The sequence below is a fragment of the Calonectris borealis genome, chromosome 2, assembly GCF_964195595.1.
Source record: "Calonectris borealis chromosome 2, bCalBor7.hap1.2, whole genome shotgun sequence".
Classification (NCBI taxonomy): Eukaryota; Metazoa; Chordata; class Aves; order Procellariiformes; family Procellariidae; genus Calonectris; species Calonectris borealis.
The window spans coordinates 12,595,360-12,739,538 of record NC_134313.1 but is presented as its reverse complement, the minus strand read 5'-3'; positions in this window follow the sequence as shown (position 1 = coordinate 12,739,538).

Here is a 144,179-nt window from a genome sequence, read left to right as displayed (position 1 = left end):
ACCACCCGCAGCCATTCGCCTAGGTGGCTGCTGTGTACAGGGAGGGTGAGCGGCTCTCCTCCCCGTACCACGGGCACTGATGTCAGGCTGGGCTGCTCCTGCAGGCAGTGAAATGCCTGCCTGGATGCACCGAAGGACTCTCAACACCTGATGAAAGCACCTGGGGATTTGCTGGCTTTGTATGGCCCCTGCATGCTGCTCGAGGCAGAGACCCAGTCAGGCCGCCAGCAGCTCTGTCATGATCATGCTGTATGGCCTGCTGAGGCAATTCAGCAAGGAGGCAGAGGTACAAGGCCACAAACACCGGAGGACACATACAACCTCGTGAGGTGGAGCCCAGTGCATTGCAATGCAGGTTGGGTGGGAGAATCTGACCTGTATCTTGCTCTATTTTTTCACCCCAAACTATAAACACTTAAATATGTGAATATTTCATTCTCCTGCAATGAGCGTGTTACAGACCAGATGCTCCCCCCTGTGCACCATGATGCCTTTGGTGGGACAGGTCGGCACCAGGGGGGTCTGTACATCATATTGCAGAGAATGATGTTTTCTCCCTAATACCTCTTGTTGACAAAAAAATGCTTTGGTGGATGTTGAGAAGGCAAATGACTCGACTCTTTGCCTACATGGCTCACAGTTAAATTCTGTTTGTTGGGCAAGCAAATTTTTCTTGCTGGATGAAATCCACCTCTATGCCAAGGTGCAAGGGAGCGTCTCGCCATTTTGTTGAGCTGGCACCCAGGGGTGAATGGCCTGCTTGGTGAATATAAAAAGAGGCTTTCTAAAATACTGCTTATTGAGCTGTGCGACAGAATTTATTTTTCTGAATTTAAGGTGAGTCTGTGGTATTGAAGATGTCAGGGACAATGATACATGGTTAGAAGTTCACAAAGTGAGAAAGAGCACGAGAGACAGTCATTTGGTTTAATGTGTTTAATTTGTGGTATGACAATGTATTTCATTATCCACAGACATAGTCCACATAGGTTAGAAATCCCCTGGGGACAAGATAAATCAGGAGAGTGCTTGCTTAAATGTCATCTGTGGGGACATCTACAAAGTGAGGCAACTGGTAATTCCCGGGAATGTAGCAAAAAGAAAAGTGTAAAGTTCTCAGTTTCTGAGTAGTTACTTGGTATCACTTCCCAACTGGTATCACTACCGAGAAGATGGCAAGGCACGAAGAAGGTTAGTGGGGCAAACTTCAGCGGGAGACAACATTGAAATGCCTTGAGTCAGCGCTGAAAAGTTCCTTTGTCCTCACTGACGTGTGCTGCCAGGACTCTGCTGTAGTGTGCTCTATCATACCACCTCCTACTTGAATGTGAAATAGTAGGTTTCAACAGGCAGCCTCTTTCTTCATGGGACGTTACTCCATTTCAGTGGCTTTATATCACTACATTCTCTGGAATTTCTGAAATGTTCTGGGGGACAAGTGATGACTGCTTGGAGCTGATTATGGACAGGCAGGAAGAGAGCAGCTCTTTATGTTCAGCTTTGCTTCTGGTATACTTCTGGGTGTGGGGAAGTAGCAGGATTGTCTTTTTCCTGAAGCGCCCTTACAAGCATCAAACGGCAGGTTGCCTTCCCATGACACGTACTAAGGCAGGTTACAACAGGGTTTGTCGGTTATGTCACACAGTGTGATGTGGTGTGGTAACACAGCGTGACAGCAAGATGAAATGCAAGACCCTGTGTCAAAGAGTCTGCTTTCAAAACATAGCCTGCTCCTTACCGTCCCACGGTGCAAGAAACTTTTCACCCAGATGTCACATGCTCTCTTCTTGGTCTGCCCCTCTGTCAGGATTGTATCTCTAGAGCTTATTTGCCATGGCTGAGCAGGAGCTGAGGAGAGATCAAAAAGGCATATGGAGAAGACAGTGTTTTTGCTACTTCCCCTCCTCTCCTGCACCTGTGTCACTTTAAGAATAGAAGTGCATTAACAGCTCTGAATATGTTGTTGGGCATTTCTGAACACTCTGCTGGTTCCAATGTTGTTGCTCCAAATTCACTGGAATTTGACAGGAAACACAGGTCAAAGTCTAATGCTTATGAAAAAATGCCCTTAAGTCCCCCAGGGAGTATAGCACAAGTTATTTTCCCTGTGCTGCTCTGGTGACGGCCCTCAGCTCTGTCTTGGAGGTATTTACCTCTGTGGGCAGGACTGTGGTGTTAATTATAATGCCCCAGGAAATAAGGTAATTGTGTAATATGTTAAGGAATAGTACCCCTCAACCCAATAACCACTTTCCATTTCATCTTGTTACCTTTTCCAGGCAGGATCCAGCACTTATGTTTGTGTCTGAAGTACAGAATATAATGATGCCCTGAACATAATTGTCCTGCCTGACTACATGCATTTATATCCACGCATTTAATGGATATAATAGTTTATTTACCTGTTTCTAATGACCTCATTTGTAGTCAGCTCCATTGCTTGCAAGGGTGATGTATGGAGACAACAATATCAATATTGCTTCTGCTAAACAAACACAGCGCAGAAAGGTGCTGAGCTGCTGAGTAGAAGTACACTTAGGGTCCTCATGATCTAGAAGGATGGAGATAGGCTTGAAAGGAGGATTTAAATGTCTAATTGCCAACTTAGACCCTCAAACCATCTCTCTCATTTTTTGTTTCTGGGCACTGCCATTTCTGCCAGGAATGTCTCTGTTGCTTCATTACTTCTACATTTGCATCTCTGGATAGCTCTGTGGAGAAAGCAGGCCATGGTTTGCTTCTTCATTAATGAGATTCACAAGGTAGGTGTACTTCCACCTGTCTTGCTGTGATGGTCCTGTCTGACTCTGAAAACCAGCATATGAAACCAAATCTCTTCATGTCTGGAGAGGATGAGAGTGTTGGGGGGAGCACTTAGGGCATGTGGGAGGCCAGGGCTCAGATCTGCTGTTGGCTGGCGGTAGAGCACGGGGGTATGCATGCAACTCCATGTCAGCTGGGACTTTGTGAATCATTATGAATGCTTCTGGATGGTGGGCTTCTGTTTTACATTAAAAAACAATATTTGAAGCAGGGACTGGAACGTGACTCTCCCAGATGTTGGTGTTGGGCTCCTAGTACACCAGACATTTAATTATAGCCACGATGAATTCGTAGAAAGACTTCAGCATTGAAGTCTCACTCCTAGAGAAGAGCAAGCCCAGACATTAAATGAACTAATCTACTACAAATTAGGAGGTACATAAAGCTAGCAGGCATCAGGTTTTCACCAACAAAGTTCTGGCAGTCCCTAACATCTCTGCTTCTAGGCATGTCTGGTTTGTTTCTGCTTCTGCCTTGCTTTGAGTGGAGGAGTGCCTACAGTCCTACATGATCCACAATGCCTCCTGCTCATATTTGTCACCTAGGGCCTGAGCCAAAAGGCATCCCAGAGCACACATACGAAATCAGAAATTCTCCCTAAAAGTTGCATCCGGGTATTCCTGGTTAAGACACTCAGCCAGAATGTTGGACACACGACCTCCATCGCTTTCTCTACCAGAGGAGGTCTGAACCCACATCTCCCACGTGGCTGTCCCAATCAGCAGGTTAGAAGATGTCTCAGGGTGGGACGTTCTCCATCCTGCCACCGTGTACGGTCCCTGCAGAATGGGTAGGTGTCCACCGTGCCAGGGAGAGAGTCCCACTCCACAAGCAGCGGTCAGGGCACTGCCTGGAAGGAGGCTGAGGTTCCTGCACCGCTGGACCGCACGACGGCTCCCTGTTTGGGGAGGATGTGGACACGCTGCCCGGGCTGGGTGTGAGAGCGGAGCAGGGCCTGACACATGGTGGCAGTGCAGAGCTGGCTCCGCGGCGGAGGGAGCCCCAGGCCGGGAGGGCTGCTGGGCTAGCGGCGGTGGGCTCCGTGGAGGGCTGCTCCTCCGGAGAAGGCCTTGGCACGCTGCTGTCTCAGGGCTGGAGGAGGTCATCTGGGAAGAATGGAAGCCAAAGTAAGAGTGCAAAGTGCCCTGGCGATGGCCAGGCTTCCTCAAGCCAACCCTTTAATAAAAGGGACTGGAATGAGAGGGTGGACCGAATTCCTGATGCACGGATTAGACTTGACTATTTTCTTCTTTGTAAACATACAGAGGACTATCATATGGCTTGCCATTGTTTTCCCATCAAGCAGAAAAGTGTGTGTGACTCCACATTCCTAAAAGCCTCTTGAGAGATGGTAAAGGTGACTGGGGAGGTTAATTTTACTTTCCTAGAGCCACTTGTGGGTGGGAGCTCACGCTGTAGTTTTATTTAATTAGCCACAAGGACCTCCAAGCTGACTGAGCAAGGGCGTCAGAAGTCCTGAAGAAAGAATTTCTCTGGGAAATGCACTGTGAAAACGCTTCTGTGATGTGGGCAATAAATGACCCTTTTGAGAGCAAGTGACATTGGGCTTTCTGCTGTGGGGTTTGCCCTTTCCATGCTAGGGAGACTTGGGAGCCGCAGTCGCCAGAGGGAAGCTGGGACATTTCGCTGCTGCTAGACTTTCTGGGAAGCTGTAGTTAGGACTGTCTAAGTGGGCAGTCATGCTCTCTTTTGTCTGACAAAAGAGATAAGTAAGATGATACATTTGCTGAAGAAGCAATTTCAGAATGTCTTGGGATAACGTCGGGTGGAGTGGTACGGTGGTCCAATTCTTGGGTCAGGTTTTTGTTAGGGATGTCAGGAGGTAGCCACTTACAAATGCTTGTATAGAGGAAGGCTTATTTGGGAATACCTCAGCTTTGGTGCGATGGAAGAATAGGAACTGGATTTAGACAGGGCTGAAAATATTAAAAATTAAATATATTTAAAAACTTCTTGTTTGCCAATTAAGTGGAAAGACCTCATACTCCAGTAAAACCACCAGGCTCTTTAACCACCAGGGAATCTGAGAAAATAACCAATTAGCAAAATAACAGAAGGTGGGTTGCTTTTTTTAAATGGGCCCAGTTTCTGTCTGTCATGTAGAAAAATCCAAATGAGAATAGAAAGCTTCTGTGCTGGCGTGCCTGAGATTAGATAGTATGGTATCAATTCTGTAAAATGAGGAAATATGAAGGGAAATATAGATCTAAACCAGAATGCATTAATCCCAGTGATGTCTATAGTGGGAGAATCCATCATACTATGACCTTTTCAAATCCTGTGAGACGGTGATCTCCCAAGAAACTTCCCCAAAATGCTCCCACCAACTCATTTCACAGTGGCCACTGACCAGTTATCAGGTATCTCCTTAGGAAAGTAGGGATCTATGCTGGATTAAATCTGGCAGACTAAAGCTCCAGTCCTCCTCCCAAATTGCCTAATCCTCTCCATTTTACAATCTGAACAGGAGAAAAAGAAATCTGTGCAAACCAAAAGAAAAGCATCAACCATATATTTTAAAAATATTGGCAGGGTTTCCTACCAACCGTAGCACTATCTGGTTATCAGTTTTACAGTGGCTCGAATTTGACCTCCATGCAGAGAATCAGCTTCAAGCAGGCACCACTTGAATGGGTGAATTTTAGTTTGTATAATTTTATTATTCCTCCAACTATCGCAATCAAAGACATTAGCATAGGGGACACACTTTGAAAAGGTTATTACTGAGCACTCATCATTTGCTTAAATCCTCAGATCTTTTTCATGTAGCTATAGAGAGAACACTTTCATGAGCTTGAAGACTTTTTCTTCTGGCTGTTTTTCATTTCCAAGGAAACAAATAAGAATGACTTTGAAGAGCTGATTAGCCTATGAGCTAATTTATGGATTTTTCATAGTTTAGTTCTTTTGAGCCTCTTGTGTGGAACTGATTTTTGTTTGGAGTAAGACTGTAGATTTTAGTCAATACAGACAGGATTTTTAAAGTAGCTTAGCACTGGCTGCGGTGTGGTCCTTAAGTTTAATGGGAGTTTTCCTGCTAATTTTAATGAAAACAATGAGGGTTCTTGAAAATCCGATTTTTCCTGCTGGCTGAACCCTCTGTTATTTAAAGCTCTTTTTATGAAAGAACAGACCATGTTCCATCAACAGTAAGTTGGCACTAAGATATTTGATGGCAAAATTTAGGCCAGGGAAAATGCTTTGCACTGAGTAGGGGGGAGAGGGAAGGGCTGTGCCGAGGCGATCAGAAAAAGCCCTGATGTCTCGGTTTCTGCAGGTGAACATAGGCAGAAGTGCCCAAGGACTGACGTATGGGATGTGTCAGAGCCTCTGCTCATGGTGGCACTTCACAGCATTCTCAGATTTGCCATTCTGGGGTATATTTGACTACACAGCATCTTTGGAAGACAGCTAGGACCAGGCCTCTATAAAATGTTTTTGGAGAAAGCTTGTTGGTGTTGTCTAGAAGGTGGCTAGTGAATATTGCACATACAGTGGTGCAGCATTACTCTGGCACATGAGAGCTTTAAATTCAAGGCCATCCCATCCCTCTTGACTCAGAAATCTCAGAAATCTCAATCCAAGAACTATAACCATATGATTAGGTGGTTTTCTTTAATTTTTTTTTTGTTGTTGCTTTTTTTGTTTTAATGAGAAAAGGCTGGTTTGGGAGCTTCACTCCAGGAACAACTCCTGACTGACAATCCCGGGAGCACATAGGTGTGTCCTTCTGACATGGAATCAGACAGAAATGTCTCATTTAAAACATCTCACATTCAATTAATTTCTGCTGAACATAGAGCTTCACCCATTAAAACCTTGCCTGGGTCCCTGGCAGACTGCCTTGCCTTTGAGAACATACTGCCTCCATGTTCAGCGAGTGAACATGGCGTTGTCCAACAAAATTTTTGCCCACCCAAACAATTACAAGAATCTGAACCTTAGAGGGCATTTTAGACTTCCCTTTCCCCCTTTTTCCCCCTGTTCCTTTCTTGTGGATGCTAGCAAAGGCAGCAATCAAGGACCCATTAGAGCAGAAATTCTGCACTGTTCTTTGTTCTTAATGTCTTGAGCCTTATCATTTTATTTTGAATGCTGTATGTAGAATACAGTATTCTAGAAAACTATGAGTATAGCTCAGAGGCCGTGAGAAAAGCAGTCCTGGTCCTACCACTGACCCACTGGATGGCTTTAAATAATTTGTTCACCCCCTTCTCATCTACAAAATAGGGAAACTAATTATTGACTGACCTTGCAGGTCTGATGCAAGATGACCCTCTCCACTGTGCTCTATTCAGATAAAGCACTGTGGTCTGGCTGGCAGCTTGCTGTCTCACTGCAGCCCTGGGGTACTTTTACCCTCTTTTTCTCCTCTTGCACATGGACAGCTCTTTGAGGCTCTGACACAGCAGCAGCGGTTGCCCCTTATTCTGGTGGCAGCTCTTTGCCCTGCTGGCAATGCTATTAGCTTTTTCCTTTGGTTGTCTTAGCAGGCCCAGGAGGGGGAATTTGTGTTTGTTTGCCTGGCTAAAGGTAATGCAGTGGATCTGAAGCCTGTAAATGCTGGGGACCTCATAAAATAAGAGAAAAGGGGAGAATAAGATGCATGATTTTTAAGATGACCAAAATGTGGTGCAAAGGAAACATTTTTCATGGTTTTTGGTTTCCCTAAGTATCCTGGTGCATTGGAACCACAAAGTATAATATGGAGAGTGAAGCAAAGTCAGCCAAACAGATAAATTGATGTTATGAATCCGGGACAGGATGTGTCTGATTATCGTTTGCAACTTAACTGATAGGGTTTGCTCTATTTATGGGTGAGCCGTTCTGTGATCTTACAGGAAATTGCTTCCTGTACACACCATTCTTAATAGATTTTTAAACTCATGGCTGCTCTAGGAAAGTGGATTATAATACAACAGATTATGCATTTTTCCCCAGCTTTTAAGGACCAGTCTTAATGATGGTTATTGTTGATGAGGGCATTACAGAGCATTCGTGTAGCAACCACCCTGAATAGCTTAGTGTTGAAAGCTTTAATTTTCCATTTAATAATAGTGAAACTAGTTAATACTAATTTTATACAATCACTTCCTAAGCTTCTTAGAAAGCATGCAGTCATGGATTTAGTCTGTGCCATGGGGGAATGCCATACATCATGAGGCTCAAAAAACCCCAGAGTTATTAGAGCTATGTGTAATATTTTACATCCCGCCTCAGATCCACTTTGTAAGGCCTCTGATTCATGGGCAATGATGACTTACCCGGAGATGGCTGCAGTGATTCCTGCCGCCGGCTGTCTGCCCCACCTCTCTTTCGGAAGTTTTCATTCGCGCTGTGAAGGTGGCTTAGCTGTTTGGGAGGCAGCTGTTGAACCAGCACGGTTCGCAGACCAGTAATATTAAGAGAAAAACTGGCACCGGCTTTGGCTTTCCTTAATACACCAAGCTGTAATTTGCAGTGGTTCAATTACTGCCACACTAGCAGCTGAGCTGTCTTGATGCAGGGGCAGGGCTCGGAGGTGAAGATGGGAACCCCTACAGCCATCCCCTGCCATCCCTATTCATCAGCCAGATACCCAGATCGGGGTTGGGGTTTGTAAACATGCGGGGCAGTTCCTACATATATTCAACCAGCTCTTTTCTCAGGCCGACTTCCCACCTTGCCCCACGAGACCCCGCCAGGGGTTTATGGTCTCGCTGCATTCCATGGGGATTTCCATGGGGAGGAGGCAGTTCTGCCTTTGGGACAAGGACCCCCGTGGAGCACTGGGACCTCGGGAGGGATGAAATACGCTTTCTCGCACGGGGCCGGTGCAGGACCAAAGCCCTACGTGTGTTTCGCTGAAACCTGCTTTTGAGGTTTCTGTGGTAACTTCTTCAAAAGCAAATGTCTGAGGGTAATATTGGGTTGGGGATTTCACAATTTACTCTTACCTAAGATGCCCAGCCAAGGGGCAGGGTCAATACTGTGTTATTTAACCAGCTTATGTGGGACATACCAGCCTGTTACTGGTTCACGGGAAAGCCTCCCCCTCCCGTGGCTGTCTCGCTGTGGGCGCCAATAATCAACACCCAAGACTGCCTCACTGCTGAAAATCATTCACATTTTTTCCTCGCAAGTCACTCATGGGCTGATGATCTTTTGTGAACAGCTTGTGCTTTCCGCCTGCGTTTGGTCTCAACAGCAGGACTGAGCATTGCGTTTGCCATCTAGTCAGACAATAACTCACAGCTGCTTTTAGAAAAAAGGGGAAAAAAGGGGGAATGAAGCCCAGTTTTGAGGGCTTCAATAGCTCCTGCTTTTCATTAGACGTGTCCTTTTCAACTCTTTTCAGGTGCCATTGAGGGAGATTTTTTGAGAAGTATGGCTGATGTCCTAATTGTGTCCTTCAGAACAAGGACCAAAAATTGTTTATGTGGGAAGAGCAGGCCAGGCTCGTGCTCGGTTGTGGTAACCAGCCCTGTCAGCCCCAATTACTGCCCTCCCCAGGGCAAAGTCTGTCAGAGAAGCAGCATCCTCCTCATCTGTCTCTGAGCGGGGGCAGATCAGAGGAAGGAGGAGAGGGGGGTGGAGGGGTGGGATGCCTAAGTCATTGGGATGGACTGAGAGGGGATGTGCAAGTAGAGAGGGGTGTCTGGCAGAATAAGAGAGCAAGACTTTTCTGGGGCTGTTTGCTGGGAGTGGTAGGGGCTGCTCTGGTGTCAAGGCTGGGAGGCAGGGGGGTGTGGGGGTGGAGAGGCTACGGTTGGAGCTCTAAATCATGGGAACTGCTAGGTGACAACCATGACACTGAAACAGGACAAGCAGGGGGCTTAGAGAGTAAGGCACCCTGTCTCAGGCTGTGTTTAATTTCCTATGGGGCACCCCTGCGTCTTCCCACAGCCTCGGCTCTTCTTGACTTTCAAGCAGGACGCACACAAAAGCCTACCAAGAAGTTCCCATCATTTTTTTTCTTTTTTGCTGCAGGAAACAGAGCAGTCCTAGTTGCATATTCAGTAGTAATTTACATGGTTTTGGTTAGTTACACAAGATATGTGGAGTTTCTCTTCCCCTAACTTGAATGTCTTGCACAACTAGTCAGCATAGTGTGAATTGTCAGTGTGAATTGTCAGCCCTACAATCAGGACTACCAACTGCAGTTTGCCCTGACAAAGGAGACAGCAGAAACACAGGGGGGTTGGAACAGGCAACAAAAATAATTAAGCACGGACAGACTTCCCTCAGGAAGAAACTGAAAAGAATAGGACTACTTTGTTAGAGAGCAGATGACTAAGAGCTATACAAATTAATGAATGGGATAGAGAAAGTCGGGGGGGTGTTCCTGTTTACCCTCTTGAGCTATAAAAGAACAAGGCAACGTTCAATTAAAAGGGAAGCAAAAAGTATCAGGTGACAAAACCCACTTTGCTTAGGATGGGATTGAGTTGCGTTTGAGGAGTCTGTCTCACCACGGAGCGTGGATGGAGCCTCGAGGACTGCACAGCTTGTAGGCACTTAAGCTGATGAATCCCACAGTGTTGGGTTTTTTAAGGAAATACTTGTTTACATGGAAAATGGGGGTAAAAATAGGAGATGGTATGTGTTTGAAAGTGTTAAGATTTCTTTTTCTAACTGCTGGTTTCATGAATGCAGGGTAAAAATTTCCTTTGTCGACAAATATATAATTCTTAAGCACCTTTCTCTATTACAGCAGAGTGCATTTTATTGGTTCCAGCAGTCCTCTTCTGCCACTATCTGACAGTTATATGGTCATTTAAGATGACATTTTCCTTTGCGCTAATTTCCTGCTATTAGCCTCCTAGTATGGGATGTCTGATTATTGGCTCCCTTGCTCACAGCAGGTACAAATATTTCCATTACAGGGACTGGAGCAGAAGCTGTAAGAACACAATGAAAGGCTGATAAACACTCACGAGAAAGACTTTCTCTTCCACAAAGAGCTAGTATTCATAAAACAAGAGACAAAAGATGAAAAAAAGGGGAAAAGCTTCTCACATCTTAGTTAATACTATAATCATGCTTAGAGTCATAGGTTGAAACTGGAGCTATACTGGATACTTCAGATATATGGGAATGCTCTCTCCCAGTGATCTACAATGGTACCCAAAACTCATCTAAAATGTTGGGTCACAGCAACCGATTCATCTTAGGTGCAGCAGATAATATCAAGGCTCTCTATTACCTGAATCAACTAGAACTTGAATTCTTTGAGCTATTCTACAGTGTCTTGCACAAACATGATCTGATGCCTAAAGGCTCCAATTAGGAAAGGGAATACAAAATGAGCTGCTCACCTTATTGAGATGATGCTCAGCTACCAGAGTAAATATGGGTGAGGTAGAAACAAACTGATTACTAACTACATGGGAAGATAAAGGACTTGGCAGAACTGGACTAGTGCCCAAACCAGCCTCAGTAATGAGAGAGGGTAGGTTTTCCTTGCTTGTGTAGTGGTCACATACTGACATATAATCACCACAGAAACTCACTGTGTGCTCGCAGGGCTCTAGGACAGTTCTTCTGGGACTAGAGGTCATGCCCCAAGTAGGTTACAAGTGGCGTCCTGACTCAACAGATACTAAACTGTTTGGATTAATATTTAGAGTCATGAGAATGTCAGAAACTGAGTTATAACAGGGAAGTGTTTGAGAACTGCTGTGTGAAGAGCTTTGCCCTGTAAGATGTTGCATACCTGGCATACCTGTCCTAGCAAAGTCAATGAAGACATACCTGTGCACTGAGTTGAGCATGTGCTTAAGTGCTTTGCAGGGTCATTGCCAGCACACATAGTTCAGAGTCAACTCTTCGGCAATTTCTGGTGCTTCCTCTCCCTCCACGTTTAAAAATCTTTGGATCTTTGGGTTCAGTGAAGAAAAACATTATCCAAAAAGTTCTATATGAAAATATGTCTTCCCATAAACATGAATAACCAATATCGACCTTTGTAGCGGTCTGGACATTTCAGACAGCTTACAAGATTATAAAGCAGGAAACCATGATATAGCCTGAAACATCCTGACATTAGTAGGGAGTGAAGAGCCATGTGGAAATGTCAGGGATGTATTCTCTCCCTACGCTTTCTGTGGGGTTATAATGAAAGTGATATTTGGTCTAAAGATGCTGAAAACTATATTTTCAGAGTAGCTGATTGAATTTTGAAATGTGATAAGTGGCTTGGCTTTCAGAGACACTGATTCTAACGGTTGTATCTGGAAGGTAGAGCATGTTTTGTAATTTTTAGGGTCAGAAGGGTCAGGCAGATGATCTCATCTGGCTACTTGAAACGGGCCATACCATTTAACTTAGTAATTCTTTCGGCTGAAGGAATTCTTCTCCTTCAGCAAACACAGCAGAGCTCAACATCACATGCTAGTTTTTTAGTTCCTTAATGCCTACAGTCAACAGGACTGATTCTCTTGATGGTAAGTTTAAAAACAAGGAGGTAGTTCTTGCCTGATGTTTCTCTCCCTGGTGCATACAGGCAATGCTCAGCTTGACCGTGTTTTCTTCTATTAACAAGATACTTTTTAGTTTCCAGGCTAAGTCCTTCATGTAAACCGTTCCTACCTTTTTATTTCCTGTCGCCTCTATGCCCAGCTCTCTGTGTCCTATCCCTACTGTAAAGCTCACGAAAAGCAAGTCAACGAAACAGACTGGCAATCTTTGGACTTTACCTTAATTGAAACCAGAAGAAAGCATACTGGGAAATGGTCATGAGAAACAGGTGAAATTGGACTAGAAAGTTCAGTTGGAGTAGCAGACCAAAAGGAAGATTTCTTCAGTCAGTATTTGATGAGAAGGTTACTTTTCTTGGGAAGGACAGAGGCTGGGTGAATTATATTTTCTACCATTCGTAGGTAAATCATCCCACTTAATCCTTCAAAAACACAAGTCCTTTTCTGTTTGTTTGCTATGCCCATGTTCAACTGAGCAGCAACCTTATTTGTTGATCTGACTACTCCAGCTTCTAAGTGTTGCTCCTATGTGTCTCATATTATAGTTCCAAAATTACTTTCATGTTATTAAAATTTGGGGTCCCCTCAATTTTCTAACAGATCTTCTATTTGGATCAGAACCCTAGCCATGAAACCGGAAGGAGAGTCCACTGTGCTGACCAGAAGAAAAAATCCTACAGGATTGTGAGACTTATTCCTCCTGGTTGCAGAATCAGTGTCCCTTTGATGATTTTTATTACCTCATGTAGCATATCTGGCACATGGCTCAGAAATTCAACAAAACGAAGATTTTAATATGTACCTGGATTTAGATGCCAGCCCAAATTTTGTCAGTACAAACAGTGCTCACAAGCAGATGTATATCCTAGGATTTTCTGGGATATATTTTTGAATGCTTGAATTCACAATATGTTTCCAATCTTCTACTGTGTGCTTAAAAATCAGGACTTACCAGTAAAAGAAGAATATGATATTTCATTAGCAAAATTTGTTGCAGCAGACAGATCTTGTAATAAAAAGACCTCCATCAGTGTTGAAAGGCATGTTCAATGCTGACTCTTTAGATTCACCTTATGGTTATCTGCCTTGTCACTGCCCTGTTTATGGATCACGAAAATCTAGGTTCTGCCTAAAATTTGATTCTTTTTCTCCAGTTGTGCTCATCGCATTGCAGTAGAGCTACTCCAGAAGGAGTCAAATGAAGGGAACAGTGGTTTTTTTGTGTGAGCACTTTAGGATTATTGTTATAATTTAAAACCTTGTCCATCAGTAATATGAATCTCCCATTTAAATTTAACTCTTGAAAGCATCAGCCACACTGAGTACGAAGGCAGGTGTGATGATCTGCACCTCAGTTTATTCATACTGATGACCCAGTGTGAAAGCACTTGAGTTGAGCAGTATGAACACAAGCACCATAGTGGGAAAAGAGTTGTGACGGCCTTGATTCCAACTTCAAGGTTTAGTCTCGAGGATGTGTGACTAAGCCATCATTAGGTGTGTGGCAGAGGGTACACGAATGTGTGTCACCGGGAAGATATCTAAGTCTGACCTAGTCAATGTTGAATCTTTTGTATTAAGTCGATGGGAAGAAGAAATTGGGGTGAAATTGATTCTGACGCCCCTTATAGTGAGTCTAAGGTGATTAGAGAAGACCTTGGTAGTTAACTTTTGCAGGGTGAAGTGAAGGTGAAGGAACCCCACCCATGGGAACGAGCTGCCTGTCATGCAAACCTGCTTACAGATGTAGCAGGGTCAGCACTGTCACGTTTGCTGAAAGCAAAGATGCTGTATTGCATTCTGGGGATTTTGCTTATCTGGAATATTTCTCAGAGCTGTAGTAACTTATTGCAGCCCGCAGTAACAAACTGCTGTTTTCTGAGGATATCTGAGCTTGTGCAATTCACTTCTAACAGAAAGTGTATTCAAGGTTGAGACAGTGCAGACTTCCCATGCACCCAGAAAGCCTCTCTTGCAGGCCGCTGAGTGTTAAAAGGTGCTTATTAACTTCCCTACTTTTCTGGGCATCTCATGTAAATGGAATGATGAGGCCTTCACAAAATCATCTGTCTTGGCAGTATACAGGCTTCTTTTTTGAAATCCAGCTACTGCTGGCTGTGTTCATACCAGAACTGGAAAATCAAGACATACAAACAAAATGGTAGGAATGATTTCCAGTCTCTTGATTTTGCTCCAAAACTGAAAGAAGCTCCAGCCTGAGGATCATGTTTTACTGTATCATTAGTAGTTGGCTTCTTTAAATTCCCCTAGGTGGGCAGTTGCATCATTTAAGCATTAAAACTCTCCAGTTTATATCAGAATTCTTCTAAGCTAAATAAAAGAGTTCATGCTAATGAAAAGCAGTCTTTCTCTAGAAGAATTCAGTCTAACAAGAGCGAGGGATGACAGAGCTGGGGGAGGGAAATGGAATCCCATGGAGATGAAGGTCAGGCAGTAAGTCGGTGTCAGAGCCAGGACCAGAACCAAGTTCCTAGAGTACCAGATCAGGCTACTCTCAGCTTCTCCTGTCAGCTGGTGGGCTGGAAAGAGGAGTTTGAAAGAAGCTGTCAAATGGAGAAAAGAGCATTTACCTGCTTCACTGACTTTACCAATAGAGGTTCCTGAGAGAGGGTTTTCTCTAACAAGCAAAGTAGTTTCATTAACAGTAGGGGAAAAGGGAAAAATAAAGAATTTACAACATTTTTAGCCTAGTGTTGAGGATGTTACAGTTTCAAAGCATGTGTAAGTAGAAAGCACAAGATGCCAATGCTTGTGTTCACCAGCGAGTTTCTCGCAAAATCAGCTGACTTTGCAGTTTCTGATGGCAAGTGTTGCAATGGTCAGAGACTGTTTCATTTCTCTGTGAAATACCTCTGAGGCCCTTTGGGCTAACTCCTTATGTGATCATAGGCATTGTATTGCCTAACTTTCAGGCACCCTGCTGTCTCGTGGCATCCCCAGCCTTGGGTTAGGCACCCAGACTTCCTTCCCATGCAAAGCTGGGGGACTGTTAAACCTCTAGCACAGGGTTTAGCTCTCGTTTGCCTGGTAGAAAAATGCAAGAATTAGGCCCCTTATATGAGGTGCCTTCCTCCAGGACATAGTCCCGATATAGACTGTATATGATGAAGACCTCTTCTGTTGTCAGAACTTGCCAGCACCATCCTTTCCCATTGAGGAGAGGGACATGTCTTCTCACTAGTACCAAGATACTCAGAGCTAGATCTGTCATTTGAGAGACAAGACACCTGTTTTCTAGTTCTTCCACCTCTTGAGTTGTTGGAGAAGGGAATAAATGTAGATATCGCCCATTCCAAGGGCAAGCACCTAGGGATGGCTTAAAATGAGATGGTGATAAACATAAAATCACCTTCTCACCAGTGGTCTTTTGTATGAGGACTGGCCATGAAGTTTTGCCCATGTATAGAGTATACCTAGAATATACCTATTGGTTTGGGACCTTGGAGACAAGTGGGAAAACATCTAGGTTCAATCCTGCCCAGACAGGATTTGGGCATTAGTTAAGATGCTATCAAAAAGCTCGATAGTGTCAGAAGCAAGAGTTTGCTTTTGGCATGAACTTGGTTGCCTGTAGCTCTAGATGTCAGTCGAGCAGGGTTTTTGAAGATCGTAGTGATAGTAAGATGCCTTCTGAAGCCAGGCTGAAAGTAGGCCTTTTTTGAGTCACACCCTCCTTGCCCAGTCTTGCCACTATTTTAGTTCACCTTGCAAATAATAAATAGAAATTTTGTTTGGTACTAGTAAACTCCGAAGGACAAAATGTTAATGTCCTAACCTGAACATAAATAATTCCCTTCACTAAAGTTTAAAAGGCTGTAGAATTTTTTTCTACAACATTAGCTGAAGGCTAAAACTGTATTTCAAAGCCTGACTAATTGTAACATGATGCTCTTTTAATGGAGAAAAGTAGTTCTGCACATGGCAGGACAACTGTTTCCTCTGTACTGAGATCTATTTCTTTTCACAAAACAGAAGTATTCCGGACCGGATAAATGAGAAGTACCCTGAACTTTTTGTTTACTTCAGAAGTGTAATGTATACTTATGGGCAAGAACTTCTTACTGCAAAGATTTTGAGGGATGAGGAAAATGTATGAGCCCTGATTTCTTCTTTTTTGGGCAAGAAAGCTCCCTTGTGTGTATAGAAATATACTGTGTTCAAGGAAACGGGCACTTGTTTTTCCATTGCCCTCTGCTTTGCACAATCCTTTATAGCAGTGCAGAAAGGATGGACCATTATTTACTTGTGACAGCACAATATCCTACCTCTGTGGCACACAGCTGTAAATGGTAGCATCTGGTCCAGGACAACAGAAGGCTGGACAGTCCATGTGGAGTGAGCTGGAGCTGAAGAAATGAGTCTTTACTCCATAAAGAGGTATTAATAAAATGTAGGGTGCAATAGGAAGGGAGCTGGTAGAGGAATGCAATCTTTGAAGAAGTTAATGACCCACCTATCCTACAGGTGAACAGTTCTGAAAAGTGATGTTCCAGCCAAGGTGTTGCCTCATGTCCCTGCTATTGTAGAATACCGTCAGTTTATGGTCCTCTAGTAGCTGAAAGCTGAGTGCGAATTCAAGAGCTTGGAAACTGGACTATATTTTTTGAATCTAATGGGTCAAAAAATGTAGAAGAAATGTCAAACTGCTGAGATACACCAGAGGTTGGCAAATACAGTGTAGACTGTCCCTGTGGGGTGAAGTACCCATCCTAGTAGGTGTGATGTTAGTCAAAACGGAGGAAGAAATGCACAACCTCTGCGACAAAACATACAGGAACACTGCTGATTGAGGTATCATTTAGGACTATTCACTAATTAAAATTTACAGTATCCAGTAGTCGTATTCTTGAGGGAGAAAACCACAACATCTGCTCTAGCCTGGCCCACTGAGGCTGGGGTCATGGAGGTGCTGGAAACATTTTCCCTGCAAAGAGTTAATCCAGCACATTTTTCAAATGAAAGAGTAAGACCTATCAAACTCGTGTTTGATTACGCAAGCCCTTCAGCTGATGGAAGCACTAGTATATTCTAGGGAGATTGCTGGTCACCATTTCATACATAACTTCTTGTCCAATTAATACACCTTTTCCTTAACCACACGAACAAAACTCTATACTTGTGGGAATAAATATGCAAATGTAAACTGTCCACAAGAAAGCTCTCATTCTCTTTCCCCTTTTTTTTGGAAAAAGAAAGCAAGAAAGCTTCTGCTCCTTGCAATCCTAACTCTGTAGCATTCACTGGTTTGATGCAGTTGCTCCCGATTTACATCCATATGAATGAGTAAAGAATCAGGTCCTGGCTGAGAAATATGTATTTCCACAGCACCACATTACAAGAGTCCTTAATTCCCTGATCCTAACCTTGGAATGCAAGGAAGACTCGAAGTTTGGCAAAGGTTGTAGCCAGATGCAGTGTGCTTCTATGTTCACACCCTCCCTAATTATTACTCTTTAAAAAATAATAATAAAATGCAAATAACTTACACCTGGTAAAGCTGGAAAGGCAAAGAAAAGCAGTAAAGAACCCGGAGGTTGTGGGAGTGTTGTTATTATTATTATTATTTTTAATCAGACGAATACACACCTGTCTAAATGTTCCTCAAACATTGTCTGCTATTGCTTTGGTATCCCCTGTTAATACATTGAGGTAATGTCCTTTGGTTGTGTTACTTAATTGAACAGATGACGGGGGGTGGAGGAAGCTATGCAGGGAAACATGCTAGAGATAGAAGAGAAGAATTCCCACCCACGCAGTAGGCATGTACTGTAATAATGGAATAATTATGTGCAGTTTGTTTATAGCTGTCTTCCCCTAGCATCAACGCCTTGGGCTAGAAGTGAAGCAGGACGGGTCCTGCAATCAGTTTTCACAATCATGTTTTCGCCGCGATTTGTATTTTATTCCCCATTAGAAAGCAGAGCATGTCTAGAGCAAATGCAGTGGCTTCAGCCCTTCAGGATACTGCAAATTTGCTCGAATTTGGGGAGGGAGAGGGTGTTCATGAGTGACTGGTTTGGATTTGTCCCATGACCTGTGGACCCAGAAATCTGTAATGATGGTTCTCACTCCACGCTCCCAATCTGCCCAGAGTTGCTCCGAGCTGGATCAGTCTTGGCCTGAGACATTTGCCAGCCTTTCGAATAACGAATGCTGGGCTGTGGATAAAAACCGAAGCCAGATGGCTTTGTGTGGTGGAAATGGCTGAGTAACTGTTACTGCAATGGGCTGTATGGCAGGGATCTATTCTTGATGTCTTTGAAGCAGGTTAGAAATTGTTCTTGTGGATTCTTCCTGCCGCTTGTTAATAAAATTAATCAAGTCCTGTTTTTTGTATTTCATGATGCACTCTCAAAGTGCTGATGGTAAAATGCTGATGATTTTCCTTCTGCCCCTCTAAATTTATTAGAGGCTGCTGTAGGCTTCAAGCAGCTGCCATTTTGTGTTCAGTTCAGCTGCAGTCTGCCATGGATGTATACACAGCACTTCATTTCCACTGGCATTTAGGAAAACATTTCCAGACAAGCAGAGTGTCCACATGATGAACATTATCTTTCTCTTGCAGAAGGCTGCATACCATGCCCGTGCAGTCAAGAAGAGAAATGGGAAGTATTCACAGATTAACTGCAGGGAGGTCAATAAACAGACGTTGGACTGGGAAACAACTGGAGAACTCCCAAGATAATTTTTGACATGATAGCCATAACTGCTGCATTGGGTCTGTCGCATAGGTTGTGAACCTTGGCAGCAAATGGCTTCTTTTATATGCATTTGTGCAGCAAGTGATGTGATGAGGGGCTCGATTGGAGGTTTAGTGAATATAGCTGTATCCTGGAAACTCAGAGCAACCTGCAGATACTAACTAAAGAAATACATCCACCCCATTTATATGCAGAGTAGACAAGAATGTGTACACCATGTGCTAGCTTTGGAAATGCCTTGGAAATTCAATAGAGCTGTTATTTAAGGGGTCAGAGAAGTAATAATCATGAGCTGACTATGAACAATATACGAGGCAGCTGTTAACATCACCTTACACGTGCAGCAGACATATCCCTTTCCTGAGGATGTTACAAGCTGGAGTGCTATTTTAATCAGCTAAAACTGTTGAGAGGAATGTAGAAAAGCATGATTTTGTTATCAAAACTGTTCTAAACAAGCTGGAATGAAAAATCGGCTTTGCCACATTAAAAAAAATTGTCATAGATCTTATTTAAAAAACAGGTTTGGAATGTATGATTTCTAATTGTTTAAACAGTCCTGGTGCCAATGCCTTGGCTTCGGTAGGGGGTTGCTGGAGAGATGGGGCAGTGGAAAGCCTGCAGGGTTGCAGGTAGATGCCAGCCACTGCCATGGACATACCTGTTCCCTGGAGCGTTGCTCAGGTTGAGTAGCAGGAACGAACCAAGCAATGGCTACGCCAGCCACCTTGACTCCCATTGGGGATTTTGATGGAACGAATGCACTTTTGTGCAATACTGATCTCACTTAATCAGCCCTTTCTGATGGGCAGCGTTTCTACTGAAATGCAGTTGCTATGTCTCACAGTTCTCTCCTTTGGATCCCATCATGAGTAGGGCCATATGGTCATTAACAGTGGTGGTCTTCTCTTCCTATTCCCACAGCAAATGTAGGAAGTTACCTAAAACAAATGGGTGAATCAAGAATAAATAGCAAGATGTGATGGGCTAACAGAGATTTAGGAACTAGCATTTCTCTGTTTGACTTACTATCAATGATTTACCATGGGGCCTTGGGTAAGTCACTTCATATTTCTATGACTCAGTTTCTGCCTCTGAAACAACTGTCTGCTGATCTCACTGGGGTAGTTTTAAGGCTTAATTTACTTATATTTTATAGCACTTTGAAGATGTGAACTATACCATATTATGGGAAACATTGGGAGTCATAAAAGAAAGAGTCGGTGTTGCAAGAGGAGGTATGATAATGAAGTCTAAAGTCAGAGACTTAATGCCTCAGTTCTTTGCTGAATCAAAGCCTGAGACTGTGAGTTCTTTGAAACAGACTCTCCTCAATTAGAGGCCTGCTCAGAGCTGAACATAATAGGGCTACGACATAGCTGGAGCCTCTGAGCCCTTCTGTAATAAATGATTAGGAACTTAGGCTTGAAGATGGGACCAGCTACAGGACTGCTACAGGTCCCTGTAGGGTCTATCTCTTTCTCTCATGGCTCTTAGGATTTTTATTATCTTCAAATCTCTGTACCTTACTGCTTGTTCCATTCTCCAGGTCATTAAAGCATTGTTCATGTTATAAATAAAGAAGATGAAATTACAGGGTACTTATATGCACGCTAGGAAGCTGAATGGGCATGAAAGGGCTTCCTGGTTTCCTTCCAATTCAAAATGTTATTGAGTTACTATGTAATCAGATAAATGAGTTGTTAATCAAAGTGATGTCAGCTTGGGACATACTATAGAAAAATGATTCCGTTGTAATCAGAACTGTATAATTAAGCAATGAGGCATGACAGGGCTTGAATTATAGCACGATACTTTTCACCTCAGTGCTACTGATGAGGGCTGTGGCTGTCTGCCATCCAAGTACCCGACTATGTCTTGCTGTACAACAACCCCAGCGCTGAAACATCTGAGGCAGACCTGAGTAAAAATTATTCTTTCATCTTCACGCCCCCGGCCCTGCTCCAGGGTGAAGCATTTCTGTGATCAGCTGGGTCAGGCTGAGCCCAGTGCATCTGGGAGTGAGCTTGACTATGTGTCTGTCTGCTAGTAGAATATTTATGGCATGAATGCATTTTGCTTAACACGAGTTTAACGTGACAGCAGGGTATGGGATCCTACACAGGGCCAATTATTTGATCCGTAGTTACTTTTAGTTAAATTTCAGCAAAATGCTTAATGTTACAGAAGAAGCCCACAAAAATGGTCCTTACCTAGCAATGCTTAGAGTTTCCTAGACTTAAACCCCCTTCTCCTCTAAGTCTGAGAAATTGAAATGAGGAATTAGCTTAGACATTCACAGTTCTCTCTTCCCCCCCCCCCCCCCTCCTTGGGATAGAGAGAAAATTGGATAGACTTTAAGGAAGAGCTCTGAGGAAGGATCAGAATAACATGGGCTTTGGCAACCCCTTCCATGAACGGGGAGAAGGCATCTTGTGAGTTAAACCGACTTCGTATGGAGCAGTGACCAAATCCTGCAGTCATAGCTTGGGCAAAACTCCCACTGAAAGCACTGGGCGTTTGTCTGAGTCAGCAGCTGAAAGTTTGTTCCACAGACTCAGTTTGGAGGTGAAAATGCCGGGGCTGAGAAGTTCCCCTTTCTAACGGAGGGAAAAAACGTCACATAAGAAAAATAAAACCGTGCCACCTCATTTTTCCCCATCAAGTGCCGGCTTTGCTGAGGGGGTGGGAAATATTATGCGATTTACCCTTTCCTTCAATGACCTCTCTCCCATCATGTCACCGTCAGCCTTGCTCTGCACGGGCATTGCTCACACTGCTGCTTTAGGAGTGGGATCTGCGGGTGAGCTGATGCACCGCACCGTCGGCCGCCCAGGCAGCAATTCCATGGTCTGCTTGTGGTTCATGATCCCTGGGGTTGCGGAAAAAAATGTTATACCGAAATAAAGCATTTTTGCACCTTTTCCAGAGCCTCTTCCAAAGTGTCCCCTGTGATGGCAGCGCATGCAGCCTTGCAGGCACCTTTGTCTTCTTGGAAGTGGAGCTGGGCCGGTCTGCCCCGGTGCTGGCAGGCATGGGCAGCCCAAGACAGCTGCCTCCTGCCTTGGGACAGAGAAGGGCAGCTCCAGGCTCCCATGGCCGCTTGGCACACCTGCACCGGACAGTTTGGCTCAGGTCCTCTGTGTGACGGCTGCAAAAGCATTTATGAACTCCAGTCAAGACCAGTGAAGCACATCACTGTCCCAGTGTTGCCTCTGTTGCAAAAATGATGTGCTCTTGGCAATACTGTCAGGAAACTCTGTTCCTGAGGCTAAATGCATGCAAAGCAAAGCTTCCCTTGTGACAAACAAAATAAAAATATCCTGATCTTGGCTGCAGTAGCAAAAATGCTCCTGGCCTATTAAAATTATGTCATTGAAAGAAGTGTCTCTGTGTCTGCTGGTGTACCTGTAAATCAGTTCAAGTGAACGGTCCTTTGAAACTCATTTCAGCTGATATATATGCTCTTGAGGATGAATGAACTTTTGAGCTGCTAATGCTGCCATCTCTCATAAGTCAAATCTCTTCTCCAGATACTTGAATCCCACGATGATAGTAAAAGCTGGGAGTTTATAAGATACATCAGCATCAATTTTTTGAGAGCTTTCACCTTGGAAGGCAAGCAGCGTCCTTGGGTTGAATGCCTGTCAAATGAGTGTGGTTGCGATAGAGGAAGAAAGGGATTTTTTTTGCTCTCTCTTTTCAGTGCTGAAGAGATCCTCCATTAACAAAAGAAGAGGTGCAAAGAGGGCAGTCATGATACAAGCTTCACTCTGGCTTATGATTATATCCTTGTTTCTTCGAATGTGAGAAGCTTTAATCATGGCATGCTCAGAGTCCTGCTTGATTTCCTTTCCCGTAGTAAGGAAAGCAGCATATCTGGGGGGAAACCTGAAGCTTCTCTGGACTGATAGCCTGGACAGGAACAAAGTTTTCTAGGTAGGATGTTCCAAAAGCTTATGTGTTCCTGCTAGTTACTCTTATATCTGATGACAAAAGGAACCCGTGAAACTGAGGGTGATAGGTCTGTAGTTGATGCAAGAGGAGGATGTTTTCGTAACATAATGTCTGACACGTGGGACTTCCTGCCACATGGTGCTCTTGAAACAAAGACTTTCTCAGGACTCTGAAAGCTTATGAGTTTACCTACACTAGTTGAAAATAAAAAAGTATTGACCTTCACAGGACAGGTTACGTATTAGATATTAGGTAGATAGGGTTAGCAGGCAAACCAGCATATATTGCTGACATTTTAATACATGCTTGGATTTGCACGGGACTGTCATTCTAGTGTCAGCCCATTGCTAAGCAGCCCACTGACAACTTGGGTTTGGCTCTTGCATGGTGAGGTGTTTTGAAGGGCGATTCTTGTATCCTCATTAACTGTACACTGTGTGCAGATGCACTGTGGTTCTGTTGCGTAGGAGTTTGAGATGAGATGTCCAGGGCTGATGTGGGGTGAACAGTCCCCGGGGGATCTATCCTCTGCCCTCCGGATGGCCTTTTTGTCCACTGCCACTTTGATTTTTCCATCCACAATTGACTATTCTGGTTTGCTGCAAACATCAGGGTTTATCAGTAGGGTTAGAAAAGGAGAAATGGTTCTTCTGCCGGAAAAGGAGCATCTTGGCACCTGTGGTACTCTCACAGCATTGTTTGTGAGGCACAGAGATTCCTAGCAGAAGCCAACAGTAGGCAGCATGGCTATTTAACTCAGGCCATAAACTGAAAGAGGAGTGTGTGTTTTATACTGGAGGCAAGGAACAACTCTGACACATCCACATATCACTATGTAACTGAGAAGGTGGAGATCCTGAAATTGTAATCCTGAGAGGAAATCAGATCCAGAATTCTCCATCTGGACTGAATTCCTAGCAGGAAAGTATTCAGTTGATGACATGAATACAAGTCTTGACCTTACATTTCTTTTTCCCTTAGACTTTCACTGGATGCAGGATCAGGCATAGACTCCTTTGTGTCTGTGCGAGGCATGCTGCTGTGACAGGGAAATGACTTGCATGGTTTAGCTTTTCCATTCAGATAAGATTACTAAACAATTGAGAACTTAGAGTTCACAAAATTCACTTTTATTAAAAAATTTAGCAGTGCCACCTACAGGAAAGTGCTAGGAAAGTCAGCGACTGTCCGGGTAGCTGCAGGACGAACGGTCCTTCTCTCCCTCCTCTGTAAAAGGCGATTTCTCTCTCAGAGCGGTGCTCCCCTGATGAGCAGGTTTCTCATCGACATCAAAGGGAGATCTGCATGCACAGATAATGAGAATACCTGAGAACAGAACTTTGTCCAGAAACCACTGTCTTTGATAGCTATTGCCTTTTGATTTTAAGAGCCTCCTTCTTTTTTTTTTCCCTAAGAGCTTTCCCAAACACTATGCATTGCATGTATAAGCTCTGGTCCAACTCCCAGTGGAAACGATGGCAGCTTTCCATTGAGTGCGATCCAGTCCTTAATGCCTTTCATGTATGCCAATGAAAACTCTTTACATTGCATACTAGCACTCTTTAAAGGCTCTGGAGTAGATAGACAGATTAGATTATTTAGCACTATACAATGCAGCATAAGTGGTGCTGGTGAGTCATTAAATGGCATTCTTCCCTCTGACTCAGTGCAGAGTCAATGCCCGAGTATGTTGCTATGGGGCTCTGTGTTGTTGGAGGTGCTCTTTTTCAGATGAGAAGTAAAAATCAAGGTTCTGACCCACTATTCTTGCTACAAAACCCATTTGCCTGTGAGCTACTTGGTTGAACTTTGCAGAATTTTTTGCGCTAGAACAAGTTATCCTTAGCTTCCAATAGAAAACTATTGTTCTCATTGCCAGGAGGGAGCCAAGTTTTGAGCTATCTGGAACAAAATGTTTTAAAAACAAGAATGGGTTATTGCGAATACACTGTGGGGTTTAAATCCTTAATATTGAAGGAAAACCTACACGGTCACTTACTGCACATTAATATTTAGTGTTCTGGTTTTGTTTACCACTTCAATGACTGTTTTCAATTACTGTTCCCTGCATGAAACCACTTTACTCAGGCCTGCTGCATATGCAGGAGAACTGACTTAGAAGATGACTACTCTGTTTTGCAGTAATTTTCAAGATTTCAGACTGGTTTTTTGTTCCCTATCTTTAAGGCACTGGGTGCCTAGAGTATGAGAGTCTCTTGTTTAAGCCCCATCCATCTTCCTGGTCAAAAAATTTCATTGCAGCTCTTTCTCAACTGTGCAGGGAAAGGAGTTTCACCTGGCTCTTTCATCTCCTGGCCGCTGTCCTAACCACCAGGATGTAAATTACATGACTCTCTTGCAAAAAAACTTTCTCAAAACCTGATGTCTTGACAAGAACACTTCAGTTTTGAAATCTCACTTTGTGGAAAATGTCCTGACCAGCTCTGGTATGCAGCCAAGTTTGCTTAACAAATTACATAAGCAGCACTGAGATGTCCACACGGCTCCTTCCGAGGAGAAGAGCTGCCCAGGCAAAATTCCAGCACGCCTTGGGGCAGCTCTATTCTCTTGGTAATGCCCCAAATTCCCTTCTCAAGATGAGAAGTGTTCCCTACATCTCTTGAAAATAAATCCACTGCGGTATACGGAGCACTGAGTACTTGTCAGTGCGGAATTGGCCTTGTTTAAGAGGGTGGTGGATGAACCTTAGGCATGGTGCCATCCACTCCCCTGTGTCCCTTTGCCAGGCTTGCTTCCAGCCTCAGAGAAAGTATTTTAAATCTAGTAATTGAGATTACAAGCAGTTATTCTAGGTTTGGGCTATTGCAACTGAGGTGATCCTTTCCTCTTCGGTAAGGACTACTGAGATGGAAAGGGCTCCTTAGAGGCACATCAACACAAGTGAGATGGAGACCAGGGGGTGAGGCCAGGGAGCACCAGAAGCAGCTCTTTGCTTGAACATGCTTGTTTCACATTCCTGGCTAGCCCAGTGACTGCCTTTGCCCCTTGTAACTTTTGTGCCAGCCCAGTATGATAAACCTGAGTTAGCTTATTTTATCTGTGTTCAGTTCTTCATTTTGCAAATTCTTATGTGGTCCCAAAGAAAAACAGATAACCACCCCCTCCAAACATTAAAATGATGCTTCACCTGGGACAGGCATCTTAATCATCTTCCTATGCTGTGGTCATTGTCCGTAACTCCAGTTAGTATCCGTTAATGATTAGCTATGAAATCCAGAGTATACAGAAACCTAGACCTTTTATTAAGAATCATTTAACCAAGGCAGATTAAAGAAATGATGCCAAATGCTTGGTCTCAAAGCTTAACTTGGAGAAACTATTTTTAAGGGAGAAAAGTTGTATTTGGGACTGTGCTTACTGATAGTTTTACGTAAAATTCACAGCAGCTGGAGGAGCGATTTCCTCCTTGCTTTGGACTGTAAGCTCAGCTGTGTAGATGCTTTCTCAGAACCTAATTGTTTTCATATGAACTCGGGGGGTGGGGGGACACAGAGCTATTGAAATTATTTCGATTGCCTGGGGAAGCATTCTGAAGTTCCAAAGGGAAGTTTTATTGCAAGGTCACATAGCCAATAACACTTACCTCCTAGAAGTCCTCTTGCTTAAAAACCCTGTGGAATAGGCTGATTAATGCCGAGCAAAGCAAGGAGACTGACATTTTTTAACGCCACAGTTATGACATACAGGGATTAACTTGCATTTATTATATAAAAGCATGCTTAACACAGTACATTTTTCAACCTAGTCAGGGATTTTTTTTAAACACCTACTAAGGGGCTGTCCATGTAATGAAAAGTTGATAAATGAGAGAAGTTGGGAGGAAAGCAATAACCTGTGTTTCCAAGAGGCAGAACTGATTTGGGATCAAGGGAATTAGAGAACAGAGTCTGTGACAGAGCCAGGAGCCCAATGCAGATGCCCAACCTCAAGGTTAACTGCAGAGCCGCTCGTTGTCCTCAGTGCCTTTTCAGCCTCTGTGACATTTGTGTTGCGGCTGCTAAATCACAAATACAGCTGGATGAATTGAGTACTGGAGAGACTCGGGTGTGCTGAGCTGAGATCCTCTGGATTTATACCATGTTAGATGAGAAGAGAGTTTCGTCTTGAAGTTTGTGGTTTATGTGATATATGGCACATACCGCTAGCAATGACAAAAAATCCTCTAGTGCCTTCCTCTGAGTTATTTCTGATTTACACACAAAGACATTAAACTTTCTCGGTATTTATATCCTGGTAAATGAAAACACTCTGGGATATGTGATCAGGAATGCAAGTCCATCGCTTCTGTTCTGCAACAGCAGGCCTAAAATTCTTCAGTATTTTGGTGCAAATTTTCTCCCTCTCTAAGTTGACTGTGAAGTATTCGTGGAAGAAGACATAAAGATGCTGCAGAACAGATTTGTGGTTACTTGATTGAAGTTTGCTCACTGTTCACAAGGGGAGGAAAGTGAGTGAGTGTGAGATGACTCACATATATCTCCAACAGATCAGGCTTAACCGCTCCGAAAAGCAAACTGCAAATGATCCTTCCCTATGTGCAAATTCTACCCTCTGTCTGCAAACACCTGCTGGTGACTTCAGTGGGAGCCACATATTGGGAGGCAGGATTTATATCTCCAGACTTCATCACGAGGAGAGGTTGTTGCAAGAGCAGAAAAAAGGACTGCCTCCTGTGTGAAAGCCCACACATCAATTCCTGTAATATCTAGGTTTCATTTTGGCTCAGTGTTTTTAATTTGGACTCTTCCAGATAGATGCAGACACTACCGAGGGACAAAAATACTATCAGATGAATGAGAGAGTCATTAATTTAGGAAAAATGAAAATACTGTAGGGAGAGCACGTGTAGGAAGAACAGGGTCTATTCAGTCCATTGCTAGGAGAGAGGAGGTCACAGGCACATATGTGAGTGCATCCTGAGAATATGCTGGTGACAAAAACATTGCTGCTATGTTGTGCCACTGTTCCTCATGCTCTTTCCTTGGGGAATATCTGTGACCATAAGAGCAATGCAATCAAAGCCCGTGATGGCCATTCTGCCCTGAAACCTGGGACTTCCTAGGGCTGAAAGCCTCCAGTCCTTCCCCCAGGAACTGAAGAGCCATTTGGTCAAACTCTAGCTGCTGCAGGCTTGCCTCCATGCATTGGGAATATACCTTCAAAACCAGACGTGCGGTGCAGTTTCTTGCTGAATTAGAGAGCTGGGGACTATCTGCTCACCAGTCACTCAAGCTACATTTCGGATTTAGTGTTAGAAAAAAGGTGCAAATCTGGGAATGCAGCCTAACTTTTCAGGGCAGAGGACGAAAGGGTTTTATATGAAGGCAAGTTTGTTGCTTTTTAAAAGAGGCAATTACACTGCCCTAGCAGAAATGAAAAAAAGTTCTCACAGTTTTTTTCCACAATTGCTATGAGTAATGTTTCCAGTTGCTTGGTTTGTGTTGTGCATAATGAAATATAAATACTGCGTGGAATGCTTTGTCATAGAAAAATATTTATTAATAGCAGATTTGCAATCATCATCTCGTCTTTGATTTGAGCAGGTTTTTTCTTCTCATAAGGTTCTTTCAGGCTGCTGAGCTGTGACTGATGTGTGTTTGTTTCGGTTGAGTCATCAGTATCATTAATATTATCTTATTTACCAATGTTTGTCATTTTATAGCGTTTAACTGGTAGGGTGACTCACCTCTGAGAGAAATGAGAACATGAATATAACAGGCTTTTTTCCTTCTTCCCCTTTGGCTTGGGATAGGAACCGAGAATGACCTTTGAGGCACAGCCTGAGTCATGCAGTTATCGTATTTACCTCTGCAGTTGTGAGATTAATAATTACAAACATCCCTACGCACAAGGAAAAAAAGCTCAAGCTTGTGTCCGCACTTTCGCTTGCCTCTCCACGGCTCATGTGGAGGGAGACGTTTTCAGCAGGCCACTGAGAAAAGGAGGCTCTCGGTGCCTCTCTCCCCTGCGCCGGAGCAAAAGGAGGCAGCAGAGAAAAGCCTGAGAAGGAGGAGGAAGGCTCCCCGGAGGAGCCGTCCTGCTGGCCCTGCCTGAACTCAGTGAAATTTGCTCAGGGCACTATGAAACATTTGCATTTGCTTTTCAGCTCAAGTGTGGGAACTGACTTAGCAGAACCTCAGCCAAACCTGCTTCTTCACAGCTAGAAACAACCTTTTCCTCTTCATATCTGCCTGGTATTAATTACTGCATGCGCTGCTTGCATCGCAGCAGCCCACAGAGAAAACATGGGCCCTTTTTTAACAGGTGTTGCAGAAATGGCCTGAGAGTGCCAAGAGTCAGTCCCACCGCTCCATAACGCCTCGTGAGAGGGGGATTGAAAGAAGGTACCCAGCAAAGGACTTAAACACTTAAAAGGTCAAGTGACAAAAGAGACTAGAGCAGAATCTAGAGCCCTCGCTGTCTCCAATGTATAAGAAGTGTTGTAAAAAGGGAGTTACTAAGGGAACCTATAGCATCTCCTTCCTGGGGACACTTTCCTCTTATACAGTCCCTGCACTATGCTATGCTGTTCCTCTAGATGAGGACTGAGGCAAAGAAATGTTGATGACCCCAAAAAGCTGGTGCATTAAGCAAGGAATTGCCTACAGCTCATTAGTCAGAGCAGCTGAGAACAGGGGTGGGTGGTAAATCCCAGCCCCAGAAGCCTTAATTTAAGCACCTCCCTGTAGCCCTGTGCCTACTTAGAAACCCTTGCCCCAAAATGAGGGGGGTGGTAGGGAAAGGAAAAAGGATGGATGGGAAGTGCACATCCCTTCTAACTTTTAAGTGGGAGTCTCATTTTTCCGTTCAGTGAAGGACTTAGAGGATACCCCCTGCCCCCTTGTACCAGTCCAGCAGCTATGGAGCAGTGGTTCTCTCCTGAGCCTCAGGTCTTTCAAATCTGTAAATAATACTTTGTGAAAAATGCCCTAAACACAGCAACACAGGCTGCTATATGGGCATAGCACCCTTCTTTTCTTTTACAGCCTTGCCACCATGCAGGGAATAATGTTATACTTGCTGGCCCAGAAAGGGCATAAAGCAGCAAAGGTTTTGTGCAAAACTGACCCCAAACTGACACCCAAACTGTTCCTCACAGGCAGACTCCTGAACTATTGGGGTAGAACTGCTTTTATACCTCTGTTTCAAAACAAGTGTTTGTGTTTCAATATATAACCTGGTAGGGGAGAAACAGGGCTTTTCATTTCTGCTAGCAAAAGAAATAATTCAGCTTTCAGCTTCCCACTTATCGGCTGAGGGTGTTAATCATTAGACTGTTGCTTTGGAAGAAAAGCATCAGGTGCTGCAGCTTTCCCTGAGGGGCCTGATCCTGTCTGTGAATGAGCCATGACTGAACACCTGGATTCTGGGTTTAGGTTTGAACAAGGCTTGAAATTGCTCAATCTCACAAAAACCCGGCGTTTTGTCAGAAGGTGTTGGGTCATGACCTGAAATGTTCGTGTGGCAACTGAGCAGGGATGTTCATATTCACAACTTTGAACTGAGCTTACAATTATTTCTAATGTGGGTGCTGGACCCAGAATAAAAGTAGTATTTGATGATGTGCCCAAAACCATGCAGGTTGGCGAGGGATAGACAGCAGCTTTCCTGTGCCTTAGCTGAGTGCTGTGACTCGGGAGACCTTTACTTAAGAGCTGTTTTCTCGAAGTAGGCTATTGCAATTATATTCATTGCAAACCTTTGTCCTGTAGATTACTGCAACGTGTAAGTTAAGTGATTGGATCCAGGGTCCTGAGTTCATCTTATCGAACAGCCACACCCCGCTGCTCTGCTTTTCAGAGAAAGCTCTTGGATAAGAGGCTCTTTTTCGTCAATGCCTACCTGCTTCCTTATAAATCCGTGTATTTATAGGGCTGGCATCTTAAAAGAGTTTCTCTCTAATGTGCTTGTCAAGGGACCAATAACTTGGCAGATTTAAGTAATCATAATCCTAATGTTGCCAAATGGAACTTTCTAATTCTGGAACAAAACTTCCTTTTTTGTCCCAGCAGAGAGAGTTGTAATTTCCCCCTTTCTTAATTTTGCCATCCAGGCTCCCCCAAGGGTTTGATAAGCCAGAGCTTTGATACACCATAATCATATTCTGCCCACATATGACTAGCTTTCACAGGCTTCTAAAAATCTTCTACTGTGTTGAGGATACATAGGAAGAAGAAAGGATGGAAGAAATTCTTTGGTTTTATCTACTTACTTCGTGTGTTTTTCAAGTCTGTTGAAAACTTTTCCTATTACTCAGTGTTGCCTCACACAGGGACAGTAATTTTCTTTGAACATTTTATCAAAATTCACTTAAAGCTACATGATAAACTGACTCATCCGTAACCGCTTGGAGAACTTTTTATTTTCAACTGGTTCAAATCTGGACGTATTTCAGAGCTGGGTTAGGTTATTAAATAAAGCCTTTGCTATGCTGATGTGATGAGCTGACTAGCTGAGCGTTACTACCCTTTTATTATCATGTGGGAAATAAAATCGCACACCTAGATTCAGAGGGCATGACTCACGGCTCGCCTGTACGCGAGCACAGAGCTGGCTCTGTTCTGGGGTGTTTGCCTAAAGATCTTCAGGCTGGGTGGTTGCAAGTGCTTGGTGCGATGGGCCACAGGGGCAGGTATTTCTGGCTGACTCAAAGCCTCGCTGGAAGCTCTCAAGGCAGGGAAAGCTGAGGAGGGCTCAGGCTTTTCCTTGTTCCTGTGCTGCCTGTGCAACAGGTTGATAGAGAGGACAGAGCGCTGCCATCACTGCTCCCCACGGGCTCCCATCTCCGCAAGGGGGAGAGACAAGAGCGTTCGCTGAAATGCTGAGAGCCCACACCTTGGATGTTTAAGCCTTTGGCTTTTCCCTTGCAACCAGAGAAGGATGCATCTATGCTAGAGGTTTTTTACCATGAATTGACTGAGTTTAGCTCACAACTAATATTTGCCAGGGCTAGTCTGGGTGTCTGTTTTCCTAACACTGTCCCCCCTCTGCAAATGCCCACTCTCTCCTTCATTGCCTTTCACCTGGCGTATTCCACAACAGCCCCAGTAATCAATCATAGGGCCTAATTATCCTAATCTGCCTCCTTTTCTGACTTATTAAAGCCTAATTAGTTTATAACAACATAGAGGCTGGAGGTAATTTGGAAACTTGGAGGAAAAAAAAGCCAGCAACAACTGAACTGCAATAATGAGGCTTCAGGAGAGCCCAGGTCTACAGCTGTGTTTACACTGCCAGTTTTTAGGAAGCCTGGATGCAACTGGCCAAAGAGTGTAAGGAAAGGACAGTGGTGTTGCTCTGGGGCAGATTAAGCAACTTTGTGTTAAAGGATGCTACAGGCTTTCCCTGGTGCTTCCGTGTGCTGCCAATATGCCATGTGGTGTGGCCACGTTTATTGGTCTGTTAAAGGTGTGTGATAATGCTGCAATGTGGCCAGGGTGCTTAGGTCTTGGTTGAGCACCTCTAGTGCCTACTGAGGTTGGTGGGTAGAAAAAATGATGAAGGGAGCCTATTAGTTATGAATTAAGGTGTGGTAAGAGAAAACTACTGGGTGCTGTTTGCCATGGTGCTAGAGGAAGGAATAGGGATGGAAAGATGCCTGATGGTAAAACCAAAGGATAACTGTTAATACAGTGATACTGCTAAATTGATTTGAGAAATACTTGTTGGAGCTGGAGAGACCTAAGGAAGTGGTATATAAGGGGGGAGTTAGAGCGCAGACAGAAACAGAGTGGTAGGGATAAACCTCTCCTTCCTATTCCATCAGGAGTCTGTCACCTGAGCAACAGTGGGGCAAAGAAACATGCCTCAGAAACTTGTGGAGATAGTTCTCCAGGATCAGAGTGACTGCTAGCTATCAGTGACAGTAGTGCAGGCTTTTCAAACGCGGCTCGAGTGGTACAACTTTCATTTAGCTTTTCAGTATTAGCAGGGTGTCCCACATAGTGCATGTTTTGTATCTGACTGCTTAAAGAGAATTGGAAACCTTTGCATCTCTAAATCATTTAGATTGCTGATGGTGCACATAGTAGTTGGATGAAGATCCCTGATTCCTTAGGAAGACATGAAGATCTAGCAAACCTTGCCCATGAATATTGTGATCTGGCAGTTGTTTTGGGCTCTCACAGCTCATTTAAATATGAGGATTGCAGAATAGAGTTCAGCTGCACAGATAGTTTTGCTAAACTCTGCACTCAGTGGGGCATTGACCTTGTTTTTGTAACAGCTCTCAGTTTTTGCAACCCCGATGCTGTAAAATAAATAAAAATGAATAATGGAGAGACTCAAGGTGGTATGGGAAACATAAACAAAGCAAGCAGTAGCAATGTGTGTCTGACTCATCCCCTCTCTTATCATCCAGATGCTGTTACAGATTTCAGTTTCTCTTGCAGAATATCTCTGTTGCAGTAGACAAAGTTTAGGAGTTGGAGGGTTTTTTTTCCTCAGTGTCACTAACTTTATTCTCTTCAGAAACTGGTGCTGATATTCCAGGAATGCAGTGGCTGGGGTAGCTGCGGCAAGATCTCAAGAATGCCAATGATGCCAAGCTCTTGCTTTGGCAGCTCTCATCAATTTGGATGTCTCCGTTTGGTGTTCGTACCCGGCTCCTTTCGTGCTGCGTATACTTGGAAGCTGGGGAATTCTCCCAAAGAAAACAAGTGCTGTGTGACCTTTCTGCCCATATCACAAAGATGTATCTAATCTACTAAAACTTTCTAGGAATGACAAGGATCTGCCAAGATGTCTGTGTTGGTGTAAGTACTTTCTGCATCAACAGCGCAGCAGGTTTATGGGAGGTAGCTTCTGATTGCCACTCTTTAAAATGGATACCAAATTTAGACAAAACCATACCAAATCCCCCTTAAAAGAGTCATGCATCCCTGTGCTGTGACAGAGGAACAAACCGAAGTGCAGAACAGTGCTTTATTTTTTTTTCTTATTGTTATAGAGCACGTATTGAATCTCAAACTGTAAGTTGTTTCTCCTTTCATATTCCCACCCTACTCTTCTGATTGTTAAACTAACTTGAAAACAAGCCAGGCTTAGCCTGCTCTTTCACATGTGTTGGGCAAAACCACAAACAACAGCTACGCCAAACTTGCCTGGAACACGTTCATTAAAGCAGCCTAATGAGACCTGACATACAACCAGAAAAACAAGAAAATATTTTAGCATTTGGGAATCTTTATTAGAATAACTCTCCTTTATTTTTCTTTTTTTCTTTTTCTTCCCCCCTTGGGGTTAACATCAGTAAAAGATATTTTTAAAAAGCACCAAATGAGGCGAGGAGATCAAGGACTGGTGCTAAAGGCACCAGTGCGTCTCAGCTGGCTCGGGATCTGCCATGCTCTCCCCATCTGGGCAGCACGAGGGGCTCTTCCAGAGGGTGATTCAGAGCATCTAATTTAGCCTCCCCTGGAGAGCAGTTCAGAGGTGTCTGCCTCTTTGATGAGCGAATTAAAAGAGTGAGGGCAATGACTGGTTAATCTAAGGGGAATTCATACCACACACCGGGGTGCCAGAGGCGTTTTAATAATGGGACTTGAAATCCTTGGCTTGTGATAACCGGACTCTGTTCACTTCTGTCAGGGAGAGCATCCCCAAATCGTTGATATCCCTAGTGTGGGCCTGTGCCCTGTTGACTTAGAGCTGTTCTAGCAGGGGGACTGGGCTTTCTTCCAACAACCTCAGCTCAGAATATTTTCACATATATAAAGCATATCTTTCCATGGGCAGACTAACTGCTTGCATGAAGCACATAGTAATTTCAGCATCACACACCCTCGGTTCTGGCCCTAGGAGTGTTGCTGGGAATATTGCCTACTATAAAAGGGCTGGATCCACTTCTGGCTGCAGATTAGAGGATGGTTTAAGGTCAATACCTTTTTGGGCTCGCGTAAATGTTCTCCTCTTCTGACTCATACATCAAATAGCTGTTTTTATGTACAGCTATCTTCTCTTCTTCTGAACGTAATACTTTCCGTATTCAAAGGTAGGACTGCAAGAACAGACTTTGACTGAAATCTGGCTACTTATTACTTTCCATGCAGCAGCCCGAGCCAAAGACCAAATAGCGGGATCCCCAGGGCCTGCCCTTGGCCAGAGAAACTCAATATTAAGAATCCGTTTAGCTCAGCCATACATAAATTTTTTGCAAACAGCAGGGGGAGCTCAGATCCTGCCTGAATCCCAACGAAGCAGGGAAAGTACATTTTGCTGAAATTCTTTCTATTTTAACCAGAGGAAAAAAAAATACTTGTGGGGCTTTTCTTACAAAATTACATTTTTTTCCTCAGTATGCCATTGGGAGACAATTTGAGCATGTGAAACAGATAATACAGTAATTAACATGAACAATTTCATAATAGGAGCATTGCTGGAATGGTCCTTGCTAACTGGTAAATGTGTGTATTTAATCTTTCTACTTTCATGGAAGAAGGTCAAAAGCAGTTTTAATACCTGTTTCATGGAACCAGTCTCCAACAGGTTCAGAACTTGGGAATGGCTGAAATCACTATTATTTAGGTGAAAAGTAATACTTGGGAATGATAGACCAAATCCATCCTTGAACCTGGCTGGCCAGAGGTGACTTTGGCATGAAAGTATTTAATAGTAAAAGGCTACTTTGTTCTCTAAGTGCCACGCAAGTACTAATTAATCCATACTGCATCCCTACACTTCTGTAGGTAAATGAGTGCTATCAGGGTTTGTTCGGTGCAGGAGAAATCTGAACGCACAGATATCAGTGACTGACGCAAGATCACACTGTCAAGACAGGATTGGGAGATTAGGATCTGGCTTCTCGGTGTTTCCCTCAGAAAGGTTGGAGCAGTTGTTGTCAAGCTCTTTCATCCAGGATCCAAAATCCATTCGTAATTGCTTCCCCACAACCCCCTGAGATCCCGCAGCCCGTCAGATGTCTGCACAGGCAGGTGGGGAGACTTGGTGGGGGCTGGCAGAGGATGACAGGGGGAATGAATGGGTTTTAGATGGGTGCAGTTTTGGGGAAGATAGGAAGCAGGTTAATCCTCCTCCCTGGTTCTGCTCCAGCGGGGAACCCTGTGGGAATGTGATGATTTTGCTCTCCTTAATGCCACCTGATGTAACATAGGGGATATTCCCTTGTATCCCTAGTGCGTGCCCTCTGATTTGGAGATTTTTAAGTGAACTGAGCCATCTCCAGTTATGTAGGATTACGGCTGTTCAGGGCTCTGCAGGCAAGGTGAGTCTGCTGTTAGGGTTGTAGGGAACAAGGGAAACAAATAATTCGCAGAGCCAAGAAAAGGAGAGGGTAGTCCTAGGTGTCAAGCCTCAGTCATAGCCTTCTCTTTCTTTGTGATATTTCTTTGTGAAATATCTTTGTAATATTTCATGAATGTCTTTGGTAACAGGCCGTGCAGGCTAATGACGGTATCCAATGCAAACAATGCTGATGCAGTCTCCAAGGGGAGGAAATAAACTCCGACTAACCAGGAAATGCAATGATACAGCTAAAACCTTTGCTTTTAATGTTACTGTTCACCATCTGCTCAACCACTATTCTGTTATCAATTAGTAGGTACTGGAATTTCTTAGACAATCTAAATATAGATCCATTTTTTTTGTTAGAGCTGGCCCAGCTCTTAACTTTTGAAAGCCAGCTTGGCATTTCAAGGAGTCCTGCCTGCATTACAGAATTTATAATGAACCTATGGCTTAACAAAGGAACAGTAGTAGGAGCTGTGAAAAGATATGGGATGTCGATGATGAATCCAGTATTCCTAGCCAACATGAGAGCAATCGATTATGCTGTCAGGGATTGGGGATACAGAAAATATAGCTAGATCAAGGACTTTGGCCTTTCAAGAGCATAGGAGATGAAAGCTAGCAGAAGCAAAAGTTTGCTCTAAGAGGCTGAAAGGAGAAAGCCGAGGCTGGATAACAATCCACAAGCCTGAGCGATAAACATTTGGCCAGCATTGAGATGTCCCAGAAAGAAGAAAGACCAAAGAGGGGCCAGCCCCATGGCTCTCTGGAACAAGGGACAGTAAGAGCCAGCCAGCCTGCTTGGGTGAAAAGTAGCTTGGGTGGCATGTGAGCACGAAGCATGTGCCTTTCCTGCTCTCTGTAGGAAATGTGTCCTTACACGCATTGCCGCATGCAGCCTCCCTATCACACGTAAGGAACGCCAGACTGCCGTCTGTGAACGGGTAATGGTACTTCCCGACCACTTCAAAGTCTATGTATTTCACTATTTTTTTTTCACTGTGATGTTGAAAGAGATGATTTTTCTCCTCTAAAAACCACAGCCACTGAGAAGTTAATGAAGGGTGCTGTTTTTGAAACTCCCAGGGGGCTGATCCTGCTTCTTCCAGCATTGCTGTGACTTTTGCTTGGGAACCAAGCGCTGGACTGGATCCTCGTTGCTGATTAAGACTCATAACCGCAAGCACAAGTGGCTGAGAAAGTGCGATGGAAGAGTCAGCAGCTGACATTGTGTTGGCACAAGAAGAAGACACCAGTCTCACCGTAGGTTTGTGTGCTTCGTTGCCCAGTGGTGCAGGGCACCAGAACCTGGGCAACCCCATTCTTGGGTTGCATCTTGCTCATTTGCATAATGCTGCTGACAAATATTTGGGTCCTTTCTGTGCCAAAGCAATGAGACAGCAAAGTCTCACTGTCTTAGAAGGGTCGTACCGAGACAGCTGAGGAGGATGAGGGGGAGTGAGAACCAAATGAGAAAAGAGCCACGTTAGGTTGTCTTTTTGTTTTTCATTTAATGGCGAGGGAGCTTTAGGCCTGCTGAGTCCTGTGATAAGTATATTAAATAAGAGAAACTGAATAAGAGAATGAGGAAAGGAGGAGTGGTCATTGACAAAGGGTCAGGAGAGGAGACTGAGTTGAAGAAAGGCATCTTGTACGTGGTGGGAAAGGGCCGCAAAGGGGTGTCAGCCCTGGGGAGGTAACATCCCCCACCAGCACTGCAGAGAGCAGCCCGGTGTCACCCGTGCCTGACTCCTCCAAGAGCAGAGGTTGCTGCCACCTCTTGCACCTCGTGCGGGTTTCCCCAGGGTGCTGGCTGCCAAGCCGGTGTTGCTGGGAGGAGCAGGAGCCCTGGGGCCACAGGGAACTCGTTGCCTCCCTTGTGTGTGTGTGGTCTTCCCTACATAAGCCTGGCCCCAAAGGCTTTTGTGGAAAAGGGCAGGCCCTGCTAGGACATGTTTCTGCTTCTTTATCAGTTGCTGTGGCTGTTGCCGGTTGCTTTATTGCAAGCAGATGCCGTTTGCTCAGCTTATTGACTGGAAATTGCATACAGCTGCACCAGGGAAAAGTGAGCTTGAATTATCTTACCTGCAAAGGCTATTTAAATGGAAAGCTTCAACCTCTCCTTCATCCTCCCATAACACTATTTAATTTATAATTGAGACCCAGATTCAGAAAGCCTTTGAAACATGTGTTTATAGGTAGTGGTGAATTGAGATTTGGGCAAAACCAATCTGCCTTACTGTTGCTTTCCAGTTACGTGCCTCACATGTGCCAGACAATATGGGATTATAGAGCAACCGATGCTACTGAGCTTGCTGCTGTAAAAGAAGTAATGTACTCCTTTTCATTAACTTCTTCAAACGTGTCAGATCTATTAACTACCCCCCTCAAGTCATATCACTATCATTGAAATAGCACTTTGAAAATACATGACTGCAGAGAATGGTTCGCCATTAATTTAGGAGAATGCATATAGCTGAAGTCACAGTGCGAACCTGACTCACCACTTTTTTAATAAAGTGAGTTATTTTGGGCTTGAAGTATTCAAGCAGAGGAGAGTTCAACTTACCCAGAAGAACATATTTTCTTATGATGTGTTGGAAGACCTGGTTTATTGTTTGCTTAAGTTAAAGATTTTAATGAGAAAAGTTAACTCAGACTGCAGTTACTACATCAGCACTATAAACATATCAGTGGTTTTTGTTCTTTTTTTAAAAAAAAGAAAAAAGTGGAGCATGATTTTGGGGAGGTAATGGAGGAGACACTGCCTAACTTTCCGTATCTAATTCAAGAGTCTCTAAGACAGGAGGCCCAGGCAATCAGTGGAGAGCAATAAATTCCTCCAGAGGGAAGTTCAGGGAATGTGAGTTAGGTCTCTTCCCTGCAAGTGCAAAGGCTCATCTATGGGATGCGCAGGGAGAGAGCAGCCTATTGCACTGGGGGTCTGACATTAGTCTGAAAATCCTCTGTTCACCTTTTCTGTAAATAGGCTTTTAAAAAGAAATTTGAACCTACACCTTTACATCCTGTTTTTTAACATGTAGCATTCATACAAGTGAAGCAATATGCTAGTAGTCTTTGGTTTTAATGGGTCTGCCTAATGAGTTGGTGCAGTTTAGCTCGGCACGTTTTGCTTAGCAGAAGCAATAGTTACCTAAGGCCAGGTACCTAGCAGAAGCCATTTCACTTAAACAGGACTTTCCTGGCCATTGTAGTAATCATTACTGTAAGGTAATGTTCAAGTACTCTCCCCGTTCAAAGATGTGTAATCATGCCAAATTCTGCCCTTCCAGTGGAAAAGCTGGAAACAGAACTTAAAAAGGTTGAACCACTTTTCCAAGAAAATGTTAATCTACTTTCTGTTGCAAAATCAGTTCTCAGCTCACATTTATATTCTAAACAACAGGTTAATGCACCACTGAACTGTCAAAAGACACAATGTTTCTAGTACTCATAAGAAGAGAATTACCAATATTACTGGTAAATGGGAAACCTTTGTGTTTAAGCTGTGATGTGCTTAGATGCATATAGAAACAGTCTTAAGGGACCTGACAAATAAAAAATAGCAGGAGAAGATTAACACAAAGGCTTATGCAAAGAAGTTAATGAGAGTATTAACTTTTTCTTCTTCCCTAGAGTAGACCCAAACATTTCACAGGAATTCTGACCTGTAGTTGGTAAACAGATAAATCCTTTTCGTATTATTGTTTATGAGAGGGAGAAGAAGGCTTGTTGGAGTAGCCTGGCAAAATTACAAGGATCCGGTTTCTTGGCCAGTGCCCACTACGGGACTCCCTTTCTTCTTACTGGGCGCATCAGGCTGATGTACTGCATGCACCGAAACAGCTCCAGTGGGAGCCGTAATAATGCTCTGCTCTGAATAGCTCATGGAAAATACTAGGATAGTCCATTGCTGAATATTTCACTAACGTGCCTGTGCAAAGTAGTAAGCAAATATATTTAGTACATTTATCTGTTTCCTTAGAAATTGATGCTGCCTTACAGGATATGCTGGATTGTGGCCTACTGCAAGCATTTCAGGGTAGCACAGACCTTGGCAAAATAAGCGTAATTATAGCATATGTAGAGTTCTTGGTTTTCAAATGCCATGCATTTGGAAATATATCTATTTCAATAGACCAGCACAGAGGAGAGGATTTGCAAAAGGTCACAATATGAAGCTACAGGAGTTTTCTAGGATGAGGAAAACTCAACCTTTACTTACACCACAGCAACTCTATTAGCATCACCTAGAGTTTTGTGGCTGCAGCAGTAAAAAAAAAAAGTCGTGAATAACTAGATGGGCAGGCTGCAACGAAGAGCAAAACAAGACCTGGCGATTACAAACTTCCTTTCAATGTAACTGTGCAGTAAATGCAAGGATAGAATAATGGTAATTGGAGATTTTTGCCCAATGGACAATAAAATACAGCATCATAAAACTAGAGAAATTCAAATTGCCACTTTGGAGAGGGAAAAGGAAATCGGCTCTAAATGGCTCAGAATTCTAGCGGAAGAAATGAGTACTGGGGTCCCTTTGGGAATTCAGATGCTGCGATTCCTCCGGTAGATGTTAAGGTGAGGTTTGTGATGGGAGAAGAGAAACCATAAAATGACCTTCTTGGGGAAGCGGTAGTGCCTGTTGGATCAAAGGCCGTATGGTCCATCATCAGCACCGCATCCCCTGTGGCTTCTCTGCCTGCTCTGTCCTCCAGCCCCATCCAGGTCAGCACTGGACCAAGAGTGGAGCTGTGAAGGCAGAGCTGCTACAGACTGCTTTTTTGAAGAAGGAGGAATCAGGGCTTTTGGCTATGGCATGTTCTGAACCTTGGGACTCTGCAGAAGCAGGTCTATCTCAGTGGTCCTTTCCAGGACCAAGATGAGCATCTGTTTCATTTCCTCCTCTCTTGTCAGTTAGTACAAGTATTTCAAGCACCGTCCCCCTAGTTTGTAATGTTTACTACTACGCACTGAAATTCTAGGCATTTAGAAAAGTACTCAGAAATATTTGCAGCTCATTTCAGCTAGGGACAAGGATAGAAATTACTGGGAACATTTTTAGGATATCAGAGACCACTGGATTTCCAGCTGGTTTTCTGTTTCAGTGCAATTCTCCTGTTACAACAGGAGTGGGCTGACATGTCACCTGGAGAATTCTGGTTTGACTGGGCTGTGGGAGAGATGATTTTGAATGTCTTCATCCTACAGCATCCCAGCTAAAAGCTGCTGGGTCCCTGACCTGTGTATGAACCATGCATCGAAGAACTCCATGTACCCCTTCCCAAGTGGAAGGTGTATCATTCAAAGAGCAAAATTAGTAAGTGAGCCCCCTCATTCCTCCAGGCCATATCATATTTTCTCACATCTCAGTATGTAATGAACCATGAAGCTTGAGGCCAAATGTTTCCAGCACTAGTTAAGGATGGCTATCTCCCCAAACAGATGTACTCTTGAGGCCGTGATTCCATTTCCAGTGGCCAAAACATTCTAAGAAAAAAAGGTGATTAAAATAAATTCTGTATTTTTAAACAACCACCAAGCCATTAGAGAGATTTTAGGAAACCATTGTAAAGGAAGGCTGAACAACAGTAACATTCAAGAAATGGGAGGTGGGCAGGCTGCTTTTTTAACTTAAGCAAAACAAATTCAGCTATAAGCAGTGTAGCAGTACGTAGGAGCTCAACATCAATAGCAGAAGAACACACAAATATTATATGATTAATGGGCCACTTGTCACACTTTCTGCACCCTGAGCAGAGAAGGTAAGATGGAAGTATGTGTTTGTTTTTCAGCTTTGTGATCAGTACATTCATCCTTCCTGAAGCTACTGCTCAGCTCAAGTCGTGTTTTCATCTTCTTTAGATCTGATGATTGCAATCATTGCACCACATATAATTTGAAATCCCTTGCCTTTAGATTTTTTCTTTAGGCTGTCTGCATGAAGAAATGATCACGCTCTGCGTTGGTTTCCATTTAAGGAACTTATCTGCAAGGAATGGACGGGTGTTATAGGAAGATTACATGGCAGATGGAGGAAAACATGCATTTCTATTTTGATGCAATGGTAGATACAAGGAATGCACCTCTAAAGCAGCTCACTTGGGAATGGGATTGGAGCACAGCAAACGAGGAGAATGGACCAGCGGATCTTCATCGAGTACCAAGAGAGGGGCAGCATCACTTGGACAGGAGAATGTCTGGAGGCTGGTAGGGCCATCTGTCTTCTCCTTCAGTGAGAGGAAGGTACAGTATATCTCGGTGGGTATACACAGGTACATGTGCTCACTTCTGATAGAGCACAATCACCCAACAAGAACAGCAGAACTGAGCAACCATGCAAGGCCCAGGTAGCTTGCAGTCATCTGCGGATCCTCGCCTTCAGCTTTCCTAATCTGTGCTGCAAAAAGTTCTTCCCCGAGCCAAGAAACACAGGCTTGAACCAGTTCAGAGTTTCTGTCAGCAGCGGCAGCAGCCTGTGCTATCAGCGCTGGGCAGGGAGCTGGCAAGAGGCCAGGGCTGCAGCGCTTTCAGCTCTGCTCCCGATTGCAATGTCTTGAGTGAGTTCAAAGTTGGGCAAAATGCCTTTGCATCTGTGAATACGAGCTTTTTGTTTTTTTCTACAGCCAATATGTGTTTCTACATAAAAATACTGCAAGTCTGGTGCTAACAGTCCTATCTGTTACTATAATAAATTATCACCATTACACAAAGACCCGGGTAAGTTTATAAAGAACCATCCCCCAAACCCTAGCCTGATCTGTGCCGGACATCTCTGTAGGAGGTACTGATGGGGGAACAGAAGTCATCAGCAATACGGAGAGCTGCTTGTGAGCAAAAGCCAAGTGCTGTCTCCTTAAATGGGCCCAGCTGAGCATCTTTTGTTCCCATTGATGTCACCAAAGCTGGAGACCCTCAGCATTTACAAGGACGTGTCCTGGAATAGACTGCAGTTGGTGTGAAATACTTTTATATTTCTCAATAAGGATGAGATTGCTTGGATCTGATCTTGTGAAACAGAGGAAGACACCAAACTGTCAGGCTGATCATCTAATCCCCATTCAGATATTAGCAGTGGCAGTGTAGTTAGGGAAATTAAATGCTAAATCTCCTTTCTGCTCTATTTTGCAAGTAACAAGATCTTTGTTTTTTGCCTAAAACTCCAAATGATCTTCCTTCCAGGACACTGTCTGAAAACCTACCAGAATGGTCTTACAGTCCCATCTGACCTAGGTTTATCTCTATCCCTGCAAATCAAAAGGTGCTTTGTTTTGCAGCAGCTATAAAATAAGCACTGGGATTTCACAAACTGAGGTTTGTGGAAATCCCCTATTGTAACGCCTCTATATTATGTAGCATTCTTGTTTGTTGCAGAGCTGTGAATTTCACCTCTTCCATGAATTCTGCTTCTGTACCTTACATGAGTGGTATCAGGCCTCAAAGTCTGTCGTTTAAGTAGGTTACATCATTTAGAAAGATGCCATTAGAGACATCATTGTGACAAGAAGGAGTTATCGACTCTCTCTGATAAACTACTCCCAGGATCTTCCCATTGATTTTTCCAATTAGGGTGATGATTTGAATCTTTTCTTTTGCTCCATCATAGTTAAAAATCCAGCCATTTCTGTTTAAGAATGAATTTTCCTTTTTTAGCACTGTTTTTTAAAAGAAACTGTTAGTTTTTTACTTTGTTCTTACACAATTGCATGCAAACTTGAAAACAGATTTGAAATAAACAGAAACATCAAAATAACTGAGAAAAAAATTGGGATCTTTTAAAACCTATTGACAGAGGAACCGTTTTGGACTATAAGTCTTCCCAGTGTTTGGATTTTTTTCTCTGCAAGAAAAAACCACCAAGATTTCCCTTTATATTATTGTGTAGTCAAAACTTACCTTAACATAAATCTCAGAATAAATTAATTCTGTGCTATGCTTTGACTCAATGACTCAGTGTTAATCTGGAGAGTATGATAGTGATCTACATCTGATTGTAAAACAGTATGGAAAATAGCGCTCAGAAGAGCTCTGCTTACACCCTGATATATGTTGCTTTTTCTTGGCTTTCTCTCTTCAGCTGATTTCTTCTTCCTTCTAACTTTAATCTGTTGCTCGAGTGGCTTTTCTTTTATACTGAATTAAATCTGTGAGACTGTTGAGCACGGTGAGGATGGAGACCTCACGCTGAACTCCAGCGAGTGGTGCAAAGACTGGGAACTCCACGGATGGTGAAAACTGAATCCAGCACTACCTGAGGAACCAAGCCTATTTGCTTTGTGCTTGATTCCCACTGATGTCCAGAGGATGGTGCTACTTCTCTTGTTAAGAGTTTCTTGTCTGAGTAAGAATTGCAGAAAATCTCCCTAGTATTGTGGCATTGTCTCCTCAGCATCGCCTGTTTGTCAAAACCAGCCAGCACCCTCATTCCCAGAAATGAAAAGTGAATTACAGCAAATATTGACATGTGCCTGTTCTGATTGGTTAAAGATGAGTTTTAGGGGGTTTGGTGGGAAATTTGCATTAGGAATAAAATTCAAATGGGGACATGACATTGTAGTGGAAATTTTAATTCAATATGATTTTCTCTTTCTCTCCCACAGGCCAGGATCCTTATGAGAATGTGTTTCCTATAATACACTGCATCCCTTCTTGTGGCAATGGACAGCACCACCTCAGGGTAGCCTGGTCCAGATGCATCTTGTCTTGACCACAATGTGGTCTTGAAAGCTGCTACTTACAGCGTAGGATGGGGTGATGTGAAATTAGCTAATAACACATTATAGGAATTTTAGGGAAAATATTTTTTTCAATGGAAACATGTTTCTTTCTCAAAAACTTTATTTTGGTAAAAACTGAAATCGTAACAGCTTTGACAACTTGTTTAGATTCTCCTTCACGTTGGATGCAATCTGTGGAGTGAGGAAGCAAGCAAGCCAACTTTGTCATCCCCCTGGAGTCTACTGGCAAGTGTTGTCAAGAAGAAAACTGGAAAATATAAGTTTCCTGCCTCTCCCTGAACTTGGGACATCAGGTGTTGCTAAACTTAAACAAAATCCATGACTAAAAGCAGTTTGGACACACAAGGCTCTTAAACTTTCGGTATTTGCAGGGGAGCAGCTGTGGCCCAAATCCTTCTGTCTGCTCCACCAGGCTTATGAACGTGCTGCATTTGGAAGTGATGTAAAATGAAGCGGATGGATATTTCAACACATCCACTGCCAGGGAGAAACGCCTCCTTGCCGTAAGCGCCTTTATCAGAGGGAGCTTTTGGCCCACGGTGTCTATCTGAGCAGGATCCCCGGGCCATCTGAGCAGGATCCCTGGGCCTGCTGAGCTGTGGTGGGGGAGCAGGAGTGCAGGATGCCAGTGGCTTCCCCCTCCCTCCTGCCCGGCTTGAAAGCCTCATGCGTTAGCAGGATACCTTCAGACTCAGTAACCGATCTTAGGATCCTTTTGCATTAACCACTCTTAGCTGGAAACCCGATGACCTCATTTCCGATTCCTTTCTTGCACTCTCACATCATTTTCCTGGAAATCCGTAGGAACCACCAAGCTCTCCCTGAGCTGCAATGAGATCAGAGGTGAACACAGTCATCGCGCCCCCTAAGTCCTCCATCTCTGCTTGTTCCCTGCACACAGTTTTCTCTTTTCCTCCAATTTCAGGAACATATGTAAATAATTAACTTACAAATTATACAAGCTTATCACACTATATCCCAACAGATGGAGAAACACCATTAAGTTGATTTGTTCAGGCAGCCACATGCTAGACGCAAACCCAGAAAAAACAAGGAAATGAGAAGTTACCACTCTCAATGGTATGTAACTGATCTCATGGCTGCTATTGCCGCATGTGACATTATAGCCCATTTACTGTAATCTTAACTCTGACCCACCCAGCCCTTTCACCATACCCTTTCCCCTATCCCATAGCTGTTGTGAAAGTTTATTTCTACTGCAACAGGGCGATGTGGTTGCAGCATGTATCCGAACCATGCGTAACCTAGCTGGTTCACGTCACCCTAGCAATAGCACTGAGATGTGGGCACCGGTCCAGTCTTGCTCTCAGTAGCTATTTTGGAAGCACTGCTTCAAGCATGGCTTGGGATTGTGGCTGGTCTGCTTGACATCTTGGCCTGGTGAACTCACATACAAACCTTGCCCCTAATAATAGTGGTAGGCATGAGACAAAGGTGTTTTAATGCTGGGAAATGCTCTAGCCCTGTGGTGTGCAGAGAAAGGGTTATGTAAAATGTGGATGTCACTTGGGTTAGGAAGAACTGCCAACTAGAATAGCAAAAAAATGTGTTTAATTTTTTCAAACCAACTTGCAAAGAGTAGCTTTTGCTAGAGCAACAGAGATATTGAAGCTGAGAGTTTAATGAAAGCAAACCCATTTGCTGTTGCACGTGATATAGGCAATGGCCAGATGAGAAGTGTATGCTATACCGGGCACAGTTCTTACGGAGCATTAACATTTCTCTTCATTTCATTTGCCAAGGGAAATAAGTACATCACTCAGGTAATCTAGTCAACCACATGTAAATTTGAAACCTGTCTCTCTTGCTTGACGGTGAATAGAAGAACAATGCAACACTTGGAAACTGAAAAATTCTTGTTTTTTAGCAAAAGGACACTATGTTGCTGGGCATCTACTATTTTTCTGTGGAAATTGTGTCAGGACATCACAGCAGGATCATGCAGAGATACCCAATGGCTTTCCACTTGCTGACTTCAATATCAGTTGCAAACTAGGCATAGCAGATCACAGCTCAAGTGAGTTTGCCATGCCTCTTAGTGTGGGCTGCAAAAGCTACTTTGACTCAGTGTTACTGCAGGTAAGCAGCTCCAGACTGTCCTTGGGTACCCAGAACACAAGTAAGCGCCGAGGGGAACGGTGCCCTTTGCCTTCACTTGAGCCAAACCTGAGGATTTTCTTATGAACTGACCAGTGCCGCTGCTCTGCACTTGCATTGAGTGCTGGGATGCTTATTTTGTATAACAAGCTTTGTATCTTTGTTTTGGGGGCAAAGCTGAATTTGTGAATATCTGTCTTACAGAGGAAATTTGTGCTTCCATACTTAGGAATTTTCTTTTTTGAGTGTTTGTTACTGGGACTGGCTTTTCCGCTCCCTGTTCCCTGCTGGAGTGGTCCATGTAGTTGCATGCTCCTCAGAAGGCAGCCATGTCCTGGCAGGAGAGACGATGGGGCTCTGAAAGCACTTTCTGTGTGTACATGTGGGCAGTGTGTGCAGTCTGTGCCTGTTTTCTAACATGGGAAAGCTGCTTATCAAAGTCTTTGCTTGGCTCTACACTACTGCTGCTAACTTCAAGTCAAGCCAGTGAGGAGGTTTTACTGCTTTGGAGATACCCTATGTATTCATAAACAGTCTTTGATTGGGATTTCTAAGCTCTCCACAGTTTTAGCCTCTGGGCTACTCTCTTTTGGTCTCTCCAGGGTTTTTCCCAAGGGTTTTCACCCTGACCACCTGTGAGAAATACTTGTGCACTATTTACTTCTTTTCTTTCTCACTTCACTTTGAGGGCTATATAAATCTTAGGCAAGTATTGCCAGATGACTATCTGATACCTCAATTCTAATTCGCCCAAAGATTTGCTGTTTCCAGTACCTGCTACTACTTCCCTAATTCCACAGCTTTTGTACTTGTTTGACATAGATTTGCTTACATCTCCTCCAGACTACTTTTCTGATATGAAAGCTTCCCTCCAGTAGTTTCTACTCTGCTGCTGAAACTCTACTTTGACATTCAAGGGCCGTCTGAGGGGATGTGAAACAGGTTTTTGCCCCATCCTCCCCTGCTGCCATCTCCCAGCTGTCCTGTTTTCACATCTCCATCCCAGCGCGCAGCAATTCAGGCGCATCCCTGAAACCTCGCAAAATCCTTTTTTTTTTTTTTCCCCGCTCCGCCTTTGGAAATGGAAGTCCGGGTTTTTCTGGCTTACCGTTTCTCAGAGTCCTGTGCAACAGCGCAAATGTGAGCCAGCCGAGCCGAGCCGAGCCGAGCCCTGCAGCCGCCGGAGCGCTGCTCCCCGGCCGGGGCTGGGCGCAGCCGGGAGGTGTCGCAGCTCCCCCGCGGAGCCAGCCCGGCCCGCAGCGGTGGAAACACCGCTGGTACCCAGGTACATGTTTAATGCCAAATCAAGCGTGCGTTTGGGCTTGGCCTATTTGGAGTGCAATAGCCTCAATTTAGCTTTACGAGGAAGGGCTGTGTTATTTGCTGGTAATTAGTATGCTAAGTGCCGTGCTGAAATGCCACTGAAATACCAGTTGTTACTGGGCATTTCTGCTCTGCTTTTGTCTGTCAGGGTGGTAATGAGGTGATTCAGTGTGTCATCCTGTGCTGGACCGTGCTCAGTGAGACCTACCTTAGTGGCTTGCTTGTGCAATTCCTGGTTTTTGCTGTTACTATTTGAGTTACTCTGTCATTGCACTCTCTGCAACTGGGACAGTGACTTTATTGAGATGTATTCCAGGCAATATTTTCAATATAAATATTTATGGGTAAAATTTTCAACTATTATCTAGGAGCACAAATCCTGCTGAATGTCAGTGTGATTCATATTCCTACAAGAACATTGGGAAGTGCAGCTCCGCACGTTAATAATGACAAAAACCTGGCTATTGCTGTGGTTCGAGTAGATGGCAGGCTAATATGAGTTCCCTTTAGAAACATCTTTAGCCCCAACTAGGGCTGTATGCCTGTATGCTGTATTTAGCTGAGAATAAAGTAGATTTTTGAATTCCAAATTCTGAAGTTGCAAAGTAGCATTTAGAAAAGAAAAAAAAAGGTATTATTATTCCTAGCTTTTATTCAGTATAAAACCCTACTGCTTCTGAGATTTTTCCAAAGCTTTCTTTTTAGTGCAAGATACTACTACTTTTTTAAGCTTTTAAGCTTTCTTTTCAAATGGTCTCATGATTGCCATTCTAACTAGGAAGAGAAGTATTTGCAAATAAAAAAAATGTTTGAGTGATGGTTGCTCACAGTGTCTGCATCCACAGCAGAAGGCTGGGAAAGGAGGGGAGGGAGAAAGGAAAAAGTATTTCTCCTGCCTCACTGTTTAAATGATAAAATGTCCATTAATAGTATCATATTATAGAATTACAATTCTAACCTTTTCAAAGGGTTTCCATCATTGCAGATCTTGCAGTTGGTGCAATTACAGTATGGTATAAACATTTTGCTGGAAAGTTTGATTTAATTATAGGAAGACTTTTTGTAAGGTCAGTGCTGTGGTACAGAACTCATGTTCTTCAGGCATTCACTCTAATTACAGTTTTGTTTTTGATGCTGAGCCTGGCTGATCTTCATGTCTTATGTGGAGTCAGTCCTGTGCTGTATCAGTATTAGAGAGATCAGTCACTGCTTAGAAATAATGAATCTAAGATCCGGTTTTATCTCTGGGACAGCTGCTTGCTCACATTCTGGTGTGTTTTTTGTTTCCCCAGTGGGTGAGACCTCCTGTACCTGGTCATGAAATGGGGATGCTGGGCTGGAGGTGGGAGTATCATGTTGTAGAGGTGTCACATGTGTAGTAAGACTCAACTAGATGGCATATCCCAGGTCCCTCCTGCACCGCGACCCTGTGTACCCAGTGCAGTTGCTCGGTGGATCTGGGTCACAAGCTGAGTTTCACGTGAAGGGGCCATGACGCCGAAGAGAAGCCATGGCACTGTCCTGTTCATGCATGAGGTACAGGCCAAGCATCTGGCAGAAGTGAGCTCTGTGAATCTTGATGCCTGGTGGGTGAGATTTTGGTAGAACTCTGCAGGCCTACGGGCACAATTTTGTGCTTTGAGTCCTCCTCACTGTCCTGTACTCCTTTGCAAAACCACCCACTCCCCTGCTATCATTGGTTTTGATAAGTACTTCCCTCAGGGGACTACTCCAGTCTTGCTCTAAAGAAAGCAGCATTAGAATTCCTTCTCCAATAGACAGCAAAATTTTTCCTTCACTAAGCCAGGGAATGGTGCTGTAGGAGAGGGCCTACAGTGGGGGAAGAAAGGGTGAAGTGAGGGGGGAAAAAGTAAAGAAGTGAGAAATAAAAAGAGCATGAAGGAAGAGATATTGATAACTGACTGGACATCTGAGACCCTGGTGAAAACAAACATTTAATCTTTGTTTCTTGCGTCCTCTACTTTTCATAGCAGCAGGAAGAAAGAAGATGTTCTTCCATTAAAAAAAGGAAATTAAAACTCTCCTGATGTTCTTTTCTGGTGCTCAAGAACTCTGAAGTGTGAGGGTAGAAAAGGGAAATGGGTTAATATCCAGGGCTGGTGTTTTTGAAGGTACCTAAAGAACTTTGGTGCTGAGCTCTCCCTAAAGCCCTGGCAGAGTGGAGTGACAAGCTACATAAGCTCTTTTTCAAAATCCTCTCCTTAAAGAGCGTATTAAAGCAGAGGTGGAAAGCAGAAGGCAGACAGAGTGGTACAGCTATCCATGTAGTGATTAGTCCTGAGGTTGGCAGAAGTAATATTATTTGTTCTGCAGCTTTGTCTATGACCTGCATGTTTATGCCAGGGCCCCACTGGGCAAACACACAGGGAGAAGAAAGTCTCAAGGACCTTGCTTAAATGTTTTATTCATTGCATTAATTTTTGCCCGAAGAGTTTTTTTCCCTTGGGGATGGAGTCCTTAAGATATTGTTCAAAGGCATGTATGGAACTTAGCCAGGAAGCATCCCTGAAATTAATGGCAGGGTTGGACTAAACCCTTTGTACCATTTGGAAATCAGCCACCGACACTCAGATAGGTTTGCCCCAACGGTAAAAACCTTTTACTTCCTAATGATTGAATGGGACTTTTGGGTTTACCCTAAAGGGTAAACGTACCCCACAGTGCTATTCAGTACTGCATGAGTATGGCAGGCAGGAGGGAGAATCAAGCAGCTTCAAGAAATATGAAGTACTATGACCTTTTATACAAAATGAAGCTGTGAGCAGAGTTTGGGTCATAGACGCTGGTCCAGTCCTTCAAGTTTAGACACGAGTGCAAAAGCTTAGATTTCAGAGCAGTGCTGGTGATTGAATTGCAGCTCAGGGCTGGGACCTGCTGCTGTTTCTATTCAGGGAGCATAGAAATCTTCAGAAATATTTAGAAGATCAACCAGGAAAATGGCTGTTTGAAAACAGTATCAGGTGGATTTAAAGTCCAGGTAATGCTGTTGCTTCACTCTGCTTTTGCTGGCATGCCCAGAACAGCTGTGTTTGATAGCTCCCCACAGGCAGGGTGGCTTTGAAAGTCAAGTAGTGTGGTTTTGTTGTGTCAGCCTTCCTGGCATGTCTCGAGGATGTGGCTACTTCGTCTGGGATTGTGGGGAATACGAGAGCTGCTGGGGGAGCTGGGGAACTATGGAGATAGACAGGAGAGGGGGAGGAGGAAGTGGGGGTGCTCTTGGATGTGTCTGCTAATTTTTGTGGTACTGCTTTGGTGGATGTTTCTCATCTCGAAGCAAAGCCCCACTGCTAGCTAATGAAAGGTGTGTCGGGGGACAGTACTGATTTGCACATTGCTTTGCACAAAGCCTTGTGGATGTCAAGATGACAGCATAACAAACTAGCTAGCTAGAAAGCAGGCAATTGAGGGGCAAGGTCCCATAGTCCCTGGCCCTGAAGCTATGGGTTCTTCATGTGTGTGCATCTCTCAGGGTGTGAGACCATGAGTCAGGTCAGTCAGGAGGGCCCATGATTGGCCATGACCCAAAGCATGAGACATTTGTCACTGTACTTGTGCTGGGGAAGGGGAATGGAGCTAGAGCTGGAGCTGGGCAGTTGTGGGTGGCAGGAACCTCACTGCGATAAAGCATGGGGACCTCACTCTTCTTTCTTGATCTCACACTCAAGACATTGTTAGTCAGTAGAGAACATGAGGACTTGATGGGCTACATGCTATAATTTGGGCCAAGGAGCAAGAGTAAGACTCCATCCAGGCCCTACAAACACTTAAGAGAAGGCACATGCGCTGGAAAGAGGGATGAGCCTGGAGGTTGTTGTGAGTCTAACTTGTTAACAGATATATCGTGTACAACCTAGCCAGGCTCCAGGCTCTGTTGCAGTGAAGGCTGCAGGCTCCTTCCTGGCTCCTGAGGGCTGACTGCCTGCATGGTCCAAAATCTACCTACTTTCTTAGATTGCTCTGAAATTTGGTAGGACTTGCGGAGGGCCAGCACAGGGATATTCTCCCAATTTAGAGTCACTTAAGCAAGGAGATCCTGAGATATAGCCCTCTTCTCCCCATCCTTGTCCTTTCTTTCTCCATCTCCTTGTTCCCTGCCCCAAAAGACAAACAAAGGGAACCAGTTCCATTTGTTTGATTCTTTCCTCTTTATGTGCTTGAGAACCAGACCTTTGGCTTAAATGTCCAGGCTATGACTCGGCGTGTCTTGGAGGAAAATGCTAAAGGATTTCTAGCCTGGCTGCTCTTGCATGAGCTGAGAGGACTCCTGCAGACTCTGTCTATGCTAGCATCACTGGTGTCGACTCAAAGCCAGCCTGGGCAGAAATCTAGGAGGGGGAAATAGGAATTTTGCTGTGCTTCTCCCTCACCAAGACTGTTTTTCATGTTTGTTGTTTCGATTGCATTCTGTGGGAAGTCCAGAAAGCCTGAAAGCTGTTTTCAAAAAGAAAGAGGCTAAGAGCTTCTAACAGAGGGAGGATGAAAATTTGGATGGAGCAAGAAAGCAGGAGAGTGGAGATGATTACAGTGAGGGAGCTCTGGTTAGTCTCTCAGGTTCTTTTCTTTAGGTGTAAGCTACGGGGGTGGAGATGGGAAGAGGAGGAATGGCATAGATGCCTGGGGGCATTTGAACTCATTTCCTGCCCTCTGCTTGGGATAAAATGAGATATGGAACTTTCAGAGACTGCCTCCACCACCCTCCCTGCTTCTCTTATGAACAGAGATCCAGAGGTCTGGTCAGAGTTGTGTGAGACAGGGTTCACCTCAATGTGGTACCTGAGGTGGAGAAGAGAAATGGTGGGTCAGCCCTAGCCTTTCCTCCATCATGTGCTGGGATGTGGGTGACGCTGGAGCCTTCCTGCCCCTTTGTGCTGAAGAAGCGCTGCTCTTCTGTGGGGGCAGCAGACAGCAGCAGGCTTGCCAGGTACCTACAGGGCTCCCAGCCTGGCATGAGTGTAGATGAGGCGCTTAGGGACATGGTTTAGTGAGCATGGTGGTGTTGAGTCGATGGTTGGACCTGATGATCTTAGAGGTCTTTTCCAGCCTGAATGATTCTATGATTCTATGAGAGGTGGAGCGGTGTAGCCTTAAACTGACCTTCTCTGGCTCTATTCCTCTTGCTTGTGGGGCATTCTTCAGTGGGCCACTTCTCATTCCCCACTGCAACCAAACTGTCAGCTAAAGAAGCTGTTGGAGGACAAAACCATTCTTCCCTAAATGGTGGGGTCACCTGGTCCCATCTCATGCCTTTTCACAAAGCCAGTGCCACAAAAACTCCAACTTGGTCATCAGAAAACAGAGCCCAAAGGGCCACATTCTGGAGATCTTAGTCTTCCTGTTTTTATGCGGCATCTCCATGTATCCTGATGCCACTTTGCCCTTGTATTAAGCAGCATATTTTGCCACCTACTACAGAAGTGATGGACTCCTGCTTTTTCTCCAAAGAACTGGCTTTCACCACAGAAGGAAGCTATCTTATGAAGATTTACAATCTCTTTGTGTGGGTAAATATGAGGCCACAGGATCCTCTTTCGCTTTCTTATTGTTAGACCCCTGTTCCGTACCTCTCTCCTGTTAAACTGCCACAGGTGCTGGGGTCTCTTAAAAGCTACCTCACACTTAGACAAATGGACATGACCAACTCAGATCTTCCTGGCTCTGACAACCTGGACCAGGCTGATGTGCAATGAGCTGGAAAGCTGGCAGACCAAATCTGTTAGCAGCTCTTGAGTCATGGGGCTAGTCTTACAATTTCCTTTACACTAACATTTGCCTTTTTGCTTGTCTGTGCCCTAATTCTTGACGGTTTCACCCTTTGCATGGGCAGATGGGAACGTCCATTGAGCCTCACTGGTGGAAGTGTTTTCTAATCCAGTATATGTTTCCCACGGTATCCTGGTGAGTCAGATTTCTTTCAAGACAGAGCTGTGCTTGCAAAACTTCACACATTGTTCCATGCAGTGGGACAGACCCTCCTTCTGGATATCATGCTTCAGTGTTTTACACTGGTGTATCATTCTGCAGTGACCACACGTGGGCTGAGTCACAGTATTAACGATGTCAGTGTTTGTTTTCAATCAGGCAGACCAAGTGCCACCTTCAGAACCAGCCCCGTGTCAAAGAAGGCAAAGCACAGGGCCCAGTGTTTATTTTCTTTAGTGATTAGCTCCATTCTCTTTGCATTCCAGACAAACAGCATCCCTACTGTTCTCTGACTCAAAGCAATATATCCTCTTAGCATGTGGCATGCCAAAATTAACCCCTGGGCAACAAAACGACAGGAAACAAAGGGTTGTTTGTTAAACAAAAATCTATTTATGCAGGATCAGACATCCAGACATGGCAAAATAAGTTCCTGTATTTATCAGTGATTGTGTAATCCTACTTTGAAGCTACAACAATGAACCTATAAAGATGAATGCATTTTTGGGTAAAAAAAAAGATCTGCCTTTGAAACAGATGATTTTGCAATCAGGACAGCAGGTAAAAGCAGAGCTAGATGTTCAGCAGATGAAAGTCAGTGTAATTCCCTTCAAAAGTTCTGGTTATGTCTGCACACACTGCAAATGTAGCTTAGAGTGTTTTAAACTTTAAGCACTGTCCCAATTTGAAGAAAGTGATTCTTTAAGACCAAGCCTGACTTTCTTCATTTTCTCTATGTTGGAAATAATGGGGTGAGCTTTAATACATTAGATGTTGCCTCATATATAGACTCTTAAGCTGCATGCTGAAGGGAGATTATTTTCATGGTTTTTCTCTGTTAAAATGCTGGCAGAGCATCAGTGAGCAGTAGGACCAGCAGAATCGTCCCTTCCTGCCTTTGTTGTTGCCTCAAGCTGAAAAGTGTTGCGTTACATTTTATACACTGCGCGGTAAGACCTTGAAGTGCAGTTGCTGAACACACTGTTAAGGGAGTTTCTCTTTCCTCTTGTTTTTTATTTCCCTGTGCCTTGTTCTGCTCATGAGGTCTGCTTTTTTAAATACAACTGCCATTCTGGCTTGAAGGAATTCCCATTTTTCTGGGAAAGAATCCATCTTTCTGAATCTGCTTGTTGGCAGGTAATGTCTCCTGCCCATTGTATTAGTCTAGGTGTCTTCTGAGTGTTCAGAGCTCCTTGAGGATTACATGGATATAATCATAATCATGAAAAGGAGAAGTCCTGTCTTGGAAAAGAAACAGCAAATTGCATGTTGCTGTTTTGTGCTGGAAAATGGAAAGAAAGGGATGGCTTAAGTATACGTGACCTTGCCTTGATGGACTAAGTGACCTCTTAAAGTCCTTTTCATCTCTGTGTTCACTTAGTCTGTGATAAAGACATGTTGTGACACATGTACATTGTGTGTATATTTTACCTCTATGTCCTCCTGCAAGGCCTCTCCTTTAAGGTCTCTCTCTTGCCTACTTTATCTTGAGCACAGACCCTCTGTGGGGGAGAAAGGGGAGGAAAGCCTGTTCAAGTCTGTCCTGCACATCAGTACTGTCCCCTCTCCTCTCTCACTAATTGAACTTGACATGGCTGGTGAGAAAAGGCTGAAGGTATTAGATTAGGGTGTCTCGCACTTCAGTGAGCTGCCTTGATCTGAAAGGGAGTCAAAAGGCAGAGGGACTTGTGTTCAGAGATGATATGGAAGTATCATTTTGGTGTTTTGCAGGTCACACCACAGAAAAGTCTAAAAAATGAGTTGATCAAATGGATGAGCTTTCTTTATGGTGAAGGAACCTCTAAGCAAAAGTTTTTGAGAGGTGTGTTGAGGGCCTCAGGGAAATGCTCAGTAAATTAAATACTGACAGCTCTATTCATTACTTGACTTGACTTACACTGTGCAGTGCTTAGTGATGTGCAAAGTTAGGACCTGCTGTGCTTGGTGCTGTATAGAGCAAAGAAAATTTAAAATTGCCCTTGCAAAGACCTTGAAATTTTAATGCATGCATATGGAGCAAATGTGCCTGTAGTTTTTGGGGCAAGGAGCTTTGCTGTGAGGGAATAAAGGAGAAGCAAGAACAACTTTAACTTTTTAAAATGAATTGATGAGGTATGCTGATGGGGTGAATGGTGAGAATTAATTTCAAAAGACAGGAGGTACAGTGGGACACAGCTTTTGAAAGTTGTAAAAACTCAGCAGGATGCAGTCTCTACTGCTAATTTGACACTTGTGGCAAACAGCTTTTGGCTCTAGAAGTTAAGCATCTTCTCCTGTCCCAGAGGTGGGGGGATTATTTAGGAGGTAGAGACTGGAGGGAGATGTGCAGATAACATTGCACATAGTGGCATATCTGGCATTTATGAGCTTTTCACTCTGGAGGAAGCAATTCTTCAGTGATGTTTGGTGAGATTTTCAGCTCTTGGGGATGCTGCAGAGCTTAAAGCAGCTTGTGAAAGATAATTGCTCAGTGTGAAGGGAACGAAGAAGTTCTGAGCAGGTGGAGAGACCAAAGTACAGATCTCCTGCACGATGGGAGGGGAAGATATTTCACCAGAAAACAAGGGTGACGTGTGAGAAATCTTTGTAGTTAGCTTGTGAGAACTGGAATAGGTAGAAGCTATGTGACCAGGGAGAAAAATTAGTCTGTGACAAGGCCTCTGTATGTGCCATAGCAAGAAAAGGCTATAAAGATGAAAAGACAACAGTCACCAACAATATTAGAGAGACCGGGGTGCTGAGAACTCATAGCACAGATACCTTTACAGACGTTTCTGCCTGAAGAGGAGCAATGTGGATCTTTGGAAGATAACAGGCTGACGTCTTGTTGGAAGAGAGAAGTTGTTATACATAGTCTCTGAACGTGGAAGAACCATTGCTCAGGAGGATGTGAACTGGAAAGGCAGATAATTTGAGTTTCATAGCTGGTGGTGCTACGCTCGTGGTGTGAGCATCTGGAGATTTTAGAACACAGGTTATCTGTGGCTTGAGTGAATTATAAAAGGGTGACATCTGAAGTAGTTAGCAATACCAATACATGACCTCACAGTCTCCTTACTGTGATTAAGGAGAGGCTAATGAGTTCATGTATCTGTTTGACAAGTTGCTATTGTTTCTTCCAGTGTAAATCATCTTGTTCTTTTATTACCTCTGTTGGTTTTGCCTGGTCACTTAGCTTTGTTTTGTTCCCCTAGGTTTCAGTACTGTTGTATGCATCATTTTCTGTCAGCAGCTGATTTTGCCACTAAGCAGATCCCAAAATTGAAAGCCATAACCCTTTCAGGGAAGGGTCAGGAGTGGTAAGTCAGATACAATATGTGCATTTAAAGGCTATGGTAGTATGTGACAAAACTTCCTCACTAAGTTACATCAGAAGAAACAGAGGTGGGAGGCTAGAAACTGGCATTTCTCCCATGCCAAGAGACTAGCTAACAAGTTGCAGGTGGTCACAGCAGGAGCATGGGAAGAGCATGATTATGGTGGGTTGTGGTGATAGCTTGCATGCACTTGCACATTTCACCTGCTTGTTTTTCCCAGCAGTTCTTAAAATATTTTACATAGCTTGCTATTTTGTTCAGGTAGAGTGCAAATTGGGAATTACCAGAGTGCAAAGTCCATTTTGGTTGCTTGACTAGGCTTTACCCTCCTACTGTCCTTTTATTTTCAGCTTGGTCCGATACCCCTAGGGGATGCTGGCCTTGCTGCAGTAATCCTTTCTCACTGCACAGACCTACTGAGGTGACTCAGGAGGGTATTCAGTGAAGATCATTGACTTGAGAGTGCTCCTGTCAAATTGCAAACACTCCAAACTACTGGCTTGCTTCTGCTCAGGAGACAAAATAGTGTTTTTCATGTGAGAAATGACCTGGCAACTAAGCCCATTGTTAGAGAGCACTTGTTGCCTGTTGGAGCTGAGAAAGAGCGCTGTTACTCTGCGTTGGGCAGAAGATTTTCTAGTTGCTCAGTTGGATATTCCAAGAGGGGAGGGAGGAATCTCCTTCAACTCCACATATGGATATCCAGAAGCATGAAATGGAGGTAAGAAATTTTGTCTTGAATGCAAATGGATCCTCAAGGGCTTAATAGAACAGAAGCCTCAAAATACTTGTTCTGCCAAGGAAAGTGCAACAGCGTGCTCAGAATCCCTGCACAAAGTCTCCTGGTTTGGTTACATGGGATGAGAAGCAGCCTGTATCCTATAATTTTGCTCATAACACTGACCCAATTTTGTCTTAAAATGTCTTGTTTGATGTTTTTGGGTGGGGGAAGGAGAACATTGCCACTGTTACTCCTATCAGTTCTGTGCTTCTGGAGAAATTGCATCCCCAGACTGGTGTGAAGGTGGAAGTGTGTTAAATTGCAGAGGAGCATGAGGGGGAGAGGCACTTGGACCACAGATCCCAGTTTGGAGGGAAGGTTCCTCATCCAGATGTGGTGAATGGATGGGTGGAGGGAGAAGACTATATCCAGAGCACCAACTCTCTGCATCGGCTCTCAGTTGCCCATGCTCTATACCCGAGCAGTGGATTGTCTGTGCCATGGGGGCAGAGTTTGCTTGGATCTGGCAGGGCTACTCAACTGAGGTGCAGCGCTTCACCAATCCAGAAATGCTGTTTGTTTGTCTAACTCAGCTTCCAACACATCACCAAGACTAATAAACAAATTCTTCTGGATCCAATTCAGGTCTCTCTGCATCATATTTCTAGAACAGGCATGCAGCCAGGGCCACTCTGCGTTTAATGCTGATTTTAGCTGGGTTTTATCATTGCTAGCTGTGCAGGATCTCAGGTGATTTCCCCCAGAAGCTGTGCCTCTGCACCTGCTCCCCAGCACTTGGCTTGGAAAGCCTCTTGGTTGCTGTGTGCTGTTGCTGAAGGAAAGGAGTAAGCTTTTGGGTTGGCCTGCATCAGACCCCACACAGCTGAGCACTGGGGGTGTGTTGTAGCAAGGCTCTAACCACTCAGCTGCAACCAGCAGGACCAAGAGACGTAATGAAGCCTGGCAAAACTGATCCTTTGTGGGGACCTTACTAGATTTCCTAACTTATTTTAAAATACCCAACAGATTTCCCACTATCTAGGATGCTCCAGCCCACTCCATGACCATGAATTACAAAATGATGTTCTGCAGGTTTGAATTGCAACACCAGCTTAGTCAGGGTACCAACCCAGACCCTACTTGAGCCCTGTAAAAGTGACTACGAAGCATCAACAGTTTCCACTGCTCAGGTTTGTGGCTGACCTGCACTTCTGAAAATGAGGCCAGTTTGAGCTAAAAAAGAAAAGCAACCAAACCTCAGCAACTTTTAAAATATCTTCACATTAATGTCTTTGCACTCAATTTCTTCAGAAGCTAATGAGGTTAGTATCCTGAAGGAGTGTTGTGATTCTTCATAGTGGCAATGCTCTGAGATCCTTAAATGGAAAATGTTAGAGAAATGGCCATGTGTAATTTTTCTAGAAACGGGAAAGAGGGAGGGAAATTGCAGTGTAGCTGTGCCTGGACAAGGGTGGGAAATAATCATTCAATGCGTAATGATTGAGCCGTCTGCAAGATACAATGTAAAAATGCTTATTAGCAACACATTTCAAAAGACCTCTCATCTGAATTGCTTTGCAATATAAAGAACTTGATAAGTTGTTAAAGAAATAAAGAATATTCTGCACAGGCTTCTCTAATTATGCCTAACTGTGAGTTTTAACTGAGCAAGGAGCTCCATCTGCTTCAACAATACGATTTATGATACAGTAGCTTGGCATCCTCTGAGTGTCTCAGAACAGTGAAATGCAATAGCATATGTAAATACTTCCTAATTATGCACAGCAATGGGAATTCACAGATGGGTAACACCACCATCTACCAAAGACCTGCTGCCTATAAATTCTCCTTGAAACAGTCTTGTATTACAATGGATTCTGGTAGTTTTTGGGATGGATTGTTAAGATTCCATTATCTAAATTGAGTTTCAGGCACGGGTGGGCTTGAGCTTGTTTTTATAGGAGGACGTATGGCAGATGATGGCATGAAGTACTGAACTGCACTGCAGAATACAACTGCTACCCTATTGCTGCAAAAACAATGTTTGCTTTGTGGTGATGGAAATAGGAATTTACACAGATGCAATAGTGCTGTGCTTAGACAAAGAAGCCAGTTCAATGGGCCCGTTTCTTTCTCCTGTAATAGGATGAAATACCAATGAGTTTTGCACTCAGTTGGCTGTCAGATATCCTTGAGATAATTAGGAGTGAGTTCAAAAGTTGGGTTAATATCAGTGAGGCTGGGCAGCCAGTTCATCCTGTAGTGAATAGGAAATAGTAGAACTGGAATTCAGAAGGTAAACCCTTCTGAATTAAAGCCTTCTCAGCAACCTCAGCTTCAGAGACCGTTATCATTTAGTCTGACTAAATCTATCATTTGAGTAATTTCGCTGTAAAAGTATAGCTGAACGCAAAGCATTTAAATTGTTAAAAATCGAAAAAGCTGAAAGGATTTGGAAAATCCTGGACCTTAGAAGAGTTCATGAAAGATCAGTGGTATTTTCCAGCAACAATACAGCAGTGACTTTGTGTACATACCAGCTTGTTACTTCTTGGTTGTTAAAGAGATGGCCTTCTTGATTAAGTAAAGAGGAGGCAAACTCCATTCCCCTGCCCCTCCCCCTCCTCCTCCTTTATCTTTTGAAGAATTGTAAGGGGTTGAGTTTAGGACTTCAGTGGTCTAAGAATATGGAAGAAAATCTTTAATAAACATAGCAAAATCTTTAATAAACATAGCAAGGATTTTTTTGTGCTTAAGTGCAATAAGCAAGCTTTGGCATGGTGATATGACATAACAGCATTTGCAGTGGACTTGCCGAGGGTGTGTGGTCGTCTGGGAGTATTTTACGATAGGTTTGCATAATCAGGCCCTTGATCCACTGGCTGAGGGGAAGGCATCTTCAAAATTGCCTTGCAATCCCCTTGGTGACAGTAGTAAATACAATCAGTTCTCATTCTTAAGCCCTGAGGACGTAACCAAGACAAACTAAGAGAACCATAAGCACAACTACACAGGTACAAGTCCTGCCTCTTATCTTGGTCATTGGCTGGTAACATATGCTTAGAGCAAGTATATAAGTAAAGCAGCTGTATTCAAGGAGATCCTGCCTCTGGGTCATCTGTGTTTGGTGGATTCTCTCTGAATTTGTCTCATCCCTATTTGAACTTGATTATAAACCACCGTATCCTACGCCCATGAGTTGTATAATTTAATTATTGCTGTGTGTATTTCTCGGGGGCGGACAACTTCTTTTCATTTATTCTCAGCTTATCACCTGGTAACTTCATTAGTTGATTCTAAATTTTGTACAGTAAGAAACAGTGGGTAGTCATTCCTTGTTTCTCCTCCTCACACCAACTGTAATGGTATAGACGTGTATTCTACTTCCCAGTTGTTTCTTTCTTAAGTTGAGGAATTTGAATCTAATTGATTTTGCAGGGAGCCACGTACTGAGAGTAAATTAGATTCTATGGCTGCTGAGTGGAAACCATCAGGCCATTCACTTCATTTGGCCCCTCAAATTGGGGAGGAAATTCAGTGATGTCAACTACTGCTACCCTGTGCGGAACTCAGGTTATTTCAAAATGTGTTGTGTCTTTACAGCTTTTTAATTAGGGCAGCTTGTATTTTCAGGAATTAATTAGCCCATTCACATGCCAGTGCAGTGCCCTGACTCTCACCAAGGACAAATCGTCCCTGGCCCAGCCTGGCACATGGACTGAACCAGCTTGTCTCCAAAATTTCCGCTAGCAGTAGGGACTATTACAATATAAATAAGAAGGGTTATGTAGTCCTAATACATCTTTCCCAGAGGTTACTAAATTGCTCCCATAGCATTCAGGGGATGCATTATAGTGCCTACTTTTTAGTATCTTGGAAGCTACTGTTAAATGTAAGTAAACCAAGGATAAATGTTGCATCCCAATGCCAGTCAGCAAATCAATAGCATAAGAAGGAAAAGGCGTATATTTTAGCTAGTGTCTTCAGTTCTGGGGGATCTACTTCTGCTTCTCAAATTTGTTATTTTCCTGAAATGAGAAGTGATCAATTTGGTACTTTGTTGTTGGATAAAAATGACCTTTGATTTACAATGTTGGCACAACAAGACCAGGCAGAAAACCACAGCCCTATCTGAAGTCACTTCACTGAAACAGGGCAAGATAAAATTAGGCAACCCTTTCAGTATTGCCTTGTTTTTTTTTCTTTCTAGTTGACAGTCTCAGGTATTTCTTTCTTCTTGGATTTCATGGGTGTTATTAAACAGCGAAGCAAACCCTTTATGGAGATCAGATTTTGTTAAAGCCGATTTGCCTGTGGCCATTTAACTGAAGACACTTGCTTGGCTTTTACTTGTTAAAGATTATATTCTTTTTTCTCTCTCTTATCTACTAGAGGTGACATTCTAAAGGAGCAGTTTCTTCTTGAAGTTTAATTATAATTTAGGTTAACAAATGATCAAAGATTAACTCTATCTTAAAATGTTCTGAGGAATTCAAGTGTGGTGGGAGGCACCTGAAGTTAGCCCATGTTAGGAGGCTTGCTTTGCCCTGCCTCTTTTTATATTGAAGGCCCGGAATTGCCCTCTGCTGCAGCTGAATTTCAACAATTCATTTGAATCACCTACCTTCATTGACTAGGTAAGGAGCCTAGGAAGATTAATTACCTCTCTTTAAATACCCAAACAAGTGTGAGTGTCCCCTGTCCCTGGTTGACTCCAGGGATGGGTAGATTTTTCCCTGAGCAAGGAAATGAACACTAAATTGGTCAGAGTCAGGGAACATACAGCCCTGGAGGATGAAGTAGCCTTCTCAGGCTCCTGTGAAGTCCCTTCAGTTCAGTTTTGATCAATATCAATGTGAGAAAGTTTTGTGAAACATAGATGGAGACCAGCAGCCAGACGTCTTGGAGAACTGAATCTGTTGCTCTGCATGATCGAGCACATGGGCTTCAGATTAAACCTTCTGCCTCAGAAGCCACTTTCATACTAAAAAATCATGCTTGGGTCATTTTTTTGGTACTAATGCCTGTGTCCATGCTATTAAATGCCTTTGGTCTCCAAAACAGAGTAGCCACTGTGCATTGGGAAAGGTCCTGGATCTGTGTTAGCTCCTGAGCTGTGCCTGGGAGTTGTTTGGAAGAGCGTTAGCTGGCTCTGGCCAGAACCATCCTGAGGACATGCCTCACAATTTAACACCACTATGATTGAGTCCTGGTTCCTGGGATTAGTCCCAGACACTGCTCAGCTTACTTGTGCAGTCATACCCAGAAGCTCTGGTCCAAGCCTTACTTCTTGCCATCCACCTGGGATTTCTTGCACTGGTGTTACCTTTCCATGCTCAGCTGTTGGTATGTGAAACAAAGGGATTATAGCTGAAAGGCTTTTGGTCCAACAGCCCTAGCCTTTCACTGTTCTGGTGCTTCCACATCACATTTTGTCTATGGCAGATGCCTTTTCAGCTGGGGAAAAAAAAACTGAAGTGGTCAAATATGTCTCTGATTTTAGTGGATTAAATGATGAATGTGCATGTTCAGGATCCTTCAGGCATTAGTCATGGAATTTGACAAAACAGTACAAACATGGTTAGGGATTTAGCAGTTCACCAAACCAAAAGGTCAGTTGCAAGTCTTGGGAACACAGTTTTACCCGGAGGTTTAGCTCAGCTTTTCCTCTGGCATGTAACTGTAGGCATTATGGTACAGCAATAGGAAGAATGATAAATGCATAGAGTTCATTCCTTCTTCTTTCCTTTCCTACATATTCCTGTTTCCATAAGCCATCACTTTGGTGCTCCACAGAGATGTTGATCTTTCGTAATGTCAGTGACAGGACTTCTCCGCTTTCTCTCTCACTTTTGGGAATGGCACCTCCTTAAGACGAAATGTAACCCCTCACATTCGATTACAGCAGTGGTGGGAAGTGTGTGATCAAACATTTACATGACTCTGCCTCTTGGTTACATAAAAGAAAATGAATGTAATTTTCACCTACATACTTTTATCTTTTTATGAGTGGAACTGCTTATAAGCCAAATAAGCCAGAAGGCAAACTGCAACATATTAAGGTGAGAGAGAAAAAGAAAACCAACCTCAATATTTTCAGAGTAATGTGTTAAATTTGAATACATTTAAAACTTAGTGATACATATAATTAGTGCTGGTTTCCATGGTTATGGAGTCAAAAATACAGAAGTTGCAGCTCCATTTCTTGTCACAGAAAACTCTACTTAAATCAGAAATGGAGTGGATCCAGGTGGCAAATATTCATATGCTGGAATTGGCGTCACCCATCTTGTGTCCTATCTGTTAGTCAAAGTCAAGTAAATTAAAACGAGTCAAAATTTGTGGTTTCTAATTAATGTATTTGGTAAGTAAGAACGTAATCACCACTGAAGAGGAAAGAGGAACCCTTTTATGTCTCTAAAATGGCCCCCAGGAGAAAGATCCTCTAGTCAGATTTAGCTTCAGTATATTTGGCTATATGTTCATCTTCGGTTATATCATTGTCAAATGATTTGAAATGACAAGCAACAGAAAGGTTCCTAGAGATAGGACCCTTCGGCCCTATGGCTCATTTAGGGCAGGGCTGTGTCTTGTTGTGGAATCCCTGATCCAGTTGTTGCTACTTGAGTCTTGTTAATCTGTTGAGACCTGCTTCATTTCAGGACTAAACAGTGTCTCATTGCCTGTGACCATCCTAGCAAATATAACAGGACCATGCCATGGGGTTGGGTATTGGTGCACTACCACCCATGCTGTTCAACTGTTTGTGTGCTCCCTGGATGTCTTGGGTGGCACCAACCAGCACTTCCCCAGCCAGATCTCAGACACAGTTCAGGGAACGGCAGGTTTGGGAGAATATATGGGGTAGGCTTACACACGCTCTGACTTTGGGCAGCTCGTGTAGATGGGAAGGGAAGTCTTTCCGGACAGACACATAGCACAGGTGCTAATTAAATGCTCACTGTTGGATAGCTCGCTTGCTGTGAATGTCTCCCAATGCACACAATTCTGTTCCGGCATTAAAGAAGGGCTGTGAGATCAGGCTGATGTTTTGCAGGCTGTGTGAGTATCCTGCTGTTTCCTGGTCACTTCCCTGCCTCCTTTGCTCTACCTCCCTTCAATGTATTTTTCCCCGTTTTCCACTTTCCAGTGCCCCATCCCAGCTTCTTTGCCTCCGCACTTAATATTTCCAAAATGTTCAAACTCTCCTGGCCCAAACGGGAAGAGTAATTTTTTATATCGAAGACTTCCTTTTCATAGCTTGCAAATTTTTGTTAATCCGTAGTCTGATTTTCCTTGTTACCCTTCTCTTACTCTCAGTATTTGGAGCAACCAAGCTACTCAGTTGCATGCTTTTATTGTCTGGGCCACCATCACCACATAGTCCCTTCCGGCCAGATTTACTCTGCTGATGTGTCTTTTCTTAAACTGGCAGGTGGCTCCTCAGGGACAGGGATGGTTGCTTCCCCTGTGTTTGTAATGCAGCTAGCACAGTGGAGATTTGTTGGAGTTTTGAACGAATTCATTCATTTTGATCTTCCAGCCATGTTCATTAGTTGTCTGAAAGGTATGTGTGTGTGTATTATTTATTTCAAGGAAGACATTGTAGATCTGAGCTGAAATGGAAATTCCTATACTGTGGGAAAGGGTGCAGTTTCAAAACTTGTTACAAACTGGTGTAAAACTAGCATACTCTGAAATTTCTATTGGAGTGGAAATTTTGTATATCTTTCATACTGGATTACTTGAGAGATTCTGTTTTAACAAAACAAATATCTTTTAATTCTTACTTGAATGTTGCTCGTGGATTTATTTTATAATACAAAGATCTCAAGAAGGAAATTGAGTTAAATGGAAGTATTTCAATTCGCGGTTTAACTGGATTATTTTACCTTGTCAAAATGAATTTTGTGAAACATAATTGGAATTTCCCCATAGAAAGCTCAGGATTATAGAAAATGATATATTGCAGCCCAAGAGTGTCCTGTGGGGAAATCTTTAACCTGCTGTGTTAGGTTGTAACTCCGACCCCTCTCTCCAGCACATCCTATACAACACCCTTACTACTCTGTTTGTGAGATAGGACAGTAGCATGTTATCACTACCAAAAGCAAGGATGACAGCAATGAACTGTCTCAGAGAGGTATAGTGTGTTCCTGCTGTTAGCTACCAGCCAAGAATACAATCACCACCTTCATCCACGTGTTTTTTGTTTTAACTTGGCTTGGGGATGAATTGCACCAAACCCCAAAACTTTATATCTGTCTGAACAGAAATCTTCCTGAGCTGCACTTGTGCAGTGAGCTTGAGGAGACTGCTTGGACCTTTGACCAGCTAGAGGACCTCTAGAGTCCCTATTTGCTCTGCAGACCTGGTAGATGGATCTGCTTTTGGCCAGAGCATCCCTATTCCTGGCAAGACACAAAGAATCTGGGAAGATGCAGACAGAGCTTGTTGAATGGGGGATATTTCAAACAAAACAGAATTTTTCTTAAAAAAGCAGAAAGGTTTCTGTCACATCACAGTCTGCTCCAGCGTGGGACAGACACCTGTCACTCAGGATTTAGTTCTTCAGCTTATAATGGAGAGCAGATCCTTACAAAACTCACATAAAAAAAAAAAAAAGAAAGGAATAAGCAGTGGCAACTGGACACCAAGAAGAGGCAAGTACCCGACTTACTACATGAATGTAGACTGTTTATGTATAACATCTGTAATGCTTTGTACTTAAATATTAGCATGAAAAAGAGAACCTCCAGTCTTCAGGGAATATAACAAAATACACAATGACCAGAATTTTTCTTACTTTACATAATGGACAAAGATTAAAGAAAAATAGCTTTGAACTTGCATAATTTCAGGGCTTTTTGCATAATTATTAAATAATTTAATGCACAAATAACACTCATAATCATATACTGGGCTGGTGTTGCAATTAAAAATAAACCCCGATTTTCAGAATATTTAATTTTGTGATGAATAAGCTGTTAGTCCAGTCCCTTATTTTTGTCTTGTTTTATCTTCATGCAGTTATTTAAATAAAATAAGCACCACATTGTACCTTAAGAACTGATAGCAATAGATTTGTTGAGATGTATAGAATAAACTCATTGAAGTCTCACCAGGCTCAGTGTATCTTCCTTCATAAAACACTTCTCATAAACATACAGATAATACTTTAAAATCAAATGTACATTTGTATTCAGATGAATCCCTAATACTTAAAATGTTATTTTAGCTTACAGAGACCTTTAGTAACGTTTTTTAAGAATGTTGCTCTCTTTGCAAGGAGCACCAGCTCATTTGGAGGAGGCTGCTAGAGGAATGCTTTGAGGTCATGTCATTGCTGGGATTAGTAGGTGTCAGAATTTCAGAAACAGACTGACTGATAGTCAGCAAATGAGTGTTCTTTGGAGGAGTCACTTTGCGTTTTTCCACAGAAAATGAAAAATTTAGTATGAAGTACAACAAAAGAACAGTGAGTAAAATATCTGTATTTACCGCTTGTATTTTTAGGGCAGCCAGAAGTTGTGGACCAGGAAAATTTCACTTTACAGTCCAGTTCCTTCAAAGATACAATCTTACTAAAAAGTAGTCCTGAGCTGTTTTCTTGAATTGCTAGTCAGAAATACATTAGTGCCTGATACCTTGCAGAAATGATTACAAGCATTGATTTAGTGCCCATCACCACGATAACTGAATTCCAGCTCTGGATGGAACAGACAAGGGATCAGTAAAAGATGAGCCTAAACACGTTGCCTGTTGCTTCCTCATGACACAGGAAAAGCGGGCTAAATCCAGTAGGCAGCACTGGGCAGAAAAGTCTCGTTTTATAAGCAGTGGGTTTGTGCTTCACTGTATTTCTCTCAGCCTGGGCCTTGCTGTTGAGAAGGCTCTGCCATCAGCGTATGTTTAGATAATGGTGTTTTAGACTGGCGCTTTTTGACTTCAGCAAAATTATACCAATATTGGAAGGCACAGCCAGATAGGGCTATTTATCATGTTAGTATTACATTGCCTTGTGAAAAATACTTGTAAATATGCTGGGAATAACACTTAGGGAGATGTTTTCAAATGGTCCAAATGCGAAATCTGAAAAATAATAGAGGATGCCTTAGAGGTCCATTGGGTAAATGTAAACATTTTTTTGAAATATGATCTCTTTATTTCTACGAGAATGAATTGTGTGTTGTTTGGTTTTTTTTTTTCCCTCAGCTATTATATTCAAACGTTTAAAAATGTATTCAGTCCCTTTTACTGAAATGTGCATGTTCAGGTTATGTAGCAAAATATATAACAAATATATTAGATGCGAATCCAGTGCAGGAAACATTTTGTAACTATTATTTTTTAAATAGTGAAATCAAAATGATTAGCTACATTATTTTTTCTTCCCTTACCATAAAATCAGCTTTCCATGTCTACAAAATCATGTACTTTTTTTAAACTTGTAAGTTTTAGCCGAAAGCAGGGCTTTTTTCACTGATGAGTTCTAAAAATTAGGTTTATAATGGAAACCCTGTCACTTGCTTAACTACAGACGTTCAGAAACCACTATAATTAGCCCAATGACAGTAGCAGATGAGATGAATCTGGCATTTCAGCATCTATCTAGGTATTTTGCATCAATTCTTTTATGGCAATGAACTAAAAGGCATTTTTTGCAACTGGGTGCTAGTTTTCTATTTGAATATGGTTTTTATTTTTTTAAAAAACTTTTCCTGATTCTTCACCATGGAAGCCTAAGCTACATAGTTCAGATTCCTCCAGGGATTCAGACTTAACCCATTAAATGCAATGGTGATAAAGTGGTAGGATAATGACCCGTGGAGACTGGCTGGCCCCACACTCTCTCAAATGCCACAAGAGCCTTCCTTTTTGTTTCTGTCTCAGAGCAGCTGCTGTGAGGATGGCTTATACCTTCCTGCTCCAACTCCTGCTTCCCTTGGCTCAATCTTCTTTTACTCATAGTAGTGGAAAATTTTAAAGATCCTTTAAGTTGTTCCTATATGGAGGATCCTTAAAAAATAAATACATTGAAATATGGGTGTTTTTTTTTCCCAGTGGAAATCCCTCAGAACCAGCAGAAATGAAAAATACAGCTGAAATGTTGAATTCTTCGATGAGGGAGCTGAAGACTTATTTCACAACTAGTCCCAGACACAAGTGTGGCTTTGCCTTTCTGCAATAATTCTTACAGCATGAACAGAAGTAGATCCTCCAGCCTGAATGGCCGTGTTGAAACAAATGTGTATCTGGAGTGATGCAGGGTCCACAGGCAACAAGGGGCAGGAACTGCAAGGGCCTTGGTCTCAGTTGTTAACAATCGATGCTTAATAAAAGGAAAAGATGATTTTTTACTTCTTCTCCGAGTTCTACCTATGCAACATCATTGTTTTTAATTGAAATTGGTCCTGTTAAATACAAGTTTGTGAGAAAGTTGGTCTTACCTCTACTGGACTTTCTAGCATCCATGTGAGCAAGAAAGAAGTGCTGTTCATACCAGAGAATGTACTACCAGGACCAATCTCCTGCGTTTTGCTGGTAGCCCAGCTAACCCTTTTCATGGTGGCTTTTGATTTCTTAATGACTGCAAACAAGGAACTCAGCACCTTACACATTTTACAGGTAAACTATGTGGGAAGTGATAATGGAAAATTTGAAAAATGGAAAAATAACAACAGACGGCCTAAAGCGCTCTTGCATGCCTTGAGATTTTAAATATGCATCTCTAAGAATAACAACAAGCTAGGTGATGTTTTCAGAGGACTGTGTGGTCTCTTTCAAGATGCATTGGGTTTGGGTTGAAAAGAGAACTGAACCTTTCTAGCGTTATCTACCAAAAGTTCTGGCAGGGTTGTCACTGAAAATATGTTTTCAGACCATCCCTCAAAGCATATGCTCATGCAGTGCTGCATGGGAGCTCCCGTAGGCCAAACCCTTCTTTCAATTTTGCACAAACTTGGAGAAAATGGGACTGATGCCAGTCTCTAGCATAAAGACAATTTGTATGATCTGGGATTTATGCAAGAAAAGTGGAAAGAGAAACAGGCTCCCCCAGCATGGAATTTGGCCTTTGGTGAAATAATCTGTAGGTAAATCAGAAATTTCAGACTGAATGTAGAGGGTGGAATTGTGCTTTTCTTATTTGTAATTCGAAGATTTGCAGCAACACAAAAATGCTTTAAAAAACCGTAAACTGACTCAAATCCTATGTGAAGGTCTGTAGTAATTAGTCCAGTACCTGCTGTGGTGGGACCACAATGAGATTGCCAATGTAGGCTGGCAATTAAGGCTCTTTTAACAGTGGGAACTCAACTTCACATGAACTGCTAAGGGCCACACGGAAAAAAATTAACCAGCTGTTGTTCTTAAACTCAGCTAGTTCCTTGTAGCTTGAGGTTAGAAACAGGGAGAGCAGAGAGGAGTCTGGAAGATTTCTCTAAAGAGGTGGGCAAGGTGACTTTGAAGAAAAGCACCAATGCTAACAGCAGCGATAGTGCCCTAATGGGAAGATGTAGCCCCTACTTTGTTTTAGGAAGAAACGGAAGCTGTTTTGGTTTTAAGGAGCAAGGTGAGATGCGTTGCCTCCTCAACTCACCCTCTTTTTCTGCATAGATATAGAAGACAGAAGAGATGTCCCCTACTTTGCTACAGATTAATAAAGAGGAGGAGATAAAATAAAGAATTAGAACAGCAAATCATTGTCTCTAAAACCAGGACAGCTGCTTTTTTTGCTGTTTAGCCTAAAGGCAGGCTGTGGACTGCAGCATTTGTTATTGTCTTCTGATGACAGAATGAACCGGGGCAAAATAAATGTTTTTTTTTTTTTTTGAAGTGAATTGAAGACTCTACCGAATTTGTCACCGTAATGGTTCCAAGAATGCCTGGGGAGCTGCAGTTTGTCAACAGAGTGGCCAGTGAGTTATTTATTGGCAGGACTATTGTAAAGCCAAAAAAAATCCAGCCCACTGAAGGTTGCTTCCTCCCTCCAACATCTTCTATTTGTGCATGGAAACCAGAGAACTATAGTTCAGGCTGTGACCCAGAAGATTATGGGTTTGGATCTGCCCCAGAGGAGGAAGTTTGGTCCAGTTGTCAGGCGACTTGTCTGGAGTATGATGTTTTTTAGCTTTTTTTCCTCTCCCAAACTCCTGGTGTCATACTAGACAACTGAGCTACCCCAATGCCATGCAGTTGGATGGAGCTGGAAAGCCTTCATCTGAAAAGGTCATCCTCAAAACTTCAGCTGCTGCCTAATTTGGTAGGCTCCATCCTTATGATTGATTGATCAGTCTATCTATCTATCTATCTATCTATCCATCCATCCATCCAACCATCCATTTAAAAGTTAGAGGACAACCCTTGTCCAGGAATGTCTTGGTCTTGTCAGAGCTGAAGAGTTCATTGCTTATTTCCCATCTTAGTGCCATGGGAAGCCATAAACGGTTTTCTTATTTCTCAGTGTTAGCTGGAGGACTTCACCCAAAAAGTACCTTCTCAGAAATTGCCTCTCACAGAACATAGAGGGTCATATAGTGGGGTTAACATCACTCCTGCTTTTGTTTGCTAGCAGGGAAGTCAGAGCACTTTTATCTGGCAGGGTAACTCCCAGAGGGAATTCAAATCTTCGAGTGAGGACAGTGCCTAAACAACAGTTACAGGGAACAGATGATGAATCTGGCCAAGGCCAAGGTACAAGAACTAGGACAACGTGAATTTTAATGGTTGGAGGTGCTTAACAGGAATGGGGATTTCTTGATTCCAGTCCCTGCTACAGAGGCTGTTCTCATATTTTATCCAGTGATTGTTTAATGCACTGTCCTTAGAGCAAGGATCTGAAGCCAGGTTCCCTCCAGAAAATAACAGCTCTGGCTGTGCTAAACACATGTTGTCTCTTGCTCTCTCTGAGTGGCCTAATGAATCATTTTTGTATCTGCCATGCAAAGAAGAGGAGCTTCTTCAGAGGAGGCAGAGGAACCAGGAAATAAACCCTGGTCTCCTGCTAGCTGGGCAAGTGATCCTACATGATGGCTTGTAGTAAAATAGTGACCACCTGCACCACCACTGATGGTAGGGTCTTAGGAAAAATAACTATTTCCATGAGCAAGTGCTAGGCACCTACTGCCAGCTTTGTTGGGGCTGAAGCATGGGAATGCTTGAGAACGAGACCTGATGCACCTTGTAGCTAGTGTTGTCTCTTATGCGCACTGAGTTGGCTCTCTGCTCAATGTATAAGGATTGTGCTTCCTTCTGGTAGTGCCTAACTCCCTCTGTAGCCCATGCTAGAAGTCTGAGCACCTCAGAGTGGTGTTTGGGGCAGTCCCTGAAGTGCAGGTATTTCGTAGCAGGGCAGTAAGGCCTAAGTTGCTTATTTTAATTCTGACACTTCCTCAGGTCTTTTCTTTGGAGCAAGACCTTAATCTCTCTGTTGCCTACTGCATCCTAACTTGCTGCTTAGAGCTCAGACCCTTCATTAAGGGGAAATGGACAACTCTTGTAGGCATGAACTGTACTCAGCCATTATAGATTCCTGTGCAGTGGGTGATTACCGCCTGGAGTCCTTAGAGGCCTGTTGGCCCATGCCTATGTCTGGGATTTGCTCTCCCTCCCAGGCCTTGCTGGATTGTGGTTTAAATACCTCTACAGTGAACTTGAAGGATTTCTGCTCTGAAGTTCTATTTAAAGTAGTTTTGCTGTTTACATTTTCTTTAGAGAGAAATAGGAATGTTTTCAGCCAATTAATTAGGCCTACACCTGTTGCCCTTTCTTTTAGAGGCGGGTGTGTAGGCAAGGAGACATCAGGCTATGCAGCAGATATGACTTCTTCCCCAAAAGGGAAGGAACAGAGATACAGCATTTTAAAAGATTTTTCTCCGTGGAGGGTAGAAGTAGAAGTCACTGCGCAGCTATGCTGCTAATCCCACACCTGTGGGAGAAAGAAAGAGAGGAAGAGAGAGTGGAAGCTCTTTGGCAGCTTTGCACACAGATTTAACAATTTCTGGAGAAGCTTCTGCTTAAGGAGAGAGAAGCAGAGCTTGGATGTTCTGACACACAGAGCCATGTCCCCATCTGTTGTGCTAAGGGGTAGCCATTGGCTCACTTATCTCTGTTGAACTGGTAGCTGAACTGTTGGAGAAAAGATCAACCCATTTAGTCCCCAAGTCTTTAACTGCTATAAAAATTCTGTTTTTAAATGAGTGCTGCAATGATTTTCGTTAGTATTTAACAATCAAATGAGGTCTAGGTATAGTCCAATAAGTCATCTGAATAAGCATATTCTGAATTCATAAAGTGGTTTTCATTTGGAATGGGTCAGTAGTGTCAGATCTTTGGTCCATTCATTCTAACAGGTCATTTCTGGTTGGGAAATAAAGGAAAAAGCTTTGGAGGTGCAGGAGCTACAGGATCTCAGGAGAAATTTCTTCAGGTTAGAATCATAAATGGTGTTAGAAGCTTAAAAGCCACTTTGAGTACCTAAATTACATGATTTGGCATTGTTGAAAACCTCAAAGCTCCTGCAGCTACAAATTGGTCTTTAACATCCCAAGACATCCACAGTCCCATTGAGGGTATCCAGAACCACCCAGCTATGACCCCTTTGGGCTTTCTGATCAGCTGTCCCCTTTGTTTCTCTTCTCCGCAGTCTTCTGTAGCCTGATTTAGTAGTTGTTATTGGATTAATCTTTGCATCTAAAGCAACTGGGAACAAACAACCCAAGATCTTTGGAGGGTGGACAGATAAGTGTTTGGCGGTACAGGCCTGATGGGTTTTAAGAGACTCAGGTTTGAAACTGTGTGCAGAAACTCAACCCTCGGTCTTGCTGCTGTTGGTGAAGGAATGCTACTGAGGCTCTCATGACAAATCTTGCTTGCTGAAGCTATTTTATTTCTCGTAAAGAATTCATTACCCCTTGGAGCATGGTCTTGAATCATCCTTTCCCAGCCATTTACTTTTCCTTCCTCTCTGGCCCAGAGAATAATTTTCTGGTGAAGTGTAATAGCTTCAGCAGAGCTTTAGAAATCCTTGCCTGGGAATGCTTAATAGACTAGTGATAAGAGACCCCTTTGGGTCCAATGTTTTGTTCTAACCTGGGTGTAGCAAAGACTTGTTTACAAGACTCTCGTTGCTATAGTTCAGGGCTCTAAGCTATTAGGGAAAATGGAATAGGCTTTCTGTGGTACATATTTCCAAAAGGTAGGACTACTTTGAAGGTAACTGGGAGACTGGGCCTGTAGGAAAGTGAGGCAAGGCTGTTGTCTGGAGTATAGACTTGAGTTAAATCTCTGAAAACATCATGACATCAGAACTTAGGTAGTTTAGTCCACAGGATGATGAGGGGCCTGAGGCATTTACTGCTAGGCAGGTGTGAAGATCTGAGTGGCTGCGCTCTGTCAGAGTGAAGGACAGATTACAACAGGGTGTTTCAGGTTCCTAAACTGCTCTGGGTGTTGTGTTTATGACCCTAAGGAATAAGGGTGCTTTTCTAAATGCTATATCCCTCAAATCATGACGACAAAAGTCCCCTGCTACTTCAGATTATTCTCTGCTCTTGTGTTTTCTGATGCCAAAATGACAAATATAACAAATAAAATGGAAAGTCCTGAAGGAATCCTGATCACCATAGACTGATGCTAAATTAGGGTGTGATCCCACTCCCTCCTGTGTTCATCAGCGCTTCTGTGCTGTTACTCCTGATTTATGACTGTATAAATAGCAAGTGAACCAGACCTGCTATAGCTGTGGTTTAGGTGACAAGTCACCTGCACCCTTGGATCTGCAGTTGGATAAAGCAACCTCTGTGTGTGTGGCAGTGTCAAACTTGTTATCTGCTGGAGGGAGAGAGTGAGATTTGAGGTGGAAAACCTTTCCCAAACACCTGACATCAGGTTCTGCTCATGCAAGCCAATGGTGCTATTTTAAAAAAAAATTCAAAGAATTATTTTTACATGAATTTTTGCAAAAGTGAGCCCTTGGGATATGAGCCTCTGAGGCAAGAATTCCTTCCTGCTTTGGCTCTTAGTTGTTATTGTCTGGTGACAACGTAATAAAAGTAACTACTGAGATGGCAAACTTTGGGCTCTTCGGCTGACACTGGAGGTTTATTGTCTTTGGAAAAGGTGGGGAGATCAGATATAGACTCATCTGATCAGATAGATCAGATAGACAACATCGCAATAAGTTCATTAGCTTGTTGTTTATCATGATAGAAAGAGTATAACTCATCAGCAAGGCAAAACTCTCTCTTAAATGTCTTGAAGGAGTGCTGCAGATGGCAGTTGCCCCTGTGCACATATAAAGTTTAACCAAGTTTCAATGTTGTTGGTATCTATACTCTGCTTGCTTATAGCTACTCATCCTTCCCCTCATTCTGCTCAGACTCTTTGCTGTTGCTGGATTCTTTGTGCATGCTCGGATACTGGCAAACTCACAGGGTCTTTTGCATCTTTTCATTATGTTTTCTTTTATGCATGTAAAGCCAAGAATCTGTGGTTTTGTTAGGTCTTGCAATCGGTATAAAATAAATTAAATTGTTTAAGAAAGCCATTACCACTGACTTCTTATCAAAGTATACCAAACATTTTGCACAACATGACTACAGCTTTATATACTAAATTCTTAATACGAAATAGCTTTGCTAGACAGCAATAAAGCTTTCATTTTATTGCTTCTTTTTGATTTACTTCTGTACTCAGCAGGAAAAGCATATATTTCCATTCTAACTCAGCATACCACCAAGCATTCTGGGGATATGGTTATGGAGTTTGGCATAAATATGAATCTTTGACTAGCAGTGCAAAACTCTGGCTATTAAAGAGCTGGCTGAGCCCTGTTCCTGACATTGAGAGCAGCCACACCATGTACAGATACTACAGAATTAGGCTTCGATTTTTCTTTTTTAAATCAGATCTTCATCTTGGAAAGCTACCACTGAAATGTACAGATAATGGTGAGAACTCAGAATTTCTGAAATCAGGTTGATTTTAGTCAGATAGTTTAGGTGTCAAGGAATAAAAAACCAGCACTGAAAATTAAGTTTTCCTCAGTTTGCCTACCTGCAGGACGTGTCTAAGACCCTGCTTTTCTGCATCCCTTTTCAAGTATAAGGCTGCCTATTTGAATAGTGGATTTGGATTCTACTATGAAAATCAGGAAATAAGCTCAAAAAGATTTTTTCTTAATCAGACCTAAAAGCATGGCCTGTGATATTTCTGGAAGGTGCCTGCAAGTCTGAACACTTTACAGCTTCTTTCAGTCACTGCTATTTGCAGCTTCAGAGAACACCCTTAGGAAAAGGTAATTATTAAATTTTTAGAATGGTTCCATAAGATACATGGATCGTCCTTCAGGCTAGCTTTCCACTGATCTGGGACACATGATTTGAAATACAGGGTATTGCAAGTTACAGATGGATGGAGTAAACTCATACTCTTCACTTAATTTAGAGAAGAAGGATGGCTCTGCGGAGTGACCCTGGACAGTTGATTGGATTTCAGTTCTCCTTTTCAGTACAGAGTTAATATGTTCCCTTGGGGAATTTCTGTTCGGCAGTGGGGATCACATAGCCTTGGTATTCACCAGGATGCTCTGTTTGAGCCTTATACGCTGTGTTCACAGACGTTAAACTTCTCTTAACATATATCATCCAGAACACAGGATTTGAATTTCCCCTTGTCACCTTCTTGCTCATGTGTTGTTTCCTCTCCTCTGCTTATTCCCTCTATTTTTGTTTTTAAGCCTGAATCTGCCAGCCAGGACCATCACTCTGAGCCTGGACAAGCAACACTTCATCGAGTCTGATACTGCAACAATTCTGCCACGTCTCAGATTGGCCTGTAAAACTGAGTGCTGTGCTCAAACTTATGAAAAAAAAGTAAACCACAAGAAAGAACCATTATCTGAAATAGATGCAGCATCGATCTTTTCTTATTTTCCTGCTTTTATGTAGTTTGTCTTGTTTTATCTTTGAGGAAACTGGATCAGATTTTAAGAAAAACAACAGCAACAACTCCAGACCTTTATTCTTCTCTCCAAAAAGGACTCTGGTTACCATCTTTAGTACCATTTAAAAGCTTCCAGGAGTGGTCTTACTTTACAAGGCTTCTCTTCAGCCAAAGAAAAATGAGAGTTTTCTGTGAATACTTTATGTTCCAAGTGTTTTTAACAAACTCTTTAAGAAATGTTTGTAAAGATTTCTAGTAATGGCTGTTGCTTTAAAGTCCCTGCACTCAAAATAATGGACGATGTTTAATTTTTCAGTTCTATAAAGTAACAGGGTCACATTAATATTTTTCAGTCCCTGAGAATTTATCTGCCATTAAAATTAGTATACAATATTGTCCAAGCTTGGGATACCACATAATCAGCATAATGGAGGCTGGACCCTACTTTGTTGATGTACTTGCACTATAATCAATGGGGCTCTTCATGTCGGTGAAACAAGCAACGTTTGGCCCCTGGCAATGAAATGAACATCAATTACATATATGAGACTTGGCACGGTAGAATTATCTTACTGCTTTATTTCTTTTTCTATTATTAATTCCTCATCATATTTAATAGCTTGAAGCATTTGAAAAATAAACTGTAATATACTGGTCATAAAGGATAAATGGATAATGCTTTAATTATCTGGTGTCATAAAGCCAAGTCTTCAATTACAGTGTATGAACATCCTTATTTAATTTCTAACAACTCTGAATCTTATCCAATAATCATATATTCTGATTACTTGTCAAGTTTATCCAGCATATTGTATGACCTGATGGGGCTTGTGGCTAATCTAAGAGCAATGTTACCATAAATGGATACATTTCCATGCTAGAGAGTCCTTTCTGATTATCTAGCATGACCCCTTGCATTTCATAGGCCATGGCTTGTCAACCACTCACACCTGTTTCAAGCCCATCTTTTGTGGTAGCTGCTAAGCTTCCACTTGCTCAGTCTTCTGCTGAGGAACACAGGATGGGTTACCTAAACTTGGTGGTTGTGACGTAGCTGCATTCAGTTCACACTATGGTTTAAGTACGAAACAGAGCTCTATGTTAATGTCAGACATCCGTCATTGAACATGCTGGTAAGTAAAATTTCTTTTCATATTCTTCTGCAGTTCATGAGGATTTCAATCTGCTCATGAACTGGTGCAAAATGACTATTGTCAGTGTTTCACAGAAGTGAATGGCTTCACTTACAGACAAAAAAAAAAAGGAAAAAAAGCAGAATTTAGTCCCAAGAAAGATTTTTCTGCTGATGGATTCCTTTTTTTTTTTCCTGCCCCTATTGTGTATAACACATAAGATCCAATTCAGAACAAGTGTCAGGCGGAACCTGAGAAGAGAATGGAGTTTAGCTCTCACCCTTGAACATTTATTTGACTGCTTCTGAAGGAATATCACAGACAAGAAAAGCATTTACTCAGAAATTTCAGGGATCTGACTGAGCATCTGCTCAAACTCATGTTTTGTCAGTTTGCAGGTGAGGAGATATTTTGCAATCATTCAGGAGCCAGAGCTGGTTCTAGCTGGATTTACTCACTTAGACTGGTTCCACAGTGCGGGGTGCTGTGGGATCCATCCAGGATGCACTGGGATGACATAGTCAACCCAGTCTGCTTATGAAGCCCAGTTTAAAGCAAACAGCAGCTCCAATAGCTGTGGTGTTGGTAAAACTTGCTGATGTATGAGAGACAAGGTTTTTTTTGGGATGGGGGAGAGGAACTGCCCTTGGAAACAGAAAGGAAGACCCTCTTTCTCTTTGGCTCAGCAATTTCTTTTACAACTTCTCATTTGACACTGGGGCTTCTGATTAGACAGCATCTCATACTCAGTTTTAAAGGCATCCTCAGGTGGCCCATGGGAAGGGGTTCAAATAGCCACAATCAGCATGAGGACAGACTTGTTTTCCCCTCTGCTGTTTATACCGCTTGCTTACTGACCTGGGCCAGCACTCCCTGAGCAATCATAGCCAGCTCCAAATGAACGCAGACATCTGGTGGGGTCATCTCCCCTCCCTTGGAGGCCCAGCACTCCTGTGAGCTTTATTTATTGCCAGAGAATAATTTCGCCCAGGAAGGTGGGTCCAACCAGGCTCTACTACTCTGGAAGTTGTAGGAGTTAAGCAAAGGCAATGCCTAGCTGAATAGTCATAGATTGGCTGCTAGTAAATTGCCAGAGGAATTACTCTGTACACATGGTATTGCTGTACTGTTTTCGCAGTTCAGGGAAACATCAGCAGAAGGAGGAGGCACTGGGTGTGAAACAGGGAATCACTCAGACTCCTGAGAAAAGCCACAGTTTAGCGTTTGGGATTCCAGGGTAAGTTTGCCACCAGCAGAATGGTATGGGGTAATACACAGTATGTTGTCTTTGTCACTCAAGTGACAGTGCATGCTGGAGAAACTATAATAAGGAACATTTTAAACGTGGTGGAGCTTGATCCAAGGAAATCCTGTCCGGTGCTTGTGATGGACTGTCGTGAAAGCTCCCAAGCGTTCTCTTGCCCTGCTTTCATTCAAACTGCAATTCCAGCTTCAGTGCAGAAGTGAGCTCAGCTGGGGCGGCTGCATCTGTAAAATAAACAAATCTCAGGAAGATGTCAGGGGAAAAGGAGAAAATTACTATGTGCTTTTGAGTTATCAGGCAGCTGAGCAGCGATAGAGGGAGCAGCTCATTTTGCAAGGTGTTCAACACTCCTTGCTCCTGGTGTTCATCACTTTTTCTAGGCGGAGGACAGGGCTTGCAGAGTGTCTCTGTCTCTGCACCTGGGCCAGGCCGTTCATTTTTTTCCAAGAGTTCTTAGGAGCTCGTTAATCTCTGCATCCTCTGCCTCTGTTCTTTTTCTGGGGAAGAATGGAGTTATTCCTCAATTCTTTGATTAAGTCCCTTCCTTCCCTCCCAACACGGACACCAGAGATATTAATGAAAGTTATAAAGAAAAAACAATTAAAATTTCTCTCTTGAAATGCAGAGGGTTGCAGCAAGCGTCAAGCAGTTTACAAACTTGTTTTGGGAAAAGAGATGCCTTTTCTCCAAACTCTGTGTGTGTCCATGCAGACACTGCAGAAGATGTGGGTCTGTCCTGTGTTACTTGGACAGCTGATTCTGCCTGGCAGCACACACACCCGGCCTTGTTTCCTTCCCTTCCCTTCCTATCAGGAATAAAGATAAATTCTCTCAGTCAGTATATGCATTATTTAGATCTTTTGCCAAGTCCTGCTCTGTCTGTTCTTTTTCCAGAAAATATTTTTTGTTTGTCTCCCATCATTGTGGGAAAACTGAGAATGGATTCCTGCTCTGTTATTTAAGCTTTCAGTTGGTTCATTAATCTGATCAGTTCAGGTATTGACTTGGGAGTACTTCTCAGTACTTCTAACCATGTATTTAATTCCTCTTGGACTGACCAGGACTAACCAGTAAATATGGGCAGGCAGCGTTTTTTGGGGGAGCCCATTGTTGCAATGAGCACAGCATGTTTTTGAGGTTGGGACTATGTTGTTCTCATATTTCTGGTTTCATGCTGCTTGCAGAATGACACTCCCAGGGCTACTAATTTCCCTGGAAGAAGCTGTAATGGTGAGAAGTCTTTTCTCTGATTTAGTTCGCACAATACTGCACACCGCTTCCAAGAGGAAAAAAGAAAAGACAGGCACCACCTCCTCCTTTGGGAATATTCTCCTCCTCTGGTTTCCACATTTCCAGTTTGCGAGGGATGGTTTTGTGCTGGCAGATGCTAAGTGCAGCTTTGCCTACTCCTTCACCTTTGTCACTTCTTATCTGCAGGGGCACTGATGAAGACAGCGTGGCTTTTATGGGGCAGAGGAAGGAGATCTGCAGAGCCTTCATAATTAAATAGCACACCATGAAAGACACTACTGTCTTGCAATTTGTCCCAGAGCCTGGAAGAATTTTTTTCACTGCTAGTAACAGATTTGGTTTTAGACTTTATTTTAGCAGCTGAGCTTGCAAGGTGGGATCTTTGCTTTATTATCTAAGTTTTCACCTCTGAGGTCTCATAAAAGATTCTCAACACAGTCGGATGCCACGGTTATACTGTAGACTACTGAGGTCTGTAAATGAAGCAGAAAAGTATTGCACTGTTAGTGAGAGTTTTATCTAATGTAATGGTAAATATTTGAACACATGATCTTTAAAGTTACCTTTCTCTTGCTTGCAGTGTTCATTTGGTTACAACTTAATTATACAGTAAACCAGTTTTTTGAGCAACAATATATATTAAAAAACAACAAATGTCTTCAAGCCAAGTATCCCTGGAACACAGCAAGAACAATAGCGTTAGAAGTCAATTTTGATTTCTTCTGAAGCATTGGGTCCTCCTGTATCAAAGGACGTGTTTGATCATGCTTATGAGACCCACATGCAGAGAGAGCTCATATGCAGGCTCTTTCCTTTTCTGCAGCAGTAGACATCTCAGCCGCCTTCTCAGAACTCCTTGGATGGCTTTGCACAGTTTGAGGGATTTATGGACATATTGTAAAAGCAAAGACTGGAGCTAAGAGCTTCCTAACTTCCTCCCCACCTCTGTGAGGAGATCCTCTTCTTGACATTGCAGATCAAGGACATGGACCTTGCTATGTTCTTACCTTCTACCCATCTGTCTCTCTCAGGTGCTTGCATGCGTATTCCTAGAGGACCGTAATACTTCCAGTCGTTCATGTGCATACTCTTACAAGCTTCCCCTCCGTGTAAGGTAGGTACAATTGTATAACCCTTGGCCCAGGTGTAGGTCCCCAGGGACAGGAGAAGCTCAGATACCCCATTGAAAAGGCAGAGGAAAAGGTCATGGCTGAGCCTGGGGCTCCATTCACTCCTCTGTGTCCACGTGATGTGACTGATTTAAAGGTACGGTTACTGCAGCTATAGAGAGGAGAACTGAGACCAAGGTCACCTAGGGGTTAGGGGGGGATAACGATGGATGGAATCACACCTAGTTTTCTGAACCTCCATGTTGACATACTCACCACTGGTGAGTTTTTTTGCCAGAACCCGCTGAAGTGAGTAACATTTCAGTTATCTTGATATTTCCTCCAACTAAACTAATACAATACCTTGTCTTTCCCAGCACAGACTGTGCTCCCGTAGCTCTAGAGCCTCCAGCCTGTCTGTAGCATCCTCTGTTACATGACTATACTGCACTACATTTTTTTTTATTTTATCCTGTCTGAAAGCATAGCTCATACTAAATCTCTGCATGCAGAACATGACTTACTTGAGAGCACTGCTGCTTTAATCCTGATAAACAATTCTATTCCTTCAAATACAATGCCATGCCAAGAAAATTTGTGATTTCTAATGACTAGCGTTCCGTAAGTTAATTTCATCTTTTATGCTTTGAAGGAGACTCAGAAGAAAAAAGTAGGATAAACAGCAAGGTTTGTTTTCACTCTCTGGCTTTCATCTGTTCTTATAATCTGAAGTGGGATCAGATGTCAGGAACGTTTGGAAGGCAGAAAATTTTGCTGCTACAGAGTGATTTGGATTATATGACTTTTCCTTGTCTCCTGAGTCTAATGTTTTAGAAAACTCAAGAAACAACTAGTGAAAGTGACTGCATTGAACTTCGGGACAGAAAAGCCCTGCTGTGGATCATTTTGAAAGTTGGCTTTTTTATGTCAGTTTTTTTATCTTTCCATTGCAAATCACTGCTAATAAGAATTATTAACAGAAAAACTTCCTAGACTTCAACCTTTAGAAGCAAGGATGGTGCTGAAGTAATACTGGTCTGTAATTCAGGATTTGTGAGGCATCACCATCAGTAATATCCTACAAGTATTTGCATGATGGGATGGGTGCAAGTAAACTGACATATTTAGCTAAGAAACAGTTTTGGTTTTAGTTAATTGTAGCAGTGAACAGATGTACATTAGAGAAGGAGGTAGTGGGTAGATGGCTCTGTATAACACTGGAAATGTGCTTGGCTAATTGTGCAGCCACCTGTGGTTGTGCAGATGGCAATATCTGCGCTGCAGCTGTAATGTTCACCGAAGCCCTGCTATCCCTGGCAGAAGCAGCTGTAGCCTTCGGAGAGGGGCGAACGGGAACAGCTTGAGCTGGTCTCACTTCTGGATTCCAGGTTACCAGTCACCAACCCCGTAAACTAGCTCTAACGTTTCACACCGTGCTTCAGGCCTTGCAGTGTTTTTGTAGGTGTAACAGGCAACGGCAAAGGAACAGCTGAAATATTTAAACCAGAAGAAGCTGCTGAACCCAAACGAACAGAACTGAGGCAGTACGAAGTAGTCAGTGCCTGCTGTGACATGGGATGTTTTGAGTCCTTTTTTTCTTCTCCTATCTTACGTATTTATGTGAATGAGGAGATTCATCAGATTTTATTTCAGAGGTAAGGAAAACCTGTAAGTTTTTAGTTTGCAGGTTCTCTATTATATACTTCTAAAGCCTTCGCAGTTTGTGTCTTCTGCCAAAAGGCAGTGGCATCCATAGGCATGTGATTGCTGGGGTCAGCTGACTCCAAACATATAGGCATTTTGGATTACTTGATTTAATCTATAAATGTGATATTAGTTTCTCTTGAATTCAGTGCTGGAGTTTTTATTTTCAAGTGTTGTGGTTTAAGCCAGCAGGCAGCCAAACACCACACAGCCACTTGCTCACTCCTCCCCCCCCACACACAGTGGGATGGGGGAGAGAATCGGGAAAAAAGTAAAATTCATGGATTGAGATAAAGACAGTTTAACAGAACAGAAAAGGAAGAGAAAATAATAATAATAATAATAATGATGATGATGATGATGATGATGATGATGATGATGATGATGGTAGAATATACAAAATGAGTGATGCACAATGCAATTGTTCACCACCCGCCAACCAATGCCCAGCCCGTCCCCAAGCAGCAATCACCCCTCCCTGACCAATCCCCAGTTTATGTACTGAGCATGACGTCATATGGTATGGAATACCCTGTTGGCCAGTTTGGGTCAGCTGTCCTGGCTGTGCTCCCTCCCAGTTTCTTGTGCTCCTGGCAGAGCATGGGAAGGTGCAAAGTCCTTGACTAAGGTGAACACTACTTAGCAACAACTAAAACATCAGTGTGTTATCAACATTATTCTCATACTAAATGCAAAACACAGCACTGTACCAGCTACTAGGAAGAAAATTAACTCTATCCCAGCTGAAATCAGGACATCAAGGGAAACAAAATTGGGTGATTAGGGTCTTAACTGAGGAATGCTTAAAATGTGCACCTCCTCCAAGTCCCATGTTTGTTTCCTCAGCTTTGTTCTCTGCTCTAAGGCTTCACTTGCAATTCTGTGCTTGCTGTTTGTTTTGCAGGAAAACACAAGTGATCAGAGCTGTGCAACCACAATAAGTTAGCCTTTCTTGTAATGCAGGGTAATGTTGAAATGCTGGATTTTGAGGCAGGCTGCTTCGATACTGGGAATATGAGTTACAGGGCAATCCTTGGAAGGACAGGACATGCAGCAGTCCTTCCCTCTTTTGTGCATGAGAAATATTTGACTGGTGTAAACGTGCAGGTTAGAGTTTCTCCTCTTGGCCTTCTGCATAAGGGGTACTTCTAGGAAGCAGCTGTCATGTCCATGTTGTTCCTGAGACCTTATAATACCAAAATGGCAGAAGAAGGGGCATCAAGATGGTTGGGAGTTGGAGCACATGCCATATGAGGACAAGCTGAGGGAGCTGGTCTTGTTCACCCTGAAGAAATGAAGGCTTTGGGGCGAGCTAACAGAAGTACCTTGGTACTTATTGAGAAGATGGAGCCAGGCTCTTCACAGCGTTGCATGGTGGGAAGATGAGACAACAGGGGAAAGCTGAAACAGAAGAGGTTCACACTGGTTATAAGGGAGAAACTTTTTCCCCATGTGGCCAGTCAAGCAGTGGAGCAGGTTATCCAGAGATGTGCAGCCTCTGTGCTTGGAGATTTTCAAGACCCTACTGGATAAAGCCCTGACAACCCAGTCTGATCTCAAAGCTAACCCTGGTTTGAGCTAAAAGTTGGACTAGGGATCCCCTAAGGTCCCTTTCAGCCTGAATTATCTTATGATCATGTGATTCTACGAATTTTTCCCTGGCACATTTTTTGTGTGAAGTATGACTTTTGAGGCAGAACCATTTTTTGGGTCTTAGCACCAGCATCAGGGAAATGGGAAGTCACAAAAGAGCCACTATGGCTTCCTATTTTTCATCAGCAGTTTAAACAGCCTGGAGATCACAGGCTTTTGATGGGTCCCCAGCCACAGTACAAATTACATTGTATTACTTCTGAGGAGTCATAAGAACACAGGACAGGAAGGGAGTGCAGGAGTTTCTGACCATTGTTAGAAAATGGTCATATCTTCTCTTGTTAGAAAAATATCCTCCTATTTTAAAATCAATTAATGTTTTACTGCTGTTACTCCCATGGCAAGACTATTCCAGAATCTCTACTTTCCATTTGTTAGAAAACTTCTATTTGATAGCTAAAATTTATTCAAGACCTGTTTATAGCCTTTTGTTCTGCTGCCATCTTTTCCCTATGGTTTAAATAGCTCTTCTGGCACTTATTTCCTGAATGTGTCTGTACAAAGCAATCCTATCCACCTCAGCTTTCATCTGGGAAGTTGAACAAACCAAACTCTCTCATAAGACAGGCTTCATATTCCCCTTGTCATCCCGCACTGCTTCAGTCTGAATTAATTGACCTGAGACTGGATTACCAGTACAGTACGTATGACTCCAAATGAGATCTTTCTAATGCCCCATACAATGCTGTTAATATTTGCCTATCTCCATTGGAAATACTTCAGCTAATGCATGCTATGACTGCTTTTGCTTTTTTGTGGCCACCGTGACTTCTTTGGTGGCACCTGCTTTTACAACAGCTTATAATTCATTGCTAATGCATCTTCCTGTGCATTATTTTTCTACCTTGTATGATAATTTAACCTTTTAACTAGTTCTCAAGGTTGTCCAGTTGTCTTGCTGAGACTGTCCTCCATCTTTGTGTTGTCAATGTCTCCTCTTTTCATCCTTTATAACTGGTGGCATGGATCCATTCCTGAAGAACTCCGCTTTTGTGAAATGCCTTCCTCCAGCCTTGTAGTTCTCCTTTTCGCTACAACTGATTCTCCTTTTGCTAGGTCCTTACCTACAAGGGTGGGTTCCTGTGCTAATCTCTATCTTCACAAATTTAATTCATAGTGCTTTACAGAAGTCAAAATGGGTGAAAGCTACTGTATTTTCTCTAAGAAATCAGTTATTGGAAATCTTAGGTTTCACTGGCACAACATACCCTTCCTTATTCTTCTCTGAAACCCTGATGCTGCTGGAGCCAAGCCCAGCTGCTGCTGAATTATACACAGCACAACAACAGGGAGCAGAAAGGCAAGAAAAAAGAAGTCCTGTGACAATTAAAACCACGGGAGAGAATTTACCAGGTACCTTGCACTTACCTAGCTTGGGCTATATCCAAGATGTACTGTTAACACCCCCGTCTTCCCCTTGTCATTAACAACCAGTCAAGGCCTCTCAATTTTGCATCCACTCGTTTCACAGTCAACACGAAGGTGCCAGCCAATACATTGACTGATGGACATTGATTTGACATTGACTGATGGATAACTTCTAGCTCTTTCTGCTAGTCAAGCTTGTTAAATGGCACTCCTGCTTAGTAACAAGAATAGCAGCTCACAGGCAGGTGATGCATGTGCAGAAGAAATCTTGGTTGCTAAGCTTTCCTCCTGAGATGCCTTTTGACAGGGCACCAGATGTGTAATTTATGTGTTGCTAATATTTTTTTAGATTGCAAATAATCCCCACATAGCACTTCCTGTGAAGGGACAGAACTAGGTACCATTAAAACATCATGGTTTGCAAGAAAATAATGATCCAGGGCTGGAGGTACTAGAACTTTGTGCTCTATCAATTTTTCTAAAGGATAACAAAAGAAATCAGGCTTCCAACAAAATAAATGATTTCTCCCAAAGGCAATGGTGTCTATTCTGCGTGGTACTTGCTCCTTCTGTAGCTTCACATTGGTCTCTGCCAAGTAATCCTGAAGTTTGCTTTAGTGGTCAGAGCTGGCGGAGAAGCTAGTTGGCTGCACAAAACAACAGTTCCAGGGGCTGAATGGGAAAAGCTTCCACAGAACTTGAGGCCCCACTTAATCCTTAGCTAATGTACAAATTGACATGACAATATTGAGCTTATCTGGCTCAGATCCTGTTAGGTACAAGATCAGTGATTTCTGAGAAGCATTAGTGAAGTGAAACGTTAGAGATGTCTTTAGCCCTAGTGACTTCCTTGATGCTTGATGTGCTTTTCGACTGAATATTTCTTCATCTGCTGCAAATGCCTGCAGGTAGGCTGGATTCTCCTTTTAATCCCACTGGAGTTAGCCAGAAACTGTGCCAGTGTGAGACAATGTGCATATGCTTAACGCTGCTTTCAAAATTGCCGCAGGTTTTTTCCAGCAAAATCTAACACCACTGAGACAAAAAGGACACTTTTCCCTGCTTTTGTTGTTGTTGAGAACAGAGAACTTGGAGCAAATTGATTTTCAGCAAAAAAAGTGTGTTTTGATACAAACCTGGACAATATAAATGAAAACATTTTCTTAAAAAAGTTACATTTTCATTTAAAAACCAGCAAAATTTCAACAAAAAGTGCAATAGCAACCCTGCATCCCCTTTATTCTCTAAAATAACCATCAATTATGAGTTTATGGAGAGCATGGGGGAAGGAGAGCTGGGTGAAGGCTTGTCACGTTGGCTCGCTCCATGTACTGTGCATATGCAGGTTGTGTGATGCAGCTGTGCCTGTATGGCACCATGCCCGGGATATTTGATAGCTCCTACCATGACATGGAGGTGGCGGAGGTGCTGCACTGCCTGTCTCCTGGTACATGTTCAGGTGCTGAGGCTATACTGGGTAGCGGGGAGAGCGGTGGTGATGGGGCTGCAACCGCCTGCAAGTCCCCAAGATCTTGCCAGTGAAGACGAGGTTGATTCAGGACTTTACACCAGTGATTTAAGGGGAGCTACAATGAGATGACAACCATGACAGAACAATTGTGTGTGCTGTACCTAATGTTTCTAACAGGAATAGAACTGAAAACCATGATGCTTTAAAATTTTGCTGTTTTTTAACTAGAGTGTAACGAGATCCCAGCAGTAGGCACAAGTAGGAGTAAAACGCTACCACTATGCCAATTAGTTTGAAAAGGTGACAATGAGGGCACTTTTAATCAAGATTTTCATGAAAACACTTCAGATACCTTTCCTTCCAGATTCTGAGATGAGATAATCAAACTGTGCAATGGAAAAATTTTCTGAGATTGTTGAATCCATAGAGGGTTAGGTGTCCTCTTAGTTTTCTAGCCAGATAATGGGTTTTAGGTTTGTTAATATCAAAATAGTGGTCTTGGTGGATTGGCAACAAACTGATTCTGTGCTTGAAGGGGCAGAAAAAATTCTCATTAGGACGGAGTTTCTCTTACATGTAGCTAAATTGTGTTACAGAATGGTGATGCTGCCATTACTCTTCTAATCTTACCCTGGCATTAAGAAAAGAAGAAAAAAAAGGAGTTCTATTTGCTCATTTTTGAAGGAGAAAAGAAACCAATTGTAGTATTAGAAAAGCAATTACATAAACATGGTGTATATGGTGTAGGGAGCTATTTAAAAACTGAAGTAGAACATCTAGCCAACAACAATAATGACTCTTTAGATGTCACCCTATATAAATACTTGAATGTGTTTATGTGAACATGCATGTGTTTGTGGGTGTGTGTGACAAAAATCAAAACTTTTGAATGATGAGGAATCTCTAGGAGTTGAGTGTTCTTATCCATAAGCAGCAAGTGTAAAACTTGTTTCTAGAGAGAAAGCTTGCTGTATGCACTACTCACATCCCATTTATATACAGTCTGATAGCACATACATGGTCAATATTCTTTTTCAGGCCCTATTTGCAGAGATTAGTCTCATTTTAGGTCCCAGTCTTGCAGTCACAGAAGTTATACTTACATTATCAAGCAGTGTGGTGCAATAGGAGCAGATCTGTAGAATGAAACACTGGATGCCAAAGACCTGCTGTTCACTCTGTATGTTCTTGAGGGTGCAGAGGCTTTTTTGGACTAGCTCCAGCCTGTTTCCATGTACTGAATGACCATAGGAGGTTGGAGTGCATCTTAAAGCACAACTTCCATTTCAGTTTCATCAGGAACCCAGTTTATATGCTCTGTAACAACTCTACGTTGGAGTGAAAGCAAAGAAATGGGACTGATCTGGAGATTAAATGCATGAACTAGTTTCTGATTCAAATTAAAATGTTCACACTTTGATATGTCTATTCAGGTTCATGCAACCCCCATGGAAATTCATGCCTAGGTCCTTGCAGGACCGAGTGTCTGCCAAAGCAAGAGCAGTCCTTTATAATGCCAGGTTTCTACATTAATGGTCATTTAGTTGTTTCTCACCCGGTAAATATAACGGCTCTATATTGCATTACTAAAAGTTACAATAATAAAATGCTTTATGATTAGTAAAACAAAGGGCCCGTTGCAATCACTCAGATAAAACATGAATGTAAATATCCTATCTAATTAAGCTCATGATCTTGTTTACAATAAGACAAAAATAAAAATCTGTAAACAAGTGATTTGTGAGCAGTAGACTAATGAAGCCTGATTTTGGAGCAGATTTGCATCACTCAGATGAGTGACTTGGTATCTGACTCACACTAACATTTGTTTGTAAACTTTGCATCTGTCTTTGCATTTTTTTAATCTCATCCCTTATGACCATCTTTTCTAGGACTGTTTTGTTGTGGATGCACAGCTGACTGCATTTGATCATAGAAATTAGCTGAGGGGCTTAAGAGTTGTTGTGGTGAATCTGTGAATATTCCACCTGTTCCTCTTGAGCTGCTTTGTTTTTTAAACCTTGTAGGAACATAGTTACCAGTGAGGAGTCCATTACTTACCCAAGCATGGTTGAATTTGATCAGCAGGTTTCTAAATTCTCCATGCTATAGGAAAGCTGGCTAAACAGAGTGTGCCTGCTTCTCCTTCTGGTTTTGCTTTGTGATTAAACCATGATGTTCACTTTTGTTCATCTACCTTTAACTTGTACTGGTGTGACTTCAACGTTGAGCCTGTTGATCTACTTGACTTATATGAAGGGTCATGTCTGAAGCGGATGGTAGTCTTGCCACTGATTTTAATGTCAGCAGGAGCAGAATATAAGAGTGTTTGCTAAGTGAAAGTTGAATAGGTCTGAAGGATTTCTTCTTTAGTTTACAGTGAAACCATCTGATTAAGTACTTTTTGTTATTCATTAAAGAGAAATAACTCTCTCCAAATAACATTTTGTATTCAAACGCTGAAAGTAGTACACAGAGCTTTCAAAAGTCTGATTATATTATGACTCACATAATCACAGAATGGTTGAGCTTGGAAGGGACCTCTGGAGGTCATCTGGTCTAACCCCTCCTGCTCAAGCAGGACCACCCAGAGCTGGTTGCCCATGACTGTGTCCAGATGGCTTTTGAATATCTCCAAGGAGGGAGACTCCACTACCTCTTTAGGCAACCTGTTCCAGTGCTTGGTCACCCTCACAGTATAAAAGTGTTTGCTGTTGTACAGAGGGAAACTCCCTTTTTCCCCAAAAGGGTCTGGGGTTTTTCCCATAATTGTGCCTTGCGGGCACTTCCTTTCTTACATGCAAATGTTTGAGGTGACCCCACTTAAGCCCTGGTTTGTTGATTTTTGTCTTCTCTTTTCTTCACATCACCCCATGCCCTTTACTTATCAGCCCTGTCCATCACTCCCTCACAGGGCTGCTGGAAACTCTCTCTTTCCCCAGTTATTCCTAGTTTAAAGCTGTTCTTACCAGGTCAGCCACCCTGCTGGTGAAGAGACCTATGCCCCAGCCCAGTGAGGTGGATCCCATCTCTCCCAGGCAGATGATGGTCTTCAAACAGGGTCCCATGACAGTAGAAGCCAAAGCCCTTTTGCCAACATTAGCTCTGCAACCAGTTGTTGATGTGCAGCATCAGTCCCTCCTCCTCACACCCTTTCCCCTCAGTGGCAGGATCGAAGAAAATACCACCAAGACCCCCATACCCCTGACGATTGTCCCCACAGCTCTGTAGTCATGAGACTATCATTGGTGCCTTTGTGGAAGAACAACAGGGGGTAATAGTCAGGCGGTTGGACGAACTTCGGCAGTCTCTCCACAACATCTCAGATCTAGGCCTTGGCAAGCAGCAAATTTCTCTAGTTAACAGGTCAGGTCAGCAGATGGGTCCTCTGTCCTCCACAGCAGGGATTCTCCCACAATATCGCTCACCACTTCCTCCTGGTACTCCTGCACTGCTCTGGGTCAGTTGGTCCAGATGCTTCACTTGAAAGCACACCTGGCTCCTCCTCAGCTTGGAGGGACATGAATTTATTCCATAGTTGCAAGCCTTCAGGTGGTGGAGCAGAAGCCTTCCTCTCAGTGCCAGAAGTCACCACTTTCAGCCTTCACCTACCTCAGAGTTTGTACTTACTGTCCTGCTAGGGACAGACGCTTCCTGTGTCTCCACTCCAGTTGGGGTCTGGGGCTCTTGAAGCCACAGGTCTCTGAGAAGTTTCTGTCTACCTCTCTCATCATCTCTGATGCTGACTCCTTCCTATAACTCCTCCACTTTGCGGCACAGCTCTGCAACAACACCACGCCGGGCAAGAAGACCATCTCTCCCAACCTCAGGGAGAGGCGCCAGGCACTCCCTGCAGCCGGGGACTTCCAGGGCTGTGTCCACCACCCAAAGCTCTGGGGTTGACACCTCCACCATGACAGGGACAGCTGCTCCCACACCTGCTGGGGAATGTGCCCTATGGCATGACACCACCATACCTGAGAACATTTAAGCTGGTCTGAACTCTGAGAGGAGCCTTTCTTTGTGCCCTATTCCAGAACACAAAACCTGATTTCAATAAATCAAAGACTGTAATAGATTTTTGCTATAAACCAATAAAAAATTTGTAGGCTTTAATACATCTTGGATGTGTTTTTGAAATAAAATAACTTGCATTCACTCACTTTACCTGGTATATTCTTTATGCATGTGTGGGCAGAGTATATGTTATTCTAAAAATTAATTTTCTCAGTTGTATGCAGACAAGGATTCCAAAAGAAAATATACGTAAAACAAAATAAAATACAGGCAAAATGTGTTAGAAATATAGTTGTTTAACTCCATCTAGCTGATAAGCTGAAAACTCAAGCGAAGTTGGAGAGTGAAGAGAGAAACCAATCTGTTTTTACAAGCAGTTGTTTCCTTATTTACTCAGTAAAGATCATAAAATCATTTTCCCTGTTGTGTTACCATGCAATGCACCTGCGTTCAGAAGGTTAGTTCAAGACCTGTACACCATAAGAGAGTATTCAACTGCACAAGTGAGACTTGCCCAGCTCTTCCGGACTTGCTGTGGGAATCCAGTGTCTTGAGTGCTTGGAAACCCTTTCACAGAGAAATGCTGCTTGTTCTTTGCTTGAACAGCACCAGTAAGACTCAAGGAGTATGTAGACTTTAGTAGTCCGTTGCACTTTCTTACACTTTGCCACTAAGAAAGTAAGTGGGGTGAACCATCTGGTTTTTAGAGAGGTTGCAGTTCTGTTGTGTGTCATGCTTACTGCATAAAGGGGCAATTTCACAACTCATGCTGACTAAAGCCTATGGCCAAAGTCCGTCTTCCCTTGACCTCACTATTCCAGAAAAGAAAGAAAACTCCTGTCTGTGGTACTGACAGCCTCACTGTCATAAACTGAAGGCCACTGTTGAAATTTCAGATTCCTATTTAGGTGTGCAGGTGGGGACAATGGTTGACTGCTGTTGTACCAGCCATTCCTCTCACTATATCAGCTGTAGCCTGAGACCTGGAAATTACCAAGGTGGGAATGAAATTTCTCTCTTGCTCTTCTTAGTCCAGATAAAAGGCCTAAAAGTTGAAATCTAGTTGAGACTGCTTTTAGAGTGTCCTTATAACCCTGGGTTGAGAATAGATGAATCTTAGGAGAGGGAAAAATTCTCCAGAAGGCAACTCTGTCAGGTTGCTATAACTGAGACAAGCCTCGAGGGATGCTGATGGTATGTTAGAAGACTTTCAAGTATCTGGAGTAACCCTGGTCTGCAGAGTGCAGAGGTGACCTAATGCTGTCTATAGTCTCCACTTCTCTGGGTCTATAAAATTCATGCTTTGCCTCCGAGAGGTCTTTAGCAAGAGCTAAAGGGAAGTGCCAGTGGGTGACATGGTTTTTATTTCTCCTGGCATGCACCTGGCATGCATTAAAGGACGCACAAGCTTGACTGCAGATCCACAGCACATCCAGTGCATGTGGAGGCAAGGGGTTTTGCAGAAAGACGTGGGACTGTAAGAGATTCCTTTAGGACACAAATATAGAAGATTAAGGAAAGCAAGAGCAAGCCTAACTCTGGGCTTACTCTGTATGTAGGGAATTAAGAATTATCTGTTCATACTGCATTTAGGATAATGGTGCCGTGATCCTTGTTGGAAACTGTCAGTGCTACTAGGACATGAGCGACGACTCTTCCATACACCTGTTAGCTGGCAACAGAGTGACTGGCTGTCACTCTTCGTTTCAGTGACAGCTGTACCCACAGCTTCAGTTCAGGATGACTTTTCAGTGAATATCGTGTTCTTTCTCTGACTGGGGAAGTTCCCTGATCCAGGACATCTTTGGCAGAGCTGTTAATTTTCTCCAGTTAACAGTAACTACAGTGAAAGTACAATAACTAAAATAAAATAAAGAATAGCGATAATAACAAAATCAATGGACAACACTGGAGTCTCCTTTCTCTTTTCTTGGGCTGCACCATACCTCAGCATTAATGATGATGGTTATAGTTAAACAAGAAAAGGAGTATGGTAAAGAAGTCTTTTCTAACTGCTTTTCTTTCTTCTCTCAGGAATTCCAGGCAAGATGATTGTTTTTTCACAAGTGCCCAAACATCGGACTGAAGCCAAAGACTTGGCAATCAGGAAATAGACTTCCAGTGCTGCTATGGTAATTTTAATTTGTATTTTAAATGTAAAGATGATTTGGTTTTGCTTTTCTTTTTAATTTGGTGGATTTCCCTTTTGCCTTTCACAGTTGTCATTTACCTGATGGCTTGTTCCCTAACTTCACAACTCACTGAGCTGGATTAATTGATGTAGTGGAATGAAAGCCAAGTCATGTTAAAAGGTTGCATTGGGGGTGAAACTCTAGGAATTAATTGTTAGGAAAAATGCTGCATCACAAAGAGATGAGGAGGAAAGTGATTTTAACAGAGAGAATGACTGTGAGTTCTCCTCTCTGGGATCCCTTTGGCTTAAAGCTATGGTACTCCAAGCAGCTGCATTCCTGCAGTTAAACACTTCCTCACCATTTTATGGCATCTTCTGGTTGTATACCTTTGAACATCATTTACAGATATTGCACGGTTTCAAAGCTATGAAGATCTGGGGGAGGAATCATAATCACCTGCCTTGGGTGCATTTTTTGTAGAAAACTAAGGCTAGTGAGAATGGCTTTGTTCTTTTTCCAGCAGTATCTTTAATAATGTTAGCCAGCTTTGGCCAATGAGAAATGAAAAGGGAGAATCTGCTTTAGAAAAGGTGTTTAAAAGGTGAGAAGAGAAGATTTGTTGGGTAAAAAATGGAGCTGGAGCAATTCGGACACTTTTGGTAACGTTTGGATTGTGGATGAACTTTGTTTGAGAAATAAGCTAACTGATGATCTCTGACCAAGGTATGAACATTCACCAGCAGCTTGGTGAAGGAGAATGGGAAGGTTTCAGATTAGGTGGCAGTAGTGTAGTTTGCAAACAGACTGTAGAGAGCCTAGGAAGTCTCCACTGCCTGCCCATGGCTGCAGATTCCTGCATCTTTCCCATGCCAGGTCGACTGCTGGTAGCATCCTTATGCCAAAGGAAGTAGGAGAGAGAGGAAGGGGTTTGAATGCATGGTTTTAACCCAGGCTACCCTGGACAACAGACAAAAATTTTTTTGAAGTATAACTTAATGAGACCAAAATATTTTCAGGAAGGCAGTATACTAAATCAATAATAGATATGACAAACATAACTGTTCATTCTCTAGTCTCACTGTTCCTTGGATTTGGACCGGCCTAATGTTTCTTGCTCTTGACACAGTGTTTGTCTTTCCTCTGGTCTCCCTAGCAAACAGCTGTGGGTCCCCCTTTTGCCTCCTGGAAAGCTGATTAACGATCCTCGCTGTATGCTCCTAAGGTTTGCAACCACCTGGAGGGAGGAAGTGGGGTGCTTGATACAAACAACTTGTCCATTCCTTTTGAATGTCTACTAAAAGCAAAACACATTTTCACTAGATCTCTTGGGTAGCTTTCTTATTTTCCTCTTACCCGTTAAGTTAGGCCAGGGAATATTCTAAAATTCTAATAATTAATAGTTATGCCAGGGTACAAATCCTTCATAATTTTTCTAATATTTTTATGTGTCACTGTTAATGAACTATAGGTTCTATATCAATGTGCTTCTCCTGTACCTGCTATTCCATGAAGAGTTGTAAGCAAATGAAAAAATGCAAATCATCTTGCATCTGGTTATTGTTATTGATTTTTTCATGGAGCTTGTTCATCCATTACTTGACCTTAGAAAGAAGAAAAACCCAACATATTGGCTGAAGGATACTTGCTTCTTGAACAAATAATGCCTGGAGATGCTTAGTATAGAATTGTGATCAATCTTCCCCATACATTAGATAATTTCCATACAAGGCAGAATCGGAAGCCCCGAATAAATGCATTTTTGAAGTAATTATCCACTGCGAAGTATTTGCACGCGTGCACGCACATACATGCGCGCACACACACATGCTGCAAAAGCAGCTCATTGCATTAAGAAATGAATTACTAGTTCTAATTACTTCTAGTAGTTAATTACTTCTAATTATTACATTGAGTAATAAATTGCTACTTCTAATTATGCTGTGGGTACAGTCAAAGCAGTTAGAAATGCAATTTGCATAGTTGTTTACATCACAAGCATGTTTAAGTAATTGTGCTCCCTTAATTATATGGAACAGTCGATGTTAAATAACATAACACGTTTTGCAGCTTCATCTGCAATGTCATTTGTTTACCATTTATGGTGCTTGGGTTTCAGAGAACTGGGGAATAGATTCTGTGTGTCGCTGGGGAATAGCTATTTTTATTTGAAGCCTACAAGTACTGCTGAGTATCTATGAGTTGACAGGCACTTCTGGGAACGTGCACTGTGTTGTTAAACTTACATTACAACTCTAGCTTCTCAGTCTAAGCAAATCTGAACCACTTGGAGACACTGACCAAATCCTGTTGTCCTTAATCAAAGTCTCATTTCCCATTCCCCAGGCTCTCTGACATCGTACGTCAGCATGAGGGTCATCGCTTCCCCTGGTGCTGGGAGTGAGTACTCTCACCTCAGCTAAATTTTTTCTTCAAATTCACATGAGCATCTATAATGACCTATATGACTTCTGTCCAGAAAGATGCCCATTAGGAGCTTGCTGCAGGTAAGATTGCAGTCAGGAATTCCCAGCAAAAGCTGTATTAACTTTCCAGATAATCTCTGTGGGTTTGGTGTGTCCCTCAGCTCTCCATGGCTTTCCAAACTTGGGTGTTACACATTGCAATTTGGGGATGATCTTAACTCCTCCACCAAAGAGGTCATACAGCAGAGGAGACTGACTGTCCTTCTGGAGGAAGCAAATGTATGCTTTCTTTACAACGCTTTGAAAGCGTAGCCAGGACTTGAGCTCTTCCTCAGGCCTTCCTCCTCTGTGTAAGTTCACAGGAGTTTGCTGGGACTTAGGAGTTGCAGGAGTTTGCCTTTTCCTGTGTCATGCATGTTTATTTTCTCCTGTTTTTCTATCTCAATTTATAATAATACTTCATGATAATAGAATTGATTGTAGTGGGAAATAACTGTGTCCCAGCAGAGGTGGACAGCCTGCCATCAAGCAAGAGCAAAAGAGTCAGGAAAAAATAAACTATAGAGTAAACTCAAAAACTAAACTCAAAAAATATTGCTTGTCATTCACCTGTCCTTGGAGAGGGAAAAAATGCAGGAAATTTTGGACACAAAGAATACATTGTTGTTAAACATCATTTTTCAAAGTCTTATGTGGGACACCAGTGGGACGTAAAGTTAAAGAGCTGGAAAGTTTGCTCATCGCCTACACACATGATAGATTTGGAAGAGTGGGTTTAGCTATCTAAGGAATATCCTTGGCGCTGGTAAAAGCAGTCCCCAGCTGACACAAGGGGTTTGTCATTCCAGGTAGATTCTGTTTCAGTATAGCAACATGAAATGTTTTTTGGGGTAAAGCATTGTGGTTGCTTTGGTCGGAAGGGAGCTTTAAAGCAGAAAACACAACTGGAAGTGGGGATTGCTAGAAAATGGACTATAGACCCACCACTTTACGTGATATGAACGCTGACATGTGGTGAGGACTGTGAGAGGGCTGGCACTATCAAACAGTGTTTAATAACTTTGGGTAGTGAAATTAAAACCTTCATCTTAGAGGACACACCTCAGCAGTCAAAAAACATCAAAATCAAGTTTTAAGAAGCTTTGCTGTCCTTTCTTGCCTCTGAGAGGATCTGGTTCTGACTCACCTAGGGTCGGTGAGGGTTCAGAACTTGATTTTCACTGAAAATAGTTATTGTCTCAGAGCCAGACCCTGCAAATGGTGCCACAGAGCCTGCAGGATTGGGCCCTGCGTGGGCCCTATGCTTGGTACGTAGCACTGTAACAGAGCTGTAATGGAGAAAGAACTGAAATGATGTTAACAATCTGCCTTGCTAAATTACTGTTTTGTTCTGCCTTTTATGCCCTGTGGGACTCAAACTCTAATCAAGGTGTTTGACTCTGTTTCTCAGGAAGCCAGGATGGAGAGTAAAGTAGGTGGTTATAAGATTGTGACTATTGTGCTCCCAAGTGGGGAATGGAAAGCTGTAATTCTGCTAATTATCATAACTAATTAGCTGCATTCAGAAGTGAAAAATCAGAAGGGCTAGATCACCGCCTCCAACTGTTAATAATGGGTTATTGAATTGCAGTACATGAGACCAGAGGGACTGCTATTACCACCAGTGATGAGCCCGGGACGTGTTCCCAACACCATAAAATAATTCAGCCCTGGATTTTCAGACTGCTTTCACAGGGTGAAAGTACATGCCATTCCTGGAGTGCAAAAAGATGAAGTTCAACACCACGAACTCAGTCACCAAGCTTGGACCCCAAAAAAGAGTACAGGCACTCATGTGCATGGAGAGCGTTCACTGGAACCCCCTTGGACAGGAGCTCTGTTGGCTCCGGGGGATTCAGACAAGCTGTGCAACTGGCCCTGTCTCCTCAAGCCTGGCATCGTCCTGGAAGTAAGGACATGTTTCTACAGGACAAGGCTGTGCTGTGAGCTAGCAATGGGCAAACCGGAAGTGATCTTGGTGTAAAGCTGGGCCTGAGTTAATTAGCCCAGCTGATTAGCTTGGTTGGATCATTATGCTGCACTGGCTGTTATCACATCTGGTGCATGAACTGTGCATAGCACCGTACAATGCCGTGCAGGTACGCCCTTTAGGCCAAATTCTTAGAGTAATTTTAAGTACCTCATGTTGTTGACCACATGAAATGGATGGCTAAAAATGGGAATTCAGGAGGTACAAAACTCAGCAGGGCACAGCTCCACCTGTGTGCTCCCAGAAATCTGAAGCAGTAGAAAGGCATGCAGGCTGTGTTTTGATAGAATAACAAAACCACTTGGAATCAAGTGGCAATCTGAGCTGAGACAATCCCATTTTGGCTTGAATAATTTCAGTATCGCTCCCTTTGAGATAAACTAAGATCTTATTAGCCCAGCTGTGAACATCAATGTGGCCAATTCAGGAGAATTTCCAGCACAAGGGAAAAGTTTTTTAATGCGACCCATACAGCACAGCTGGAATTGATGGTGTAAGGGATCTGGGAATAGAGACTGCTGACTGGTACACCCAATATTTGTCTGGGTTATTGGCAGGACCTCTAGAATTATATTGTTATTATATATGGGTTTCAGAAGGGTCCCGGAAGACTTTTAAGGTATCACAAATTTCATGATTTAGATGTAGCTTAGCAAACAACATACTCCCCCCAGTTTACCTGTACAAGGGCAAGAGCCTTCCACCATCACAGGGATGCACTTCAATGGGAGCACACAGAGATTGGCAACAGATTGCAGCACTTTGAAAACCTTTTTGGCTGAGGTCGGCCATAAGTCTGATTTCACATTAATCATTTGGTATCAGGTGGAACAGAGTTTAATGAAATTGTTATTTTAAAAATCCAAATATATGCTTTTTCAGTGTTTTTGTAGAGCAGTATTTGACTAATGTTGATCAGTTGATGATGAATCACTCATTAATCAAAACAATATGGCTATGAAAATAAACCCTGGACACAGATTTGATCTCTGGAACGTTAGCAAAAATGAACAGTCATTGTAATTAAGTAAATGGAGTGTCATGAAGTATTATGTCGACCGGAGATCATAATGAGGCACACAGAATAACAGAATCACAGAACGGTTTGGGTTGGAAGGGACCTTTAAAGATCATCTAGTCCACCCCCCCCTGCCATGGGCAGAACATCTTTCACTAGATCAGGTTGCTCAAAGCCCTGTCCAACCCGACCTTGAATACTTCCAATGATGAGGCATCCACAACTTCTCTGGGAAACATATTCCAGTGTCTCACCACCCTCATCGTAACAAATTTCTTCCTGATGTCCAATCTACATCTAAGCTCTTCCAGTTTAAATGTTGCACCAGGCTGACCTACCCAACAGTTCCTATATGCAAAAGACCAGTCCAGCTATCATGTCGCATAAGAGCTCTGAAGAGCATGACATTCAATGCCACAGCTACAGTACAACAGACAGAGTTCCTAAAAGTAATTTCAGTTTCCATATCAAACACACCCAGTGTTGTGGTTTAACCCCAGCCGGCAACTCAGCCCCACACAGCCCCTCGCTCACTCCCCCCTGGTAGGATGGGGAGAGAATCAGAAGGGTAAAAGTGAGAAAACTCGTGGGTTGAGATAAAGACAGTTCAATAGGTAAAGCAAAAGCCGGGTGCGCAAGTGAAGCAAAACAAGGAATTCCTTCACTACTTCCCATTGGCAGGCAGGTGTTCAGCCATCTCCAGGAAAGCAGGGCTCCATCACGCGTAACGGTTACACAGCACTAGGAAGAAATTTAACCCTATCCCAGCCGAAACCAGGACAGGAAGACAAACACCATCACTCCGAACATTCCCCCCTTCCTTCTTCTTCTCCCAGCCTTATACACTGAGCATGACGTCATATGGTATGGAATATCCCTTTGGTCAGCTGGGGTCAGCTGTCCCAGTTGTGTCCCCTCCCGACTTCTTGTGCACCCCCAGCCTCCTTGCTGGTGGGGTGAGAAGCAGAAAAGGCCTTGGCTCTGTGTAAGCACTGCTCAGCTGTAACGAAAACATCCCTGTGTTATCAACACTGTTTTCAGCACAAATCCAAAACAAAGCCCCATACTAGCTACTGTGAAGAAAATTAGCTCTACCCAGCCAAAACCAGCACACCCAGCTTTGAGCACAGCCAAGATCTTCAAAGTCTTCTGCACCAAGGTTTCCAAGAAAAAGTTTCACAAAAAAAAAAGTAATGTTCTCAGATGTTCAGAATAACATATGAGAATTACATACCACAGGCCCAAATTGTTGGAAGCTGTTTATGGCCTTTAGATTTCATTGTTAAATCTCACCCTTAACACAGCATTGGCTCAACTCTCCAACACCAACTGAGGGAAGCTGAAGAGTGGACTAAGTGTAGCCATCACCTTCGTAACCTTGCAATACCAGCGTCATTGCAGGCACATAAGTCTCAAGAGAAGCTGCATCCATACACCCCTAGTAGCAACATGAACGTGCACATGAAAATGTAGGATCCTAAGAACTCAGACGCAATGCTAGGGTGTTTTTGGGTTTTTTTTTACTGCTTGGCATCTGACCAGGAAACCCTACAAAGCTCTGAGGACTGTTGCAGACTGCTCTCCTTTGTGAAAGCGCACGAGTCCTCCCCAGAGGAGGTGAGCTGTGACAATACGAGACCTTAATCCGCATTACCTTCCTGCATGTCTGCATGTCTATCCTGGAGGAGGACTTGCCCCCCCGGGGCAGCAGCCGCACCCCACACACCAGCGCTGCCCGGTGAACCCTGATCCGGCCGGGCATCCTGCCCAGGGAGCCGCCCCGAGCAGTGGCGGGGCCCGGCAGCCCAACGCCCGGGGCTGCGGCGCCCGCCAGATCCCTGCTCCATCTGCGGCTGCAGGCCAGCGGTGTCTGGCGGGGCCGGGCCCGTACCCCGAGTCCCCCCGGCACCTACTTTGGCCTGCTGGTGGCCGCTGGTCCTGTGACCCCCGGGGGTCTCGGCGATGCCAGTGGTTTCGGCGCTGGGCGGCGGGGTGGCAGCAGCGGCCAGGGGCGAGGCCCATGGCGGTCCCTTCTTGGGGGTTGCACTGGACTGCCCCACCACTCTCGGCAAAGGATCCTGCTGAGATCCCTCACAACTCTCTTAAAAAGTCTCGTTGGCTGGTGTGACTGCACTCTCTGATGTTAAGATCCATCCGGATTTCTGTTTCTGACATCCTGGTCCTTACTCTAACATTGCCTGGAATTGAATTATGGTGGTGCATAATTCCCAGCCTCGTGGAGCGCCGCGATAGGGACCGTATGTGCAATTATACCTTTACATAAGAGCTCTGAGTAGAAGTGCCAGCCAGGCTTTTAATGTTATTTTCTTAATCTTGAGCAGCTGTTGTTGGAGATACAGGGCTAGAGAACCAAAATGGTGAGCTTCAAACACAGTCCAGCACTCTGTGCCAGGAAAGTCCATGGTTGTCACTCCGGAGCAATCAGGTCTATGCTTCAGGAACCATTTGGGCATCCCGCAGGCTGGAGCACAGCAGGTCCTCCAAATCATGTGGTTAGGCAGAAAGATGCTCCAAGGTAGCACAGTACTGGCATTTTGTGGATTCATGGTGAGGTTTGAGTGCCCTCAGTCACATAATTAATTTATTGATGGCCCAAGGCCTGGTCCAGGACACCAGGTTGTGCTTGGAAAATGATGTAAAGGGAATAAAAACAGGAAGGGCAAGGATTTTGAAGTCTCTGCTTGGATCTGCGTGGCAGTTACTGCTGCTACAAGCCTGCTGCCACCACTGAGGTGGGGAACTCTTTCGCGCTGGGCTGAGCTGTGCTTGTTTATTGCAACACCATGTTACGTGGCACCTTTCAGCAGTGGCTTTCCAAAAAAAGATGCATAGATATCGTTGCTCTTATTTTGGACACAGGAAAAAGAAAACATAGAACGGGGCCAAATTCAGCAATTACCATAAGCAGGAGCATAACCTATATTCAGTGTCAAATATTTGAAATTATTGGGATCTATTAATTTGTTAAAGTTTGCAAAAATACCACATAGGTCATGTTTGTCTGGACTCTCTTGGCCAAACAGGGACTCTGCTTTTCTGCCCTGGAAGCCCTTCTGCTAGCCATTTCACAACAAACAGAGAAATAAAAAATGAATTTAACATACGTAGCCTGACAACCCACATGTCCTACCCAGGGATGGATCTGGATGGGAAACCTTCCTTCCTGCACACAACTTGATAGAAAACATCCCAGTCTGCCACACTATATTGTGCTCATGTAGGTCTTTGATGTGTTGTAGAGATGTGAGGCTGTGTAGAGGGTGAAGCTGTGGTTTAGAGAGTTGAACTGTGTGTACAATCCCCCCTAAGTTCAAAAGAGCAATTAAGTTCACTCTCTTGCTCCTTAGAGCTGCCAGCTTATGGTCCCTACTGTCATGAAGGAAAGGAATTGCAACACTTGTGTAAGTCATCTCTGCTAGGTTGTGTGAAGATGGCACCTCCTTCCTTCCGTTGCCTGTACCATCTTCTGGACCTCAATAACATCTTGATCTCTGGAAGCCAAAGCAGTCAGAACAGATACATTGGTGCTCTGTATAAGCATAATAGTGTCCAACACAGCTCATTCATCAGGGTCTTTTAGGACATGTTAATTCCCACCTGCAGAGTGAAACACAAGCTGAGGGTGATGAAGGTTCCTTTGTTCCTGCACTTCAGCCTTTCCAGTGTGTGTGGTGGCTCGTCCTTGCAAAAAGCACATCGCAAGCCTTCAAAACTGGTCTGTGGAAGTTGCTGAGGATGAGAAAGATTTCCAAGCTGAACATACAAGATGTAGGAAAATTTCTGAGAAATGACTGTAGAGGTGAAATCTTCCCCTGCTGGATCCAGAGGCAGAGTAGGAGGGCTACCATGGTGCCTGCAGCTTGCCTGCAAATAGGAACCTTTCTGACAGCCTCAAGTCTATTTCACCTTGAACCCAAAACTGTGCCAGACTGGGTCCTGCGATGGGAGAAGTGTGCTGAGGAAAGAGATAAGGTGCTGTCTGGGACCTGGAGAGGGGCTTTGCAGGACTTCTTGGAGGATGGGGATATGATGCACTTCCTCAGCTGAGGCCATGCTCTGCCATCTTGCTCCCTCCCAGTCACCCTACAAGCCCAAGAGGGTTGATCAGGATTCTCCATCAGATGCAGGAGGGGTCACTGTGAGGAAACACCTCAGAGGATCCAGCTGAGCGAGTTCCCCACCGAGGGGATCGCCTGTCCTTCCTCAAAACACTCCTCTGCTGTCCTCCATGGTGCGGATGCAGAGCTGGCTGGGATATTTCTTCCACGGCAGACAGGAAGGGTCACATCACCCCTGTCTTTTTCCATCTTACCCACACTGTGGTACGTGTTAAACAGTGTGGTGTGACCTCTGTTGATCTTTTTAAGCAAATATCCCTGCATGAAATGCAAGCATGTGCTAGGAAGGGAGAAACCAGGGTGGTGGCTCTGACAGGGAGGGGAAGAAGTAACAGCGAAGAAGTGTCAAAGATTTGAGGATACCATTGCTAAAACACAGAAGAAAAAGCTGCTGCCTGCACAGGAAAGCAAAATCAGCTGGAGACTGGGAGGGAGTTGGCAAAGTCGTGCTTCGGCTGGTGGTGTTTGTGCTAGTCCTAGGTAACCATCTGCTGAGCTGTCAGACCCGACTGGGCTTTTTTTTGTTTGGGTTTTATATTATTTGTTTTTCTGTTCTTTTTAAATTACTTTACCGAAGGAAATAAAATCATCTTGCCGCTTCAGAAGGAAAATATCTGAAAGATGATTTAGGCTGCACATGGGGAGCATCATTCCAGGAGGCTGGCTGCCTGGCACGAGCATGGCTGCAGCGCAACCCCTCGGCCTCCCTCCTTCTCTTGACTGTCTGCCAAGCACAAATTAAAGGATACACTGACCAACAAACTGTGTGTATTCTAGTATTTCCCTGGCTCCTGGCATGTTTTGGATCTTCTCTATACGGACTAGCAAGCCTTTGTGTTGCTCTGACTTCATTCCTTCTGCATGGACTGTGGTCATTTCTTTTTAACAGCGTTTCTATCTTCTTGTTTGCTGGTGCGCAAGGATTTACTCAACCCCTCGCATTTAATGTGAACCGTTTGCTTTGGTTAATGTGAAAACACCACCACATCACAAGCATGGAAAGACAGAAGTGGCTTATTGATCCAGTTTTGAACCTAAAAAGCTGTGTCTGATAAAAGTAACAAGGCAGAGGCAGAAAGGTTGGCCTGGAAAAAAACCTGCAAACAGGTCAGATAGTATAGATAGCCCAAGGGGACCCTAGCACTCTCATGGGGTGATGAAACTGCCAGGTCCCCAAAGACAGAGAAGCATCAAACGCTGCCTCGTCTCAAAGAGCACAATCCCTTTCTGAGCAATTTCTCTCTGGATGCAGATAACAAGGCTGAAGTACTTTTGTCGTATTTATTAGCTCAGTATGATTTTATCGGATATCTCTGTCAGTCAGCACTCTGTGCCTTGGAAATACAGCTGTATTTCAACTGCTGTGGTGTTTCACAGGCTAGCACCTGGCGTTAATCACACACAGGGAGCTAATACAGCAAAATAGAAGTCAATTTTGTCCAATGTGAAAAGAAAGGATGCAAGATTAAATAACCTAATTTGAAAGCACAGCCCACACGTTCCCTGCTTAAGCTGCTAATAATGGTTCAAATGACTGAAACTGAAGTAATTATTAAAATGTAATTAGTTTACACTGTTGGCTCATTGTGTTTGTTTTTGGCACCTCTTGACTTGAAGCATTTTAAACGCACCAGTCATACAAAGGCCTGACTTGTGATTAAGTCATGGAGCTGATATTCTGGGAACCTGGGTTCAGCTCTTGGCTAAATTCCTGTGTGACTTTGCTTGGTCTTATCACTTCTCTGTGCCTCAGTTCCTCCGCAGTAGAAGAGATATGAGATAGAAAAGTATCCTTTGTCTGACTGCTTGCTCTATTTAAACTAAAAGCCCTTCAGGTCACAGATTATTTTTTAATGTGTTTATAAAGTGTAAGATAACGAGGACTTGATCTTGTTTGAACAACTGAGTGCAAACTGGTAGACCACTGTGTTGATATATCCATCCAGAGAGAATTTTTTCATGCTGCTCCTTGCATGATAGAGGAAAAAATTTAAAATAATTTTTAACACTGATATTATGATGCGTAATACTCCCTAGAAGAGAAAACATGCAATAAAAGAGTAGGAGGAGGCTTTTGGATGCCTAGCAGATAATTTCTTAATGATCTTTGTGAGGAAATAGTGCCTTGCCATAAAATGACGAAAAGCCCTTTGTTTTCCCACTGCACTACATATGTACCAAGTCCTGCATTAAGATCCAGAAATGGAGGAAAGCAGTTGTCAACATCTCCCCCAAAGACTGTGATTGATGCATGCAACTATTTGGACACAGCTACTGCTTGCAATTCCTCTGGCCGCATTTCGGACTCTGTGAACAGGCGGTGCACATGCAGCTCACCCGGAGGAATCACCCGGCAGCTCACCCGAAGTCTTGACTCAGGGAAAGGGCGTACAGCACGTGCTTCAGTGTCAGGAGTTTCAACGGGGCTTTGAGCACATGCCTGAAGTTAGCAATGTGATTAGGCTTCCTTCCTGAATAAAGGCAGTTTCCCTGTCCTGGGCTTTATACACTGCTTGGCTTCCCTTTTTATGAAAAGCACAGCAATGCTCTTCTCGTCCAGTCACGGCAAAGATCTTGCTCTGATCCCTGTACCTGCACTACCAGCTTCAGCCCTGGCAGCCTCTGCACTTATATTAATTAAGAAAATTGGGCTGGAGTGCCACTTTGAGCACATACCTTGCAAATGCCCATTTTGCTTAATTACTAACACCCTCCCCAGCATGATTTTGACTTGTACCAGCTGGTGGTTCCCAGACAGTACCAGTGCACAGTTTGGGGAATAGCCCATGCCAGGTGGATTCCCAAAAGACAGTTGGGGCAAGGCTGCAACAGGTTTGGCTCCCTCTGTGCTGCACCGTCTTCCAGTTTTATCCTACCAGAGCTTTGCATCCTCAACACACTTCCATATTCCTGACACCACACTGGCATGTCCTCAGTTGCATGACACAAAACCCTGCCCTGCTGGGCAGCAGCACAGCCTTCATGATATTTCAGACACTCTGAAAAAAACCCAAAAGAGCACAAATGTTACGATATCTTACGGCTTTCCATTTTAAGATATATCTACACAGATCACATAAAATGATCTTTCACCGTCTTTTCTTTAGCGATATAGATATAGCATACAGCCTGCACGACCACCTGATGTGCATCTCTCCAAACCAGCGGGTTTCCAACCTTCCAGGTCTGTTTGTATCTTCTAGTGCTGAAGTGGTATGAAATCTGGTGCAAATTAACTGTCATCTGTACTTTTATTGTAGATGGAACTACTTGAAACTTTTAGAATGGATTATTTTTTAAAAAGAAAGATAACTTTAAGCAAAATGAGGTGCTTGCATGAGAAATCTCAATCTTTGCTGTATTATTTTTGACAAAGGCCAAATGTAAAAACGTTCTGTTTAATTACAATTCCATTCTGTTGGAAGGGAGTCAATTTTTTGAAATAGAATAGAATTTAATTTATTTCTAGAAAATTACGGTCATGGTACATTTTGAAACACAAATGTTTTATTTGAAGTTTCCTATGAAATTTAAATAGGATTTTGGTTGTCTCTTCTACTAAGCATTCCTCAGATTGTTTTACTTTGTTATGAATATTTACTCAGCTCTATGCATATGAAGCTACTTAAAGTTATCACCTGCCTGTTTTTTAATATCTGAAACAAAACCTAATAATTCTTGCATCGCTGAGAAATCCTAATGATTAAACAGTGATGATGAATTAATGATATAGTAGTAGTAGTAATTTGCAAGTAATTTGATCTTTAACCTAGCCATGAAAAAATATAGTTATGTTAAAGAAATAAGTGTTGGTTTCTTTCCCTCAAGGAGCATAAAAAATATCTTCGCTGGTCAAAATACACAGCTAACGCCAGCCCTGCTATTGCAAAATGTCTTGAATTTGCAGAGCCACATTTTATTGCTAGCCAGGATGCTAAGACTTGAAGTCTTAGCAGTAAATCCTCCTCAGTATATAATAGGGGAGAGGGGAAACTTTATAGAGGTGGTCTTTATAGAATCATAGAATCGTTTAGGTTGGAAAAGACCTTTAAGATCATTGAGTCCAACCACAAAACTAACACTGCCAAGTCCACCACTAAACCATGTCCCTAAGCACCACATCTATACGTCTTTTAAATACTTCCAGGGTTGGTGACTCAACCACTTCCCTGGGCAGCCTGTTCCAAGGCCTGACCACTCTTTCAGTGAAGAAATTTTTCCTAATGTCCAATCTAAACCTCCTTTGGTGCAACTTGAGGCCATTTCCTCTCGTCCTATCGCTAGTTACTTGGGAGAAGAGACCAACACCCACCTCGCTACAACCTCCTTTCAGGTAGTTGTAGAGAGCAATGAGGTCTGCCCTCAGCCTCCTCTTCTCCAGACTAAACAACCCCAGTTCCCTCAGCCGCTCCTCATCAGACTTGTGCTCCAGGCCCTTCACCAGCTTCGTTGCCCTTCTCTGGACACGCTCCAGCACCTCCATGTCCTTCTTGTAGTGAGGGGCCCAAAACTGAACACAGGATTTGAGGTGCGGCCTCACCAGTGCCGAGTACAGGGGCACGATCACCTCCCTGCTCCTGCTGGCCACACTAGTTCTGATACAGGCCAGGATGCCGTTGGCCTTCTTGGCCGCCTTAGAGAGGTGCCCCTCTTCTCATCATTTCCATTAGCTGACTGAGGTCTCTCCCTACCTCTATCCCTGCCAGTCCCTGTGTCAGATCCCTGCATTCCCATGCTGTAGGTGGAAGCTGTGCCCTTAATTCAGGGCTGCCAAAAAGTGGCCATATGTCAGAGACTTAGGTGTTGGGAGGCACTGTGTCCTTTACAGATTTCACACACAGGCCTCACAGACTGTGGTAATGGATATGCCTCTTCCATGCTCCTGCTTGAAATGCCCCTGGGGAACAAGGCACCTACCCTTCCTTCTGAAGCAGGACATCAGTAAGCTTCAGCTGAGCTCTAGCATTCGGGATCCAGGAATTAGGCAGAATTCAGCAGGGAAGCAAAAGCACCTTGAATATGAAAGTGGAGCAAGTGGCAAATTTCAGTCTGTTTTGCTGCAAAGATGAATGAGCAGTTTAGACTCTATGATGCAGTGTCATCTACATTTTAATAGTGGTAATGCAATAGGAGACTATTAGGGCTAATCTAATTTCCCCTGTTTTTATGGAAATGCTGTATAATAATTTCACCTACCTATAGCTACAGCTTGCATATAGATGGCCTTGTTTTTAATGCAGTGCAGCGGGTGCTCCAATAGAGTTTCTAATGAATAAAAATCTGCATGCTGGCATGATCTATAAATAAGAGGTACAGTCCAGCAGCAGAACCCTGAAATAACTAATAATTCTGGAGAGTAAACAGTTGCTGAATGCTAGCATAAAACTAAATGCTTTTTAAGTCATAATATTTAGTGAAGAATCCAAACCACAAAATTCATATTCCACCTCCAAGTTTTAAAAGGCTTTTTTTTTTTGGCTGTGGGATTTGGCCTGGCACAACATAAAAGAAAAAAAATCAGGTTAAAAAGATTGGTTTCAGCTCCAGTTCTGGGCAGCCCCTTGAATTTGGAGACATTAAGTACAGTGCTTCATAAAGTACATCATCCTCATAATCAAGCCCGTTTTCTTCCAGAGAGTAAAATAGCATTCTGGCAGTGGACTAGCAGAAAGTGCAAGAGTGGGAATCCTGGGCTGACAAGTGGCTGCAGGATAATCTCGGGAGTCAAATGAACATGTGAACCTGTTTCTCCCGTGCTTTTTCTCATAATATGCACTCTTCCACAAACTCTAGAAGGAAATCTGCCATTTCTCAATTTCAGTACTATGTCAAAGCTATGCCTTGAGGTCATACATAAAATGCACAAAAAGGCACTGAGAGAAAAAAAAAATTCAAACCCAGGCTTATATCATATCAGGCCACTGGTGGTTGCACTCCAGCTTTGGTTCTACTTTCACCTAATACAATCTCATCTCAGTTATGTTTCAACTCAAGCAGAGTAAGAGAGTCCTATTTTTCTGCTGCACTCCTTTTAGATGGAAGTTAAGCTGTTTAATTAGTGCTCACTTCAAAAAGTGGGTTTCTTGAATTATTCATTGGCCTAGCGGTATTGGGCAAGATTAGCAGAGCCTCAGGTATTCTCTGACTTTTGTAGGAGAAGTTCTTCTAAAAAGCAGCAGAAAAATAGCTGTTCTACCCTGAAAATATAAAGAAGGGTAATAGCAAAAGCTTTGCTAAATTCAGATTTCTGTAATATATCTAAAAGCTTAGGACACACTGAATGATGTTATTGCAGTAGAATCAGAGGTGGCTGCATTTCTCTTTTAAATGACACCAAGAGAGAACAGATCCACCTAGACTTGCTGAGGGTGGTCAGGTAGGACTCTCTCTGCCTCCTGTTTACAAAATTTCTGCCTTCCTCAGCTTGTCACGTGAAATCTTAACAATATTCACTCCTGGTTGCCGAAGGGACGTGCAGAAGCTGAAGTGTTAATTATGAGCATCTGTTTTCCCCCAATTTGCTTAAGGTAGCTTATGGGAAAAGAGAAGAAATTGTGGAAAACTGCTCCACTACAAATGCCATTTTGTGATGCTTATGGGCCATTTAAAATTAAATGACAAATGTCAGCTGGCTATCAGACACTAGGGTGATGTGGGCTGCTGGATATTCTTACTGTGTCTTCGGGTATTTCTGATGGGTAAAAACTTCTCTAAAGTAGCTGTTTATTTTGCATTTATTGCCAAGTGTTAATCAGAGTTTTTAGAGAGCAGAACCTCTTTGCCTTTATCTACTAGTGAGCCAGAGGATGAGACAAAATGAATAAGGCTGTATTTGCATTTTGCTGTGCACCACTCCTATATGAATATTAGGTTATTCTCCTAAACTTCAGTTTTGTGTGCAACTGATTGCTGCTTTGTAGGAAAATTGTGTCTTTATGGAAAAATCATCTAAAGGTACTTTTAATGTTCCCTGAACAGGGATTCAGCATCACATAGATGGAAGTTATGAATATATGCAAAAAGAAGTAGCTGGAGATGAACTTCCTATAAGTCACTCAGAATTTGTGAATCTCTGTCATGAGAGCAGCTGTGGAAGATGAGAGAGACAAGCTAAATCATATACTAAAGAACCATCTCTCTATCGAACAGTCCTATTGATAAATGGGGAAATTGAGGCAAAGGGCTTCAGGGGGTGACATTTTTTGTTAATAATTTTTTTAACACCTATATACCATGACATGTCCCAGAAAAAACAATATCTGTATTTGCTTTTCATGAGCTGTCCCAAATACAGAAAAATGGGCTAAAGAACCCAAATGTCTTGAGGATAGATGTGAGATAGTGCAATCCCCCAGCCTTTGTTCCCTGGGGAGAGGTCCTTCACAACCTATGGAGGGAGAAGCCATTTATGCGATCCAGAGGGGCAAGAAGAAACCAGGGAGGTGGCTGAGCTGAGGAGTGAGACGTATCTTTCTCTCTGACCTGGCAGACCTTCACTGTTGTAGACCCTTAGATGGGATCTCTCTTCTGGTGTGAGGGGCCAGGAGTTTTCCTGCCCATGGGAAAAACCAAAGCACACTTATCTTTGCACTGTAACACATCTGAGAATGACTTATATCTTTGCTCTGTCTACTTTGAAGCAGTAAAGCTCCTAGAGTGGAAGTCAGATCCAGATAAGACACCTGCATTAAGATATCTACCTGTAGGTGTCTAAGGTCCAGCATACCCAATGGAGACCTACTCAGTACAGCCAGCAGAAATTAGAAAGTGATTGATCTTCAAGCTGCATGGAATTGGGTAACGGATGCACATGGAAACTGCAAATGAACTTTTTTTCTCTACTGACTGCCTTAAATCCTGGTGAAACAGGATTGTGGCCTATCATAAGGCACCAGCTCTGGTTTAGCTTGGATGAGAATTAGATGGTTGACCTGGAGGGTCCGAGGGGCAGGGGGAGAATTTGTCACCTCTAGTCATTAAAGCGCATTGGTCAAGAGAATTAAATGTTATGGATTATTGTAGTCAAAGTGATGGCCATTTGTTAATCACTGCTCTGTTTTATGCTTCTGTCAGTACCTAGTACTGCAATGGTTTAAAAAGGACTAAATGATTGTTCTAAAGCCCAATTTAAGGAATAATCAGAGAAGGATTATTTTCATTTAACATGGGATACAAAAAAATTCCAGCTGTGGAGAACAGTGTCTAGCAGTTTAGTGAGTGAGGGAAAATGTGAAGGAAGTTCTTGCATGCCTCACTTCGGGGAACAATCATATCGCTATAGCACATACTGTAAAGGTGGATTTTCAGGAACACAGACTTTTTTTCTTCCACTAGACAATTATGAGAAGGGACAGGTTGCCCCAAGGATCTGTAATTTTTATAAGGTAACATTTTGTTGTAATGCTCCATAATGAATAAAACACTGGGTTTAGCTTGATGAATATAAATGAAAAGACATAATTTCTTGATCCATGAGACTAAATGATTACATATGACAGTTCCCCACCTTTCACCCCTTCTCATTTTCACTAGAGTTCTTCTGTATCACAGCATGCTAAATTGGGTTTCAACAGTGGGCAAACTATGATTCATTCAATCCAGTCTTCTATGTCTCTCTGCCTTTTTTAGCTGAGAGGTTTATCAGCCTCACAATCAGTGCCTTTTATACCTCTGAGCTGAACCAGGTGAGATCTATTCTAAGTGACTGAGAGAGAATTTTATTAATCAAGATGTACCAAAGCCAGTGGTACAATCAATAAAGAGACAATTTTCCCTTGGGTGACCACACCTCCTGCTGATGTCTCAGCATGGTTAGCCTTAAAAGGTTGAAAGAATTGTCTCTGTTAATGGGTTGGTATGAAGAAAAATATACTATGAGATAGTCTGTAAGGCATGCCTTGTGCTTTGCTTCCCTTGTGTTACAAAACTCCCTCTAGGCCAGGGGAACACACACTGAGTATTGAGGTTTTGTGGCGTTTCCCCAGGCTGCTCTCTCCAATCCCAGCAAACTCTCCCTGTCCGCCTGAGTCCACTGGAGGCAAATGGCAGGAGAAAACCTAAAAGACACGCTGTTAGAGAGCAGTTAGGTAGCAAGGAAATTGTTATGAATGCCAAGGCTCAAATCACCAAAATATTTCAGTTACCTGCTCCCCACACCATAGCACTCTGGGGCTTTTGAGACTGTAGAGTAAAAATTCCTGTGTGGAAGATCCTGTACCTCTGATGGTTCCTTTGGGAACCACAGGTGTAAATTTCATGTTGCAGGGAAAATTCAGCATATTGAAGGCCCAGGGCATTTCCTTGCATTACTGTGGTCTGTGTTGTAAGGACCACAGGTCTTGGACCTATGTCATTTCAAAACAGCTCAGGAGATTTTCACAGACATGCCCTTCCACAGATAAAGTTCAAACCAGTGGCATGAAGCTTCTTGAAAGTCATTGCCTTAAGCTTTCTAAAACATAAATTATGATGTACTTCTACCTCTATTCCTGGACTGGAGTGGATTACAGAACTAAGAAGTGTTCCAAAAACTTCTCTTTGGGTTATTGCTATCACCCAGATAACTGTTCCTCTGCTCAAGTCCACTTGCAGATATCACTCATGGGACAGTGATGGGAACGATCAGTCCACTAAAACAGAAGAACACAGTTCTGAGATGTTTAATAGGTACATCCAGTCCAGGACCACAAAACCTTCTTCTGTGTCAGAATGAAAGGCGTAAGATGAACTGATCTGTCAGGAAAAGCCTCATGGTCTCAGGTCATTCCTGTGTTGTAGGCAGTTCACAGCAAGTTCAGTCACAGCCCCACACTGGCACCAGTGGGGGAGTGCGACAATGGGATGGGGCTAACACTGTGCCCGCTGGGACATTTAGCCCTTGGCTGAAGGAAGAAATGAACCAGTTTGAAACATTGCAAAAGATCTCAATGAATCCAACCCCGTGCTTAAATGGAGCAGGGGAGCTACTGTCAAAGTCCCTGAGAGCCACTTCAGTATCTTCTGCTTCTTCCGTCTTTCTAAGATACATGGTTTATGCCTCATGGCTTTTGGCAATGCTTTCGGTATGTGACTCAGAGCTGTAAGACAGCCTGATACCCCATCAGTACAGCTGGTATTGCCCACATGTTTATGGAGGACATGGAGTCCACCTTGTTCCTCAGTGTAGCTGGCTCACCAGGCTTGTAAAAAGGAAGGTATCACGTCATTCCTCTTGGCTCCAGCTATCAAGGCTAAGAGAGAAAGCACAGGGCAGGCAAGTCAATTGAAATCCACTTACCTGATAATAGAAGGAGACCCAAAGTAAATGCAATAGATTTTTAGGCTCATTTTCAAACTAGTCTAAAGAGGCTCAGTGGCACCTGTCAGCAGCAGCAGTGAAATACCTGGACCTCTTGTTCTTGGAGATTTCAACATGCAAGACAGCATGCAAGAACACAACTAGCTCAAGCTGCACAATTACCAGCATCCTGGATCTGTGTTTTGACCTGAGTGCCAGGACTGAGGGCCAGCCCAGAGACATCACCCTCGGTTGTCTTGCTGCGCACAGCGTGCCACTATGGAGCAAGGCCAATGCTAAAGATATTTTTGAACCTATACTATCTGCCTAGGCTGTGTGACAGCGTTCGTCCACAATCCTTCAGTGACAGCTGGAAACACTCAAACACTCTGTGGATGAGCCTGGAGAGAAACCTCTACTGAAGATAACGCAACTCCTCATCTCCAGGGTTGGCAAATTCTTCAGCCTCATGTTTCCATGCTGTCTTTCCCATACGTGTTCAACCAAATGCTCTGCTTGCAGCTACCCTGTCAAACACGCTCAGGTCTGATTCTGTTGAGCAGAGACATACGTAGCTGGTTTGGGCAGGTTCAGATCCCTGCCCAGTGGTGGCTCTAGGACATTTTAGCTGCAATGTCTTTGCCGGCCATATGATCATTAATGAAAGAGCAGTTCTGAAGATATCCATCTGTACCCTGTTGTGGCTGCCAGGATGTTTCATGAAGATGCTGCTGCTCTTGAGCCTGTTAGTGGAAAGTGCACAAGGGTGTTACGCATCCTACGGCACAGAGGCAGCCATGCACAGTGATTAGGTAATGTCATGTTTGGTCTCCTTTCTCGGTGGCCCAGCTTGGAAGTGCTGCAGCCCTGCAAGGTAGGAGCCTCACCAGCCTTGTGGAAACCATCCATCCACTCCACTCTGGAATTACAACAAGGCCAAGTGCCAGGTCCTGCACTTGAGTCACAACAACCCCAGGCAACGTTACAGGCTTGGGGAAGAGTGGCTGGAAAGCTGCCCAGTAGAAAAGGACCTGGGGGTGCTGGTTGACAGCCAGCTGAACATGAGCCGGCAGTGTGCCCAGGTGGCCAAGAAGGCCAATGGCATCCTGGCCTGATTAGAACTAGTGTGGCCAGCAGGAGCAGGGAGGTGATCGTGCCCCCGTACTCGGCACTGGTGAGGCCGCACCTTGAATCCTGTGTTCAGTTTTGGGCCCCTCACTACAAGAAGGACATGGAGGTGCTGGAGCGTGTCCAGAGAAGGGCAACGAAGCTGGTGAAGGGCCTGGAGCACAAGTCTTATGAGGAGCGGCTGAGGGAACTGGGGTTGTTTAGTCTGGAGAAGAGGAGGCTGAGGGCAGACCTCATTGCTCTCTACAACTACCTGAAAGGAGGTTGTAGTGAGGTGGGTGTTGGTCTCTTCTCCCAAGTAAGAAGTGATAGGACAAGAGGAAATGGCCTCAAGTTACGCCAAGGGAGGTTTAGGCTGGACATTAGGAGAAATTTCTTCACTGAAAGAGTGGTCAGGCCTTGGAACAGGCTGCCCAGGGAAGTGGTTGAGTCACCATCCCTGGAAGTATTTAAAAGACGTGTAGATGAGGCCCTTAGGGACATGGTGTAGTGGGTATGGTGGTGTTAAGTTGATGGTTGGACTCGATGATCTTAGAGGTCTTTTCCAACCATAATGATTCTATGATTCTACACCATGGCATGATGTGGTTGGTACATGGGAGCTGAAGCAACCTCTGCCTGCATGTTAGCTGTGCTCTGGTGAGGTGAAGAACTGCACTTTCCTTCCTGGAAGTAGAATCATAGAATCATAGATTCTATAGAATCATAGAATCATAGAATCATACAGGTAAAATTTAATAAGGATTTTTCGTTAGCTGAGATTAATCATAAGAGATAAAAAGACTATGATGTGGTTACTCTTTTAGCTTAGGTACCACTTGAGCAATACAAAGAAGTTCTAAAACTCTCACTAAAATGGATGCAGCATCAATCATGGGACATCTATTATTTAGTGACACTAAGGAGTGTCTCCCACTGTATCTCATTTACTGCAATTTTGAAGAGAAAATCTGGGAGGTCAGTTTTGCACATGCTATAAGGTGCCATGGAGTTCCCGATTCTTATTTATGCGAAAAATGTATGTCATTATTTCCATTCCTGTGAATATTTCAAGTGTTATATGAACACTAAAATATCTGATTTGAAGTGTTTTAGGTAAAACAGAAAAATAATCCATTTAACTTGGTTTGAAAACCAAAACAAGACATCTTCTGAGCAGAGGTGAGGCAGGAGAGTAAAAGAAATGTATGAGAGGGTCATAAGTTTGGCTTAGATAGAGGGTCCAACTGTGAAATACGGGTCTTGGATGAAATTTGAAATTCCTCTAAAGGGACGACATTTTCCCAATGGAAATCATAGAATCAAAGAATCATAGAATCATTTAGGTTGGAAAAGACCCTAAGATCATCGAGTCCAACCATAAAATTAACACTGCCAAGTCCACCACTCAACCACGTCCCTAAGCACCATATCTACATGTCTTTTAAGTGGCTCAACCACTTCCCTGGGCAGCCTGCTCCAATGCTTGACAACCCTTTTGGTGAACAATTTTTTCCTAATATCCAATCTAAACCTCCCTTGGTGCAACTTGAGGCTGTTTCCTCTTGTCCTATCACTTCTTACTTGGGAGAAGAGGCCAACACCCACTTCGCTACAACCTCCTTTCAGATAGTTGTAGAGCGCGATGAGGTCTCCCCTCAGCCTCCTTTTCTCCAGACTAAACAGTCCCAGTTCCCTCAGCCGCTCCTCATCAGACTTGTGCTCCAGGCCCTTCACCAGCTTCGTTGCTCTTCTTTGGATGCAATATGTTAGATGTTAGAGGACCTCGTTTTTACTAGTTATTCACTGGAAACAGTTTGGTCAACAGAAACAGACTGGTCAGTATTTGTATTTTATTTTATTTTAAAGATAATCAATTCCTCTTAATTTCCAGCACCCTCACTAAAATTGAAAGGGATATAACTTTGCTTTTTATTTGATTTTAGAGTTAGAGAATACTGATGTTGAATTACCTTTTGTGAATGTTTAAGTTAAATTTTAAAGCATATTTTGAACTCACCGTAATCTGCCTCCATGAAAAAGTTAAAGGGAATTTTTAAATATCATGTAATTCATGCTCTCATTGTGACTGCTTAGTCTTTCTCAGAATATAGGAATAATATTGCGTCTCATGATTTTAGGTTACACAACAAATCTTTACAAATATGCTAGACAGCTAGAAGGAATCACGAATTTTTATCCAAGCAGGGACTTTCCTAAGGAAGAAAAGGAGGGAAACGGCCAGTGGCGGAGAACAGGTCAAACGAAGCATTAGCATTGCTCTCAGCAGTGTGTTCATTATACCACACAAGGGTCAGCAGCTGCCTGACTGCATAGGTTCTCCTTTCCATCCACATTATAGATGCATCTAGCCCTGTTTTCCTCTACATCCAGAGCAAAACACCTCAGTTATAATTAATTATAGCTCAGTAACCTCTCTGCAATGAAGGACATCGTCCACACTGTTCACTGGCTAAATCTACAATGTTCTGAATGCTTCAGACTGACCATGTCTCTGGTATGTTCAGAGACCTGTTTGTATTCTTTCCATTTTCTGCCCCCAGACTACCTGCAGACAGGGTTTTCATGCATATTTACTGATGCAGTCGGGGTCATGGCTTTGAAGTCTACATGCAATATTTTATGTCACAAAAGATAGGTCTTTTTATAGCTTAATCTCCTGCACATAATTGTGAATTAGTAAAGAAAACTCCAAAGAAATGGAGTTAAAGTAACTCTAAAGAAATGGAGTTAAAAGAAATTGATGTGTCTGAAAAATAAATCCCTTTATCTTTATTCACCCATAAAGATACCATGTGAGATGATCTCTGCTTTCCTTCATCACAGGCAGGGGTTCATACATACATATATAACATAGAGTGGGAAGTGTTTCTTGTGATTAGTCAGTATTTGACAGCGTAATCAACTTGATGGAAGTTCTTACAAGTTTCTCGTATGGAAGAGGAACTTACTCCATGAATACTGTTTTCCAAGTCAATGAGACCACTTGTAGCATAAACATTTTCTCCTGTAAGAGATCAAAGTCTGGACCTACGTTTCAGCTACTTTCATCTTCTTTTCTTTTTCGTTGTGATTTTATTCTTTTTTCTCCTTGCACTGTGGGTGTGCTCTCTCATCGTTTGGTGGAAAATATTCAAGTATTTCAGCTGAAGATGTTATTTGCCACAGTCACCCGTGAGCTTAATTCTATAGCAGCAGTGAACCTCACAGTGTATCTTGTCCCTGGTTCATTGCCTCATTTGGTGATGCTTGATTAGCTTTCTTAATAGACTTCATATTGTAAATTGTTTGACTTGACTTGCCTCAGGTTCTAATGGTGTTGTACTTTTATGGGGAAGCCCTGATTATGTAGCAAGCCTCTTAAATCTTTGTCCCTGAAAAGGTCAGATCTCTCTATTTTCATTATTTGAGGAATTCCACAAAATAACTTACTCAACAGAGGGACCTTATAAAGCACACTAGTTTTCATAGTAGGCATTGAGCATTCACTGCAATCCATATTCCAGCCTTGGCCTCTGAGGTTTCCTCATTCCCAGTTTAGTGGGGAAACAAATTGAATTAAGCCTTTATTCTTCTTGTGCAAAAATGCATGGGACCTTTATAGTGTCTTCAGTAATCCCTTGGTGCTAAATATGTGCATACTGGACCATTTGAATCAAAATGTAAGTGGAGGCACAGCTGGACACCTGAGTTTCAGTGTTAGCAGTTGTGTTTGTTCTTTCAGTTGCTTTTTTCTTGCCATCATTAAAAGAAAAAAAAAAGGCTAGAAATTCTTGGTGCTCTGATTTTGCTCAAGTCAAGGGCCTGCTTTCCAAAGGATGGATAGAAGGTGGACACCTGGAACTACAATATTTTGAGTCATTAATTATTTAAAAAATGTTTATGTTATATTTTCTTTTGGTCTAGTGGATTCAGCAGATGATTATATAGATGTGTCCTCTGAAGCTCCCGTATCAACTGAACTCATCTCCTATGAACTCTCCTTCTACAGGTCATTTACTCAGGCAAACTCTTACATGGAAAACCTCAGGCTGATCATCCACAAATCTCATGGAAAAAAACAAATGAGGCAGACTCTTACATACTGAAGGGAAAAACCCCTGGAGTTTCCCATGACTGTAGGACATAATGTACACTTTCAGTGGTCCCTTGACAAACAGATGAAGCAATGAACTGATATAATAGAGACTTTAATGAGTTTGGGTAATATATATTATACTTTTAAAAGCTTGTTTCAGGGGAGAAGTGATTCTGTGAAGGGGCATCTTACCTTAGATAAGAAACAACCTGACAGGGAGACAGAATACTTGAAAGAATAGAATCATAGAATCATAGAATCGTTAAGGTTGGAAAAGACCTTTAAGATCATCAAGTCCAACCATCAACCCAACACACCATGCCCACTAAACCATGTCCCTAAGCGCCACATCTACACGTCTTTTAAATACTTCCAGGGATGGTGACTCAACCACTTCCCTGGGCAGCCTGTTCCAAGGCCTGACCACTCTTTCAGTAAAGAAATTTCTCCTAATGTCCAATCTAAACCTCCCCTGGTGCAACTTGAGGCCATTTCCTCTCGTCCTATCGCTAGTTACTTGGGAGAAGAGACCAACACCCACCTCACTACAACCTCCTTTCAGGTAGTTGTAGAGAGCAATGAGGTCTGCCCTCAGCCTCCTCTTCTCCAGACTAAACAACCCCAGTTCCCTCAGCCGCTCCTCATAAGACTTGTGCTCCAGGCCCTTCACCAGCTTCGTTGCCCTTCTCTGGACACGCTCCAGCACCTCCATGTCCTTCTTGTAGTGAGGGGCCCAAAACTGAACACAGGATTCGAGGTGCAGCCTCACCAGTGCCGAGTACAGGGGCACGATCACCTCCCTGCTCCTGCTGGCCACACTAGTTCTGATACAGGCCAGGATGCCGTTGGCCTTCTTGGCCACCTGGGCACACTGCCGGCTCATGTTCAGCCGGCTGTCGACCAGCACCCCCAGGTCCTTTTCTACTGGGCAGCTTTCCAGCCACTTTTCCCCAAGCCTGTAGCGTTGCCTGGGGTTGTTGTGACTCAAGTGCAGGACCCGGCACTTGGCCTTGTTGAACCTCATACAGTTGGCCTCAGCCCATCGATCCAGCCTGTCCAGGTCCCTCTGCAGAGCCTTCCTACCCTCCAGCAGATCAACACACCCGCCCAGCTTGGTGTCGTCTGCAAACTTACTGAGGGAGCACTCGATCCCCTCATCCAGATCATTGATAAAGACATTGAACAGGATCGGCCCCAAAACGGAGCCCTGGGGAACACCGCTCGTGACCGGCCGCCAACTGGATTTAACTCCATTCACCACAACTCTCTGGGCCCCGCCGTCCAGCCAGTTTTTTACCCAGCGAAGAGTGTACCTGTCTAGGCCGTGAGCCGCCAGCTTCTCTAGGAGAATGCTGTGGGAGACAGTGTCAAAGGCTTTACTGAAGTCCAAGTAGACCACATCCACAGCCTTTCCCTCATCCAGTAGGCAGGTCACCTGGTCATAGAAGGAGATCAGGTTGGTCAAACAGGACCTGCCTTCCATGAACCCGTGCTGGCTGGGCCTGATCCCCTGGTTGTCCTGCACCAGGGGATATTGGAGGGCAAAATGCTATCACCTGAGATAACCTACCTGATGGCTCTACTAGGCTTCCTGTAACGTTGAAGCATGCTGGGGAAAAGTTTGAGCAGATGTCTTGTGACCTGATGACTTCTGGATATTGAGAACATGATGCTGTTTCCTGAACTCTCCCGTGATGTTATTCTGGGTTGCAAGACTGTGGGACTGCTTTCCCCTTAAATCCCCCAGCCCAGGATGCCCCACCAGACTTGCATACCAGATCTTGCTCGTTCCCTGTGAGAGATCCCTGCAGAAGAAAAACCTTTCTGCATGTTTCCCCCTCCCAGTAACTGAAGGTGAGAAAGGTGTAATTTAGCTCTGATAATACAAAAATGGAAACAAGCAACACAATTCAATTAATCCTTTGCAGCCTTGCATGAGCCATCACAGCTCTGAAGCACACTTACAAAGCCCTGCAAGCCATAAATGGATCAGCACAGACTCTATGAATAACATAGAACATGTGCACACCTCCTCTGAGCACGTGTCTTTTGACATTGAACATGCACACAACATGGGTTAGGGTGCGTATCCTTTATGTGATGTGGAACGTCCATTCAATCTGCTCTCTTTATGTGGTTATCTATACTGTTAAGAAAAAAGGTGTGGTTATGAGGTTTAGCCCTGGACTGCTGCTTGTCCATGTGGGCTGTTGCATTGCTCCCTGGCTCTGTCCTAGGCGGCTCTAAGACTCTCTTTCCAAGACGAAGCCTGGATGTCTTTCAAGGAATGGTTTATTCCAGGGATGACTCTGAAAGATGATAATAGATGAGAATGGATCAGGTTTGGGTCCATCCACCACACAAACACTGCAGTGCTGTTGCAGCAGGCTTGGCACCCTCAGTCAGCCCACTGTGCCCTCACAGGCACCATAGGAGCTGCAATACATACCATGCTTTGTGGCCTACGACTGCTATGCACGTGGTCTCACCACAGCCTTCACACCACTTCAGATGTTTTGAATGAAGAAACCCCACGTTCAGAGCAGAGGAAACGTCTGGTTAAAGGCCTGTGTGATGTGGTCCTGGTTGGTTTCCTCTGCAAGGACCTAGTTCTAAACAATGCAGACACAAGCAGGTCCACAGCTCTTAGCATCAGAGCCAGGGATCACTCCCCGGCCCTCTTATTTAGCAGTATAAGATTACTCCCCATACTCATCTTTCTTAGGCAGAGAAAAAGGCAAGACCAATATATAGGAAAAACAGCAACCTAATGTGGTAATTTGCATGGGGGTTGGCAAGGAAAAGTGAGGATATCACAGTGGGCTGCAGTCAGTGACAGCCCACAGCCCTCTTGGATGAGCATGAAACCCCTCAAAGTAGCCTAAGCAGAGTGAGGAGGAGAGCTAAGAGTTGCTGGTGAAGCAGCTGATAGCTCCAGTGTTGACTTCAAGCCCAACCCAGCAGGCGGTGGATGCTAAAAATAAATGATCCATTGACAACGAGCCCAAGACCAAAAAGAAATGTGCTTGAGTGAGATCCGTCCAAGCCCAGTGGGTGGGCAAACACAGCTCTGTGCACCAGAGTCTGCACAGTGTGTGAACACATGCCTGGCTCACATTAGGAGAGCCGTCACTCAGCAGCCCTGGTCCTGGCATGGCTAGTTCTGCTTCTCTCTGGGAGAGGGAAAGTTGGTGTCAGAGTCACTCTTAAGCTTAAAAAGCTTCAGCTTGTAGGAAGCAGAAGTGAAATGAGCTGCTTGGGTTTGATACTAAGTGGACCAATGGTTTATCTTACTGAATGAAATTCAAGCACAAGCTCATTTGATCACCCTCAGACTGTGGATGCAGTTGCCACCAGCCTTAGCCCCATTGCAATGTCCCTCTGGTGCAGCTCTGTGCGCTTACAAGTCTGGCGCCTGTAGGGAAAATCTCAGCCACGGTCATTGTCATTGCTTTGACCTTTACTTTTCATGTCATGTGTACTTCTAAACTTCTACCACAATCCTAACATGGGATGTATCTAGTTCAGAGTCCAGAGGAGGCACATACCAGGACCTCTCTCTGGGGAAATTTACTTTCATTCTCCCCTGGTATGTTAATCTATTAATATAAGATACTAATTATTTTGGCTACAAGTATCTGCTTTACTCTTTATGACTGTAAAATCATAATAGCAATCAACATGGAAAAGGAATCTATTTCAGATATTTCTTAAAGTTTGTTGATGTTCCTTTAATAGTTCTGTATCTTTAATTCCCCACTGATCTTCAGAGCATCTACCAGTGCATGTCAATAAAGCTGGATTTACTTTGCCCTTAGGCAAAATGTAACCTTTCTCTCACTGCATTAGCAGCCATGTGTACATGTCAGGAGCCAGTAGTATCTGTCTAAGATCCGGTAACTCAGCAGAGCTGTTAGATTAGTTAGCAAAGAGCAACGAAAGCAGATTGTATTTGTCAAATGATTTATTGTCTACATGCAGTCTGGCTTGTCAAGCTCTGGTTGCTTTGCTGTCAGGTCATTTTCTTACAACAGATGGTTATACCGAATGATATAATTAAATTATGATTAACTCTAATATTGCTTTAGTTTCCTCAGTATTTTCATATGCTATGCTATAAAAATACATGCACAATTTTCCTTTCCTTCCCTTAGACCTAATGTTTTAAATTGAACGATAACAGAAACCATTGGATGAAGATTGTTGCACAGAATAGTGAGCTGTTGAAATTGGTACTGCTTCAGGCAGTAAACAATTTGACTTAGTAATGAACAGATAAAATGTGAATAAAGTTTGTAGTCCTTTGTCCCAAGCATGCCCAAGTTTGGAATTAAAATTCCACTAAGAAAGTTTCTTAAACTATAGGACTCCTTGTGTCCTGGTCCGGCTTCTCAGCTTTCTACCTCTTCCCCATCTCCAGTAATAAAGATGCTATTATCTCTTGCATAAATGGCTAACTAACTTGTAATGCTTTCTCTTGATGACAGAATGCTTATTTCCAAGTCCTACAGGCTTTCTGCTGATGCCTGCTCAGCACAATTTAATGTATTGAACATGACAGCAGAAGAACATGTTGCATGATTTGATTGCTGTCTTTCTGTCAAGAGAACGGCAGGCTTATTCATGCCTTGCGTATACACTGCAGTTAACAAAATAGCTGCCTTGGTGAAAAAGATAATTATTGGCTCATTTTCGTGTTGTTATTTTTAGAATAGCACTTTCTACTCCATGCATTCTGATTGATTAATTTCCATTCTAATGTATAGACACAGGACTCTCTATTTCTGCCAGTGTGGTAAACACAGTTCCAGTTTTCATTAATAGAATTATTGTCTCCACTTTGCTTACTCAGAAACAGTGAGACAAATTACACCTGAGCATTCCCACCGACACTAACGACACTGCATAGCTGAAGTGTGGTTAAGTGCTGCTATTAAAAATCCAGTCGCTGCTCTGATGAGTCTTCTGAAAGGTTACTTTAAGATCAAATTAAGCTCTTGGCTATACTTCTGTATATTTGAAAATCCATTGTGTTTATAGCTAACCTGAGCTCTAGCCAGGTCATAGGCTGGTGAATTGACATTTGACATCTAATTTTCCTCTCCCCTTGATTTAGGACTATCTAAGGGTAGTTCAAGAGTAACTGTGCTAATCTAGCTGGTACTTCAATGGTTAAAGACCAAGGAACAAGTGGAGAAAAAGCCATAGTTTGCTTTAATGTCTTCCATTCTTCTAAATATACTAGAACATGATCTTGTAAAGTGAAGTGAAAAACTGCAGCAAAACCCAGGCACTGAGAGCAGTGCCCCCCACTCATCTTGAAAGTGACAACCACAGGCAAAATCATTTGTGACATTATTGTTGGTAGTAATGTGTATGAAAGCCCAGAGGTCCTTGTGAGGGATCAAGACCTTACAATGCTCATCAAAGAACAGACAAAATAGTCCCTTCAGCCAAGGAATTTGCTGTTGCACCTGCTCACTCTGGTGTACATACTCTGTACTATGAATAGTTTGACTATAGCAGACAAAGAGAGATCAAGAGTGGAAAAGACAAAATCATATCAAACCATCATGTTCAATATGAGAGGCAGCAGAGAGAATAGACTGGTGTCCTTATCTATGGCTGGGCTCCTTTACAATCACCCTGGCTGAAGAGCCGTTCACCAGATGAAAATGTTAAAGCTTTGCAGATTTTTACAGGAAGTTCCTTTCTGGATGATGGGCAGCCTGGGAGGAAGGCAATGGTGCTTGAGCATAAATTGGATTAATGGGCAGTGAAGGCTGGCCTTTTGGCACTGCAGAGACAGGAGCTGACAGCTTGAGAGCATAAGAATTAAATTAAGACAAGTTTAAATTAAATAACTGTTAAAGCAGCAGCAGAGGAGCTTGGTCACTCACAGATGCCGGTAGATACGCTGTCTCTCTCCCCCAGGTTTTCTGAGCTGCTATAGAGCTCAGTATGGCAGTACTGAGCAGACAGTAATTAACAGTTACTTAAGGAAGTGGTCCTGTTGCACCCACTGGACACCTGACCGCAGGTGTAACCTGCCTGGCCCCAGGAGTGTTGGGCATGGGGGACAGAAAGGATGCCTCTCCCTGCTCTCTGCCACTTTCTCCAGCTCCAGATGATAGGGTTTTTATGTTATCACAAGGGGTTCTTTACCCAAATAGGTCACATCTCTGCAGGATTTCGTCCCCTTACCTGTCCGCTTATGTTAACCCTTCCCAACCATCTGCCAAGAAAAAATGACCATAATGAAGAGTTCGAACATTTTCCTATTTCATATGGTTTCATGGTAGTGCTCTGGGTGACTTGGCCTCAGGAGCTACTGGTGGTCTGTCAACCACAAGATTTCCTCAAAGCACATTTTTGAGAGGTCTCTGCTCCACAAGAGGGGAACCAAAGAATGTCAGAGCTTTGAGAAGGCTTTTGCAACCATTTTGAGACCTACATCCCAGTCATCCAGCTCTGCCGTCTGTCTGCCATCCATCCTGCCCCTGTTGCTGCAGGGCCTCACTATCTGCCAGATGGGTCAGTTCACCTTCACCCCACACCACAGTGCAGATGGTGAACTGAGGCATTGATGGACAATGCATGGTGACGCAGGAAGATTTGCAGAACAAAACTGTGCCCTGCTTTACCGAGTGCAAAACCAGTGACCATTTTTCTTTCTCCGTTTTTTCGAGGCGCTTCCCCAGAGCGCTGGCCACAGCTCCTGCTCTGCTCTCATGAATATGTGCTGACTTACTCCCAGCCTTGCTCAGGGCAGTCTTTTCCAAACTGCAGGCAGCCCTGTGTTTTCAGTAACCAGAAGTATGCCTGGAATACATGTAGACACACTTACACTAACTGTCATCAGCAAGAGGGTAGCTGTGGCAGCACAGTCTGTACAGGTTGCCATCTGGAACACACTGGAGAGGTTAACCTGAGCTGAACTGAGCTAGATTAAAGTTAGCCTGGGTATGCCTGCACATCCTGAATTCTTCTCTCTGATTTTGAAGTTAGCCAGAGCCATCTGTACTACTGAAGTAAAGAAATGGGGGCCGTCAGAGCTGTCTTCAAGAGCCCGTTCACTTCACATTCTTCGGGGAGAATCAGTGCAATGGGCTGATTGCATGAAGGGAATTGGTGTGTCTCAATACAACCATACCCTATAAAAGACTGACTGCACAGTGTGTGGGTGGCTGCAGCTGGTGTTGAGCTGGGCTTCGTTTGGTCTGCCTCAAAAAGGGGTTAATGGCAGGATAGAAAGGATTAGTCACACACATACGGCCTGAACGTTAGATCTCCTGACTTGTCATGGCTCTTCTTTCAGCTCTGAAACTGGGGCCATATAGCATGGAGAATTTGTGACACAGTCTTATATTCTAAAAAATTGCCCTACAGCACCTGTATAGTTTTCCCACTAAAAGCTGTTTCTGGTGCTCCGTGTGATTATTGGCAGAGTGGGCAGGAGAGTTCAGAGAAGAGTGCCAGGCAGGTTTAAACAGGCCTCCAGTGAAAAATATGATTGTTGTTCTTCTGCCTCCATGTTGTACGTCAGACTTTAGATGGTTAATATCCTTGCTGGAATAAAAATATTTGCAGCAAAAAACCCATGCTCTATCTAATCAGCAGTGACCCTCTTTCCAAACACAATGAAATTGCTCAGAGACCTTGTTATTTTCAAATGAACTCCTGCTTGTTTATTATTATTTTTAATGCAAACAATCCAAGTTTCCATAAATACACAAACAAAAGTGCTAATTAATGTAAAAATGTTATTCTCCTAAGTGGTTTGGAATAAAAGATGATCCTCACAAAAAAAGCTCATAAAAAAATCATTATTGCAGCTGTGACCCATCACCTCTCTCTGGGCAAGACACTCCTCAACAGGAGGAAAAATTTAATCTCTGGCCCAACTCGTGAAAAATCATGGGTATGTGCACATATCACTTTGGGATAGCATTACATTTGTGTAAATTGTTGTGGAACGAAAAGTTTCCATGAGAGGGACCCATCCTATCTGACTGTGAGTGTGTACACCTCTAAGTGACCGTGTCACTGCTCCTTTTCCAACCAGTAGAAAGAATAAGTAAATTTAGGGAGCAATTAATCTGACATATTCTGGAGAGCTACTTTAGGATGAGAAGAATTGAGTGAATGAGCCCTGGGTATCTAACTTAAATGTAAACACAGGTAAAATCTGTTTAGATTTGATCAGATGGATCTTATCCCTTATGTCAGCCACTCAATTGTTGTCCTCCACTTGCCTTTATCACATGGTCCTCTTCAATAAGCACAAGGTAGTTCAGCCCTTTTTTCTTTAAGGACTAAAATTCTTCAGATTACCCTGTGTTTATTGTAGGGTACCACTGAGGAGGAACATCTATAGGAACAATTATTACAAAGCAACTGATTTACAGCTACCTTTGACACTAAAGTAATTTGCTTGTGAATCGTAACCCCAAATCTGGCTGGTCACACATGGTACGTTTGTGCCCTTTGGATTCAGGGTGAGGTTTGGGGCATGGGTTTAATCAATGATCTGAATCTGCCAGAAAGGAAATTTGAATACGGATTTCCTGCATATGAATCATTTTCTGGATATGGCTTTCAATCTCCGTAGGTGACTTGAGTGGTCGGCACATGTAGCTTGGGTGGGAATTCACCTGAGAAGCTGTGGCTGTGAGCAGTGCAGGTGCGCATCTGAGCAAGTCGTGCTGGACTCCCCTTATGAGTGAATGGACAGCTAGCTGATATTGCCAATGGAGTCTAGATTATGAGTCATCTTATCCCAGAGTAGATGTCTACCTTTGGTCAGATGAATCTCACCCAGGCTCAACTGACTGCATTGATATTTCTTTTGAGTGTAATGGGAGCCGGACAGCTAAGACACTGACATCTGTATTAGAGACATAGTCAGATGTGAGGAACTGCATCCTAGCATCTCAGTTAAGCACTAAAAGCATGGTGAGATGAATCTAGCCAAGAATGGGAATTTGGGATGAATAATACGAACGTCATTCACCTCCTGCCTCCCACCATTAGATCTCCCCACCAAAGCTACTTCAGGTATTCTCTGTGGTTTGTAGAGAAAGGTACTCTATCTGTTGGAAGAAAAAGTGGGCACAATCCAAATTCCAAATGAATCCATTATTCCTGGGTATTTTCTTAAAAATAACCCCCTTTTAAAGACATGGCAGTATGTCTTAGGGACATTTGTCCCCTCCTGTAAGTGGGTGACACATAATTCATAAACTAACCCAGAGAAGTTTAGGATGTTTATTACTTTATGACCTGTGCCCTATTCTTGGATTTTCTTGTAATTACCATAGTGTACCATACCTCTCTTTTCTCATGCAACCATATTTCCCAGTATACATATCAACAAAGACTTTTGACTAGAAATCTGAAGAAGAGCTGGAAGCGTTAGCAGACACGTTGAGAGTGGTTGATGTGGGGCAGGGAGTAGTGAATTTTTTGAACTGGCTATTTCTTAAGAACTCTGATTACCAGGTCCTGGTAAACATAGACAAGGTGAGGTAAGTTGTTGACACTGAAGCATAATTTCCAGAAAGCAACAGTCTCCAATTAATATGGTCCTGAGAAACCACCCTGCAATGTGATGAAAAGATCTCCCATCTTGACAGAAAAGCAGTCCATTCCTTTTCAAGGAGATGTTCTATAAAATGATGCAAATAGCAAAGCAGCGTTTAGAAATGTTAAGAGTTTTGCTAGTGCTATAGCTGCAAATGAGAAAAAGGAAATATTGGTGGCCTCAAGAATGAGGTTCTGTGTGTGACTGAACCAGCTTCAGCAGAAATAAATAACCTTTTTCCATACCACACAGAGAAATATTCTTTCTTTTTTTTTTTTTTCCAAAAGGAACAGAAGGAGGTTTGCCTGACCTTCTGAAAGTCATTGATCCTCTACAGTATTCTTGCATTCATAATGACATTTTGCCCTAAGGGCATGAATGTACCACGGGGACTCCTTTGAACTGTTTCAGGGACAGTTGGAGATGAAGAGTTATTTTCTCCAGTTGGAGTAGTTTAAAATAAGCTGACCAGGCAAAAGAAATCTCCTGTTTAAAACTGTTGCAGAACTTATATTTCAATATGATCTGTGACTAAGTGGTGTTGTCAGTAGATCATAAAAACTCTTTTTAATTGAAAATGAGAATGCTGGGGTTTGATTAAAGTATCTGCACAGATCCAGCTAAGGAGTGAACAGCTGCAAGTGAGATGCTGGTCCAACAAAAACAGAAGCAGTTCCAGAAGTGACGTTTCTAAAGACTTGCTGCCCAAATAAGTGCTTCTGCCAAGCAGCTTAGCTATAACGTCTAGCATGCAGCTATATGCTGTGGAAAATAAAGAAGGCCCTGAGCGTCATTTACTGATGGCATACCATACACAATTTTTAAAACAGTGTCCTGGACTTGCTAATTTTTCTCTTTCCTCACTGTTGAAAATCAGGTTACTCACCTGTTTTTTTGTGAGCTTTTGCAACTCCTTGAAGACAGTTTGTCAAGCTCAAAATCAGAAAGGATTTACTGGGGGACACTGGTAAATATGTGAGAAATACATGGAGCTATTGACCTGCTCTCAATGCAAATGGTGAGTCCTTACCCTTGACAGACAAAACAAGACTTCCCCATCAAACCTGCAATCGTTTCCAGTCCTCCTAGATACCCCCAGCATGAAGGGACAGCTCCTAAATTCAAATACAAAGGGTCTGAACACAGACTCTGTGGATGTGATATAGAGACAATCACATTGACGTATTTTCAGGGTTACAACTGCAAAAAAGATTTACAAAAAGTGCAGTAGGTATGGTTGAAAAGGTTTCTGGTACAGCACATCAGTCAAATTAGAAACATTCTGTAGGAAGGTGCTGATCTAGCTACAATTTTCAGAGGAGAAACCATTTGCCTCAAGATAGGTGGTATTTCACTGTGATTATCTCACACTGATTCTCATTTGAACACCTAACTAAAAACCTAAACATCTATTCATCATTTTTCTTTAACATAATGTAGTATTTGGATGCTACAAAACAAAATATTTTAACTACAGGAAGAAGTATGGGATGTCCATTTTGTGATATAATCTAAACTGCTGCTTTTCTGAAAAGCACTTTTGAAATGCTGGCATTCTGATTGACAGAAATTGTTTCTGTATTGTGTTTGCGTGGCAAGGTTTTGGTAATGGGAGGGCTACAGAGGTGGCTTCTGTAAGAAGCTGCTGGAAGCTTCCCCCATGTCCAGTACAGCCAATGCCAGCCAGCTCCAAGACGGACCCGCCGCTGGCCAAGGCTGAGCCCATCAGTGACAGTGGTAGCCTCTCTGTAATGTCATATTTAAGAAGGGGGAAAAGTTGCTGCACAACTGCAGCTGAAGAGAGGAGTGAGAATATGTGAGAGAAACATCCCTGTGGACAGCAAGGTCAGTGAAGAAGGAGGGGAGGAGGTGCTCCAGGTGCCGGAGCAGAGATTCCTCTGCAGACTGTGGTGAAGACCATGGTGAGGCAGGCTGTCCCCCTGCAGCCCACGGAGGTCCATGGTAGAGCAGATATCCACCAGCAGCCCGTGGAGGATCCCATGCCAGAACGGGTGGATGCCTGAAGGAGGCTGGGCCACCATGGGAAGCCTGTGCTGGAGCAGGCTCCTGGCAAGACCTGTGGACCTGTGGAGAGAGGAGCCCATGCTGGAGCAGGTTTGCTGGCAGGACTTGTGATCCCGTGGGGGACCCACGCTGGAGCAGTCTGTTCCTGAAGGACTGCATCCCGTGGAAGGGACCCACGCTGGAGCAGTTCGTGAAGAACTGCAGCCCGTGGGAAGGACTCACGTTGGAGAAGTTCATGAAGGACTGTCTCCCGTGGGAGGGACCCCACGCTGGAACAGGGGAACAGTGTGAGGAAGAAGGAGTGGCAGAGACAAAGTGTGATGAATTGACCACAACCCCCATTCCCCATCCCCCTGCACTGCTGTGGAGGGAGGAGGTAGAGAAAATTGGGAATAAAGTTAAGCCCGCAAAGAAGGGAGGGGTGGGGGGAAGGTGTTTTAAGATTAAGATGTGTTAAGATTTAGGTTTTATTTCTCATTGTGTGATTTGATTGGTAATAAATTAAACTAATTTTCCCCAAGTCGAGTCTGTTTTGCCCATGATGGTAATTGCTGAGTGATCTCCCTGTCCTTATCTCGACTCACGAGCCTTTGGTTATATTTTCCCTCCCCTGTCCAGCTGAGGAGGGCAGTGATAGAGCGGCTTTAGTGGGCACCTGGCATCCAGCCAGGGTCAACCCACCACAATGCTACTCCAAAATGTAACACTAAAAAGGAAGACCAGAGCTATGGAAGAGTCACAAAAATGACGGTGAACCTCACTTAGTGGTGCAATACACTGATTTGCTTCAGGTTGTTTTGGGAAGCTTCTTCCACAGCTGGAACCTCAGTATGAATGGACAGTCATGTACAGTGATAGAATCTAGGTCTTACGCATAAAGAGTTAAGATTCATGACCTGTGTTGGTTATTTTCTTCTTGAAGCCAGAGTTTTTAAGCTAGGCTTTTTTTTAGAGTAAATGGTAATAGTGGGAGTTCTCTAAGATCTGCATATAGACTGCATCAATGTCTTATCAAGATGATAAAAGTTTTTGGACACAATAAATCACTGCTTTCTAGAACAACTAGTCTTAGCGACACTCAAGAAAGGATGTCATTCTGAATTTGGTCTTGAAGAACCAGATTTAAGACATAGAAAGGAAGAGGCAGTCTGTAAGAGTGATCACAATACAATTAGATATACTACTGTGGGGAGGGAGAGAGAAGGTCAAATACAGCATATATAGAACTATAAAAATGAGGCAATTAGTAAAATAAAAGAAATTAAAGTCTATCAAGCGATAAGCCTGCAAGCATTCTGATGTCTGTTCAAAAGTACTTTTAGAAGCCCAGGTAAATTCTCTGCCACAAATCAAAAGGAAAACAAAGCAGTCTGATAAAAGTGCTGAACAGCTTCATAGGAAATACAGGGAGGCTCTCCCATGGAAAAGGTTGGTATTTAAAAATGGTAAACCTAACCAAATGAAGAGAAGAAAAAAGTCATGGCAGGTCAAAAGCAATCAGGAAATCAAGAGAGCTAAAAAAAGAATTTGAAGAGCACCTTGCAAATGATGCTTCACCTGAGAGAAAAATTTTATTTAAATACAAAAAGGAAACCAGCTAGGAAACTGCTGGGGTTGCTTGATGATCATGGTGTCAAAGGGGCACTAAGATGTGATAAGGCTGGGGCAGAGAAGCTTGATAAAGTCTTTGTATTGGTCTTAACTGTGAAAGATATTGGGGAGGTTCCTGTACTCAATGTATTCTTCATAGCCGATCAGTCAGAGGAACTACACTTGTTTTAGGTAAATATACATGAAGTATTAGACCAAAAAGATATGTCAAAATTTCCAGTGTGACTCTTATTTACAACGACCTCTATCACCAATAAGATGTAGGAGTCGGAAGTAAAGAAGAAGATCATGGAGTACACAGCCTGTTGGGAAGGGGTCAGCAGGGCTCCTGTAATGGGAAATCCTGCCTCACCAGCCAGCTGCTGCTCTACCACGGTTTCATCAAGTGTATGGGTGAAGGAGACCCAGTGGACACAAGAAACGTGGGTTTTCAAAAGACCTTTGACAAGATTCTTCAGCAAGTTTATTAAGGTTACGAAGTTGTTATGAGTTTGGGAATTTAAATTTGGTTAAAGGATAAGAAGAGCAGAGTAGAGCTTAGTGGCTTTCAGGCTGGATAAGGCTCAGCAGTGTGGCCTACTGTAGAACAGTGTTGAGACCAGTTTTACTCAATACCTCATCAATGACTCAAAAAAGAGAGCATGTGGTGAAATCTCAAAATATGAGGACGGTGTTAAAGTCTTTTAGGTAGCCAAAAGCTGCGTCAATGATGAGGAATTACATCAGGATTTCACAAAACTGAGTGGTCAAAAAGGTGATGGATGAGCTTTGGTGTAGATAAACATAAGGTAATGTACCAACAGAAAAATAACCTAAACCAAGCTTGCATAGTGCTGAAAAATCACGCAAGCAGAGGAAAAAGTAAATGCAGAACTGCTACCCCCCAAATCCTACAACACTAGGACTAGAAAGCATTTCCTAAAACCAGCAGGAGATTGACTTAAAACAGGTTAAGAAAAAAAGTACAACTTCTGGGCCTTGCTTGCCTCCTGGCTTTAGAGGCAAACTATACCAGAATATTAAAAAATGCAAATTCATGGACAACAGATCCAAAACAAACACTAAATGAAGGAGATGGAGATGAGCCCCTAACATGCCAGCAGAACCATTTTAAGTGCTGAAGGAAACCATGGAGAGAGGCCAGGCTTTTGTCTTCTCCTCAAAGAGTACCTTTTTCTGCCACGGTCATAGACAGGTCTAGTATTGACCTATACATGTATGATTGGCATTTCTTACATTCTTAGTTCTCATAATCCAGTATTTTAAGGATTTACTAACCCCAAGAAGAGCAGTTCAAAAGGTAGGCAGCTGGATAAGGGAAAAGAGATGACAAGAGCTCTTTAGGAAACAGGGGGGAAACCTTGAACTCTAAAAATGTAAAATACCAATGAGTACATTAAATATACTCATTTAATTACACATTGTCTCTAAAATTTATCCAATAAGGCCCTACTTGAAGGATAGAAAATCTGTTATGTGACGTCTCTTCATGTTTCCCCTCTCTTTTATCTGGGAGTTCTGTAATTACTGACCACTTCAAAAGCTAAACTTTCTGAATAATTCATACAACACGGCAACATGAGGCAAGGTTAGGGGAGCCTGTGGATATCTCTACATATCAAAAAAAAAGGCATAGAATTCTGATTAATAAAGGGATGGCATTATATCTGAAAAAACACTAGAGGAAGATAAAATACACAGCCGGAAAAGGGAAAAGAAGACAAACAACTGGCATTGTCCAGAAATCACTATTCTTTCAAGGATTTGGCACCACGGTAATTAGTAAAAACAATAACAAGTGCAATTATTTTCAACTCACATATTTTTTAAGTGGTTGACATGGCTAAATCCTTGACAGACTAATGAATTAAAGCCAAAAGCAATCTTTATCTATCAGTTTGATTGCACACACCCTTAACAGCAAAGTGATCCCATTGCCACAGTTTTAGAAATACATCAAAAATTGTGCTCAAAGTAAAAGCTTCATTTTTTTTTCCCCCCCCTTTCAAAATTTAAAGCACCGCTAAATGCCAGGTGTATTCAGCTGCTGCAGATCTGGTGCTTTTGCTATCAAGATGCTTAGCAACAACTGAATATTCTGGACACAGGACTGAAGGGGGGAAACTTATTTGACTCTTTGCTTCCATATCAAATCATTCTGGTCTTAAAAGTCACTCAGAGCCTTTACCTTACTTCTGCTGCAGCCAACGGCACAACCTCACCATGGTATAAAATACGGATCTTAACTATTTTGCATATGTAATGCAGAAACAAAAAATACATTACAAATGACTCAACGAGAAGAATCAGCAAATACTTGGTCACAACTTTTATGTTTAATATTAAGAAATTATAATATCAATGACGTAATTAGGGGGTATGATTTTTTCTTTTTAATTTTATATTACCACTTGAGAAGTACACAGTAGGTTATGAACTGCTGAAGGGATAATTGAGAGAACTGAACTGTTTTAAAGCTGCTGCACACGGAATACTGGGTTGTTTTGCCTTTAATTTGTTGCCACGTTCATGAACCCAACAGTCTGATGATCCTACAAACTAGATGAGTGGATTTTATACCATATCTAAACGGGCAGAGGGAGACCTCTGATTATCCCCGAGACTTCCAGATTATCCCCAAGGTGCCTGTGCTTATGACACCCAATACCGAGTGCTGGAAACAGGAAGGGAGCTACATGAGCTTGGTTAGGTTAAGTCCTTTTCATCAGCAAAATCTCCAGCTGATTTTGTAGGGACATGGACTCGGAGCCTCTGCGAATTGGTTACTGTTTCTCAGTGATGGAGATGGTGCCTACAGTTGAGAAAGAAAAAAAAAAACCTCATCTGCTTCTGTTGTGAGACTTATCATGTGCAAAGCTACATGGAAATTGAAGTTCTTTTACAGGCCTCTTGCTCTGCAAGCTCTTCAAAGACATTGCAGGCAAGCAAAAAAGTCTTCCATGATGCTCACTCAGAAGCCTTGTATATGGAGGACTGGGTAAAAAGACCTGGGCTGACTTTTGTTTTGTTTTATTTTGTGCAATTTTCCTGGTAAAACAGGGATTTGACTGTGGTGATCAAACACTGTTATGATAGTTATCAGTGATATCACCTAAGAATTCTGTATTTGATCAAAGTTTGATATTTTAAAGAAAGAGGAATAAAGAAACACCAAGCCATAGTTTTGGACCCTGGATCCTTCAAAGCTTGAGAAACGTCTGCTAGAAATTTTGGGTGTGAAGAGGCAGCTCATCAGACCTTAGTTCAGATTCTGACCTTTCTTCCCTTACATCTCTTTAAAGGCATTGTTTAGGGCTTCTCCAGGGAAAAGGCAATTGCTTTTTTAAGCTGAAAAGTCCTGAATGAAAGTCAAGCTGATGGGTCTCAGACCTACGTCATTAGAAAGCTTATTACAGAATTTAACACTGATGTTAGCCTAAAATTCCTTTCCTTCTTGTCACTAGAGAGCAAAAGATTAATCCCATGACAGGCTTAGAGATGAAGAAAATGTTAACTATGCCAGTATTCCTACAGGGTTGACAGATAAACTTTGGTCAGGTCTATCGTAAATATTCTGAAGTGAGGGTTGTTCACATGCTACTGTAAGATATCTGCAAAGATAAATGAAAAAACAAAGCAGTGTTATTGAGAGTTTTGTCTTATTTTCATGCTCTGATAAAACATGGACCTCCAGCTACAAATCTTCATTGATTTTAATTAGGTTTTACAGCTAACAGTCAGCTAAGCAATTGCATCAGTACTGCATACCTGAGTAGGACATTATATTGCAGCTGGAGCTCAGATTTATCAGTGTCTATGTGCAAAATATTAGCCTGGGGCAATAAAGTCAGACTGTAATGGGAAACATACAAAGAAAATAAAAGCTCTCTTCTCTCTTCATGCTCTCTTCTCTCTTCATGCCTTTAACCTGTCACTCACAGAAAAATGCCAGACTTCCCTCAGCTTCAAGTCGTTACAGTGAATCTTCTGCCACATCCTTGGCAGGCTCTTTCAGTCCTTTCAGGAACAAAATAAGCAAAAAAGCAGCTGTTGCTGCAGATCTCTTCTGGCAGAATTCAGATTTCCAGTGATCGTTTGAAGATTCTTTCCCCCAGCTGATTCCCCTGGTTCTTTGTTTGATATTTCCTTTTTCTTCTCCTCCCTGCATTGAACATAAAGGAGGACAGGCTTTGTTTTCCTATCCTGCTGTTCTCTTTCCTGCTTTGTTTGAGCTGAAGCATAATTTTTCTTGCCGTAAGTGGACTGGGGCAGGACTGCAGAGCCAGGTTGGTCCAAGCGGAGCTGACCCCACGTCAGGGATCAGCAGTTGGTAGGAAGAAGCTAAATGAGGTGTTTGTGTTTCTGTAATTCCCTTCACCATAACCTTGTCTTGACTGCACAAGCCTTTGCTGCTCTAGCTGTTCTCCAGGATGTTCTCTGCCGCCATCTATTCTCTTTTAGTTTTCCCTGTTTTGGGAGCTCCAGAGACACCACATATTGAGTCCCAAACTGGCTGCTACAGTACCCAAGGAAATTCAGGCAGAGCTCAGGCATGACCATCCTATACAGCCCAAACGGTCTCAGTTAGATTTTCTAAAGCTGTCAGCACAGCAGCTGCCAACATTTCTTATCTTCTCTGGTCTCTTCCCCCACCCAAGAAAAGGGCAGCTCTTACATGCAGGTCCATCACTACTGTATCTGAACACAGGAAGAAATTGCTCTGAAAGACCTGGCGCTGTTAGGGCAGAGCAGGACGGGTGCTGGTAGCGCAACCTGTAGAGCCACATGGGTGGGATTTCTTCTGTAGGAAGTCCTACAAACTGTCATTTAGGACTATTTGCTCCTTCTAGAATATAGGGAGCTGTTTTGTAGCTCTACACACTATATTTAGCAGCAGCACCAGCTTACCAGGATTTTGCTCATGATTAATTTTTTCTTTTTTTTTTTTCCCAATCCTCTAGATGCTAGATTTCTTCACTGGTGTTATTCAGATGTTTCCTTACCCATAATAGACATTTTTAATGTGTTAATTTGTACTCACATGAGGCTTCAAGTAGGCACTCAGTGCAACAAGTACTTATGAAATGCTGTCTACTAGAGGGGTAGGGTTTTGGTCTAATCTATCTTGGACCATGTGCCAGAGAGGCCCTTCCCAGAGGGCTCTCTGTTCAAATGTTTGGAACTACCTGCCCATCCCCCTTCTCATATCCTTCTCCAGCCAACATATACAGCTTTAATAGACTCTGGGTTTGTCTGGGTATGATACGTCCCTTCGGGAACTCCCCGATAATATTTAGGTTTCTTTGTGGATGAAACTAAAAGGCACTGTCTCCCCAAAGACACGGTAAATAAGTGTCTATCTGGATTAAATTATGCTAACTAACCTGATTAGATTTACTCATGCCAACTACAGTTACTTTTCTAGAGCTCTTGGGATGCTTCTCCGAGAAATATATGAACCTCTGAAATTTTCAGGGCAGGTATATTGCAAATTAAGAACACCCCCCCCGTTTTCCTCTATAACATATGCCAAAACTTATGTCTGCTTTGGTAAAACTGTTCTGTAGTTATCATTTAAATAGGCTTGACCAACCATTTTGCCCCAGCAAGGTGAATGCCTGTCCATCACTGGAAATAGAAGATATATGGAAATTACTCAAAAGAGAAAAAAACCCCGTTGCTTGCACTGACAAGTGTGTTCATGGCACACAATCCTTACGCAGCACCTTCTGCTCAAATCCTTTATCAGACTCGATTCTGCACTGGCGAAGACTCTGGAGTGAGGCTGGACAGAACCCATCAATTGGGTTCTTACACAAGGAAATAAGTGTTGCTCAGGTCTCAAAAATTTATTATCTATATTGACTGAAATAGCACTGTATTAGCTAGAATAATTGTATTTCTCCATTTGATGCCAGCGGAAAAACAGATCTTGGGATGAATTGGTAGAAACCAGTGTTTCCAAATTCAGTATGCTCATAATTTAGGAAGCAATTCACCTCATTCTAAGATAAACGTCCCTTTTTTAACAGATGAATTGTACCCCAAGATCACTGTAATAGGAGCCTGGATAACTCAGATAACAGCTACAGAGCAGATGCCTAAACTTAGGTGAACTGAATCCAATCCCTACTTTCATGTAATGTTTTCTTCCATGGACCAGCAATGCTCTCCTAGGAAGGATTATCGCTGAGGAGATGGCAGGACCTACATACACATCTTTTTCTGTCTCTATCCCCAGTACTGATTCAGGATATAACCGTTTTTTTCCCCCATGATCTCTGGTTTTAACATCACAAATGAATGAGGCTGAAATGTAGGTTGAATCCTTATGCCTTGTTACCCCGTCAATAGATACCCATGAGCAACGAGAGGTATTGTAGTGTATGCTGCAGAGGAACAACAGAGGAATGAAGCCTTAGGGATATGAAGGGGTGAAGATGACAAGAAAGGCCTTTCTTGATGGAATTACATTCAGTAAATAAATCGTTTCTGTTACTTGGTGCACTTGACACCAGTGTTGTCAAGGCTTCTTGAGGTCAGTGTGCCCGTATATGTATTTAAATCTCATACCATGAAATCAGTGACAATAATATCTTAGTGGATACTTTCCTATAAGACAATACTATTCAACAGTACAATATGCTTGCCTTTATGATCAGAAGTTTTAGTGAATTGGATCAGCAAATCTTATCACATCTGATCTTTGGTTTGTCTTCTTTAAATGCTACTAATAATTTTAAATAAAATCATCTTTATTCTTCAGCCAGGCATTCTTAAGAATGATCATTACAAAGGACTTCTTTTATTTAATTTAGATCAAAATCTGGAGGAAACTAGCTCTTTTCTTGCACTTGACTGACAGCAAGTTTGAGTCACACTCTTTAGCCGTCAGAGACATTTGTCCACCTTCACTTTGTACCATGCGGGATCATATTACTTCTTTAATCATTTGAACTTCTTGCATTCCCTGGTTTATCATATTCTTCTCATGTACAAAGACACTCAAGCCTTCATGACACTGACTGCTCCCCCTACCTTCATTTTCCACAGCGGATTTTTTTTGATAATGCTTCTTTTTTACTATACTATGTGTTTATTTTCCCAGTGAATCATACTTTAGACTACACATAAAGTATCTTCCCACACTGCATATACGACCTGTCAAAAGCTATCATTTGCATCTCTACTTGAACATGCAGCTTACCTTTTGACGGCCTTTAATTTTAAAGATCTGTGTGAAGTTTCGTGACAACTGAAATATAAACATATGTTTTTTGGTTGGTTAAGTCTTGCTTCCATATCCTGATAGAGCTTTCAACTGGTCTTGAGCCAGCAGCCTGTCTCTGGGGAGGAAATAATAAACTAAATTAGAGTTCAATCCCAAATAAATGAACTGCATTTTATGTTGAACAGCAAACCTACATCTGTTATTAATTATCATTGTATGAATTCAAACATATTTTGGAAAGGTCTGAATGATTTCCAGTTCCTCTGTTTGATTAAAGTTCCCTCCACTTCATACGATACCTATTTCCATTTCAGTCACAGACACTCACACACTGAGATTCAAATAGATTTAGCTTCTCTCTCTCTTAAACACTTCCTTTAAAACTTTGCTTAGAAGGGATCCCTAGAAAGAGAAAGTAGTCATCATGGAAGGAAACATATCCTCACCTTTGAATGACTACATAATGCAATGTTTGTCAAGTACACATAAATCAAAAGTTTTTGTGACAGCAAATGTTTCTGCAATTCCTTACCAGGAGCTTGGTAGCTGTACTGTACTTACGTTTATAGTCCTTGGCCTAAGAATCAAACCCAGATATCCTGCATTGTGGCAGAAAAGACCAAAATGTCCTAAGAAGAATCATATTTTCTGATCTCTTTTGTTACAGCAGTGATAACATCTTCCACGTCCAGAGCCAGCTGTGGGAGCTGCATCCTCTTGAGGTGGGTACCAGGATGCTCAGCCCCGACCTGCTTCCCAGACTTATTTTGCCTCTGTTGTCCCCACTGGCTGCCAGACCCATTGGTCACGCCAGCCTTACAGTTATGGGTATACCAGGGACTGTGGCGTTTTCAAGTGCTGCACGGCCACCCACCTAATACCAGCACTCCTACGTGAGCTAAAAAAAGCTTCAGAGGTTGTTTCTAGTCACACTGCTTCGCGGGACGGAATGCATTCGACTGCAGGGAAAATAATGGGAGAAAATTTCATCAAAGTTTGCATCTCTTTTAATCATTCCTTCACAAATGGAAATGGAGATTTAATGATTCCTTACATGAACAGCCATGTGGGGTCCTGAATTATACCAGCAGGCTAAGAAACAGATCTGAAAAATAATTGAATTTCAACAGATGGCTTCTCATGTGTAATTATCAATACATGTAATGTGCAGCTTTTGTGCAAGGTCTGGTTATCTGGCTCGTCCTAGCTGTTTATGTGTATCATGCATTTCCCAGGTGCCTGTAACTACTATGACTCAAAGGGCAGAGAACAATAAAAATGTCTATTTAAGAGCATAGCCACTCCAGACACTAATGGGCCTATGAGAGCCTTTGGCAGGCACATCTATCCAGCACTGAGAGCACCAAAAACGAGCATGGATGACAAGAATGGATTTAGCTGCCAGCTACATTTTACAAGGCCATTCATTCTTGCAAACACCTAAGACTTGTAACATGGTTTCCAGCTGTGCAAAGTAATTAATTATAATAGAACACAAATAATAATCTGTCACTTCTCACTCACAGTAATTTTCACTTTCTAAAACCCATGTGCACCCAGTTTGTGTGGTTACTGCAAACGATGTTTAATATCCAACAGCGAGATTTAGATGAACAAACAAAACAAACAAACAAGCAGTGTAATTGAAGGGGTGGTAGATGTTGATGTGTCATGCAGAGTAAGAATTTCAGGACAGCCCACACCCAGCCTGCTGGTAGAAATATGAAGGTGCCTCTGCACAGGCTGCTTTGCAGGCAGGGACAAGGCAAGGGAGCCCAGCCAGGCGGTAAGAGCTCCATGGTATTGCAGGGAGCAATAGCAAAAGCTATTTGGACTTCAGGTGCTTCAAGGAAAACTTCTTCTCTGAGCTGTAGGGCATTGAGTGAGTAGTTTTAGAGGTTTCCTCTAGAACCTGGTGCCAGCACAACACAAGACTTCACTGCAAAGGAAGGAAAAGTCCCTCTGCAGGGGCAGAGAGTCACCAGGATCATGAAGAGCTCACCTCTGCCAGCCACAGCCGCTGGCTCTTCATAATTATCTATCTGGTTTCTTCATAACAGCAGCAGGATCAAGAAACCCACAACTCACAGCAGTGCTAGAGAGGGGAAAAAAAAAAACCCAACAAAAATCTCAAACCCCTCCAAATCTGCAGGAGGTGTTTGAGAAAGTGAAGTGAACGCGACACAAAAGATAACTTAAAGCCGAGAAAAGACAACTAAAGGCAAGATTTATGACTGCACTGAGAGAGGTCATACAGTTACAAGCCTCAGGCATTATGGTTCTGTGTAAAGCATATGGATCTGTCTGAGGAATATAATGAAAGTACAATAAAGCAAAGAAAAAGAAAAGAAACGAGCACCAAATTGATCATCAAACATTACAGTCCAGATCTGTGCTCACTTCGCCATGGCTGAGCAACTCAGCATCTCACAGCAGGCTTATTGCCATGTTTCCTCCATGAGGGAGCTGCAGCAAATCTTCCGATTTCCGAAATGTATTTTTGTACTGTTTTGTTTTAACAAACAGAAGAAGATTATATGTTTCACTGAGCCAGGATGCAGACTTTCCCTTTCTGATGAGGTCCCTATTGCTTCAGCTCTTCCTTTCACACTGATATCTTACCCAACAGTTTCTGGGAGCCCTGCTGTGAATCTACAAGACCTTCTCTTTGGGCCCTTCCCTGTGTAATTTTTGATATTATAAGTTTAGCAAAACTGAACTCAAATGCCTCTTCCCTCAGTCAGTGGTGCATCTCCCTTGAATGCACACACGCTGTTGCAGAAAGTGTAGTCCTTAAGGGTTGCACCAAGCTTTGGAGCACAACTGAATTAAAAAATCAATCCCTCAGTAAAGAAAATGTGGGCAAAGTAAAAGGGATCTTTCTGAATGGCACAATGATTAGGAGTTGATCCAGGAAGACAACAAGGTCGTGTGCGTGAAATAATCTATAGAAAAATGACAGTATAATAGTTACCAGCCAAACTTTTGGAAAAGTTGGATTTAAAACTCAGGACTGATATTTTCTTTTCTCTCTAAGCAGGCCTTTACTGCTTAGAGTTACTTTACAGTAACTCCTGCTATAGGCTGTTGTCTTCACTGTAGGTTTCCCCAGGCAACTTCACATGAAGTGTCATCAGGAGCTTACCTGGCTTCACTTCTTTGCAGTCCTTCATGTTTTGAGATTGAACTTTGAAGTTCTTTTTGTCAAGAACCTTTGGGACTGACTGTATCTGTCCTTTGGACTGATTTTCAGTTCCATAACATACGGTGAATCACCTTCGTTGACCATGACTCCTAGGGGTACCTAACACTTTGCAGTGGGGAGAGGGATGAAGACCATTTTGGCATCACAAGTGAATGTGATCCCAAGAAGATTTGCCTCCACCTTCTTTTTTAATGAGACTCATACACAGCTGCAGTAGGCTCATTTGCAGCTTTATTAAGGAATTCTGACTTTCCTGCTCTGCATTTGACTTCTGGTTGGGGTGTGAACCTCACTTACTTGTTATGTAGTTTTATGGAATGAATGGTTACTCCAATCAACAGACTCACTTTGCCCCTGTATTTTTTAAATGTCAGAAAGGCTATGCTAATAGTCACGTCCTTTACTCTCACCACTATACCTTACATCCTGTGCATTTTTCCCCGTTCTTTTTACTCATCTGACATAACAATATGAATATATCTGTTCCTTCTAAAAAACATCATTGCTAGTACTTTGCCGATTAATTATCCCTTTGCCTTTGCTTCATGTATCAAATTCGTCTCCTGAATTCATGACAGGGTATCAGGAAAATGTAGATGCAAGAGTGTAGTGATGACTATGAAGCACACATATTGTAGTGTGCACGTGGCACTGCCCTGCTCACCCCTTTTCTTGGGTTCCCTTCTCTTGCTTCTTAACTGAGGATAAATCCTTTTCTATATCTTCAGGGTAAGTGGTGTCTTCTGATGCTACTCAGCACATTAATCCTGGGGTTTAGGATCTTGACACTGGATTAACCAAGGGTTATTTCTTTTCCTCTGATACAGGAAAAAAAAAATGCCTTTCCCTGCAGAGCACAGGGATATACTCTACAACTAAGTTTCTCTGGCACATTGTCAGAGTGGTGACTACTGGATGGGATCTTGCAGAGCTGATTCATTCCCAGTTGCCCTTCCACAGCAGCTGAGACGCAGACAAAGTA